Genomic DNA, 140,444 nt, shown 5'->3' on the forward strand with positions numbered 1-140,444 from the left:
TAAGGGGTGTGTGTGTGTGTGTGTGTGTGTGTGTGTGTGTGTGAGGTTACGTTGCAGAGAAAAAGTATAAAGAAAGTGATCGGTGGCTAACCCAAGAAGGAGGTATTTGAGTGGTGTTTTTCTTCACCAGATATATTTGCTTTGGGTTTTTTTTTTTTTTTTTGGTACGTTACGAAATGTGAAAAATCAGAAAAAAAAGCAAAGCTACTTTATTGTCAGTGACTCATCCGTGACTACGGCTCTGTCCTTCCAAACGCCCCCACCCTCTCCAGTTCTCCGTGAGCTGTTGCACCGTCGCTGCCCTGGCTGCGGGGCAGGCGGGCTGTTGAGAAACCCGGAGCTGGGCAGCCACCAGCGCCCCCTCCCCCCCAGCCCCCACCACCGGGAGCCCGTTTCCTCCTCCCCCTGCTAAACAGGCCCAAGCTGAGCTGCCATTTCAGCCCCTGGAGCTCGATGCCTCTCTTCTCCATATCCATCTATCTGCTCTGAAGACCTCCACCCCCCACCCCACCTCCGGCCAAGTTCAAGGTCTCTCCACCTACAGACTCTTCAGGGGACTGGGGGTGGACGCCCGACCCGGGCTTGGGGAGCAGCTGGCCTGATAGACGGTTCAGAGACCTTACTTTCATGCCCAGTGGGAAAAAAAAAGCAGAGCTACCAACAAATGCAAGAGATGATTCAATCTCAGTGCAGCAAGTTGGACGAAAGTGGAGGTGATGTTTGAATTCCTGACTCATGTCAGTGTCTGCATCCAATTCACTGGCTTCAGGGAGCAGGGACGTGAAAATGCTGCAGCCACAGCCGCTCCATGAGGACTTGTATTTATTTATTATCTATCTATTTATTTATTGAGAGAGCGAGCAGGGGAGGGGCAGAGAGAGAGAGACAGAGGATCTAAAGCGGGCTTTGCTCTAACAGGCTGACAGCAGCGAGCCCAGTGCAGGACTCAAACTCATGACCTGTGAGATCACGACCTGAGCCGGAGTTGGATGCTCAACCGACTGAGCCCCCAGGGGCTCCCCCATGATGACTTTCATGTTGATTACTTAAGGACGTCAGGGAACACAAATTAACGGTCGGGTGGTAATGGATGCCAGCCCAACATTTCTCATAGGTACTTTTTTTTTTTTTAATGATTTAGCCGCTCCCTCTCCCAAGGTTTCTGCACACGCTTCCTGTTTTCTGGCCTTCAGGCCTCGGTTGGTATGCTTCCCGGTCCTTGAGCAGTGTTTGCTCCCCTCATGGCCTCTCTCCATGCTCTCCAGCTTTCAAGGGGGGGGCGGGCCAGAAAAAAAATGTCTCCTCCTCAGTGAAGCCCTCCTGGGTTTCCCCCAGCATTGGAATCATGACTTCCTAATTCCCAAAGCGTTTAGCATCGCCGGTATTTGAAGCATTGACATGCTTGTTATACTTGAGTGTGAACTTCTAGAGGACACGGACCGTGTCTCACACAGTGTTCACGCCAAGCGGGCCTGTCAGTGTCAAGATCCTGAACGGGTGAGCTGGGGGTGAAGAATGTTCCCTCCGTCTCTCATACATAGCACTCTGCATTCCACAAAGAGCATTGCACCTGACCTTTGCCACCGGGCCCTGCAGGAGGCTGGGCTCTCACCCCCATTTTACAGCTGAGGAAATTCGTGCGGTGAGGGCTCGTGGCTTCTTGCCAAGGTCTCCCAGGCAGAAAGGGGGGGACCAAGGGACAGATGGGGGCTTTCAAATGGGGGTGCATTGTGCTTCCCCCCCCCATCCCATTATGCTATGGCACTTGGGCAGGCTTTTCAGATCTGAGCAGCTGCAGAACCGTGATGGGCCCACCCAGAGCACCATCGCGGGGAGATGGGGGCAGCACTGAGCCAGACCCCAGGGCTTCTCTGCAGACCAGAGAGGGACCTGCTTTTGGTGTGTTTTGTTGTGTGTGGGTGTTTGCCTCCTTCTCAGGGGTGAGAAGAAAATGAAAGCAAGTTTGGAGACTTCGCCATTGGTGCAATGAAATCTTTGGGAAGTTTCTGATGCAGGAGAAGGGGGGGTAGATGGAGAGCTGTCAGCAGTGTCTTTCTTCATTTTAAAATAATTTTTTAATATTAATTTATTCTTGAGAGAGAGAACATAAGCAGGGGAAGGGCAGAGAGAGAGAGAGAGAGGGGACACAGAATCCAAAGCAGGTTTCAGGCTCTGAGCTGTCAGCACAGAGCCAGATGCAGGGCTCGAACTCACCAACGGTAAGATCATGACCTGTGCTGAAGCTGGATGCTTAACCAACTGAGTCACCCAGGCGCCCCCGCCAGCAGTGTCTTTCAATGATGGATCTAGGGAGGGATGTGTTTTGATGTTACTCTTTGGCTCTCCATGAGCCCAAAACACATGTATCATAGCAGAAAAAGAACCCTTCCCAGAAAGCTAAGGTAGGATCTCCAAGTTACAAACCGGAGCAGGGGAGAATGTAATTACTAGCCCTACCTGCCTTCCAGCCCCCTCACGCGAGCGGCTTCGAGTACCTCCTGGGGAGGAGTTTTGCAAGCAGGTGTACGGAAGGGAAGAGCAGTGGGGCTTCTTAAAAAGAAAATGTTGACAAGTTATTTTTATGATAGTTCTTAAAATAAAATTTCATGCACAAAGTAACATATTTAAATAGTTTACATAACCTAAAGGGAAAAAAAATGAAAGTCTCACTTTCCACCCGTTATAATTGTTCAGGCTCCTTCCAGAAAATGTTTCAGTACTGATGAGCAGTGAAATGTGTAACTTTTACATATATTTTTTTTAAAGGATAAACATAGCCTTCTGCCTCACCTTTCTACCTAATGTTCTTGGTGGCCTCCTTCTATCTCGGTGACCTCCTTGATAGGTCTAGTGTGAGGTCTATTTTTATTGCATTTATGGGCAACTTGTGCAGGTTCTTTTTTAAATGTTTATTTATTTATTTTGAGAGAGAGGGAGGGAGTGGGGGAGCAGCAGAGAGAGGGGGAGAGAGAGCAAAATCCTAAGCAGGCTCTGCAGTGTCAGTACAGAGCTCAATGCGGGGCTCAAACTGATGCGCTGTGAGATGTGACCTGAGCCGAGACCAAGAGTCAGGTTTGGGGGCACCTGGGGGGCTCAGTCGGTTACGTGTCCGGCTTCGGTCAGGTCATGATCTCGCGGTTTGTGAGTTGGAGCGCCACATCAGGCTCTGTGCTGACAGCTAGCTCAGAGCCTGGAGCCTGTCTTCGGATTCTGTGTCTCCCTCTCTCTCTGGCCCTCCCCTGTTCACACTGTCTGTCTCTCTTTCAAAAATAAATTAAAAAAAAAAAGAGTCAGGTGTTGGACTGAGCCCCCAGATGCCTCTGGGCTATTGGTGTTTTATTGAAAGCTATACCAAAATATTGCCAATTGCTGGGTATTTAGGTTGTTTCTAGTTTGTTTGTTTTTTTGTTCTACAAGAAAAAAATAAAAGCCACATGCATCCCCATGTATGTATCTTTGTGTTCTTTTGTGAAAATAGCAATAGAACATGTTCTTGGCAGATGAAATGCTGAGTCAGGGCTGCTATGCTTTGTAAATTTGATAGATAGAGCTTAATCCTCCAAAAAGGTTGCACCGCGCAAGGGCAAGAGGGCAGGAGAGGTGCAAATATCAACTGTCCTGTCTCCATCTTTGGGGAAACCCAGGAGGGCCTCATGAAGGAGGTGAATTTTTTTTTTTTTTTTTTTTTTTTTTTTTTTTTGCTGTTCCTTGAAGCCTGGAAAGCACAGGGACATGCAATTTACATTCCCCACAGCAACATGGAGGTTTCTTCCCCAAATCCTACCAATATCATTATCATCAGTTTCTGCTTTCAACCTAAAACTAACTAGCTATAATGAACCATACCCAAAGCTATGCTTTTTTCCTTATGTCACTTCTTTCCTTGGGAGCTTGTTTTCCTTGATATTATCCAATGAGTATTCAACTCTTTTTTTGTTCTAATTTTTTTAACATGTATTCATTTTTGAGAGACGGAGAGACAAAGCAGGAGCAGGGGAGGGGCAAAGAGAAGGAGACACAGAATCTGAAGCAGGCTCCAGGCTCTGAGCTGCCGGCACAGGGCCTGATGCAGGGCTTGAATCCACAAACAGTGAGATCATGACCTGAGCCGAAGTTGGATACTCAACCCCCTGAGCCACCCGGGCACCCTGAATACTCAAGTCTTTTTATGCAAGTAGAAAAGAAGTGACTAAGCCGCAAATACTAGAAATATATGTGGTATTTTCTGACTAATGTCTCGAAAACCAATCTCCCCCTTCCCCAAGCTGTAATAACATTAAGCGAGCTGAGTTTGGAAGTTCCAGATTTAACTGGGCATTTTTAAAGAAGATTTTATTTTTTTAGAGCATGATTCAGAAAAAGAAATGGAGGATAGGAAAGTCAATGGCATGGTATGTGATTTGCGGGGTCACCCTCTGAGAGGAGGTAAACATCCCGTTCCTGATCAAACATCCACTCGCTAATTCCAGCGCCTATCGGCGAGTTTCTAATCCCAGGATTCCGTTATATGGGTATTAGCTGGCGATGTAAGAAGTTTCTCACCTCTCCGGTCCTGCTTTCATTTATTTCGTCAGTACGGATTCCTGGATCCTCACGTAGTTGGATGTGCTGCAATCATGGCCATCAGTATTTACTTTGGTGCCCAAATTGCCCCTGATTTGGCCAGCGGGAGCCCCATCAGGTTGGCACCTATGTCCTTTTGATGAGTCTTCATGGTCCTTTGAACACCTGCCTGCTTCCTGATGCAGAAAATCAGTTCTGGGTTCATCTCGCAATTTCGCTGCCCTAGCTGTGGGGTCAGACATGTCTCCAGAGTCCTGCTTCCTTTTGGTGGAAGAAGGTATTTAGAGACTAAGTTCAGGGAACTCGGTGCTTATCTAGTAGACAGTGCCAGCAAACGTGTGGGAGACACGGATAGTGTCTACAGACACACGGGTTCTCTGTCTCTATCTATCACCTATCATCTATCTATGTGTCTAAAATCGTCTATTATCTATTTATCATCTATCTTTTATCTATCAATCTATCATCTCTCATCTATGTGTCTATAATCTGCTTATTATCTATCATCTCTCATTTGTCTTTATTTATCTATAAATCTAGTCTTAATTTATCTATATCTATCGTCTATGTGTCTATAATCATCTATTATCTATCATCTGTCTTTTATCTATGTGTCTATCATCTATGATCCCTTTATCATCTATCTATCTATTATCTGTCTATTATCCTATTATCTATCTGTCTATCTCTATATATTACATGCCTATCTATCACCTGTCTATCTATCTATCTATCTATCTATCTATCTATCTATCTATCTATCTATCTATCTATCTATGTGTCTACCATCTATCTTTCTATCTCCCTAATCTAAGCTTAAAAACTCAGTTCATCTTGAGCCGAGATGTGCAGAGAGAGGCACAAGGCACCCCAAGGCATTTTTGAGAAGCGGCTGGCAAGAAGGTTTCAAGGAAGAAGGTCTGGCCGCCTCCTCCTCACCTGCTAAAGGCCAGAGAGGACTCTGAGGAGGGAAGTGAGCCAGAAGATTTTCATTAGATCCCATTCCTTTTCCTTTCTTTAGTTGAACCGCTTTACTGAGGTCCAACTACAAAAGACTACGACTATTCACAGTGCAGAACGCCAGTTCTGGTGTATGTGTGTCCGCGACCCTCTCACACGACATGTACCATGAGTATATGTTACCGCCAAAGGCTTCCTTGGGAGCCTTGACCTGGCTCTCACCTCACACCCTCCCCGGCCTCTTCTGTCTCTCTCACCAGGAAATCACTGGTCTGTGTTCTCTCACGCTAGATTAGTTTGCATTTTCTAGAATTTTATGTAAGTGGAATCACACTGTGTGCGTGTCTTTGCCGGGCTTCTTTACACAGCATAATTATTTTGAGATTTGCCCGTATGACTGTGAGTATCAGTTGTTCGTTCTGATTCCATCGTGTGTCCGTGCCCGTAGTTCATGCCTCCCTTCCCAGTACTGGGCAGGGGATCCAGTATTTCGGTCATTCCCAGGAATTGCTACTGCAAATCAGGCTGCTGTGAACATTCTGGCCTCATTCTTAGTGCAGATACACCCTTGCCCTTTTCTTAGGGAAGGACATCGGAGGGAGATGGTTAGATCACGTGATGGGTGTATGTATGACTTTTTAAAATGTTTATATACTTATTTTCGAGAGAGAGCAAGAGCACAAGTTGGGGAGGGGCAGAGAGAGAGGGAGACACAGAATCGGAAGCAGGCTCCAGGCTCTGGGCTGTCAGCACAGAGCCCAATGTGGGGCTCGAATTCAGGAACTGTGAGATCATGACCTGAGCTGAAGTTGGATGCTTAACCGATGGAGCCACCCAGGTTACCCTTGTGTTTAACTTTTTAAGAAACTGACAAACGGGTTTCGAAGTGATTCTACCACTTTAGGTGCTAAAAACCTCTGTGGTGTCTGAAAAGGTTGAGTCACGATGCTATGTTATGGAAAAGAAACCAACAGGCGACAGTCGGATCTACGAAGGAGAATTGTTTTCTTCTAGACACTTAGGGAATGGTGCTGGAAATGTTTCTTGGGAACGTTTTCTTGCTAAAAGTATAAAAAGAAATGCCTGGCTCAGGCGGAGACACGTCTGTGAAGAGAAGCAAGCTCTTGTTCCCTTAGTCACAGGGGGCGGGAGAGATTCAAAACACAGACACACAGCAGCTGAGTTACTGAAAGCAGCAGATTTATTGAAATCCCTCCGCATTAGGGAACTACCTTTTCTTTGCTAAACCAATTCTGAGCGTTCCTTTTCCCACTGGAGTCGGGGGACAGAGGAGATACGGCCTGTTTTCCTGCCCTGGGCTTGCAAACGAAGCATGTAGATAGTAGGAGCCGGGGCTGTGGGCACCGCCTGTGGGAGAGGACATCGATGCTGGCAGATGCCACCCCCTTGGGCCCCAGGAACTTGCCACTTTGTTACCCAGAGACCCTTCCAGGTGGAGTCGGGGTCCAGAGGGTGTTCAAGTCAACCTGTGTCCTGTGATCTGCAGGAGTCCTCTGGTTGGTAAAGTAAGGATGGGGGCATTTAGCAAAACAGACCCTGACTGAGAAGTTGAGTCAAGAGAAAATAAGCTCGTGTGAAAAGGATGTGCTGGGAAAACATTTCGTCCCCAAAAGGGGCCTTAGGGGAGAGGTCTCTCTCGTTTCTATATTAGCAACCAAGATCATTCTAGAAACTTGAACGTTTGGCTCGGGGTCCCCGTAACATGGACTCTGACTCTCACCCGGGGTTTTTATGTTTTTGCCCAAGAACAAACAGATTTAACGTCCTGTCTCCGTCTTTAGGCGTTTATGATTGTTCATTTATAAGACAGACCTCTTTTTGATTTTGGCCTTCTCTTTCTAGAAGCAAGCTTGTGTCTGAGCCATCATGGTGCCCACCGACGTCACAGTGAGTATCGCCCTGTGCCTCAGGCTCCTCGAAACACACTGTAGAAAGTGGCCCGGGCTCCTTGTTCTGCACGTCACTGTCCAGCTCTCGTGGCACCACTTGCTGAAGAGACTGTCTGTTGCATTGGCTACTCTTTCCTGCTTTGTCCAAGATGAGTTGGCCATACGCTTGTGGGTCCATTTCTAGGTTTTCTGTCTGTTCCGTTGATCTCTGTGTCTGTGCTGGTGCCGGTCCTGTACTGTGTTGAGGGTGCCAGCTTCGAGTCTGGGATTGTGATGCCTACAGCTTGAGTTTTCTTTTTCAGGATTGCGGTGGCTCTCTGGGGCCTTTTCTGGTTCCATCCACTTTCTAGGCTTGTCTGTTTTTGCTCTGTGAAGAATGCTGGTGTTACTTTGATAGAGATTGCATTGACTGTGTAGATTGCCTTGGGTAGGATCGACATTTTAACAATATTTGTTCTTCTAATCCAGGAGCATGGAATGTTTTTCCATTGTGTGTGTGTGTGTGTGGAAATACACTGTGATCTTGCCTGTTTTGGGGGGTGTATGTGGGAAGAAATGTCTCTGTGTGGCTTCCCAGGGGTAAAATCTTTGCCAAGCAGTGCCCCGTACGGGCAGTCCACGCCAGCACAGAGGGCTTCGCAGACGTGAAAAGCTGGAAGATCTTCAGGCTTTGTGGTGAAGTGAGAGGAACGTGCTATTTTAGATCTTATGAATGGGTAAGAGTCTTTATGACTTTCAACCGGATGTGCTTAGTTCTGTGTGTCTGCTCTGAAACCAAGACAAAGGAGGATATGGGATGATCCAGAATTTGGTTTTATTTTAAATGTTTATTTACTTTTGAGAGAGCGCGCGAGTGAGGGAGGAGCAGAAAGAGGGGGGGAAGAGACTCCTAAGAAGGCTCCTTGCTGCCAACGTGGGGCTCGAACTCATGACAAAGCATGAGATCATGACCTGAGCCGAGATCAAGAGTCAGATGCTCCGCCAACTGGGTCACCCAGGTGCCCCTCCTAACTTGTTTTGAATAAACCCGTGGTGAGCACGTCAGTTCTGTTTCTTGCACAACAGGATACAGGCTTTTCAAAAACCACATAAGAGCCTATATTTCTCTCAACGAGACAAAGAGGTTAACGATAGTGAGTAAAGTCATTATCCAGGGAGTGATGTGGGATTTTATAGCCAAATGTAATCAAGCACAGAATCAAATCAAATGGCTGTGTTTTTGTTGTCCTCATCAATTCCTCCCAGAAACAGCTGTTTTAATTTTGCTTTCCTCAAAGGGAAGGTCTGGGTTTTACAAGTCGGGAGTTGAAATCAAGCTTTCTTAGTGGGGCCAACAGACTGGCCTTTAGGGTACACTGGTCTCGGAGTCCCAAGGTCTACATGGATTGGTGGTTGGACAGGTCGGCGATGTCATGCTAAGGATGTTTGCTGGTACATGTGTATTGTTGCGTATTGATCACAACAAAAGAGACAATTACTTTGGATCTGGCGAAGTAAATGAGGTACGTCTATTTCTCTGACCAAAATCAGATCTTTAGTCCCTTCTGTCGTCAGGATTAGCCTTTCATCCCTGACGCAGTGGAAACGACTAGGTTGGGGCAGCCAAGCCAGGCCTGCCTCTGAGCCTGATTTGGTTTTGTCTTTTGGGATCTTGGAAGATATCTAGACTCAGCAAGGCAGCCCCAGAAAGGAAGATAAATATACCCCAATAATGACCTTTTGTGGTCAAGAGGTGTCCAGCAGCACCTAAGTGGGGAAAGGACGGGACTCCTATGGCTCCTGGGAAATAGCCCATGGCATCGCACCTCCCAGGGCCACTTTTCTGAGGACTGGCTGTGCACCGGTCACCACCCAGGACACCGCCTTCCTCAACCTCACCAAAAAGGCAGAGCCCTGTTTGCAGATGAGGAGACGGAGGCTGGGAGGGTCACGGTGACTTGGAGGAGGGGACCTGCAGAATGCTCTCAGGGTCCACAGCATCCCGGGGGTGCTCCCTGTGGACAAATGTCAAAGGCACTGAGATCCAGGTCATACTGTTTGGAAGTCTTCCTTCTTCAAGTGTGGGGACAGAGCACCCCAGAGATGGAGCCCGGCCATTCCCACTCCTGCTGACCAGCTCGCACCCCTCCCTCCCTCCACCTTCCCTCCTGCCCCGCCCCCACCCAGGGGACCACCTTGGTGCTAAGGAGCCACAAGGGGCGCAGCCATGCAGGATACAGGCTTTGCCCTCCGCCCTGCTCTCTGCCTAGAGGTGGGGACAAGGGGCCTGGGGCTGGGGGAAGGCTTCCGGAGAGAATAGGAGTCAGTGCAGGAGGCCCCTGAAAAGTCCGGAGGTCTCCTTCCTGCCCCAGGAGATGCTTTGCTCTTGATGCTTGGCCTGCTGCTTCTGATTCCTGCCGGAGCAGGGGAGCTGGGGCCCATGGGTCACCGCCTCACTGGGGACACAGGCAGGCTGGGCAGGCCCCCGGCCTTAGCCGGGCCCTGAGGTTTGGCATGGCCACCTCGACAACCTCAGAATGTGGACAGCAGGGCTTTGGCTCAAAGGGATTGGAAGCGTCCCAGTTTGGGACTGAGTGGGGTGGGGGGTGGGGAGAGGGGAGGATGGCTCTGGCCTTGACCCTCCCCCAGAGGCTGAGGGCTCTGGGCAGAACATTCCATTCCTCTGGTCTCCCTCTTCTTCTCTAAGGTGAGGGGTAGGGCCCGGTTGTCTGTAAGATCTCAGAATAATTCTAAAACCTATTGGAAGTTTTGTTGGGAAAAATTTTTTTCCCTGAGGAGGAGCCAAAGCCTCTGTGAGCATGCAGCCCACATTTTCGTGTTCTGGGCCAGTTGGGATGTCTTACGAGAGTAATATTTACTCAGCTTAAAACAGTATAAAAAACACAAGGAGGATGTTAAATATCTCAATAATAAAAAAAATTTTTTTTAACATTTTTATTTATTATTGAGAGACATAGAGAGACTGAGCATGAGCACGGGGGGAGGGGGCAGAGAGAGAGGGAGACACAGAATCGAAAGCAGACTCCAGGCTCTGAGCTGTCAGCACAGAGCCTGATGTGGGGCTCACACCCACAAACTGTAAGATCATGACCTGAGCCGAAGTCAGATGCTTAACCAACTGAGCCACCCAGGCGCCCCTCAACAATTTTTATATTGGTTTTATAATGAAATGATAATACTTTAGATATTTAGATATATTTAAATATATTATTAAAATAAATTTCACCTATTTCTTTTTACTTCTTAAAAATTTTTTAAAATGTTTATTCATTTTTGAGAGAAAGAGAGAGAGAGAGAGAGACAGAGCACGGTAGGGGAGGGGCAGAGAGAAAGGGAGACACAGAATCCGAAGCAGGTTCCAGGCTCTGAGCTGTCAGCACAGAGCCCGATGCAGGGCTCGAACTCACGAGCTGTGAGATCATGCCCAGAGCAGAAGTTGAACGCTTCACCAACAGAGTCACCCAGGTGCCCCTCTCTTTAGTTCTTCAATGTGGCTGCCGGAGAGTGCAAGCTCAGCCTGGGGTTTCTGTACATTTCCAGTGGGCAGTGCTGGCCTAAGGGGTCTTGTCTGGTGACTATAATTAGGCTACAAGTTCGGCTGAGCTTCCCAGTTAAAAAGGAGCCTTGATCAGTTGTAAGACCCATATGGTTCACGAGGGAAAAAGGGACCCTCACCTGTTCTTCGACACATACGAAAGCCTTTCTTCACATCTCCTTGGCATTTAAAGGCCAAACGTCTTGGGTAGGGCTTGGTGAGTAGGACATAGAGTTCTGGGAACCAGCCGGTGCGGTCCCTGCTCTCAGGGGAGGGCATGGGCCACGTGGAGGGCTTAGACACCACCTTGACGTAAACTTTAGGAGTGGTGCCCAGGAGAATGTGGGAAGCTGTTCTAGGCATTGCCCAAACTCGAAGGTTCTGGCATGGGCTCTTGGGTGGGAAATAGACTGGGAGCTTGTGGATTATCCTGTCCTTCCACTGATGCTCTCCTGGGGTCCTTTCCTGCCGTCTGAGGCTCCGAGAGCTGCCGGCCTCGGTAGCTTCTCCAGCAGGAACTGCGTGTCTAGGACCGCTCGGAGAGCAGGCTTCATCACCTCGGAGTCCTCTTGGAGCCTGGCGCCCCTCCTCTGAGAGGGGTCTCCCTGCCCCCTACCTGGAAATGTGAGGATTACACCGTACACGCACGTCACGGCCTCGGCCCTGGTCTGGCACACACCGGGTCCCCCAACTACGGTGCATAAAACATGTTGGTAAATAGTGCCGTTTACGTTTGTTGGGAAGTTTTCAAAGGACGCTGTGTCTCACATCACAGGACATACACCCACGGCGCATGTGCAGAGCTAGGAGTGTGCATCCCAGCACGGTGGGGGGACATGTTTGTCCGGGGCTCCCCTAGCCTGGGAGGTGAACTCTTGTGCTGTGATCCTCATAAAGGTGGCCAAACCTTTTGTGGCGTAAGGGTGCTGCAGGCTTACCTTGGTCTTCGCAAGCACATGTGGCCTTGACAAAATGCATACAAATCCAGGTGTGTGTGTATGTGTGAGTCAAACACATACTTTAGATATGTTAAATATGCCCTTTTAAAATATGCCTGGGGGGGGTGTCCCTAACTAAATATAGTCCTCCCCACCCTCAGCCAGCCGGAGAGTACGCACCGTGGGCTTCGAGTAGGACACATTCTGGGGGTCAGTGCCAGAGCGGGGGGCGGGGGGGGGGGTCGTGTGCCTGCTCACCAGGCAGTGGAGACGTCTGGGTCTCCTGGGGGAAGTGATGAGGTCCCTCCCCAGCCCTGCCACACCCTGGGGCTGTTTGCCTCCCTGCCTTATAGCTTGGGGCTCAGGCTCGTGTGACAGTTTGCTAACCACTCCCCAAAAATGTAAGAAAGAAATAAAAGAATAAAAGGAAGGAAGGAAGGAAGGAAGGGAAAAGAGGAAAGGGAAGGGAAGGGAAGAGAAGGGAAGAAAAGGAAAGAAAAAAGAACAGAACCCTTACAAAAGCAGTTTCACGCTTACTCATTGTATGGATTCACAGTTCACATCTGCTCATCTGCATGAGCACATGACTCTTCCCCCCAATGTCATCCTGCCGACCTGTTTAAGCTACACTGATCCCCATCCCGCAGTCTCTTTATTCTTCATACTCTTCTTTCCTTCGTGCCCTAAAAGTTCTTTTTGCTCCAAGTCCACTCAAGCCCCTTCTCTCAGTGGACAGTCTCCCCGTGGGACCACGACGATGCCGGGCTGCCAGGTCCGGCTTTGGGAGAAGTCTCCCGGCATCCTCACTGAAATCTGTGTCACCCAGGGGTCTGTCTTCCCAAGACACTGGGCTTCCGGGTAATGGCTGAAGCTGGAAGGGAAATCTTCATTTTTTTAATTTAAAAATTTTTTTAAATGTTTATTTATTTTTTGTGAGGGAGAGGAGACAGAGTGTGAGCAGGGGAGGGGCAGAGATAGAGGGAGACACAGAATTTAAAGCAGGGTCCAGGCTCTGAGCTGTCAGCATAGAGCCTGACGTGAGGCTCAAACCCACAAACCATGAGATCATGACCTGAGTCAAAGACAGATGCTTAACTGACTGAGCCACCCAGGCGCCCCTTAAAATTCTTAACAAAGTTTGAACAAGCGGTCCTGAAAGCTATGTGGCCTGGCCCAGTGCTTGAGCATGTATGTGACAGGGTATGAATGTGTGTGCATGTGAGCGTGTGTGTTTGTGTGTGTGTGTATGTGTGTTGGTGTTTCAGGAGCAGAGGATACATAGCTTGCAGAAGACTCAGAGGAATCTGGACCCAGAAAAGTTTAGGAGCCTCTGAGGACCTTTCTGGAAGAATGGAATAGAGAGGAGAAAACAGAATCATTCAGAGTTCGATCCAAGTTTGTGCCCATCATTGGTCCCAAGGCAGGGGGGTCCCACCACATCCGATCATTTGTCATGTGTCCTTTAACTGTTCATTTGCTTGCATGTGCCTGCCACCAGCAGGTGTGTCCCATGAGAGCCGGAACCACATCTGACTTACCCGCTACTGTGTTTCCGGCATGTACGCAGTATCAGACACAGTGTAGGTGTGCGACAGATACGCATGTTCTGTACAAATCTGTTGTGACTCGGGCAGGTGCTGTCAGAAATTCCTGCTTTCTCTGAATACATTTCTCTGTCTTGTCATAGATTTTGGGGGCTGGGAGGGTCGCGCCATCCTTGCCTCTGTCAGTCTGAGATCCTCCGAAGGATTGTCTTGACCTTATGGTGTCTGGTGTCTCCTTGCAGGGTCTTGTCTCTAATTTATCTGATGATTACAGCTACCACCCCACGTCTCCTCTGGATGACTACCTAACCTTCAACCTCCCAGAACTTTTCTGTGAGAAAAACAACGTCCGGCAGTTTGTGAGTTACTTCCTCCCGCCCTTGTACTGGCTCGTGTTCTTCGTGGGCATCCTGGGCAACGGCCTGGTCATCCTCGTCTACTGGTACTGCACGAGAGTGAAGACCATGACTGACACCTTCCTTCTGAATCTGGCGATCGCTGACCTTCTCTTCCTCGTCACGCTTCCTTTCTGGGCCATTGCCGCTGCGGACCAGTGGAGGTTCCACACCTTCCTGTGCAAGGTGGTCAACAGCATGTACAAAATGAACTTCTACAGCTGCGTGCTGCTGATCATGTGCATCAGTGTGGACAGGTACATCGCCATCGCTCAGGCCACGAGAGCGCAGACCTGGAGGCAGAAAAGGCTCGTGTACAGCAAAATGGTCTGCCTGGCTGTCTGGGTGCTGGCGGCCACACTCTGCATCCCCGAAATCCTGTACAGTCAACTCAAGAAGGAATCCGACATTACCATCTGCACCATGGTCTACCCTAGTGACGAGAGCACCAAAGTGAAGTCGGCGGTCTTGACTCTGAAGGTCGTGCTGGGCTTCTTCCTTCCTTTCGTGGTCATGGCTTGCTGCTATACCATCATCATCCACACTCTGTTACAAGCCAAGAAGTCATCCAAGCACAAGGCCCTGAAGGTGACCATCACCGTCCTCACGGTCTTCTTCCTGTCTCAGTTCCCCTACAACTGCATTCTGCTGGTGCAGACCATCGACGCCTACACCACGTTCATTTCCAGCTGCGCCATTTCCACCAATATTGACATCTGCTTCCAGGTCACTCAAACCATCGCCTTCTTCCACAGTTGCCTGAACCCCGTGCTCTATGTTTTTGTGGGCGAGAGATTCCGCCGGGATCTTATGAGGACCCTGAAGAGCTTGGGCTGCATCAGCCAGGCACAGTGGGTCTCGTTCAGGAGGAGAGTGGGGAGCGTGAGGCTGTCGTCCATGCTGCTGGAGACGACTTCGGGAGCGCTCTCCTACTGAGGGGTCTTGGCTCCGACGTGGATGGCTCTCTCTGAAATAATGAGAGATACCAGTACAGCTTCCCGACTGATGGGACCAGAGGGAAACCATTAAAGAAAAAGAAAAAGGAAGGGGGGGGAGAGAAAAATCCCAGAAAGGGATGAATTTGGACAATTACTTTAGTTGGAATTTCCAAGCCAGAGTTTTCTACATGGACTGGCTGTCCCACGGGACTGTTGATTGGCTCTTGGCTACAATGCACACAATGTTCAAAGGAGGACCAACAGACAGCTCTTCAGACCAGCCTGGTTTCGTCCCTTGCCTGAGCATTAATGCAGCTGGATGGCGTTCGATGTTCCCAGCACACTGTGGATGGCTGTGGCTTCAGTGCTGAAGCCATCCCGTCCCCAAGGAGACACAGGAGCACTGGCCACTGCCACCAAGAGGCCACAAAAGCACAAGGTTTCCTGAAAACTTCCATCTTGGGGGGAATTTCTACCATGACTTTGGGGCTTGGTGCCCATGCCAGGTCTTCTAGATTCTTGATCTAGAATCTTTTCAAACAACCTCAGATCTTCTCCTCTGGTCTCCTTGATCTGTTCTGGGCCAGGGAGGGACCCTGTCTGTGCCTCTTTTGAGCTCAGTGAGCCCTGGACGACTAGTCATACCGGCACACCGTCCCACGGTCTTGGGACTCCGGGGGTTCTGGGACTCCACAGAGTCTCCACAAGGACTCTGCATGTCCACTCATGTCACGGGGTTGGTCAGCCTGTGCGGGGACTCTGAGCACCCGAGGGCCCTGCCTCTGTTGTGGGCTCAGTCTGCCAGGTAACTTTTGGGATGGTCCATTTTTCCGCTTCCCGTAAAATGGTTTGGATTTACAGACCCTCTTGTTTCGCAGGCAGCTGGAAGGGTACCTGCCTTCACGCTGCTCCTTTTCTGACTGTATAGCACTCACATGTTCAAAAACTTTCCTTTTAGAGATTAGGCTGGAAAAAAGGAATAGAACTCGCTTTTGCTTTGTGTCTTTTAACTATCTGGCTAACACATTTGAAACCATTTTATAGGGGTGCCTGGGTGGCTCAGTCGGTTGAGCATCCCACTTTGGGTCAGGTCATGATCTCACTGTTTGTGAGTTCAAGCCTCACATCGGGCTCTGTGCTGACAGCTTGGAGCCTGGAGCTTGCTTCAGATTCTGTGTGTGTCTCTCTCTGCCCTTCTCCTGTCTGTGCTCTCTGTCTCTGTCTCTCTCTCAAAAGTAAGTAAACATTAAAATGCATTTTATATATTAGGAAAGTGTTTTTTAATGATCATTATGAAAATACCCTTTACTTGTCACTTTCTTCACTGTCTCTGTATTTTAAATGTGTCCAATTAAAGATCCAATAGCCGCATTAGAGGGTGAGCATTAAGGGTGGGATAAGGAAATAAAATCTCCAAAATACCTTAAAGCCATCTTGGCTGCCTGGTTTTCCTCTCTCTTCTGGTCAAGCTTACTTCCCAGGCTTGTCCCAGTGAGGCCGGTGGGATTTCCAAGGGGGGCCATTAGAGCAGCACACTAACCACACTGGCGTTGCTACCTGCTCTGGAGGAGGCATCTGATCTTCTCGGTGTGCTGGGAGTTACTGTGGTTTCAGTCCCAAGACCATGGCTTCCAAAGACGGCACGAGACCTGGACTATCCTCCCCCTCCCCCTCCCTGCCTCTCTCAGATGTGTGTCAGCGAGAAGTAAAGAAAGCAGAACATGGGCAGTGATACAAAGACCTTGCTAACCTATCCTGCATACAGGAAGTGGGAGGTAAATAAGCATTGTTCTGGGACCAGCCCGGCAACGTGGGCCCCAGTGCAAGAAACACCACTTATGGTAGAGGGGAGGGTGACGTCCCCAAGGGCAGTGTCTGGACAGAGCCGTCACCTGGCTCCCATTTCCAGGAGACCCAGGGGGCTTTGAAGGAACTCGGGGGAATGAGCAACAAGTATGGGTCAAACTCACATAACATTGTGCTGTTAGGTGGAAAGAACACGGCCTGGTTTGGCTTTGCCATTCAGTTCCCTTTTGTTTCTGTGCCTCTGATACCATGTGTCATGGGGGGGCCCCAGGAGAGCTCAGGAGGTGGGGAGAGATGGAGGGAGAAGGGGGTAAGCCAAGATGTGCTTGCTGGGTCTACACTGGCTTAGAGACACTGTAGTGGAGATTTATTGGGAGCTGAGACATAATGTACATTAGGCCAAGGCATAAGAGTTGGAAAAAAGTGCCAGAGACTCTCCTTTTCCCCCTCTCTGATTTTTAAGGGGGCAGATGTGGGACACCATGAGAATGACAAACCCTGGGTCACGCTCCAACGCACACCAGTCATGTTTAGTTCCAAGGATTTCCTTGAGGACGTGACTGTCACTGTTGCATCGTCCTGGACCTAACAGTGCCAACATAGGATTAAAGACAGGCTGCAGTTGAATCAATCATATGGCAAAGATTGAAAGTATGTTTTGTGGCAAACTGTATTTGGTTTTAAATGATTGCATAAATAGGACCATTTTAGACTCAAACTAATCTAGGTTTTGGTAGCAGATTTATCCTAAGAAGAGCCAACATGGGGAAGCCACTCAACATCTCTAGAAAATACACAGTGTGAGTACTTTTAGAAATAAAGATAAAAGACGGTTGTCATGTATAATTACATTTGACTAGAACCTTATACATGAGAACCATCAAGACACTGAACAAAATGTGATGCGTCTTCATGACCAAAAGAGAAATCATCTTTTTTAATCAACATTTTTAAAGAGTGAGGTGCAACCAAGTGGGGTTGTTGTTTTGAAGTAGTAGACCTGGATGACAGAAGATTTGGGCTTTTTTTGAGCTGTGCTTCAGGACTGCAGAATGCTAATTCACTCAGCGAACATTTGTGTATATACTCTGAGCCAGACCCTCGCTACTCGCCAGGACCAGAACAGGGACACAATATGGTTTTCCCTCAGGATGCTTACACTCTAGCAACGTGGAAAAGCCAAGTGCCACGAGGCGTCTGATGAGGAGGAGAGTACAGAAGGCTCTCTCAGGACATATCCCTTGGCTGGCAAGCATGAGGTGTCCTTTATGGCTTAAAGACTGGTTTGTAGATGGTTCCCAAGACAAGTTGCATATGGCGGCCTCTTTGGGTTGTCACAGAGCAACACGCATCCTCCTGTGTGTTCTTGATCTGGAGTATGTGCCCAGCGCCCTCAACCTCCACATAATGTCTTGTCTGTAGCAGAGACACGATGTCGAAAGAATAACTTTGAGAAACCTTAAAACTGGTTGTTTCTCAAATGTGTACTTCATGCATCAGAACTTGGCCATCAGGAAACTTTTTAAAAATAAAGATTGGAGACCTTGAGCAATGCGATGTTATTTCCTGAGGGTAGTAATGCCGTCTCGTCGTCTACGGCAGCCTGAGAGGAGCCGGTGGTCATGGGTGGACGGGCTAGAGCGGGACTGGACACACTGCTTTCCCACGGCCTGGTGAGTGGCTCAGGCTGCTGCCTATTGGCTTTTGCAAGACAGGTGTACCGTTAAAATGTCTTCCATTTGCCCACAGCAGTTGTTACAAAAGGTCCCACTCAAGGAAGCAACCCGCCCCAGTGGGCTCCCTCCATGGATCTGGTCCCCCTGCCGTGGAGGCCGTCACTACTGCAGTGTGGAGGTGATGGGCGGTAGCTCCCTGATGGGCTTACATACCCAGTGAAGGCTGTCACGAAGCATGAAACCTCTGAACATCAACTTTCAACTCCAAGAAATGAACAGCTGTCACACGTGTCCACATGGCCCTTTTGTGTTTACAATCTTTGACTGCTGTGCTTGGCTCTCTGATGCTGACTTGGCCTCAGAAGTTGGAGCGTCCTGTGGGGTCCAGGCCAAAGGAAAGGCGAAAATATTCCCCACCTCCCTTGGCGCTGATTCCTGAGGATCTCTGTCCTGCACTGGACTTGACCTCTCTCCATTGGAGCTTCTCCTCCTTCTCTTACACTCTGGTCAACAGCTCCAGCACACTCACCCTACACTGATTTATTTATTTATTTATTTATTTATTTATTTATTTATTTATTTAGAGAGTGCTCACGAGCAATGGAGGGGCAGAACGAGAGGGAGAGAATCCCAAGCAGGCTCCAAGCCCAGCCCAGAGTCCGATGCAGGCCTTGATCCCATGAACCATGAGAGATCGTGACATGAGCAGAAATCAAGAGTCAGATACGTAACTGAAAGAGCCACCCAGGGGCCTTGACCTTATCCATTTTAGATGCCCAACAGCAATCTCCCTCTCTATTCCACAAGTTGCTTACTGGGCACGATCAATAAATACCATGGCTGTGGAGTGTGGCTATCACCAGAGCCAAGAGGCTACGGTGCTTCTGCAATACCGTCCCTTTCTCCCCCGGCCCATCTGCCTCTCCCGTTGCAGTTGAGTGAGTCTGAGCCTGTACCCTCCCGGGACCAGGAGTGTTTCTCTAATCATGTCTATCTTATTGGTACAGATGCCCCAATCGCTAATGTCCCACTCAATGTCCTTCTTTGGCTTTCATTCTATAAAAACCTACAGAAGACGTGCAAATGTGTCTCCAACATTTGACTCTTAATGAGCTCTCTTCCATCCTTGGCGTACTTACTTGTTACACTCAGTTTGAGTACCAGGGGCAAAGTAAAACTCCCTGTGGTTGGATGGAGGTTCTCCATCAACTGAATTTCCCCTCAAGAGCCTGTAGGAAGTGAGGTCCGCACATAATCACCAGCTGGCTGCTCCCCCAGGGCCTGCCTGTGCTGCAGACAGCAGGTCTGGCCGGAGCCGTGTGGCCCCAAGCCACTGCAGCCAGTGCCCGAGAGGCGGGGGTTAGAGGGCATCAGGCTGCTGGGTGCTCTGATAGGCACGGCTGCCTGATCTCCTGCCCGGCTGGCTAAAGTTTGTGGGGCTGACACCACCTTGGAGCCTCCCCCTGCTCAATCCCGCCTCCTCCCACCTCCCTTAGTGGGTGTTGATCCCTGATAAACATCTTGTACCCCAAACTCCAGCTCGGTGCTTGCTTCTAGAGAAGTCAGCCCACAACAATCTTCCACTGAGGGCTATAATTCCGAGAGCCCTGATGGTGTCCAAGAGCCACGTGGTGTGGTGAGCACCCGTCACGGGACACATCTCAGAAGGCTGGGAGCACAGGCTGCGTCTGATGCTAATTCAGTCGTCAGAGATCTTGGGCACCAACGGCAGGTCAGGGTCTCAGTGTGCGGGACTGACGCGGTCTCCCCTCAGCCCAGGACCTTTCAGCCACTGTCCCCTGCTTGTGCTCTCTGTGCCCGGTAGGTACTGTGATTAACCTCATTTTACAGACGGAGGGGCTGAGCCTCTGATGTGTTTAGTAACTCGCCCAAAGTCACGCAGTTCTCAGACAGGGTGTGCCAGGCTCGCAAGCCTTGGCTTCTGCCCAGGATGCCATCCTGCCTCGCCTGCTGTGGTCAGACAAACCAGCCATTGTTTTGGAGTGTGGATCAACACTTGGCCAAATACCAGGCCTAGTATCAGGGGGTGCAAGGACAGACGGACAGATGCCACCGCACGTAAGCTCTAATGGATGCCATGTGACCGCTGAGGCCTGCTGATACCTCCTTCCAACATGCATTGGGGGGGGGATGTACCAGCAAGGAACGATGTCATCAGCCTCACAGAATCGAGACGGTTCCCACCTGATCCCTTGCCTCAGGCTCCTCCCCAAACACATACAGCTGTGGACTCTCAAACTCTGCCGTGTGTGTGTGTGTGTGTGTGTGTGTGTGTGTGTGTGTGTCTGTGTGTCTGTGTGTGTGTGAGTGAGTGCATGCAGGTCCCAGAGCACTGCACCCAACCCTGAGCAGACTCCTGGACCACAGGGCACTTGGTGGTGACTTCTCCTCCCTCCCCTGGCCCCAACTTTCCTGACTACTTCCTCCCAAATAGACCTCCCCATCCACCCCCTGAGTACCACTGAGTGGCCTCCATCAAGACCACACAGAACAGAAGAATCACCCAGCAGAGCCCTGCTCACACTCCTGGACACATGAAATCCTGAGATGTAATAAAATTATCATTTTCTTAAGCCATTGAGGTTTGGGGTAATTGATTTTGTAATATTTAATAAAATTTTTAAGTTTATTTAGTTATTTTGAGAGAGACAGAGACAGCATGAGTGGGGGAGGGGGAGGGGGAGGGGGAGAGAGAAGGAGAGAGAGAATCCCAAGCAGAGCCCAACTCGGGACTTGAACTCACACACTGTGAGATCATGACCTGAGCCGCCACCAAGAGTTGGACACTTAACTGACTGAACCACCCAGGAATCCCATGATTTCCTAATATTATTTTTGGCATAAAATTCTTTTTGGCTCAGTCACAATTCCATGACACGAAGTGATTTTACAAACTTGCTTGGGCTCCACTCAGCTGTGCTCTTGTTACAGCTGCTGCAGACTTAGTGAGCTCAAGCAGTAACCACTTTATCACGCTCACCATTTTGTGGGTCACCAATTTGGAAACGTCCGGGCATCTGTGGCCTGGGGTCTGTCATGTGGTTGCAGTCAGACATTGGTTGAGGTTGTGGTCGCCTGAAAGCTTGGCCAGGAAGGAGCTTTCTACATTTCTATCCATGTGGGGGCTGCCAATAGGGTGCCCACACATGGCCTCTTCAGTGTGGAGGTCATGGCACTTGGTTTCATGGCCCTTGGTTTCCCGTGGGCAAGGGTCCGAGAGAACCAGGGGGAAGTCGCAGGTCTGTTTCTGACATGATTCTGGAAGTCACAAAGCATCCTTCTGGCTGTCCCCCGCTGGTGAGAACGGAGTCGGGCTGGCCCAGTTCTTGGGGAGCACTGCAGGCCTCACTTCTTATGGGAAGAGTGCCATATAACTTTGGGGTCATGTGTTAAAACCACCACAAACTACTCTGTAAGTTAAGTTGTCTTTCAATGACCCCTGTCACTCAACCCCCCAACTGCCTAGCTGACCAGTTCCCAGAGAGGAAAGGTCCTGAGAGAGGAAGAGCTGTATGTAGACAACTTTCTTAATGCTAACTGCTATCACATTTTTGAGTGATTCTTATGGGAATCACTGTGCAAGGACCTTTTTTTTTTTTTTTTTGCAAGTGATCTCTACACCCATTGTGGGGCTCGAACCCACAGCTCCAAGATCAAGAGGCCCATGCTCCACCGACTGAACCAGCCAGGTGCCCCAGCAAGGCCCTTTTCTCATCTTATGTGATCTCCACCGCAGCCTTCTGAAGTAGCTACTGTTATGTCTCCCATTCAACAGGTGGAGAAACTGAGGCACAGAGTGTTCACTCCACAGAGTGACTCAGTCACTTGCCTCAAGCCAGCTAGTAGGTAGAGGCACCAGGAATCCAGTCATGGTTTTCTGATACTCGAATCTGACCTCTGAGATGCTCTGTTACACTTCCTCCCCGGTTGGAGGTCAAGCACATTTAGTTCCGGTGGCCCCTTCACACCATGGAATCCAGGCGCGGCTCTGCTCCCGCACAGGCCCTGAGTCAGGAGGGTGGGCTGGTCCTCAGGCAGGGGAAGGGGAATCCTGCCCAGGCTTTGGCTTCCTCCCAGGCCCTCCCTTCCTGGCTTCACACTTACAGTTGAGTAGGTGACCCTTTGGGTGAATGTGGAGAGATGTTAACTTTGTTATGATTTGAGCTCAAGGGACCTGGGCATTTGGTTGTTTATTGGGAAATTGAGTATAGTCATGAGCTGATGTGAATTTGCTCTTTTTAGAAATTAGTTTTCAGGGGCGCCTGGGTGCCCAGTCAGTTAAGTGTCCGACTCTCGATTTTGGCTCAGGTCATGATCTTGGGTTCGTGAGTTCGAGCTCTGTGTGGACAGTGTGGATGGAGCCTGGTTGGGATTCCCTCTCTCTTCTCTCTGCCCCTCCCCTGCTCTTCTTTCTCTCTCAAAATAGATAAACTTAAAAAATTAAAAATGAGAAATTGGTTTAAAAAATTTTAAAGTTATACTGGCGTGTCATGAAAATAATTCTGTGGAATAGAGAAGGGTATAATGAGAAAAGCAAACCCGTGGCTCTGCTGGCAACACCCCCCTTTCCCATTTCTAAGGGCACCTGCTGTGGAGGGTCTAGCGCCCTCATCCAGAAGCATGCCTGGTGGGCTTCTGCGCTGCGGCTGTGGCTCCTTCCGGCCGCCTACTCTGACGCCATGGTCCTTGCTTTGCGGTCACAGACGGCGAGCCCTTGGAGGGTCTCGTGTGCGCCATCGTGTACCTGGACGGCCTTGTGGGGAGGAGACAGCAAACGTTTACCCAAAGGAGGAAAGACTGGAGGGAGCCACCTGGTAGTGCTCCTGTCCTGGGTGGTCTCTCTTCTGACACCTCATATCTGGGCTGACCTTGACACTTGCTCTGGGCCAACAGAATACGGTTGAAGTGATGTTGTGCCAAGTTCTGAGAGGGCACATGAGGCTCTGTGCTGGCCTTCGTTGTTCTGGAAACCCGCCCAGCGCTCCGCTGAACAAGTCTGGCCATGCTGGGGGGGATGGGAGACCCTGAGGAGCAGGGCTGTCCCCTGGCCAAGGCCATCGCAAGGAGGCCGGCCCCCCCTCTGACCAACCGACCACAGGCGTGGGGGTGAGCCCAGCCACGACCAGCGGGCAGCCAGCCAGCCGGCAGACAGGAAGGAGCTCAGGTGACGCACGGCCGGCTGGGGCGGACGCCTGGGGACCAGCGTGCGTCAGCTCACGAGAACGCCCACGTCCGCCTGCGGGTCTGGGGGGCTAAATAGGTGCTTAGGGTTTAAGCCGCTGGTTTTGAGGTTGCTTGTTTCGCAGTATTATTGTGACTGTAAATAACCGAGATAGCCCTTTGTGCAGAGGATGATACAGGGTCTGAAGGTCAAGGGCTGCCATTGCAAATCGTGGTTCATGAAACAGGTTTTTTGTTGTTGTTTTTAAATCACTGGATGATCTACATTCCGGCAAAATAAAAATGGTTTAGAGAAAACCACTCCCATGGCCAACGCAGCCCAGTGCAGCCAGAGAAACAAGCCCGTAAGTGGTTCAGACCGAACAGCTCCCCTGGGTCTTGGGCCGATGTCTGGCAAGAGTCTGTTAGATTAATTGTATTTGCTGACACTGTTGTTAATAAACCCGTGGAGCAGTGAGCTGATCTGTCTCTTCTTTTTCATAAAGACCTGGCAGAAGCCAAAGTTCCTTAACCTTCTTTCTGTTTTTTTTTTTTTTTTTGCCTGCCATTCTCCTATGGCAATCCTACAAAGCCTACCGCCCTCTGCTTGGAGTGTTTTTTAAATTTTTTTTTAATGTTTTATTTATTTTTGAGAGAGAGAGAGACAGCATGAGCAGGAGAGGGTCAGTGAGAGAGGGAGACACAGAATCTGAAGCAGGCTCCAGGCCCTGAGCTGTCAGCACAGAGCCAGACTAGGGGCTCGAACCCACGAACTGTGAGATCATGACCTGAGCCGAAGCCAGATGCTCAACCGACTGAGCCACCCAGGCGCCCCTAGAATGTTTTAAAAATGAATAAAATAAAATATATAAGGTTCCAAAGAAAACCTTGGTTGAAATACAATCTTCTAAAAATTAGAACAAATTTATGAACTAGTAACATCTGTGTCTTTTTTTTTATTGTTATTAATGCATTAAGTAGAATCAACCAGACGGCCTAATGACAACCTTCGTTTCGGAGCGGAGATGGTGCGTTGAGGGTCTGTAAATATGAAAATACCTGTCATTTCCCTGGCGACGAGGTCACAGCGCTTGCTGACACACACTCGTGTGACACGTTGTTTAGCTTCATCGTGGAGGGAAGATCTAACTTTTAGTTCGGAGTCAGGGGAAAGAGGCCGTTTCCTCCGTGTCCAGGTTCCCGGACCTTCTGAATTCCGAGTATGGCCCGGTGAGGAGCCCATGTCCGATCCGCCTCCCCCATCCCACATCCATCAGCGCCAAACTCCTGCTTCTTCCTGGAGCTCTGAGATTTTGGAAATGAAAGGAGCCACTTTGGACTTGGGGCAGGGGATGCTGCCATTTCCTCCGATGAGAAAGGTGACTCCTGCTAACCCAGTCCAGCCCAGTGCTCCCCGAGCCTCCTCTTTCCTCACCACCTCTCTGCCCCCCTACCCTTTGTCCTCCGTCTCCCCTCCCCTCCCCCCGTCCTTCCTCCTGGGAAGAAGTCAGTGCCTGCTCCCGCTGACCCGGCCCACGGGTGTCCAGGCCTCCAGGGAAGATTCCTTCTCTCCTTGAGGCTCAGTCCGAGGTTTCCTCGGTGGCCAAAAGCTAGGGAGGCCCTCCTGACCTGAAAGTGCCTTCTCTTGGATGCTTCTAGGGAGCCACGGGCCCGCAGCCCCGCCTGGTCTGGAATGGAGGCCTTCCTCACGGCAAGGACGCTCACATGCGCCAGGGCTGCGGATGCCTGGCTTTGTTCTTTCTTTCTGTTGTTGGCGGTTAGCGAAGAAGACAATTCATTCCAGGCTTCAGATGGGCTGCCCCATCGGGGCAACCGCAGTCCATGCGTGCCCGAGGGTGTGAGGAAACCACACCAGGCCGGGTCCTCCCACAGAGCACAGGGGGGAGGGGGGGGACGGGGGCACAGATGTCAGAGCCCAGAGGCTGGCGATCACACTTGTGCTCGGGTTCACCCCCCTCCAGAAACCACCGTGTGGGGAACACATAAAGCTGACCTTCCTTTCAACCCGAACCCGCTTTAGATGGCTTTCATAATCACTGTGCTCTCTGCCTGGTTTCTGACGGCTTCGGCCTCAACTGCTCTTTCTCAAAAAAAAAAAAAAAAGTCCATTTTCTCACCTTGGGTGACAGGTTTCACCACTCTGTGTGGGTGGCAAGCTCTTCTCGCCAGATTTTTCCCACGCATCTTCAAACTGAAAGGGCTGACCTGCCGTGAGTTTCCTTTTGAGTCCCCCGGGGAACCCGTACATCCTCCAGCCCCGCCGGGCACCGCGGCCAGAAGAGACGCGGCACTTCCGAGTGTCCTGGAGCCCGCGGGCCCTGAGCCAGGCCGGGATCCCTGGGATTGAATGTCGGCCTTGGAGAGTCTGGAGCAGACTCCGGTCATCTTGGGCTGCTCTGTGGTTTTGGCGCAATGGGGACTTTGACATGGAGGCCCCTGGACCCCAGCCTCGGGGGCCACACACCTCGTGTGTCTCAGCTGGTGCTCCTTCCAGCCCCCCTGGGCCCATGTGGTCACCAAGCCTCCGGAGGGACGGTTACCAAAGAACTCCCGCTGCCTTGTCGCAGGACAGTAAAGAGGCTTGACTTGAGGGCATCATTAACACAAGCAGGGGTGTGGGGGCAGGATCCAGAGACCAGCCCACCTCCATTCTCCCCACACCCCCTCCTGGAGGCTTGCCCTTGCCCCTCTGTGCCATGGGGGTGACAGGGGCTCCTGTCCCTGGCCAAGTTGGCCAATGGGATTGCTGATGGCCTTAGAGCTGAACAAGCATGGGGACCGACCGGAGTCCTCCCTGACTCTGTAACCACTGAGTGCTTCTGTGTCTGGCATGGTGCTCCATGCCGTGGGGCTCGGGGAAAGGAAGGAGATGAAGGAAACATGGCCCCTGCCCTTGAGGGAGAACATGGTTGTGGTCACAGAAGGTAGAACTTATTCCTGCGTAGCTGATCAGCAGGAGGCCACACGAGAATCTGGGGGCAGGGGGAGGGTTGGAGGAGGAGGGAAGGGGGGCAGGGGGTGTTCTGGGATTCTCAGGTGCGGGGTGCGGGTGCAGTGCTCCATCTCACCGGTCCAGGAGGGTCGGGGTCCCGCCCCTTCCGGCTCTGTGGCAGGTCCCTGCTGATTCAGCAGGGGTGGGCGCTGTCAGGCTGAACGGGACTCCTTCCTCCACCAGCTGGCTTGGTCTTACCCAGCTTTGTTCAAGGTCGACTGGGCGTGGTTTTAGGGCATCCGTGACTTTGCCCCTCCCCCCCACCATGCCTGTGCTCTGTGCTCTCTGCTCTTCTGGAGAGCAGTGGGGCCGGTTACCTCGGCTCCAGCAGGTCTGACACCCACCTCATGGTAGACGGGGTGGGAGCACCCAGATGCCAGGCTGCACGGCCACCCTCTCGGAACATCTGGTGGCTCGAGCCCATCTGAAAAGCCAGGGGTGCCAGCGGAAGCTCTATCTCCCTGCAGGGCGACTCCACCCCCAGTCCGGTCCGGGTGACTTCATCACTCGCCTCAGGTCCCAAGTGGAAGGGAAGACAACGTGACTCCCCGTGTCATAGCGTTCGCTTTATTTAAATCCTGAGGTTAAAAATAAAACCATTCCAAATGGTGCCGCAGATGTTCATATAAAGGTACATGTTGTGGGATGCAAAAGTTTCTCACCACCCCCCACGGTGCAGGTGGGGCGTTGGCGATTTGATGTGCTTCTGGGGAGTTCTTTGGCAGTAAGGATGCAATGGGTTCCCAGACCCACTGTCCCCTAAGGCCTCGAGAATGGAGGATTAGTCAGTTAAAGTGCAGTTTGGATGTGGAAGCCGCCGGCGGGGCCCTGGCTTCGCTCTGCAGCCCCAGAGGCAGGGGTGTCTCTGGGTAACACTCATCCTAAGGTTCTAAGGAAGCCTGTGTGTCAGCGAGGTCTCCCGAAATTTAAAGAGACTTTACTATTTTTTTCAAAAGCCATTACAAGGGAAGAGGTAGGATTAACACCCCCTTTCCCATTTCCTTGGAAGAATCATAATGCAACGAAAAAAAAAAACCTTACCCAAGGCTCCACTAAAAAGTGCCTTTCGGGGTAAGTGGTTTGTCAACGGGGCTGGCGGGCTCATTTCCACAGGGCGACTCCTGGTTGTCAGAATCAGGGGTGGCTTCTCCCTGCCTCAGTTCTCAACACCTCTGAGCCAAGGGTGGGATTCTCACAGGGGTTTACCAAGGTGGACCTTAAAAATGAAACTCCTAAAAAAAAACCTTAAAACTCAGTGGATGTCTATCTAACCAGTATTGTGTAAAACCCAGAACTCTGAGATCTCACTTCCAAATGGGGATTTCCTCTCCTTTGAACTAGAATGGGCCTCACCACCTTAGGTGAGGGGATAACTGGAGAAATGCAGAAAAACTATTCCCTTTCTTCTCCGGGGATGCTGTGGGCCTTTTCCTTTCCACTTTTCAAACGTGGTGGGGTGTTTCTGTTCCCGGGCCCTGCTGGGGCTTTTCTCTGTCTGCTCGGGGTCCAGGTGACCTGGAGCCCAGCGGGCTCCAGCCAAGAGGGCTCTGCAGAGGCCACGCTTTATCCGGACTCTCCCTTGCTTGCGGCGGGGGGGGGGGGGGGGGGGGGGGGGGGGGGGGGGGGGGGGGGGGCGCCCGAGAGGCTGTGTCCTTGGGGAAGGTCGGTGGGGAAGTGGCTTCCGAGGCAGAGGTGAATAAGGCGGGCGGCCTGAGTACTACAGGGCTAGTGACTGTGATTCAGAGAGCCAGCCAGCCGGGGGCTGCTGGGTTCTTGTTTTGTTTTGCATAGTGACCCACGGAGGCCTCCTCCCGATGATGTCTAGTGTGACTCGGTCTATGGCTGGGGCTAGCACCTGCAATGCTTGTCCTTCATGGTCACCTGCATTTTTGAAAAGCACTCCAACCCCCAACCTCAGGACAAGCCGGGAACCTGTTTAAAATGAAAATAAGCTATTCATACCGGCCACACCGAAACGTTTCTAGTTGCGTAACGCATGGCACACTGGAGCTCACACGGCAAAGCAGCGAAGAAAATGTCCATCCAGCACAAACAATAAATAGGCCCCGGAGCCAGGACGTGACCGTGGGGGGGTCGGCGGTCCTCTGAACAGCTGCGGTCAGGGTCAGCGTTTCGGGGGGTGGGGTGGGGGACCCTGCACTCCTGGAGGAGTGGATCTGAGTGGGATAAACAAGAGCCAAGCACGGTTTTCAGCTGTTGTTGGTCCCCTGCAGGGCTGGCTGACAGAGGTTCACAAGGGGGCTTGGATGGAATGTTCCAGGCCTTTCTCAGGAAACACGGGAGCCACAAGCTGCACAGGATGGTGGGGACACCATCAGCTGGCTAGTCTGCATGGCATTCTGGGAAAGCACTCGGAACAAGGCTCCAGACCGCGCTGGGTTCTCCATTGTTAGTTTCGGTCTTGTGGGAAACGGGGGGAGAGGGTGGGCTCCAGAGGGGTGGTTTGCTCTGGAATAGTCCTCAGGCTGTGTGGCACGCTGGGGAGGGCAGGTGTGAGGCTCGGGAGAGTCTCTGGGGGCCTGGCTGCTTCTTGCCTTGGCGCTGAGCTCAGTCAAGGCCTTGGCCCCTGGGAGCTGCTCGAGCCCCTGGGAGCTTTCTGCCGCAGGTGGCCGCTCCAAGGAAAGAGCATGAGAGGTTTGGCTTTTCTCTGGGTTAATCTTTCCAGAAAGTTCTGTTCACCACCGTCCTTGCCCTGCCTAACCTGACTGCAAGCGGCCACGTGCCCTGTTTAAGTGCCAGCTCTGAGTCTATGGCAGAGGTCACTTCCCCCTACCCTTGCCCCACAAGTCCTCTCTGCTGGCTGGGGGCTGTGGGGTCGGTGCTGGGCCCGGCGGGGGCCCCTGGCCTGTGCTCCAGCTCTCAGCAGCCCAACCGGGCGTGCAGGGGCAGGCTGAAGCTTCTGCCTGGAGAGACTTGACCGGCGGCCGCTGGGGGGTGGGCGGGCCCAGCGCTCCCCCTCAGATCCCAGGCCAAAGCGGGGCCCCTCATCAGATGTCCTGCTCACCCGTGGAAGCATCTGAGGCCTGACCTGAGCTCTGGCCTCTGTCAACCAGGCACAAAGAGGCCATCACAGGTGAGCTCTGTATGGTGGGGGAAGAAAAGGGCCACAGACAGCAGGAAGGTTATCTCCTTCTAGGAAGAGGACACAGGATTCATCGGCCCCAAGGGGAGATGGCTCCTGGGTGTCACGTGTAGGCTGAGCCACAGGAAGTGGGCAAACGGGGTGCTGGGAGCAGGTGGGTGGGAAGTGGGGGCCAAGGAGTGAAGTCAAAGCACATTCATGAATGATGCCGTTACGCCCGGGCTACCAAAGACTGTGGTAAAGGAGGCCCTGATGTTTGAAAGCGGTTCTTCCCCTGATTATGATCGTTAGTAAACAGGCCTGAAGGTGGGGCGGAAGCTCGTTTGTGCAAAGGCAGCCTGACGGCTGAGCGGTGGGTCCTGAGGGCCACGGCGCGAGGCGTCCTGTTGTCAGGCTGTGGTGTCAGCCGGCTTTCGGGCTCCAGCTGCCGGTGCAGGGACAGCACCACAGGATGTGTCCTCAGGGGTGGCTTCGGATTTTTAGGGCGATGTTTGGAACTACTGAGGGGCCTGCCTGAGTGAAGGGCTTTGCGTGAGGACAGAACTTTGCAGACAGAAGGGCCGGGAAGAAAGTGCAGCTCAAGGTCCCTCCAAAACTGTTGAGTTTGGAGCAGCCCCAAATTTACTGGGGCGGGAAGGGACAGAGGCATGATGGGAAGAGGCAGGAGGGGGTTTCAGGAGGGCTCCCCGAGTGCCCTGACTCTCAGCATGGCCCCGTGGCTTTCTTTTCCTGGGAGGACTGAGGGCCTCATGGCCCAAGGACTCACAGGGTCTGGCCAGGACATCTTGACCCGTGGTCGTCCAGGACGCCAGGCCCCCCACTGGGCAGAGTGGGGGAGGGGGCACCTTTCTCTCCATGGGCACAAGTTGGCATCATGGACTCTGGCCTGTGCAACTGTCCACGGGAGTCCTGGAGCCAGCTGTGGCTCTGGGAGAGGCTGATGGTCTCCTGAGGGTGTCAACCTTTGGCAGAGTGTCCCTTTGGGTGTGAGGACAGTTGGGTCCCTAATCACTGGAAGCACTGCTTGAGCCCTTCAGAGCCACGGAGGCTGGGCGTGACGGTGCGTAGTGCTGAGAACACAGTGCTCCGGGCACAGCGGCGCTGAGGGGCGGCCGGGGGCCCGTCTCCCAGAGCTGCGGTTGCTCAGCTTTGGAGCCACTGCCTTTTTTTTTTTTTCTTTTCTTTTTTTTAGTGCTTTCCATGACAGGTGAGGGCGAGTAGTGTTTCCTGTGGATAAAGTGGAACTGCGAGAACCCAGGTGCCTGAGGCTACGGGAAGTCACTCCCGTCGTAGATCACAGGCCTGCCAACCGTCAAGTGATAAAACACTTTCTTGGAGACAAACCTGAGGAAACGGAAGTGGAAAAGGAGTGTGTTAGTGGGAGTGACGCCGATGCCCGAGGGCAGCGGCTGCCGCTGTGGTGACCCGGCTGGGTGCACGTGCTGGCCAGGGAGGGGGGCCCTGCGCCCCTCACCCCGTTTCCAGTCTGTCCAGCAAAGTTCTCCTGGGGGCCTGGGACGTCAGCACCGACTAGCCCGGGGCCTGGGGGCAGATGAGCCCTGGGTTTGCTGCTCTGAAGCTGCTGGTGGGGGTGGGGAGGGTGATGCAGGGGGCGCGTGGGGGGAGCAGACACTGAGAAGAGGTCTCTGGGGGAGGTGAGAATGGGTTTCCACCCCACCGGGGACCTGAGTGTGTGCTGCCATCCCCGGCCCAGAGAGGGAAGAGCAGGCCTGCGCCCCGCTGACCCGCACCCACTCTCCTAGCTGCCACCCTGTCCCGCTGCCCCGGCAAGGAGGGGGCCTGGGGCCCACAGCCACTCGGAGCCCCAAAGGCACAGGCCCAACCAACGTGCTCTTCTCCACTTCCTTCCTCAGCCGCCCTCCCCCGCCCCGGCCCGTGTCCCCACCTCCCAGCTCCCTGCCCTCAGCCCTCCACTCCTGACCCGTGTCTGGGGCTCTGACGCAGTGCTTCCCGGAGACAGCACGCGCTGCGCCCGCTGCCACAACGGGAAGGCCCGGGGGCTCCTCCTCAGAGCTCTAGCCTTCATTTCCCTCTCGCCTGTCTGTCCTTCCTTCCTTTTTTTCTTCTTTCCTTCCACTGTTTCCACTGAGCTCCTTCTCTGGGCTGGGCAGCACGAGCCGGGACACCCTCGGGAGGCAGTAGGGTGCATAGCTGAGTCCAGAGCCTGGAGGCAGGCCCTCTGGACTCCCGCCCGGCTCCACCACCACCAGCAGTGTGACCTGGGAGTGTCACTCTGTTACCTGTCTGGTCCTCGGTCCCTTAGCAGCACCGTGAGGAAAACGGTGGTCGTTTCGACACGGGGCTGGGGGGGTGGCCGGGCCTAAGTGAGTCCGTAGGAGTGGAGGGGGGTGGAGAGCTGCCTCACGTGTGCTAAGACCCTACAAGTACTAGCCTGTGTTTTGTAAACTCTGTACCAGACCCTAGCCCACCATCGTATAGGGGTCTAAGGTACAAGAGAAAAACCCTATTAATAATAAATTATACTAAATTACTGATAATTAGTCTCTTTTAAGTGTCCACCTCTGTTCTTGGGGCCAGGTGGCAGGGGGTCCTTCTGGATGCTAATGAGCGAGCGAGCATCCCTACCTGGAAAAGGTGTTGTCAAAGATGAGCATGTAGATGCCCGGCGTGCGGACCTTGAGCTGGCCTTGGATGTTCTCCTTATGGGAGCTGCATCGGGTCGTGGGGATGAGGACCTGGGAGGGAAAGCAGATCAGAAAAAGTGTCAGGAAGCCGAGAGGGCCTAAGGGTCCTCTGGGCAGACCCTGTATTTTGGGGGAGGGAACTAGGCCCAGGGAGGCTAGCTGCCCCATCTGAGGGTGCAGCGGAGCAAGGCTGGGGCTGGGGTCAGTCCCAGGAGTGGGGAGGTGACTCCACATGCCCTGCATTTGTTGATGACCTGTGTCAGCAAAGAGGCTGTGAGCATGAGTTTCACTCAGAATCGTGAACTAGTCAGCGCTCCAAAGGAGTGGCCCCAGGCTCCTCTGACCATGGCCAGTTCCAGAACGTTCCACATGTGGAGGTCCACTCCTTCTCTGGATTCAGGAAGCTGGGACTTATTGGAGGCGAAGTCCACATGGCCTGGCTGACTCCTACTGGACCGAGTGCTGCCCTGGGGTCAGGTGAGCCCCACGATTGCCCCAGGTCTCCACTTGGAGAGGAGAAGGGAGCAACAACCAGATGGGAAGAATGGAAAACAAAGAGTAAGATGACAGATTCACACCTGTAATGGGCTGGTCAATAAACCCATTAAATATAAACAGCCTAAACATCCCAATTAAAAGGCAAAGATTATCAGGTTGACCCAACCCCATCATGGCTATAAGAAAAAAAAAATTTTAATGTAAAGATACAGATAGATTGAAATAAAAGGATGTGAAAAAATATATTGTGGTAGCACGAATCAACAGAAGGCTGAATTGACTGCCTTACTATCAGGTGAAACAGATTTTATATCAAGGGAGGTGGTCAGGGATCGTTTCCTAATGATAAAGATGTTAGTGCAGCAAGGGGGATGGACTGAATCCTTAACATTTATGCCCCTAATGATGGAGCTTCAAAACACCTGAAGCAAGAAGTGGTAGAATTGCAAGGAGAAATAGGTGAATTCACAATTACGGTTGTATATTTCAGTGCCCCTCAATAATTGATGGAATAAAAGACAGGACCTCAGTAAGGAGATCGAAGTCTCAAAGAACAGCATCAACTAAGTCAATCCAACCAACACTTAGGGAGCACTCCACCTGACCACGGCAGAGCGCACCTTCTTTCCCGAGTGCACTGGGAATACACAGTAAGCCACGTTCTAGGCCATTAAGAAAAAAAAAAACACCTCATATTTAAAAAAATTCAAGTTATACAAAGTTGGTCTTCTGCCTGCAGTGGACTTAAATTAGAAGTGAGTAGATCTCTCTGGGTCGCCTGGGTGGCTCATTGGTTAAGCGTCCGACTTCAGCTCAGGTCATAATCTCACCGTTCATGGGTTTGAGCCCCGTGTCTGGCTTTGTGCTGACAGCTCAGAGCCTGGAGCCTGCTTGAGATTCTGTGTCTCCCTCTCTCTCTGCCCCTCCCCTGCCCATGCTTTATCCCTTAAAAATAAATAAATGTTAAAATAAAAGTGAATAGATCTCTAGAAAATGCCAAAATATTTATAAATTATCACACTTTTTAAACAATGCGTGGGTCAAAAAGAAATAAAAAATCAAACAGGAGAGCCCAAAGGTGTGGGAGAGCTCGTGCACGGCGGGTTCCGGACACCACAGTACATTTGCTCTGGCTGGGAGCTGCTGGCGGTAAGGGAGGAGGAAGAGCCCAGCACAAGCCTAGACCGGACAAAGATGCATGAGGACCTACTGTGTGTAGGCTCTGGGGCAGCTACTTCCTCGCCTGGTCTCATCGAGTTCCATTCATGGTCTCTCGTATTCTAATTCCACCGAGCACCGAGAATTCTGGGAGGTGGAGAGGTTGGGTCTGCTTCTGTGACCCGTAACCTAACCATTCTGAGCCCGGACATTCCAGCAAGCACAGACAGGCAGGGGCCATGGGACAGGAAGGCTTGCTGTTTATACAGGGGCGACTGGGCGCCCCACACCTCAACCTCAGCATTTACTACCTTGGCTGCAAAGCAACAACCGAGAGCTCCTTAGGCCCTAAAGGTTCCTATTCTGTCGACTTTTGACGCATCTCGATTGCTGTTTTCCCACCGTGGTGAAAATCTATGAGATTTTTTTCTGGTGCCACGGCTCATGCAGCTGCAGTGACAGGAAGATGACGGGGAGGAGGGGTATCTCTGGAATAAACCCGACGCAGCTCTCCACGGTGTGAGCTCTGGGGGCGCCTCCCACCAGCTGCCAGTGTCTGGGTGGCCGTGCCCCGATTGACACCACATGTCTGCCAGACAGCCCAAGTTGGCTGCATTTATATTTGGATGTGGCCTGGGGCTCCCGTGCAAAGCAAGGGTTCTATGCTAAATGGAAGAAGTGAGTCACAAAAGGCCACACTGGTGGTTGCTGGGGGGTGGAGGTTCGGGAGTGACTGGCTGTGAGTGGTTTCTTTTGGGGGTGATTAGAGTGGCAACAGTTACATAAGCTGTAATACACTGTATATTTTAATGGGCCGATTATTTGGTATATGAATCATGTCTCAATAAAGCTGTCTAAAAAGTACAGTGTCAAGCGTCCTTGTCCCCAGTGCTGGTGCCTCCTCCGACTCTCTGTGGCCCCAGATATTCTATTGAGCTTCTCTGGCCAAACATGGATCCCCCATCCAGAGAGAGGGCAGGGCCTGGGTCCTGTGTCCTGCTCTGTCCCCAGGCTTCAAGACAGCAGTCAGCACACAGGCAGCCTCAAGTTCTTGATTTACGGCTTCTCTGGTCAAGCGTCTTCCCAACTTCATAGCCTCTAATCTCAGTGCTGAGGCATGATCTTGACCATGACCATGGAGGCACTCTGGAGAGGAGGGGACCCAGGGGTGGGGCAATGTCTGCTGCAGGCTGCCAGAGATGGCGCTGGCCTTGGGCTGTGTGGCCCCCGGTACCAGGGCGCCTTTCCTGGTGTGGCCCAAGGCTGCCTCACCTGATTGCTGCCCCCCAGGTGCCCACCCTACCCACACTCCCCACCTGGAATCAGGTCATCTGTTCACTAGGGTCTCTCTCCTGAAGGGCAGACCTCATGTTGTGCCTTGTCTGTCTCTAGCTCTGAGAGGAGTGTGGGGCTCAGCAGGAGCTCGGGAGGTGGCTGTGAGCAAGCCCCGAGGCCCTCATGTCTACACCTCCATAGTCACACCTCTGGGTGCTCCCGTTTCTCTGGACCCGGGTTTCCTGTAAGGCCCAGGCTGGTCAGGGAAGTCGGGGGACCCCAGGGGGAGTCCCCCACCCCCAGACAGCCGCTGAGGATGCAAACCTGGACACAGGTTCCCAGGCTGATGTCTGTTCAGGGGGCCTGGGGCAGAAATGACAGCAGCCCCACAGCAGGCTCCTGGAGGCAGGCAGCTGGGGAAAGCCCTTCTCGCTCACCCAGTGCATGGGCTCCTTCCGCCCCCTGGCGTCCACTCGGGGAAATGCACAGGTAGTTCTGACCCCCAGAGGTCACCTGGCAGCGGGAGATGGGGAAGCTTCCTCCAGGCCCCCAAGGCCTGATTCCTCCCAGAGCAGTGAGGGTCTGGCGGCTGAGCGACTGAGCAAGGGGAGTGGCCCACGACTCGGCCACATGGGGACAGGCGGAATGGCAAAGGCCTGGACACTGGATTTGGTCTCTTCCCCCGTCCCTGCCACAAACACCCAGGGGTGCCTGACGCGGGAGAACACGGTGCTGGTGTCTGGCAGGGCTCGGGGCTGAGGACGAGCAGCCGGGCTGCCGAGCCCCTGGTGAGCGCAGGCTGGCTACGCTGCGGCCTAATGCACCGGCCTCAGTGACCTCATCTGCCACCGAGGCCTGAAGCCTGAGGTCTGCGGGGCGGGATCTGCATCTGCTCAAGGACCGCCAGCCCCAGCACCGCCTGGTGCAGGCTCAGAACCCCCCCGGAGGGAGGGCTCCAAGCTTGGAACACGGCCATGAGCCCCCCGCAAGGAAAGGGGGGCAGGGTGTTCCTAGAGGAGAATGAACATGAGATTCCACAGAGCACAGGCAACGCAAGGAGGCTGGAATGGAGTGGCAGGAGTGAACTTGAGGATGGCAGGATCCACAAAGCCGTCTCTACGATGAGCAGGGACCAACAGGGCGGGGAAGGGACAGCAGGACGACAGACGCACGTTTCTGCATGTGGCTGTGCACTGGGAGAGCCTGCCCTCCTCCAGCTTGGGACCCCGCACCCCGCTCCTTGCTGGGACCCCCCCAGCCAGTGCCCCACGTGCAGGGGGGACACGTGGATTTTCTCACACAGACGTCACCCCTGCCCTTCTCGCCATTGCTGGCGCGTGGAAGTTTCTGCACGAAGAGCCGCTGAGCTCCAGGCCAGCCTGACCTTCCCCACCAGTCCATCTACCCACAGCGAGTCAAACGGGACAGAAGTTTCCACCCAAACCAGCCCTTCCCCCCCATACCGAGTCAGCCCCCAACAGAGTCCTGTTAAACCTTCGGTCCAGGCTCTGGATCCGGCCCATCCTTTCTAATTCTGGTTCCCAACCCCTTGAAGTAGGCTCAATGGACGCACCTGCAGGTGCCCGTGTCTGACACCCCAATGCCCCCGGTGGCTTCTGACTGAGTGGCATGGCTGTGGCTTCAGGGGCGGGTGTTTCCAATGGGCAGACCAGACCGAGAGCCGGGGGCCAGGCCATCACCAGCGTGCCACACTTAGGATGTCTCAGGAGGTTAGGAGCTGGGATCCGCCACCGAGATTTCAAGCCCCACCCACCACCCAAGGCACACAATGGCTAGGTGTCTCTGGCGAGGTCTCTGAGGTAGAGGCCCAACGCCCCAAGCCCATGTCCGCCTCCACGGTGCCCTCCTCTGGCTCTGCACAGCTCTGTTCAACAACGATCCTTAAACTGGCTCACACGTCTGCATGCCTCCAAATTCCAGCCACTGCCCTGTCCCAAGGTCAGACGGAAGAGGCCAGACGTCTGAATGCCGGGCTCTAGAGCCTCCAAGGTCTTCCCCTCCCAAGCCTGCCAAGACCGGGTGCTCGGCCTGCGCCGTGTGACGCGGCCCGGAGGGCTCCCCACCTCTCTCTCCCTGTCCCTCTCGCTCTAAGCGAGGCCTGCCCATCAGAAGGCGGGACGGCCACGGCCCCGTGCCAGGGAAGGTCTGCCCAAGTCCCCCGCTGCGTGAACAGGGGGCCCGTGGCGGAGAGCCGGCCTCACCTTGCACTGATCGAGCGGTGTGTCCTCGGCCTCCTGGAAGACGACGCTGAAGGAGATGCTCTTGGGGTCGGAGGAGAAGACCCAGCTGATGGTGAGGCCCGCCTCGGCCACGGTGATGGGGATGACGCTGTAGGTACTGGACCTCACGAACAGCTCCCTGTGGCTCTCCCCGAAGCTGGCGATCTCCTCCACCGTCAGGGGCAATTTTATCCTATAAAATCCAAAGGCGGAGAGGGGCCTGATACAAAGTGCAAAGGGCCCGAGTCCACTGGCCAGCTCTTGGGAGGAGGCCTGGGTACGCTTGACCAGCACACCTAAATACGGGAGAAACCTGGATGTGCAGCATGGTTCTGGGCTCCGGAGACACATGTGAAGCAGGCAGTGACAATCCCGGCTGTGTGGGGCACGTACCTGCAAGCCTGCGGGACAGGAGGACGGCCTGAGGCAATCCGCGGGCCCGAGGATGGGAAGCAGGTGCAGAGGTCTGGGCTTTCTGGAGCTTTCCCAGAGCTGCCCTGCTGCCCAGCCATGCCTGTCCCCCCAGCCCCTGGCCGCCCGTCTCGTCATCAGCACCCGCAGGACACACACCCACTGTTAGAAACTTCCCGCCCTCCGGAAATCTGGGGAGTGCCACAAGACTGCAAGGGGGCTCCCTGACTTTTATTTCTTTAAAAAATTTTTTTTTAATGTTTTATTTAATTTTGATACAGAGAGAGAAAGAACATGAGAGGGGAAGGGGCAGAGAGGAGGGGAGACACAGAATCGGAAGCAGACTCCAGGCTCTGAGCTAGCTGTCAGCACACAGCCGGACGCGGGGCTTGAACCCACGAACGTGAGATCATGACCTGAGCTGAAGTCGGAGGCTTAACTTACTGAGCCACCCAGGTGCCCCAACCCTGACTTTTCTTAAACGCAGCTGTCCCAGGTTCTTTACCCCGCAGGGGCAGCGGGGCAGGGTGATGGCCTCGGGGCCGTGGTGGAAACTAAAGCTCAGAGAGGTTAGGTAACTCGCCCCAGACTGCACAGCAACTAAGCCTCGGGGGCGGAGAGTTCTGTCTGCCTTCAGAGCCGGGGAGACGGGGATGGAAATATTTCAGCAAACTAATGCTAAAGAGACGAGCAATCAAGGATCAAGAAACCCAAAATGTGGGGTGTCGGGATGGCTCGGTCAGTTAGGCGGCCGACTCTTGGTTTCGGCTCAGGTCATGATCTTGTGGTTTTGTGAGTTCGAGCCCCGTGTCAGGCACTGTGTTGGCCGCGTGGAGCCTGCTTGGGATTCTCTGTTTCCTTTTCTCTCTCTGCCCCTCCCCATCTTGTGCTGTCTCTCGCAAAGATAAATAAATAAACAAAAACAAAACCCAAAATGCTCCACAGAACGGCTGACAAACGTCGTTCCCCTTCTGTGAAGATTTAAATGCATGTAACGTTTTCCATGTGTTAATTTAAGCTTCGCTTCTAACTATGGTACCAAAAGGCTTCTCCGGCATTGACAGGTTTTAGGACTTGGCGAGCAGGTGGAGGGCTCCATTTTGGAAAAGAGGCCTTTCTAGTAAGAGGGAAACCTCACCGCCCGGTGGCGGGTGCAGCCTCCCTGACAACGCCCCACCGCGGCTGGCCCACCTGATACTTCTCCGTTCCAGAATTCTCCCTTCGCACCCATTCAGATTGTGCTTCTGGTCTTTTTTTTTTAGCTTTCCAGACCTCACCTGGTCATTGAGGGGACAACACTCGGTCTCCCCAAAGGAGAGGCGAGCGAACACACGTCTGTGCTCAAATATCACCTTAGATCACAGGAGCCCATTGTCTACAGGACATACACGTAAATTCGGGTAGTCGCCCTATTCTGCCCTTGCCTCTCCATGGTCATTCCCCACATGGCAACCAGAGTGATTTTTCAAATGTAAATTAGATGAAGTGATTTCTCCATTTCAAACTTCATTTTGGGGCTCCTATGTTTCTCAGATTAAAAGCTAAGGTCCTGACAAGGGTCAACAAGGCCGGATGTGACAGGGGCCCTCCTCCCTCTCTGACTCCGTTCCTCTCGCTCTCTCTGCTTCAGCCACACTGGCCCTTTCCCTGTTCCTTGAATATGCCAGACGCCATCCTGCCCCAGGGCCTTTGCACTGACCATCCCCTCTGTCTGAATGCTGTTCCCTCCTATAGCTGCATGGCAACACCTCCGAGTCTTCTTCCCTTCTTAGTGCCACTGGATTTAAAATGACAAATTCCACCCCCACCCCCATCCTACCTTGTGTTTCTGTTCCACGGCAAGCACCCCCTGGTAACACACTATGTAACTCACTTGTTAACTTGTGTTTAGTGTCTGTCAACCCTTGTCGGACTGTAAGCTACACAGGCTCGCTGCTGTACTCCAGGGCCCTAGAACACACCTGGGGCCTAGTGGGTGCCGAATAAATACCCGTGAGTGAGTCAGGGACGCTGCGCAGTGACTTATGCAGCTGCTGGGCACGACACAGAGAATAAGATATGTGAAAATATGCAGTGTTGGGTCTTCAAAGACTATCAAACGAGATGTAGAATAATCCGTCTGTGTTGAAACACGATGTACCCGTGTATTTTAAAAAACCAAAGGCTATCCCCTTAAGTGGTTTGCTTGTCTCTATTTTCCTATTTTCTACAAGGAAAATATATTGCTCTTACAGTGAGAAAACAAAAAAGTTATTTTCAGAAGAGAAGAGCCCAGGGAATGGGCGTGAGAAAGGGATGCTCTAAGGGGGCACAGGGGAACCTCTGATGGGGAGGGAACCGTGCTGACTTCCCTGGGGTCACACAGGGCTAAGTCACTGTCCTTTTCTGGACGTACGTTCCCTCTTTGGCAGAACCAGGGCCCGGAGCCAGCTGGGCTCTGAGGCCCCCGAGATCATATAAGCCGCCGGCCGTGCCCGACACGGGGTCTGGCAGGATGATGGAGCACTGCACACGTAAAGGGGGAACTCTACTGTCTATAAATTGTACTTCAAGAAAAAAAAAATCACAGACCGGGGCACCTGGGTGGCTCAGTTGGTTGAGCATCCGACTTTGGCTCAGGTCATGATCTCAAGGTTCATGGGTTCGAGCCCTGCGTTGGGCTCTATGCTGACAGCTCAGAGCCTGGAGCCTGTTTCAGATTCTGTGTCTCCCTCTCTCTCTGTCCCTCCCTCACTCATGCTCTATCTCTAAAAAACAAATAAACATTAAAAAAAATTAACTGAAAGACTGGAAGCCATCGTCGGTGCCAAGTCAGTCTCTGGGGTGCCCCTGGCTCTGGCACTGGAGAGGCTGGGGCTCCCCCTTCGGTGCCCCTGCTCCCCAGACCCCCTGGTCTCGGGGACCCGTCACTCACATCAGCTCCCCAGACTTCAGCAAGCAGATCTCAGCGTCCTGCCCCAATGGCACGCCTTCTGTGTCCTCCAGGGTTAGCGAGTGTGACACGGTGTCCCTGAAACGTCACATACAAGAACACAGCCATATTAGCCATCGGAACTTGGGGGTTCTACAGCCTTGGAATCACATGGCCCAGCTCCCACTGCGTGGGACTCTTCAGTCACAGAGGCCACGACAGGGGCTGCGGCGGGCCCTCAGGTGGGGGCGAGGGGCTGCGGCCACGCAGGCAGGACGGGGAGAAGACAACAGGGCCACGGTGGCTTCCCTGCCATGGTTCTGGGGAGGAGGGGCCGCTCGCAACCCAAACGGACCACCCTCCTACCCCACACCCACCAGTGCCATCCCGTGGGTCCCACCGGGCTGGCACCCTGCCGTGGTAGCCAGGCCTGCTCTGGCCCATCTTGGGGGCACCAAGGCCAGACACCAGGCAGCGGTGGACCAGGAGGGAGCCGTGGGCAGAGCCATGGACAGTCAGTGGACCTAAGCCACATCCACAGCACCTCCTTCCCTCACAGCGCATTCTCAGCTGCACCGAGAGCCGGTGGTGGGAGCCACCTGGCAGTGCCCCGTGGGAAGCGGGGCCGGTGCCGAGGGCAGCACACGCCCCCTCGTGCAGAGTCCCACAGGTTCTAGAAAGCCCTGCAGCAAAGCTGTCTACTGGATTTAACGCCAGTGGTCCTGTATCTATTCGATCCTGGGATTTTTCTTTTAGTTTTTTATTTTTATTTATTTTGAGAGAGAGAGAGAGAGAGAGAGAGAGAGAGAGAGAACACGAGTAGGGGAAGGGCAGAGAGAGAGAATCCTTAGCAGGCTCTGCACTGCCAGCACAGAGCCTGACATAGGGCTCGAACTCATGAACAGGGAGATCATGACCTGAGATGAAGCCAAGAGTCAGATGCTTAACCCACTGAGCCACCTGGGCGCCCCTGATCATGGTGCATTTTAAGCCCCTTTCCAAACCAGGCCCCAGACTAGAGTGCCTGGCTGACGGCGCAGTCTGGGCACTGTGACGCGTGGGCAGAAGGGGTGGTTCTGAGCAGGCGGCATCCGGCGGCGGGTCTCCGCCAAGCCTGTCCTGGCTGTCACTCACCGGTGGGGGCTGGGCGCCTGCCACAGGTGGTGCTGCTCCTGCACTGACAGCACATGGACTCTGGGGACGCGACAGGCGGCTTCCCCGGGGGGCAGGTCCACAGGCAGATGAGCCCCCTCAGAACCCCCGTGCCTCTCCGTCCCCCTCCTTCCCGCACCCCGTCTATCACGGCCCTGGTCACCCCCGGCCTCACTGCTCTCTGGGCCATCTCTCTCCCTTGGCTTATGGCCCTTGGGAAGCAGGGGCTGTGCGGGGCCGTCCCCACCGCACAGGCCGGTGCCAGTCGCGGAACCACAAGGGTGCACGGTGCTTGCTGAGCGACAGATGTGTGGGTGCAAAAGCTCACAAGAGGGCAGAGAAAAGCAGACCACGGGAAGAACCGAGGACATGTCCTGCAAGGATGAAGCCTGGGTGACGCACGGCGTGGCACACGGCTGCCTTACCTGGTCCCTCTGTCCAGGGGACAGCAGGCGCTGCCCTCTTGGGAGGCCTTTGAGTGCAAGACGGGGCTTCACATCATGCCCGCTTGCCACCGGGCCCAGCAGCCCCTCTGGCATTCAGCTCCGTGTCCTGCTTTGTCCCTGTTGGCTGCCACACGGCTGAGGCCACTGGGGGTTAGACTCTGCTCTCAGGCACCGGGAGCCCCTAGGGCTGCTTAGGTAACCAGACACCCACTGGCACCCAGCTGCGCAGCCGGGGCTGTCCACGCAGGGTCCCCGCTGGCCGGTGTGAATGGGAGAGCCCGTCTTCACAGACAGCCTGTCCCGCAGGGGCTGCGTTCCATGAGCCCCGAGCAGTGGGCGCACAGGGGCTGGAGGGGCCGTCACCCCGAGATGGCTCCAGCCTGGGCTCTCTGGCCGTGACTCTGGGTGCCCTCCCATCCTCCGAGGTCTGTTCTCGCTTGTCCACGTGGGCGAAGGGGATGGAACCGGATGGGTTCCAGGCGGCGCCGTTGCAAAGACACGTCCACGGGCCTTCACGCTCGCCAGGGAAGGCCCACTGCCGCCGCTGAGGGCAAGTCTGGCCCCTGGCCCAGTCCGCCTCCTCCCTGCCCGCCTCCTGCTGCTGCTCCTGCAGCCACTGACTTCCAGACCCCCCACCCCTCACCGGGGAGAAGCAGAATCACAGAACGTCAGTGCGAGACGCTGTTTAAGGAACTGACTGCACAACCCCCACTCGACGGCCACGGTCACGGGGGCCCTGAGGAGCGGACTCAGGCCTGCCGCAGGCCATCTGCCTTCATCCTTGTCCAGAGTGGAAAACACCGTGCAGGAGAAGTAAATAACCAGGGATGGAATGAACCCCGAAGTGGTCGCTGGCTCTCTTGGTTTTCCAGCATCGGGGATAAAAGATGTCCTAACCTGCCGTCCCCCTCCCCCTCCGGCTCCTGATTGCCTGCGGGCACGTGTGGCCCAGGGTAGGTCCCCAGCCCCTGCCGGCCCAGGCTGAGACCCCGTGAGGGAGCTGAGTGAGGCGGGCGTGGGTGGGCAATGTCCTCTCGAGGGTTACGATTAGGGGCACAGGGGTTTCTTCTCAAGGGCTTTTCAAACTGTGGTTCGTGACCCACTCAGCGGGGTCGTGAATCAGTTTAGTAAGTTACGAGCAGCGTTGGAAGAAACAACGGAAGGCACCAGGGCGCAGCAAGCCGTGAGGGCTAGTACTGTTCCACGAGGCTCTCGCTCTGCCTTTCTGTCCGCGCAGGCGCACCTTGGGGGGTCCTGTGAAACGCGTCACCTTACTGTGGGATGCAGTGGGAAAGCCCGATTCCTCTAGGTCAGGATTAAAACAAACCTTAAAATCAAATCAGAGGATTACAACGAACCATGGACTGAAGGGGGAGGGAGTGGGAGGAAGCGGGGTGATGGTCATGGTGGGGAGGGAGTGGGAGGAAGGGGGGTGATGGTCATGGAGGAGGGCACTTGTGGGGAGAAGCACTGGGTGTTATATGGAAACCAATTTGACAATAAACTATTAAAAAAATAAATAAACCTGGATATCTAATGCCAGGTAAGAACAACAAGCTGGAGAATGCCAGGAACAAAAGCTAGGCCACTAGGGGGCACCCTATCTCCTACTGAACAATTCCCTTCGGTTGCCACTGGGATGTTTTTCTCAGAGAAGAGTCAAGTTCACTGCCCACAGGGCCCTTCCTCCTCTCCTTGCTCTGGCCACGGGAGCCTCTGCGAGCGATGGTGGCCGCCGCCGACAGGTCACCCTCTCCTGCTGAGGTTCCGCCCAGAGCCTGTGGTCAGGAGGGCCGGACTTGTCCAGGCACGTACACCTGTTTGTCAACTTGCTCCACCCTCAGGGGCTGGCCACCTTGGTGTCCCCCGGGGGTCCTGCCCCGCACCCAGCTGTCCTGCCAGACTCGTGGGACCTTTTACACTCAAATTCATCAAAAAATTTAAAAAGCTAACAATTTGGTCCAGTAAACGTCTAGACTATGTGCCCTAGGTAAGCTGGGTTTCTGTCCCAAATACTCACAACAGAGGAAATGACCAAGGTTCCGCTTTAGAACCAACTTAAGAAAAAAGTGGTGGCCACGGACCAGGTGGATGGTGAGGAAATTATGGCAATGCAGTCCAGGGGTCCGCGCCCCCATGGGTGAGGGGGTCACAGGTGGGGTCCCCCCAGCATGGTCTCCACAACAGTTTCCACTCACAAATCAAAATGCCTGCCTTTTCATTTAATTACTGTATAATGTTGATCCTCCAACTTCCCCGGGGGAGGGGGAGAGCAGGTGTTCTGGCTGTTGGGATTGGCTGAGGAAGGAAAGGGGGCCTGAAAAGCCCTGGTGGCCCTAGGTCTCTTGCTGACACCCTTCCTCAGAGGGCTGCTGGCCCCAGCCTCGCCAAGCAGCACTTTCCACTGTGCCCGACTACCCAGGGTGCACAGTCCCCAGGCTGGCTTCTATCTTGTCAGGAGATGGCTCTTTGCTTACAATGTGCAGCCAAATCCAGCCGCAGCCAGCCTCGTGGGGCCATTTAAACTCAAATTCATCAAAAATTTTAAAAAGCCAACAATTTTGCTCCTTGGTTGCACTGGCCGCCCTTCAGGTACCCCACGGCCACTGTGTGGGGACAGCGCAGACACAGGACATGTCTGTCCTCACAAACAGTGCTAGTGAACGGCGTGGGTTTAGAGCACAGGGCTGAGGCGTGCGGGGCACCGCGCTCAGCGTGGGACCTGGGGGCATTTCTGCATTTTGCTATTAAAAGTAAATTCCCAGTAGTTTTCTTTTTAGTCACTGGCTTCCTTTTTGCCCCAGTACCAAGTGATGAAGAGAGCACTTATTGGTATTGTGATTTCTGATTACTGAGGTAGGTGCCCAGCCTCAGAACCAAGGGCCAGGCACCACTGGGCACGCCCCTCCCAGCTCACTGGTTGAGCTCTTTTTCTGAGGCTTTCAGTCCTAACTCATGCTCCACGGCCCCTGTCATCCGCCACTGCTTTGCAGCTAGACTCAACACCGGCACCAGCGACCTCCTGGTTCCGAGGTCCTGGGATGGGACCGTCGGGTGTTCGGGAAAAGCGAGGTCAGCGCTCTCTGACTTCCAAGACACAGCTGCAGCAGGCGTGGCCGCTGCCTTCTGTCCATTCTGCCCCCAGCTTTGCTCGAAAATGTTTCCGTATTCTAGGGGGATGTCTATGCCTTGGTAGCTGCCCCTGAGGCATTTAGAGTTTGGTTTCAAAGAAAACGAAGTCCCTTTAGGCTGGCTCGTTCTGAAGGGGATGTCGTTTCTTAAAAGGTCTCTTTCAGAGGATGGGTGCTTCGGCCCCCCTCCCCCCCAGGGGTTGGTCCAGCCCGGTCACTTGCTTGCCGTCCGCTGGCCTCTGTGTCCACCCAGTCTGTCCAGAGGCAGACACTCTGCAGAGCCTCACGGTCCCTGCCCTCGGGGCACATCTCGTGCACGGGTACCGGCGTGGTGGAAGGGAGAGTTTGAATTAGCTCATTCAAAAAGGCCTTGAAAGTCCACTAGCGGTCCCCAAAGCCTCTGCGAGGACCCCCCCGGGACAGCTCCATACCCAGCAAGCAGGGCCAGGAGCCCAGGCTCTCCAGCCAGCCAGATCCTGGGTGACTCGGGGACCCAAGCGCCCCTGGGCAAGCGAGCTCCTCTCTCGACCTCCCGCTTACCCATCTGTCAAGGATGAGGGCTGGACGGCCAGGTGAGGAACACCGAGCGCAGAGCCGGGCTCCTAGTGGAACCGAGTGCGGGTCCCTAGGTCCTGGGGCCAGGCCTGACACGCTGCCATTAGTGTTGGGGCCCAGCAGGCCAAAAAACCTCCCTCAGAGAGACCGTTGATGGCCAGGCCTCCAGGGCACAGGAGAATCTACATAAGCCACCCTTGATGGCCAGGCCTCCGGGGCGCAGGAGAAAAATTTGGGAAGTTGTGGAACAAGTCAAAGGACTGTGAAGTGACATTTGGCCTCCTGGGCTGCACATGTGGCTTCTATTTAACTTGTCTATGATTTTTCTTGTTGCTTTGCAAAAGCAAAAAGGCATATAGCTTTAAGTTTTGAATCAACTTGGGTCAGTTAGTGGCACCAGCTTTCCCTTACTTTATTGCTGTTCCCAACTCATTGCCTGCTGTTGGGGCAAACACAATCCTCTGTCTAAAATTAACCCCTTGAACGATAAGCGTCTTGCCCAGACATAGCTGCTAAAGGACCTTGAAGAAACGAAGATTCTTTGAGAGACAGACTCCCTCATTCCTGTTTTTTTACTTCTGTTCTCACGGCTGTTCTTTCTTTTGTGATAAAAAAAATGATCCTTCCCAGAGCATGTTTTTACTTTTTCAAGGACTATAAACTATGTAATCATTAAAGAAAAAAAATGTGTTATCCCCTATGACATAAAAGACACTGACTTTCTTAGTAAACTGTGGCTTTACCACCATTCACGTTGTCTGTCTTCTTTCTTTTCTATAGATAGTTCGCCGACACCAACCACCTACTCAGGGATCATTTGACTCGGGGTACGTGGGCTGGTCCCCCGTCCTCCGGACATTAGGAAGACCTGCAGGGACCTGTGTGCCCAGCAGACGCACATCGGCCATGGCGGGAGTGGGCTGATGGGGGGCAGGGGCTGGGGAGGGAGGCCTGGCGACTCGGCATGAGGGTCATTGCCTCCAGGAGAGCAGAAATGGAGTCCACGCCTCTATGTAGCAGCCCTTCCTGGCGTGGGGTGCCGGGGAACATGACCCTGGCAGGCATTCCTGCAGCTCCTGCCTTCCAGGCCTTCTTCCCCAGAAGCATCTGCATTTCTGGGTCATGGAGACCAACAACTAGGTGGTATCTGGGGAGTTCCAGGAGAAGGGCAGCCTCGGGGAGTCAGAGGACTCCGGTCAGGAGAAGCTGGGAGCGCAAGCTGTGTGGGTGTAGGGGGCAAGGCTGTGTCAGGCCCTCTGGCTGACCCCTCCCCTATGGGCCCTCCAGTCCACTGGCCTGGCAATGACAGAGACCCGGGTTTGTATCCTGGAGGTGCCAGTTTTTAGCTGTGTGCACGTGGGGCTATTATTTTGGCTGGGGTCCTCAGCGTTTCCATCTATAAAGTGGGGATAAAGCTGACTTTGCAGGGCTGCTGCGAGCAAGAATCACGCATACCCAGAGCCCAGGCCACAGCATGCGCTTTGTAGAGGTCCAGACCCAAACGCTTCTAGAGAGACAGGACTCGCGAATGAAGTAATTTTAGAGCACAAATGCCACCATCTTCCGTGGGTTGCCGGGGCCAGATCTACTTATTGGTCCCCTTCGGTTTACAAACAAAACCCTCTCAGGTCCTGACAGATGATTCTGTCCACGGCCAGGCGGCAGGGAGGGGAGAGCATCGGAGATCGGATTCCACAGGCGCAGGCTGGTCATGTGGATTTTGAAGTACGTGGCAGGGTGCGTCTCTTATGATCACCGGCCGAGGGCTCTGAGAAGAGCTTCAACGGAAACGCGGACCACATCACAGAGAGGCAGAGACAGACCTCGGAGCTCAACGCTGCAGCAGTCCCCAGCGCCCCTCCGCCGGTGAGTCACCTGTCTTCTTTCGAGCCACAAAGGCAGGCGCTAACCCCGGCTTGCTGGGCCCTCTGATCCCTGCCCGCGGCGCAGCACGGCGTAAGTGCCTGGACTTCCGAGCCCGGCTGCTCTCGGTTCGAATTCTATCTCTGCACTGCGACTAGAGAATCGTGGACATGACTTAACGTGGCTCTGGGCACTTGGTTCGGGCTGTAAGCTGAGGGCACTGGGGGTGCCCTCTCCCGGGGGGACCAGGGGAGCCTGGCCACCGTCCACGTCTGTTCACAGAGTAATCTCTCACTCTCTGTTTTCGTTTCTTTTGCATTATAACTTAGGACACAGGCTGTTCTCTCGGGTGGCTGGCTATTTTCTGTTCTCAGTGTAAGCCAATGCAGCAGTGCAGAAACTTCAGGAAAGGAGAGGAGAACATAAAGGGGGAAGGGAAAGAAGTCACCCCTAATTCCATAGCCAGCAGCTGATACATTCTGGGCTTTTTAAAAAAATGTTTAAAACATATAGTCAAAATTGGGGCACCTGGCTGGCTCAGCCCTGGAGCGTGTGACTCTTGATCTCAGGATTATGAGTTCAAGCCTCACGTTGGGTGTGGAGTCCACTTAAAAAAAAATATATATATGTGTATATATATATATATATATATATATGTATATATATATATATATATATATATATATATATATAATCAAAATCATAGAGCTCATCATGGATTCTTAAACAAGGGTCCCCAGAGTACACGCCAGAGGGACTCAAAGGGCTCACAACCCTCACGACTTAGGTCACTGTGCACATGTGAGGAAAAGGTCTGCGGCTTTTAGGAGAGTCTCAAAGGGGTTGATGATCAAAGAAAGTTAAGAATCATGACCAATTCTACATCCTTTTGGTCACCCATTCATTGGAGTCCTGTAATAGCCAATGCTAACAGTGCAGATTTACCTTGGGCTGACACCGTTGTGAGCAGTTCAAGTGTGCTACCTTCCCCAGAATCATGAAAAGCACTTCCTAAACGTTCGGGTTATATTCTATTTTCTGTCTGGATTGTAACTTGCTAATTTATTTAGTATCAGGCATTTACACTGCGCCCAAAGTTGAATACTATGTTACTTAGAAAAAAAGTTGCCTAGATCAACACAGGGCTTTGACTACTCAAGACAGAGATGAATGGTCTTAACATTTCTAGGAGGGAAACTCGTTTTTAGTGACTCAATCTGCACAGAACCGTGCGGTCGCAATCTGTTAGCACTGCGTCCAAGTTCGCTGATTCTCACGAGTGAATCTGCACGGGCCCTTTGAGGAAACGTGTGATGCCAGTGACAGGGGGATTTTCTGGTAAAAAGCCCAGAGGAAGTCAGGCAGTAATGGAGATGTGATGTTACTCTTAAGGACAGCAAGGCTGCCCGGAGGGTGTGCTAAGTGATGAAAAAAGTGTTTCCATCCCCACGTGAAGCAGAAACACACATGCGTCCTCATCTGTGGTTCGAAGGACAGGGGCTTTCCACTGAGGCGTCTTATCCCAAGGGCCAGGCTCCTCCTTGGGGAGGAAGGGCATCTGTCCCCAGGAGGACCGAGGCAGGAGGCAGCAACCCCAGGGCTGGTACGGTCTCCAGGAGGACAAGGAGTCGGTCAGCTGGCCAGAAAGAAAGGCACGACCTCTCCTGTATATGCCCTTGTCTGGCTGGCTGACATTCTGCCTTTGCTAAACCAAATAACACCTTTTTAAGGTGCTAGCGAGGTATGGCCCTGGGTCATGGGAAATGAGCCTCCATGTGCGTGCTACCTACAGGTCAGCGACCTGGCCCGCCAGGGCTGGGGCTGCCACAGCCGCCTCTGCTCCCGTGCGGAGCACATCACCCTCGCGTCCTGTCTGTGCTCCTCAGCAGGGTCACAGGGCAGAGGGAGGTGACAGCCTTGAAAGGCTGGGAGCCCCAGGTAAGACAGGTGGCTCTGTAGTCCCGCCGCCGCTGCCTGCTTCACTGCAAGACTGGCCACGGGCCCCACTGCGGGAGCCCACCCATCCGGCGGCCCGTCGCAAGCGGACCTTCTGTTTATTCAAGGAGACCCCTTAGGCATAAACTGCTAGTCCCACAAGAGCTAAAGTAACGTTCCCTCCTGGGGAAATGTTCTGTTTAAGGGGGTTCCTGGAGATGAAGAGGCCTTCAGGAAACCACGCTCCGGGGGTGGAGCGTTGTGTGACAGGAGATGAGGGGCCGGCTGGGCTGGGGCTGGGCTGGGCGGAGAGCTGCCCCTGCCCTGGCCGTGGCCGGCTCAGCCTTGGCCGTGGCCGGCTCAGCCACGGTGCTGGGCAGCCACGGCTTCTCACACCCCTTTCCCCAGCACCTGAATCTGGGCAGCTGAGGGTGAGAAAAGAGAGGACGAACTGTCTGCCCAGGCAGGAAGGTCCTGGTCCTCTCGTGAGTCCCTGCTGGTCTGCAGAAGTCTTCTCAGCGGTGGAGCCCCCGGTGGGGGTTGTGGGGTGGAGGACATGCGCATTAGCTCCGCAGTTAGTTGCTCAGGGGTCTAATTCCACAGAAAATGAGGCACAGGACGCGCAGATGAAGGCAGGCCTGCCCACGAGAGAGTGGGTCTTGGGGTGCCTGGGGGGCTCAATCGGTTAAGCTTACGCTTCGGCTCAGGTCACGATCTCGCGGTTTGTGAGTTCGAGCCCCGTGTTGTGCTCTGTGCTATAACTCAGGGCCTGGAGCCTGCTTTGCATTCTGTGTCTCCCTCTCTCTGCCCCTCCCCTGCTTGTGCTCTGTCTCTCTCAACAATAAACATTAAAAAAAAATTTTAAAAAGGAAAAAAAAAAAAGAAAGCAGTTCTGCAGTTCTGCCCATGCTCCAGCACGTGGTGCCCTCTGCCTTCAAGACCAGTTGGCACAGGATTTTACAGACTGTGCGTGGGGGTCAGTCATATGTTGTCCCTGACGTGGGGTGAGAGCCTCAGAATTTTCGGGCTAATTTAGGGTGGCTCACCCTGTCGGGGCGATCGGCCCTCAGCACTGGCTGTCTCCAGCGTACTGGACTGTGCTGTCCCTGGGCAGAATGTAGGTGGGTTCAGGAGAGGACTGTGTGTCCCCTAAAAGTGGAGCAGCAGGACTGTGGGAGGACAGGAGGCGTCGCCCTCAGCCCTGCTCAGAGTCCCTGTGTGTGCCTCCCAGGGGTTCGCCAGGACGCCCGCCATGGCGGAGGACGACTACACAGACCCCGGCTTCTTCAACGTGTCCGGCGACGGCAGCGAGGGCCACGAGCGCTTCCTGGAGTTCCGCAAGGTCTTCCTGCCCTGCATGTACCTGGGGGTGTTCGTCTGTGGCCTGGTGGGGAACGCGCTGGTGCTGGTCATCTACATCTTCTACCAGAAGCTGAAGAGCCTGACGGATGTGTTCCTGATGAACCTGCCCTTGGCTGACCTGGTGTTTGTCTGCACCCTGCCCTTCTGGGCCTACGCGAGCATCCACGAGTGGGCCTTTGGCAACATCATGTGCAAAACCCTGCTGGGCATCTACACTTTGAACTTCTACACATCCATGCTCATCCTCACCTGCATCACCATGGACCGCTTCGTTGCGGTGGCTCGGGCCACCAAGGCCTACAACCAGCAGGGGCGGTGGATGGCCTGGGGCAAGGCCCTCTGCGTGTTCATCTGGGCAGCCTCCCTGCTGCTGTCCCTGCCGCAGATCATCTACGGCAACGTCCTTGACCTGGACAAGCTCGTCTGTGGCTATCACGCCGAGGAGATCTCCACAGTGGTCCTGGCCACCCAGATGACACTGGGGTTCTTCCTGCCCCTGCTTGCCATGGTGGTCTGCTACTCGGTCATCGCCAAGACGCTGCTTCGCGCCCGAGGCTTCAAGAAGCACAAGTCCCTGAAGGTCATCTTCCTGGTGGTGGCGGTGTTCCTGCTGACCCAGACGCCCTTCAACCTGGTGAAGCTGATCCGCAGCGCGAGCTGGGAGCGCCATGCCATGACCAGCTTCCAGTACGCCATCGTCGTGACCGAGGCCATCGCCTACCTGCGGGCCTGCCTGAATCCCGTGCTCTATGCCTTTGTCGGCTTGAAGTTTCGGAGAAACTTCTGGAAGCTCATGAAGGACCTCGGCTGCCTCCCGTACCTGGGCGTCTCAGGTCAATGGAAGTCTTCCGAGGATGCCTCCAAGACCTGCTCGGCCTCTCATCACGCGGAGGCCACCAGCATGTTCCAGCTGTAGGCGTTGCCCCGGGTTTGGAGAGCCGCTCGCAAGCGTACAGGAGCACGGCCGTGTGCTCCGGATGCGACGAGGAAGGCTTGGCTTATTACGGCTTGCGCACTGTCACGCAGAAGCCACGCGGCAGCTGGACCCTGCTTCTCGGGCACAAACGCGATCCGCTCTCTTCTCGAACCCTCGGGCCTAAAGCTCGGCGGAAGGGGGTGGGAGGGCAGCTCTAAAGCCCAGAAGGGCTTTCTTTCCTCTATTCCCAAGAATGCTGGCTCCAAGGGAATGAAGAGGGACCCTTGAGACCTTAGGCTCTCCTGCGTGGGGGCTGGGACTGGACACTCAGGAGGGGAGCATGGCCGCAAAGCACTGTGGGCGGGCGAGACTCCAGGCCCCCCAGTACAGACGATTCTTCCAGCCACTGGGAAGTGGGGAGACTGGGGCAGACATGACAGCGAGGCCTGGTCCAGTTCAGAACTCATCGCCAGGCACCTGGCAGAAATGAGATCAGGTTTGCCTCACCTTGGGGTCGCGCCTTTATAGACAGAGATGCTTATGTTCTCTTTGATTAATCTTGGGAGGAAGAACACCAGGGGGCACAGAGTCCAAACGAATTAGTCAGCTGAGGATCCCAGCGGTCCACGGAATGCCAGGAAAACGTGCAAAGCAGAGTTTATGACTCTCATGGATCTAAGCAGCATTTCTGAACGGATTCTTGGGTGGGTGTGCTCATTTAAAAGCCAAACTGATGCCGGACACGCTCGCATGCCGATAAATCACAGATCAGTGTGGATGGGACACAAATACACGCATATCAAATGGCATATGGTTTTCATGACTATGAAATAAAACCCTTTGAAAATCTCCAACCTAGGTTTATCCCTAGGCACATTTTACGTGAACGCAGTATGCTTGGAATACAGGAAGTGATTACTTATGGGCTCAGAGCATGGGGAAAGCAGTTAAAATTGTAAGCTTTGAAAGCACAGCTCTATCAAGGAAATGGAACATACCAGTGATAATGCTCCTTCGCTGTGGCTTTCAACCTCCTGCCCAAAATGCGAGGTACGTTTGTGTCACCTCCGTAGTATGGTCGCATGATGAAGCAGTTCCAAATGTCAGACACTTGGGTATGTTTATTAGATTCCAGTAGCAATCTGCTCAATTGGCTTAAAGTTGCCTTTGGGGCTCATGCTTTGCAAAACCACTCACCAAAAACGAAGAGGACCAATCACCTACAGTGAGAGAGAGCGCAAGCCACAGGCAGGGTGCTGGGCCGGGCTGGCTTGACGGTGCAGCTGTGGGGGCCGGACACGGAGTCCCAGCCCGGGTTCTCACGGGGGAGCGTGACCAGCTGGTAATCTCTTAACCTCTTTGGTTTTGGTGAGACACAGGCCATAAGAGACCCTGCTTCTGGGGGCTGGCGTGGGGGGTGGCCTTGGGACAGTGGCATGCATTCAGGGGTGGGAGGGCCCCACAGACGGCCGTGGCAGCTCAAGACCTAGTGACACGTGGAGGCCGCAGGCCTATCCTGAGTGAGTTGGCAAGGCGCGGGAGGGGTGCCCGGCGTGGCACCCACACCCTGGTGTGGCTGCGTGCAGGCCGGCCTCACAGGGCCCACACGACCCTCCTACCGTCTCACGCTTGCACCTAAATGCAGCCGGAGGGCAGCGGCCTCCCCATATACAGGTCCCGTGGACTGAGAGCTTCCTCACACAACAAAATCTGCCCTTTCTGTGGTGACAAGGCTGACTTTTACCTTCTTTAAATGGCTTCAAATACAAAAAAAAAAGGCAACAGAAAAAATAAAAAATAAACAATAAACACTCTGGCTTCAAAGTGGGAGTTTCTTTTACCCGCCCCCCTCTTGTGCATTCATCTTAAGGGTGAGCACTTCTGACAGCTCACCTGTCAGTCACTGAGGGCCCCTCACTTCCCCAGAACAAGAGACAGAGGCCCTACCTGGAAAGGAGGACGTGAGCAGGAAGCCGGGGGGCCCCGCCGCACCTCCACACGGGAAGCTGTGTGGTGTGACGGGCAAAGCAGGGCTCCGGGGTCACTCAGACACTGGGTGGGCGACTGCGCTGGTCCTGTGCATCCTTAGGTGAGCTGTTCGGCCTCCTAAAGCCCAGCTCACCCTCCACACCGCTGGCCACGGGGAGCCCCCCCTCCAGGGGTGCTCGTGAGGCCTGGGGGGTACACGCTGAGGGCCAGGCTGGGGGCTGCTGGGCTAAGGCAACAGAGGGGCGGCTGCCGGGGCCGCTGGGCTCGGCCTAGCCAGGGGCCTGCCAGGCTGAGGCCGTCAAGACCAGGCACCTGTCGGGTCGTGCCCCACCCCAGGCCTCAGTTCTGCTCCCTGCACAAAGGCTGTGCCCCTCCTTCTAAGGCTTAGGAAAACGGGAACAGCACAGCAGCAGAATCTCCCTTTACCTTCTCTGTGTTCTCAGCCACTCACTGGCCCTAGACGCTCTGGACCCTTGTCTGCTACACAGACGAGGCCACAGCCCTCGCCAAGCACTCGGACCAGGAGGTACTAGTTACAAAGCGATGACTGGCAAAGGTGCCCGGAGGCTCGGGGCCAGTCTCGAGCTTAGCTCAGTGTCACTGGGCAGTGGGACAGGTTTTCCCTGGAGAAGTACTGGGGAGCTGGGCACGAGCAGGAGCCGGCCCGGCTCGGCCCCGGACATCACAAGGCATGCGCATGTCACAGAAACCGGGCTCCCCCCAGGGAGGCCGCCCAGGCGCCAGGCACCGGGCTCAGCGCCTCACACATGGCCTTCTCATCCGATCTTCCTACCGGGCCCCCAGGTGGACAGTCCCCCTCTCTTCTAGGGGAGGAAACAGAGTGCAGGAGGCCGAGGGGCCTGGAGGGGGCTGGTTCTGGAGCTCAAGCTCTTCACAGCCACATGGCTGCTCTTCTGGTGACCGGAGGACGAGGCCAGGCAGGGGCGGAAGCAGAGCGGAGGCCGAGGGACCCAAGGCCCAGCCCTGCTACTGGTTGATGAGAGCTTTCTTCCTGTCCCCGCCTGCCCCCTCGGGGCCGAGCACAGATGGGACACCTGGCCCCTGGAGAAGGCTGAGCAGGGCCCTGGCTGAGTGTAGACAGCGGGTATAGACAGGCCTGTCTGGAGGGCTCTGAAGATGGCCACCTTTCCTCCCAAGGTGAGGGGCAGTACTTCTGTTTCTCGCCACCATCCTAGCTCTGAGCCACGTGTGGGGGCCAGTGGGAGGTCGGTGAGGGGCGTGGGGACTCTGCCTGTCCCTTCACTGTCAGGAGGGGCGAGGCAGACAACTCCGTTACCCTCCGAATGCGTACACGTTGCGGGGTGGGGGTAGAGTGGGGGAACGGACAGGCTTCCGATGTGCGCACGGGGACATGGGCCCCGAGAAGAGAAACGAATTCCAAATGAACCCAGCCTGTGGACGGAGGGAGGGGGTCTGAGCTCGAAGGCTGGTGCTGACACTTACAGCCCTGTGCCCTGGAGTGGCTTATCCGGCCTCCTGAGGCTTCAGCCACTTTGCCTGTAACGTGAGGACCATAATCCCTAAGGCTTGAAGGACTGGGCAGGGACCGAGTGAGGCCACAAGGAGGTGGCTGGCATGGGGCGGGGGCTGGGCAGAGTGGCTGTCAGCACCACCGCCTCCAGGCAGCCTTCTTTCCCCCCGTGGATGTGGACATATCCAGCGTTCAGTCTCTTCTGGGTCATGTCTTACTTTGGAACTGCTGATTTCTTTCTTGAAGTTTCCCCCTCAGGAAGGCTTACACAAATCCAGGGCTGGAGAGGGCTCGCACTTCCTCAGGGGTCCGCTGTTTCTGACTGCTCTTAGACTTAGGAAGAAAAAGAATGTACAACAAAGCTGCCAGAGACACTTGGATCGTCTCTGATGCCCAGAGGCAGTGTGTGAGGCCCTCAGCTGACGGGGAGGGGGTGCAGGGACTGCAGGCTCCCGACCGCCAGGCCCAGAGCCACCCCGGGGGCCGGGGGCCGGCACGCTGGCTGTTTCTTTTCCCTAGAACACTTCCTGATTCCCCAGGACCGAACACAGGTACCTGTCAGCGGTCAGAGCGCCTTCTGTTTTTGTTCTTACTGGAAGGGAGAAGGTGAGGGGTGAGGGAAAGAGGGAGCTGCGGCGGGCCGCTCTCTCCTGCAGGCAAAGCCAAAGGCCATCCTCTGAGGCCGGGAGAGCCCGGTCCTGCTCACCTCACCACCTACCACCTGGCAGAGAGTGCGGTCACCAGGTGCTGGCGTGGAGTGGCTCAGTGTCCTTGGGAGACCCCTGCAGGATATGGGGTGGGGCTGGGGGGGGCTTCAGGAGGGGAGGTGGGAGGGTCCAGGAAGGCAAAGGCCAGGTCCAAGGCTGTGGAAGCAGCAGTGCACAGGGGCTGACCGGCTGGGTGGGCCTGGGGGCTCTCTTCGTGAGGCCAGGACACAAGAGTTTGGTCACCCTCCTGTCAGAGAACAGGGGAGCGTGGAGGGATATCCCTAAGCCAAAAGTCTCCTGCCCTGAGCGCGCTCCGTGAGGATTCCATACACCTCCTCCTACATGGCAGAAATCCTGGCTGATTAATCCTAGCCCTCCTCTGAGGTCTAGGCAGGAAGAGAGGACAGAGATCTGTGTGAGTATTGGGCAAGAGCATCATGAAACTCCCTAACTGGAGGGAAAGCTGGTGGAGAAATGCCTGGACCCAGGGGGCTATGTAAATTCTTTGTTGGCTTTTGAAAAGTCTATGTGTTGCTGTAGAAACTGCATTTAAGCCCGACACCAGGGGACTGAGAGATGCTGAGCAAGGCTGCCACGGGCAGGGGGCAGAGCTTGACCTTTCCTAGTGGGTCCCCCTGGCATAAACTCTTGACACTGAAATGTGGTGGCACTTAGTGCGGTTATGTCATATTATTTAAAAATTGACCTTCGCAAAACTCTCCTCACAAACCTTGTTGGAAACCGGCTGGCCCGGAAAAACGAGAGGGCCAGTGGAAAGTAAGGACTAACGAACGGACAAGCAGGACACAGAGACATGAGGTGTGCACGTGCACAGAGGGGCGGCCGTGTGAAGAGACAGTGGGTGGGCAGCCGCCTGCAAGGCCAGGACCCTGACCCGGGACTTGCAGTCTCCAGAACCGTCCCGAGCACTGTTCTGAGGCACCTTCCCTTAAGCAAAGACAGTCCTGCTTCCAAAGTCTCACTTTCCTGGTCCTTTCAGCAGAAGGCACCAGGGCCCAGCACCCAGTGAGCACACAGGAAGTAAAGGTGAGGCCTACTCACTGTTCGGGCACGTTAGGGTTGAGGGAGTCCGTCTCGGTGGGCGTCTCAGGCAGAGAGGAGCCCGACTCCTGGATCTGGCACAGCTCCTCATCAGTGATGATGTCAAACGCGGCATCGTCCGGCTGCCTGCAGTCCGCGTCCACACCTGGGCCACAGAGGCGGATGGGGAGAGGAGAGACACGTGCAGTTACACACAGGACGGGGAGGGGGGTTGCTGGGAAGTGAGGGGCTGCGGCTGTGTGAGAGGGGCCACCAGGACACGTTCTGAGTGCCTGCTCAACCCACAGCTACTCTGTCTGGAGGAGAGAGAAATGGCTGCTGGGACATTCCAGAAAGCAGTGGGGACTATGGGGGAAACCGAACATATGATTCAAGAGATTTCTTTGAAGCTCCTCAGTTGGGCCTTGAAGAGATTCAAGCTCTCAGGCCGCTTGGGTGGCTCAGTTGGTTGGCCATCCAACTTCGGCTCAGGTCATGCTTTCACAGTTCGTGGGCTCGAGCCCCACGTCGGGCTCTATGCTGACAGCTCAGGGCCTGGAGCCTGCTTCAGATTCTGTGTCTCCCTCTCTCTCTGACCCTCCCCTGCTCACGCTGTCTCTCTCTGTCTCAAAAATAAATAAACAACAAAAAAATTTAAAGAAAAAAGAGATACAAGCTCTTACATATTCTCTGAGGCCTCTTATTCAGAGGGAAAAAACGTGTCAAAACCTCATCAGGAAAGACCCTAACAGAAAAATAAAAACACTTCTGTGCTGCTGAATCCTTGCTTTCCAAAACACAAACACGACTGATTATCCAGAAACCAAGATTCTGTCTGGATCCTGTGTTTCCACCTCCATCCACTGGGGAATGGAAAAAACCCTCCTGCTCGAGGTGGCAGTGGCCACTGTGCTTCTCCCTGGGGGACTTGTGTCTCACTTTGCAGGCCATTAAGTAGGAAGGACGCAGCATGAACATTCTGTGCCGGCCACCCACCCGCACGCACTCCCCTGCATATGGCATGGAAAATGTGATGGCAGGCCTGAGGCCAAAGAAGGAAAGATAGAAAAAAGACAGAAAGAAATACAGATAGACGAGAAGACAGGAAACATCAGAAATCAAAACAAGTGACCTCAGAACTCTGGCACAGTGCCATCCTCTGTCATCGCTGGAACACCTGCCTGTGAGTCAAGATGGGAGATTCCTAGACTGCTAAGAGCGAGCAGTTCAGGTGAACTCTGAGTTTCCAGCTAGCTCTGCTACAGGGCTAGTGGGACAGGCTGTGCATAATGTAGGGCTTGAGACACAGGCTGAAAAAGGAGACCAGAGACTGGCTCAGCCACACTTCTGAACCTGCTTTCTGGGCTGGCAGAGAGAAGGAAGGAGGATGAGAAAGGAAGGGGCAATGAACATCAGGTGCCCCAAATGAGAGAGATCCACTGAGAGAAATCAAAGACTTAAATAAATGGAGAACTATACCATGTTCATGGATTGGAAGACTCAATTTTGTTAACATGTCAATTCTCTCCAACCTGATCTAGAGACTCAATGCAATCTCAATCAAAATTTCCTCAGGATTTCTTGAAGAAGTTGACAAACTAAATTCTAAAATTTACATGGATACAGGAAACCAACAAAATCCCACAGGAGAAAACAGGCAGCAACGTCTATGACCTCAGCCTCAGCAACTTCTTACCAGACATGTCTCCAGGAGCAAGGGGAAACAAAAGCAAAAATGAACTACTGAGACATCATCAAGATAGAAAGCTTCTGTACAGTGAAAAAAACCAACAAAACTAGGCAACTGATGGGATGGGAGAAGATATTTGCAAATGACAGATCTCATAAAGGGTTAGTATCCAAAATCGATAAAGAACTTACGAAACTTGACAGCGCCCCCCAAAACTAATCCAGTGAAGAAGAAATGGACAGAAGACATGAACAGACACTTTTCCAAAGAAGACATCCAGATGGCTAACAGACACATGAAAAGATGCTCAATATCACCATGGGAAATACAAATGCAAACCTCAACGAAATACCACCTCACACCTCTCAGAATGGCTAAAATTAACAACTCAGGAAACAACAGATGTTGGTGAGGATGCAGAGAAAGGGGAACCCTCTTGCACTACTGATGGGAATGCAAACTGGTGTAGCCACTCTGGAGAACACTATGGAGGTTCCTCAAAAAAGTAAAAATAGAACTACCCTCCCATCCAGCAATTGCACTACGAGGTATTTATCAAAAGGACACAGGAGTGCTGATTTGAAGGGGCACATGCACTCCAATATTTTAGCAATGCTATCAATAAAAGCCAAATTATGGAAAGAGCCCAAATATCCATTGACTGATGCATGGATAGGAAAGATGTGTGTGTTAGTGTACATACACATCTATATACCTTCTTTGAAAGAAGGTAAAAAGAGAGGGTTTTGGTTGGAAAAAACGTATCTGTAAAACACCTATCTAAGAAATAGGTTCTATCCACAATATATAAAGGACTCTTGAAATTTAATAAAGAAAAATTAAGGGGTGCCTGGGTGGCTCAGTGGGTTAAATGTCTGACATCGGCTCAGGTCATGATCTCACAACTTGTGAGTTCAAACCCCGTGTCAGGCTCTGTGCTGGCAGCTCAGAGCCTGGAGCCTGCTTCGAATTCTGTGTCTCCCCCTCTCTCTGTCCCTTCCCTGCTCCCATGCTCTCTCTCTCAAAAATAAACATTAAAAAAAATCGATTAAAAAAAAATTAAAAACGTGGTTGAGGAAGATACAGTAATGCTGCGTTCACAGTGCATCCGCCATCCCTGAGCGGCTCTTTGTACCCAGATACACAACGGAGTCTGCCAACCTCCCTGACGATCCGGTTAAACAAAAGAGGAACTAACGGTATTTCTGAAGGCTGGCTGACCTGCCTCCAGGCAGAGGCCAAGGAGGAGCCCAGAGGGACCGGCCACAGGAGGTGGGGCTGCCTGAGCCCCACCCAGACTCACCCCTGCCCCCTGCCCCTGCCATGTCAGCCCTGCCTCCCCGGCAGTCCACGGGCCCTGAGAGGCCTTGGAGCAGGAGCCGCAGGAACCGGATCCCTCTTCCTCTTCCTGAGCAGAGTGAGGGGCCCAGAGACCACTGCCTTCTTGGCCACCGAGAGACAGCACGAGCCACAGGGAGAAGGTGAAGGATGTGGTTTCCACACACAGCTCCTGGCCCTAGGCCGCTCCGCTGGGAGGGCTGGGTCATCGGGGCTGAGGCTCTGGGGACAGTACTTTCCAAGGTGTGGAGGACGTCCCACTGGTGGCATGCTGAGTTAAGAAGTACACAGACCTGGCGTTAAATAATGCTGACTCATCTCAGGAGAGTTACTCCCTTTTCAACTCTGTTTCAATCCTAACTCCATAAAAACAAAGTCTCAAATTGGTGGAATGCATTTTTAGCGCATCTTTAACCCCCAAGTCTGGAAACCACTGAATTAAGCTGACCAGCCACAGTGTGGCAGGGGAGGGGTGGTGCCTAAGAACACGGAGGGCAGGGGCGGGAGCCTGACCTGGGGCTCCGGCGGCCTGGGGCCCAGCTCGGGCCGGCGACAGCACCGGGCTGGGCTCGCCCTGGCTGGTGCCCGAGCTGGCGCTGTCAGGGGAGCCGGGGCCGTCACTGAACTTCTGGAAGCAGGCGCGGCAGCAGCGCTCCTTCTTGCCACCGGGCTTCGTCAGGACGTAGTTGTTGCAGCAGTAGTAACAGAAGATGCGGCCGCAGACCCTGGGGTGGGACAAGCACAGGCTTGAGGACGCTGTGCCTGGGCCTCGCGGTCTGCTCGGCACCAGGACCGGGCTCTGGGGGCCACACGGCTCTCGTCACGCGTGGCTTCAGCCCCGCTGTGGAGTGTGGCTTCATGGTCAGTTTGGTAAGATTCCGATTAAAGCCATCCTGACAAGCCCACTGGGAGGCCACGTTCTACTTCCTAAGGTCCCGGGAGGCAGGGGATAAAGTATGTGGCTGAGCCCACCTCTGTGACACCCGATGTGGGGGTTCAGAGGCTCGAAGGGGCCACAGGCCCTGATGAGTTTCCACCTGCCTGGGCCCCCATGGAGATTTACTTCTGCCTACCCCTCTTTGGGCCCTAGGAGGGTCTCTGCCATCTGTCCCTGCAGCAGAGCTTTAGCCCCACCCGCTGCATCCTCTCTGGTCCCGGTAGGCTGAGGGAGGCTGATGTTTGCTGGTCTCCGGCTGCTCCACAGCCCTGTGGGTCCCCTGACTGCCCACACCCCCGTATCAAACCTCTTCCCCTTCAGGGATCCCTGCGCGTCCTGCCAGGACCCCTCTGGATACACCCCCCGGCCCGGCTCCCTGAAGACCAGGTGGCCACGTGCTCCTCCTGGATGACACCCACCAGCGATGCCGGTCCAGTGCTGGCCCCGCCCACTGACCTGCAGTGGTGCCGCCGCACCATCCAGCTGAACTCCCGCTTACAGTCGTGACAGTGGCTCGCCTCCGCGTCCCCGAGCCACCTCTCCTCAGCACTGAGCTTCTGCTGGAACTCCAGGGCATCAGACTTCTGCCAGAGAGCATCCTTGTCCCTGGGATAGGGCCACATCAGAAACAGAGTAGGATGCATGAAAACAGCAGGGTGATCCCGCAATCATGCCCAAAGACTGAATCCAACTTTCCCAAGACATGGAAGGAAAATTCATGTTACTTGGGAACACTTGTCTGTGCCCCGCATTGGTCCCAGACTCAGCTGACGACACGCAGGTGCAGGCAGAGGAGACCGTGATGCACGTACAAGGTCCGGGAACCGCAAAGAGCTGCCGGCACCCACACGGGTTACTCACTGAATAGGGCTCAAAAGGACACTGTGCACAGTCACCTGGAGTTCAGGGTGTCACAGGCTGTCACAGTTATATGACAGCCAGTGTGCTGTGAGCCCAAGGACCTCAGATGTACTGCCCACAGGAATCGTAAATGTATCAGAAACCTTTTTGTTTTAATGTCCTGCTTAGGGAACAAGCAATCATTGGAGAAGATCAAAGATGCCATTGTCTGAAAATCTGGTGGGATGTTCATTTCCCTTCCTCCTCAGAGAGACGCTATGCACTCCAGTAAGCATGACTGGGAGAACAGGAGGGCGTCTTAGAAAGGTCTGGCAGTGTCAGAGCGTGCCTGACGGGCAGGGCAGATGTGCACGGTGGCTTCGGATTGCTGCGACCACAGCTTCTGGCCTGGGAAGGGTTTGTTCTTTCCTAGATGGAACCCCAGCCATCATCCTAAGGTGAAGGCAGCCCTAGCAGCACCTGAGTCCCAAAGTAACACCAGAGCCACTGAGGTCCTGTGAGAAAGTGACCCCATCACCAGAACCGGACTCCACATCCACAGCCTCTCCCCTTAAATACAAAAGCCAGGACATGGGACTGACTGGCTCTTCAGGGTGTGTGAGATTTTCCAGAAGACTCATGCCCCCGACTGGCATCGCCCTCCCTGTGGGTCTCCAGCCCACCCCTCTGTCCCCAAGAGCTCAGGGACCATTCCCTGGCATGTGGGAACACTGTCATGACCGGGGCTTTTCCATCACATGCCTCAGAGGTCATAAATGCCCTGAGTTCCAAATCTGCAAAGTGATGTCACGTGGGCAGAGGTTTTACATTTCCCAATCAGCTGTAATTTCGTATCACCACTTTGCAACCCCAAATGGCTTAGGCGTGGCTGCTAATACTGCAGAAAACGGACTAATCGAATCTTACGTGGGCTCTTGAAGGAAAGCTCCGAACTGTAAACCGATGCTCTGAAGCGTTGTTGAGAAATTTTTCAATCTGGGTCTGAGCAAGCCTTTAGCAGAGCAGTGGTTCTCCACTCTAGCTCACTGATGCCTGGGGTTCGCTCCCAAAACTCCAGTTTGGTTGGACAGGGGAGGGTCTGGGCATGCGTGTCATTTTAATCCCTCCCCTAGTGACTGCAGTGTGCAGGTAGGGTTGGAGTCACGGCGCTCGTTCCGCCAACAGTTTACAGGAAGTGACAAAGATTGGGACAACATGTGACGTGACGCTGTGGAGACTGGCAAAATCCAGGCGTGGGAACCTCTCCTGGATGAATGACCTAGCTTCCTCAAAAGTAAATCGCAAACAAGAAAAAAAAGTTGGAGAGACGGTGGCCAAATCGCAGACTAAGTAAGAGATCTAACATGCCACCATGAGACGTCTGGATCTAATCCAGATCCTCATTAGAAAAAACCATAAGGCAGTAGGAAAAGTCTGAAACTGACTAGACGCTAAGGATACTGGGGACCATAGCACGGTGATGACAATGTAGTGGCACGAAGCAGAGAGCTCTGTCTTAAGAGAAGCCCGTACTGAAATCTTTGGAGGGGAAACAATGTATCCGGAATTTGCAACAAAACCTGGGGTGGTGAGGGACGCGGTGGGACTCGGGACGGAGCGAGCGAGCCTGGCCGCCAGGTCGCAGATGCTGACGCGGGTGGCAGTCACTTCGGGTGCCCTGTGCCGGCCTGTTTTTGTACATTTGCAAACTTCCATATGAAAAAGTTAAGATTTTAGGGGGGCCTGGGGGGCCCAGTTGGTTGAGCATCTCAATTTTGGCTCCCTCTCTGCCTCGCAACATAAACTTAAATAAAAAAGTATTTTAAAAAAGTTAAAAAAAATTTTTGATCGACTCTCCAACTTGAAAAGTCAGGCCAATTTCACGTAAAAATCCAGACTTGCACCTTCGCAGAGGTGAGGCCATCTGGCAAGCTGGGCCCGACGCCCGTGGGGCACCCTGTGGCAGGTGCAGAGCGGGCATGTCCCCACGTCTCCTGGGCTCCACTTGTGCACTGACGATGGCCGTCGGCGGCCTGCAGGTACGGGAGTCTGGGAGGCCTGGTGCTGGGGAAAGTGGGATGGAGAAGGGGAAAAGGGCTTGTGAAAGACAGACAAGGGGATGGGGAGAGTCCTAAGGGAACAGGACATCACTGTCGCTCTTGTGGCTACGCACAGAGATGTGAAAAATGATTCCTCGGAAAGTCAGCTGAGCGCTGGTGGGAACAGTGAAATCTCGTACGCGGCTGCCGCGGGTCCGAGCAGCCCCTGTCCATGTGGGAGGCCTCAGCAACACAGCACAACGGACACGGACCCCTTTCCCGGGGAGAGACCTTTCAAGAACAGCTACGTTTCTTTAAGGAGAAACCCAGCTAGGGTTGGGGGCCAGGGGTAGGGGCAGGGGGGGGCTCGCCCTCGGCTCTCACCTGAGCAGCTCGATCAGCCGCTCCTCCAGGTACTGCTTGGTTCTATTCAGGTCATCCAGGTCCGCGAGCATCTTCTGGTCACTCTTCTCCCGGTTCGTCACCTCCTGGCACAGTCTGCTGTAATACTCCTGGATTTTTGTTGTGGCTTTTTCAAGTTCCTTCTGGGTCCTGGTGAAGGGGTGGGGAGTTTACTGAGTAGCCCCGACTTCCGGCTTCCCCCAGGCCTCTGGGCTAACTCAGGCCTGGAACGAGGCCTCCCGCCATCCTCCGAGCCTTTTCCCCTCTTGGCGGGGGCGCCCCTTGGCACGACCCACTGGCAGGTTACGCATCACCCTGGCCTTCAAAACCCCCCTGGCACACCCAGACTCTTCACACACCAGCCCCCGTAGCAAATACATGGGCATTCTGGGAGGGCAGGTGACCTCAGGCTGCTGGGAGCACCTCAGGTGAGCTAACTGCACACCTTTGGTTTTCAGGCCAGGTGGCAGTTATGAGAGACGTTCCATGGGTGTGGCTCATGGACTGGGGCTGGGGGTGCGGTTTGCAAGAGGAAACCAGAGTCAGGACAGAAAGAACACAGGGGTAGCTCCCTCGAGGTGACCATGCAGACGAGGACCTGTCTCCCAGGTGTCTTTGGGGCTCTGTGCACAGGGTGGGTGCTGGGCACACAGCGGGCGCTCGATGTGCACTACCAGGCGCTGACCCTCAGGAGCTCTGTCCCCTTGTCCCCATCGTGCGCGGTCATCCTGCCCCTGCCTGCCCACCTGCGGCCCACGTGGCCCCAAGGGCAGTGGTTTCCCAGGGAGGTTCTGCACACCCCCAGGCCTGGCAAGGCGTTCACAGAAGCGCCACGAAATGGAGGGCCCTGCGGAGACTGACTAACCTGTGTCTGATCCAGCCTCCCCATGCCCGGTCTAAAGCTGTCGGCAAGTGGTTTACCAGACACTGGCCACTGAAAGGATCCCGTGGGTGTGCACATGTAGGCACACACATGTGCACGCGTGCGCGCACATACACACACACACACACACACACACACACACACACACACACACACACTGAATAAAGTAAAATCCAATCCTGGGCCGCCGGATTATGCCACACAGAGCAGCTGAAACACCTGCTCTGCGATCTTATAAATAAGCACTGTTCTGGCAGCGTTCCTGTACATGCCACCAACTTAGGAGGTTCTTGCTATTTTTATCGTCCTGTGAACACGCCTGGGTAGCCAGAGCCCTGCAGGGTCTGAACCCTGGAGGAGTCAGATGAGAAGAACGGTACTTCCAGGTTCCTGAATGCCTAACATGCTTTAGATCCCATGTTGGGCCTGGGCCCATCCTAGAAGCCGGGCAGTAGGAGGCGATGAGGGATAGCCAGAGAAGGTAGAGCCTCAGGACAAGCCGGTGTGCCAGTCTTTGCTGGGGGCACACAGGTAACTGGGTCCCAGCACCCCTGCAGGGCTGGCTCAGCCTCATCACCAAAGGGTGCCGCCCCCCTAAAGGTGAGGAGGCTCAGGGCAGCCACCGTCTGAGGTTAGAACAGTCACGATGGAGGGGGACAGCACCGCGTGCAGACACACACACACACATGTACCCTAACACGTGACCAGATAGAGTGCTCTGTCTGAGGACTTTTGCACGTGGTTGTGAAGGAAACAGACTCTTGAGCCAAATGGTTTGACCCACGTTCCTACCACCGTCACCGACGTGCTGTCTGACACCGGGAAAGTGACTGAACTCCTCTGAGCCTCACTTTCCTCATCTATGAAATGGGGATAAGATATCACTCCATCCTCAAAGGGATGGATGGGAGGATAAAAGGGGCACAAGGATGCGAAGTGTCTACACAGTGCCTGCCCCATTTGGGGTGTTATGTAAGTGTTTGCCATGTGCGTTACCGTTATCACGTCCTGGCTTTTATTTCATGCCAGTTCTCCCAAAGCACCTGCCGGAGCTCAGAAAAAGGTACCAGAAGAAAGGCTCTGCTGCCGTCCGCAGGGTGAGCAAGGCCGGCTGCCAGCCCTCCGCCGCACGCTTCTGGCAAAGCCCCTTCCGAGTCTGTGGCTTTTCTTGGAAAAGGTCTCCTTTAACCCGACCCAAGTGGCTGTTTCTATGTGACTGCACCAGATCCCCTGCCTCCCTGAGCCTCCACCGCTGGGACCGTGTCACTGACCTGTCCAGGCTCTCATGCAGGGCCGCCCCCTCCTCGTCCTTCTTCCGCAGGGCAGCCTGGCACTCTGCAAGATGCTTGCTGGTGCAGCTCAGCTTCTCCCCCAGCTCTGCCTGGGCGGCCTGGCACAGGACATTGGGGAAAAGATGCTTAGCCCATGAGAGCCTGTGCAGCAGGTCACGGAAGGGACCTCTCCGCCCCATCTGGCTGGGTCACCTCTAATTGGAGGGGGTTTTGTTTTAAGATCAAGAGCCCAAGAGTCTTTGTTCTGCATTGGTGGGGCGTGACACACCTGTTAGTAATTCTAGCCCCCAATTATTCACTGCCACGGAGCTTGGGGGGCCTCAGGAATCTGAATCTTGGAGGGGTGGCTCGGGGCGGGGATCCCCAAAGACAGTGATTTCAGCACCACCGCTGCTCCCCCTCGGTTCAGAACCACCAACTCAAGGCACCCCTGCAGAGATGGCTGAAGATAACCTGCTTCCCTCCTGCACGGCTGGCAGGAAACCTAACGTGGCCGTCCAGCAGGTGTGCGCCCAGGACGTCTACAGGGGTGAAAGCACGGGAGCTCTGGCCTGGGACTGGGAGTCTGGCAGGCAGCCCTCCTGACGGGTCCAGCGGAAAGCAAGCCAGGCCGTGCCCTGACATGCCCACACACTAGGGGTGGGGACGACTGGGCAGAGGCGGGCACCCCAGGCTTCCCTGGTCAGCACACTCCCCGGTGCCTACCTTCAGCTTGGCCACAGTCTCCTCGGTGGCCTGCAGCTCCCGGCCTCGCGCCTCAAGCTGGGCCCTGAGGCTCCCGCACTCCTCACTGGCAGTCTGGAGATGAGGAGAGACGGGTCGTGAAAGCGGGGGTCCTGACAACAGGAGACACCCTCAGCCCCATTCCCCCGCATGGGTGAAAACAAGCTACCTCTTTCTTTTGCACCAAACTCAAGAAGCTTTGGGCTTCATTGGGGACAACATCTTTTCAAGCTTACTGAGAAACTGAGTTTGGTCCTCAAACCTAGGGCTTAATGTCTGCAAGGAGAAAAGTGCCACACGGAGCAGCACAGGATGGGTGACACAGCGCCAGTGGCACATCTGTAGAAAAGCTAAGAGTTGTGTCTAAGAGTGAGTGCAGGCCCTGGTGCAAACGAGCAGGCGAGACGCTCTGGAAGCTGAGCCCCACGGCCCTCCTGCTTGTGCCCTGGGTGGCAGCCACTAACCCTTTTCCTCTGTGCAGCACTGAGGGCACATGGGAGCCACAGCCTATCCCAAGGGCCTTGTGATAAACAGAGCCAGTTTCCTACCACAGTGCCTGTCATTGGGATGGCACCTGACAGGCCAGAAAAGCCACAGACAGGACTCATAGGACAGCTCCTGGTGACTGCTGCGAGGTGGTGATGAGGGCACTGTCCCTGAGATCTTCTGAGATTTCAAACGAAGCCTCCGGACTGCATTTGTAAACATCCTACTCTTTAAATGGTGGCTACGAGTTTTAAGCAGCCAATCTGTACGAGCCGAACCTGTCTGCAACCATCCTGAGTTTAGATTTCTGCACTAGGGCATCGCTCTGGACATGCGCCCCTAAAGCGTCTCGGGGGGCGAGGGGGTGCTGTGACCTAGACCTAGCCGTGGCTGCCCGGCCACCCAGTACATTCTTGGGCTATCACGGGCCACATGGCTGCAGACAGGCCTGTCTTCCCGTGGACCCATCGGGCTGCCGCGGGGTGGGGGATCGGGGTCCGGGCTGGGAGTACCTTCAGTCTGCTCTGGTGGTCCATGATCTCGGTGCTCAGCTGGAACTTGAGGGCGCTGAGCTCCTCATGGGCGGCCTCCTGGAGGCTCTGGGCCCGCTGCTCCGCCTGGGCCAGCTGGGCCTGCAGGCCGGGCAGGGAGCGGGCCGCCTCCTCGGCCACCTTCAGCCTCTCCTGCAGGCTGTCCTTGTCTCGCTGCAGCCCAGCCACTTGGTGCTCCAGGCCCTCCCGCTCCCTTGAGGCCGCCTCTCTGGCGTCCCAGAGCTCCTGGACGGCGCAGGCCAGGGCCTCCTCCGCCTGCCTCTTCTCCTCGAGCAGGGCGTGGGGCTCGGCTGGGCCTGCACCCGCCTCGGGCGGCTGCTCCTGCGCCTCGGCCTGTCCTGGTGGGGCTTCCTGGGAGCCGTGCTCGGCCTGGGACTGCGCCTCCTCGGCCCTGTTGTCCCGCGGTGCCACTTCGCGCGCCAGCTCCTGCCCCGGGGCCCTCAGGAGGGCTTCGTTCTGCTCCTGTAGCTGCTGCACGAGGGCCCTGTGCTCCCTCAGAGCAGCTTCAGCCTCGCTCAGCTGGCCCTGGACCTTATCCTGGTCCCCCAGGGCTGCCTGGAGCTCGGCCTGAAGGTCGGGCGCCCTGGCCTCCCCCTGCCGGGCCTCTGACTGGGCCTGACCTGGGGCCTGCTGGGCCCCCGGGTCCAGGGGTGCGGCGTCTTCAGGCAGGCCGAGCCCCTGCCGGCCTTTCTCTGCGGTCAGGGTCTCAATCAGCTGGGTCTGCTGGTGGCACCGGCTCTCAAGAGCCTTGAGCTCCCTCTCCTGGGCCTCTGCTCGCTGCTGGCACTCCCCCACCGCCTCCCGCAGCTGCTGGCATTCGGCCTCTTTCTCCGCCACGCGGGCCCTCATGATCTCCTTGGCCTTCTGCACGGCCAGCAGGCTCGCCTCCATTTGGTTTCCCATGTGCCGGATGCAGGCCTGCTCAGACTGCAGGGAGGCCAGGGAGCCCCGGATAGCCGCCTCCCGCTGCTGCAGTGCCTCATAGTCGGCCTGCAGGGCCTGTAGCTTGCCCTCAAGGAGCTGGTTGCGCTCGAGCACTTTCTGCAGCTCCTGCTCCAGCTCCACGCTGGCCTGCTGGGGCTTCTCCTCCTGCTGGTTCCCTCGCGTCTTGGGCTCACCTGCCTGGCCCCCCTGGGGGCTGCTCGGGCCTTCCTCAGGCCTCTCGGAGGCCGGCTGCGGGGTGGAGTCCGGGGACCCCGGCTGCCCGGCCAGCTGCTCCAGTGCCCTCACCTTCTGGCTCAGGCGGTCCCTGTCGTAGGCGAGCAGCTGCTTCTGCTCCTCCAGGTCGCACCCATGCTGGTTCAGCTGTGCCCACTGGGCCTCCAGGGCCTGCAGCTGCCGGGCCAGCGCCTGGGCCTCCTGCTCCTGCAGCTGCTTCTCCTGCCTTGCTTCTGCCAGCTCCTCCTCCAAGGAACTCAGACGGGCCAGGGACTGGTGTAGCTGTTGCCGCAGCTGGGCTGCTTCCTGCCCCTTCCCGGACAGCACCTCCCGGAGCGGTGCCACTTCAGCCAGCTGGCGCTCCAGGCCAGCCCGGGCCTCCTCCTTCAGCCGCAGCTCCTCGGCCAGCTGCTCCAGCTGGGTGCACTGCTGCCTGCTGAGCTCCTGGGCCTCGACGCGCTCGGTCTCCAGGGCCCGCAGCTTCTCCACCAGCTCCTGGGTCCCCAGGCCCGAGTCCCCGAGGAGGGGCTCCCACTGCCCCCGAACGTTCTGAGCCGGTTCTGCGGCGCCCGGCTGGTCCGGGATGTTGGCTAAATGCGGGTCCCTCCTGTCCAGCGAGTCAGGTGCGGCCTCGAGCTCCTGGGCCAGGGGCCGCAGCATGGACTCGAGCTGCAGCAGGGCTGTGCGGGAGTCCCCCGGCTTCTCCGCCACCCCCAGCTCCACCGCCCGCAGGCACCTGCGAAGCTCCTCCGCGGTGGCCTCCTGATGCTTCTGAAGCTGAGCATTCACACTAGCGAGGCGGGCGCTGTCCTCAGCGGCGGCGCGGCCCCGCTCCCTCTCCGTCCGCAGCTGCTCTCCCTGCAGGCCGATGGCCGCGCGCAGCTCCTGGTTCTCTTGGTCCAGCTGGCGGAGCTGCTCCTGCAGCTGCTTCTCCCGCACCTCCAGCTGGTCCAGCTCCAGGCGCATCTCATCAAAGCCCTCCAGCGCCTCGTTGTTCAAGGGGCTGTTCAGGTCAAAGCTGGAGACTGGCTCCTGAGTCTGGGGAGGGGGAAAAAAACGCAAGTGGCTTTGGCTTGTCCTGGGAACAGCTTTTGAGTTTAATGAGAACTAAAGCCAAAACAGCAATTACAGGAGGTAAAGTGTGTCCATTGAGCTAGCCGAAGGGCTAGAAGCGCTGAGCTAGAAGCATCAGCCACAGGCGGTCAGGGCACATCCTAAAGACACAACGCCACACACGTGAGCTCACCTGGGGCCTCGGAACCCACGTGTCCCATCCAGCCCCCCATAGCTCTGGGAGCATAATGGACACCGGCGCTTAGATTCATGAAGTTACACCAAAACTCCCATTCACCACTGCCCCAGACCCACAACCCCTGTTGTGACTCAACCACAAAACAGAGTTAAAGCTCCGTCTATTCTCCATTCCGACTGCTTTTCCTATTTCTATGTTTTGTTTTTGTTTTGATTAACTGCACTGCTCTCTCCTATAACTACATGCAGCTATGACACATTCACTTTCTGACACCGTTAGCAAAACTAACCCTACCCACGAACGCTGACTGAGTACCTACGGGTCTACGTCTAGCCCAGAAGCGCTGTGCGTGCGCTCTGTCACTCAGTCTGCAACATCACCTCAAGAGCTACGACGACTTTTATGACCCCCATTTTCTGGATGAGAACGCTGAGGTTTTGAGAGGGGGAGTGGTCTGCTCAGGGTCATACAACTCGTGGGGGACAGTTAGTGTTTGACTCTGCTGCTTTTAACCCAAGTGCCAAAGTGCTCGCTTTAAAATACTTTAAAGGCTTTGGGACACCTTGGTTGGCTCAGTCGGTTAAGCATCTGACTTTGGCTCAGGTCGTGATCTCGTGGTTCGTGGGTTCGAGCCCCACATCTGGCTCTGTGCTGACAGCTAGCTCAGAGCTGCCTGGAGCCTGCTTCGGATTCTGTGTCTTCCTCTGTCTCTGCCCCCACCAGCCCTGCTCGCGCTCTTCCAAAAATAAATAAATAAATATTTAAAAAAAAAATAAAATACTTTAAACACTTCTAACAAAATCTAATCTCTAAAAGGCCTAAATTCTCTTGAGTTTATAAAAACCCGGGCTATAGGAAGCATAGGGTATAACTGAGGGTTTACACTGCTCGGGCTGGAACAAAAGGTGTGTGAGAACATGGCCCCGCGAGGCAAGCAGAAAGGACCCACGCTGGCTGACGCGGTGCGGGGTGGGGGGCTTTCTGGCATTACCTGCAGGTAGGTGCTCACCAGGCTGCTCATGCTGGAGCTTCGGCTGGGGGGTCTCCACAGGAAGGCAGGGGAGCCGGCGGGGAGCATCCTCCTGTGGGGCCGTGGAACAGACAAACCGGGTCAGAGCAGGAAATACACGCATGCACGCGCGCGCGCACACACACACACACACACACACACACACACACACACGGGGGCCTTGGCTGTCACAAGGCAGGGCCCTCCCAGATAAAGTGTAAAGGCAAAACCCATCAGCTTCTGCCAAAGGGCAGATTTACATGGGTCTGCAGTGGACAAACTCCACTGCTAAGTTTAAACATAAGGCGTCTCCAGCTGCTACCAAAAAAGAACTAAATGAACGTATTATTTCCCAATTTTTGTCTTAAATTTTTCTCAAATCTTTGGTGCCTGTCATAGTGTGCTCAGGCAAGAATTACCAATGGATGCTAAAACGAATAGGTGGAGAGTTAGAAAAAAAAATGGGGTAACAGCCTCGTCATAAAGTATGGTCCCATAAGAAACATGCTGATTACTTGGGGCGCCTGGGTGGCTCAGTCCATTAAGCGTCTGACTTCAGCTCAGGTCATGATCTCACAGCTCGTGAGTTCGAGCCGCCCGTCAGGCTCTGTGCCGACAGCTCAGAGACTGAAGCCTGCTTCAGATTCTGTGTGTCCTTCTCTCTCTCTGCCCCTTTCCCCACTCTCAAATAAACATTTAAAAAATAATAAAAATAGGGGCGCCTTGGTGGCTCAGTCAGCTGGGTGTCCCACTTCAGCTCAGGTCATGATCTCACGGTTTGTGGGTTCGAGCCCCATGTTGGGCTCTGTGCTGGCAGCTCGGAGCCTGGAGCCTGCTTCAGATTCTGTGTCTCCCTCTCTCTCTCTGCTCTCCTCCCACTATGTCTCCCCCCCACCCCCCACCAAATAAATAAGCATTAAAAAAAATAAAAAGAAACACACTGATTATGAAGGGAGACACAGTAACTCTAGGGAGAGCTGGTAAACACCAGAAGACCTAATAGTTACAGTTAGCCACTCTGGTAATGAAACAAAACAACATCACGTGTCTCTACGATGTGCTGAGGAGGACACAACACTTGGGGCATTCCCACCGGAAGTGCTTACCCTGAACCCCACAATGAGGACAGGCGAGGGAAACGCCAATGAAGCAACATTTTACAAAGTAACCAGCCTGTGCTTTCCCAAGAAGTCTACACTATCAAAGACAAAAACAGGGAAACTGCCGCAAGTTCAAGAAGATCAGAGAGACCTGGCATCAACTGCAGCACGTGTTTCTGGGCTGGCTCTTGGATTATAAAAGACGTTATCGGGATAATTCCTAAAATCTGGATAAGGCCCATAAATCAGCAGCATGGTGTCAACGTTAATTTCCCAATCTTCATAACTACACTGAGGTCATGTATGAGGGTGTCCTTGACGTTAGGAAATACACCATGAGGACTTAGGAATGGAGGGGAATGGAGTCTGTAACTTACTCTCAAATGGCCCAGGAAACAGACCGACATGTACTAATAAAGAGAAAGAATGCTAAAAACAGTTGCAGTAAAATACTGGTAATAGGGGAAATCAAGGCCAGATGAACACTTGGTGGCAATTTGGGGGCAACTTTGCTGGAAATTATGAAATGATTTAAAAAGTTTTAAAAAGGACATGTACAGCGAACACGGGAGAATGTGAGCTGTTTGATCTTGGGGGTTGGCCCATGGGCATCGAGTACTTTTCTCTATGTAGAAAATATTTCCTAACATAAAATATAAAAACTGACATTTAAAAAAAATCTGTATCAACAGAACGCAAAACAAAGAACACCGGACTGGAGGTGAACTCGAGTCTGGGACCTCGGCGCCAGGGGCAGGTGCTCGGCTGTCTGAGCCTGTCCCCTCCCATCTCCCTCTTGGAGGGGCATGTGAGCACCAGTCACACTGGTAACAGGTGCAAATCCTGCAGCTTTTCCAGCAACCCTTGCACGGGTGAGCTGCACCTCTCTGTCCCCGCGGCCTGCAAGCCAGCAAGAACACAACCAGGAAAGAGCCCACTGGCCCCGCCACAGGCCGCCCCCAAGTTCCTTAACACACTTCGGAAACCTCGGGTTTTGCATACGCATCTCCACTGACTCATTTCCCACCTGGCTGGTGGGGAGAGTTTCGGGTTGGAGCCTTCAGATGTTATCGTGTGTCGCAAAGTCTGTAAAACCATCAGGGCCTGGAAGCTGCCCAAGCTTTATGTAATTTACTGACCCAGCTGCTTGCAGGACTCCGTGGGGCCACCTTGAGGATGTCAATTCCCCCGCCCCGGTCTCTGCAACCGAGCGATTCTTCAAGGTTACCTGGCGAACGTCGGCCAGGCAGCGTCCAAATCGTAGCCCCTGGATGCCAGGTCAAACTGGACCTCGGTCAGCTCGTAGAGCTGGCCCACGATGTCCGAGCTCAGCTTTGGTTTCAGAAAGGGGCTTCGGGCGTAGTACCAGTCACTGCAGGGAGACACAGGGAGGGACTCAGCGCAAGAGGAACAAAGGTTAGGGAAAGGCGGAGTCTGATACGGCTCTGCCTTCACAAATTCTAACTCAGGTCACTCGTGGGTTAAATTCAGACAGACAGACAAACGGACACACACACCAATTTGATCTGCTTTCAAATGCGCTTGCTCTTCTTCAAGGAAATTGCTGGGATGAACTAGATGCGTATTTGTTTCTTATTTACGTCCTATTTTCCCAAAAAGGATAGGAGAAAACTTCACTCTCAGTTATTTGCCAGGGAAGGGACAGTTGTGGGGGAAAGAACTCCTCTTTGAAACATAACCTTCCTCTTCTAGTCCTTCTAGAGAACTCAACAACAGGACGGTAAGCTCACGGCTCAGTCCTGTCCAGACACCAACTTTAAGCCGAGAAACAAAGTATCTGCACTTGGAGGTGCTGGTGGTTTCACTTCACAGGGAGCGAGAAGAATTTAAAAAGGCCACACTGAGGGCTGCCTGGGTGGCTCAGCGGGCACAGCGGGCTGAGCGGCCAGCTCTTGATCTCAGCTCAGGGCACGATCTCGCAGTCTGTGAGTTCGGGCCCCGTGCCGTCGGGCTCTGCACTGATGGAGCAGAACCTGCTTGGGAGTCTGTCTCTCCTTCTCTCTGCCCCTCCCCCACTTGCGCTCTCCATCTACAGCTCTCAAAATAAATAAACATTCACGCTTTTAAAATAAATAAATAGATAGGCCGCACTGATGAGTGTAAAGACGTCTGTGAAGTGAGACACATTGGAAGTCAAGCTGCTTGTGACAGCTCTTACCAGTCACCTAGCACAAAATAACCTTCAAACCAAACGTGAGAAGATTCTCAATGCACATGAATTCACGAAGCCCGTCACAGGCACAAGAAACACATCTTTATGCAAATCAACCTTAAAGGTGACAAATAAAACAGCATATTTCCCCCCGACCTTTTTTTTTTAATCCACAGGTGATTTCTTTGATCGACTGGAAGAACACTGCCTAGGAGGGGGAAGCGGGCTGGAAAAGGCTGCTGGGAAATCGGCAGGTTGTGCTGATAGGTGCCGGCCCTACAGCTCCTCTTTCCGAACCCCATTCACACGCTCAGTCCACCCCCACCCCCGCCGCCTCCTCCCCCTGCCCAGGCTTTAGCACTGGGGCCACAAAGGCTGACCCATGGACAATCTGGGCTCTCAACCTGGCCACCCACCACACGCCCAGATGCACCCAGCAGGTGTGGACCCGGGGTCTCAGGCGAGGCCCCACGCTTGGTGGTGTTAGAAATTCCACAGCTGCTTCTGCCAAGAGGCCAAGGCTGCAGGCTTCTGGTCCATCCATTGATTAGGGCCAGCCCCAACAACATGCCACCCACGGTGGGGAACTCCCTGCCCTTGCGAGCTCAGAGATCTGGACTCGGCATCAGTGGGGCCTAGAGAAAGGCCCTCGGCCTCTGAGTTCATCTCCTCGCCTCGGACCAGGCGGTGCTGCCGTCGGGCGGGTGGGGGACCGGGGTGCCACACATGCGGGCACATCTACCATGGGCTCACAGCTCCCCGTGAGAAGACCTCGGCCCCCAGCGTCGACCCCGCCCCTGCTGCACATTTACCTGGTCACTTTGGAGTTCATGAAGCACTGCTGTAAGGTGTCTGCCAGCCGCTGGTGCATCAGGGAGTAGCGAATAAACGCCCTTCCCCTCCCCAGAGACGTCCGGAGCTGGGAACGAGGAGAGTACGTAGACATGAGGAGCTGGGCGCCCCGGAGGCTGAGGCCTGGGGAGCGCGTCCAGGAAGACGCGTTCCCAAGAGGCTGTGGGACGTCGGTTTCCGAAGCACAGACATAGTGGCATTCTCCCTCCCCGGCTCCGTGCCACAGTCAGAGGGGCCACAGTGTGGTTTCACTTGGGATATGGAGCGTGAAATGTGGGAGGTAAAGGCATCCTCGTACTGGAAGTGAGCTCGAGGAAGAGGCGGTCTCAGTGTGGCTCACGTCGGGCTTAGTTTTGAGGTGCAGGGGAAGAGGCCACGAGGCTGGCTGGAGCCTCCATGGGAGGGCAAGGGAGAGGAGGGGAAAGGCAGGGGTGTGTAAGGGGGGACCCTTCAAGAAGTTTGGATGGACGGATGATGGCCGGCTCGGTGTTCTCAGGAAACCCTCAGTAAGATGCGTTGATGCTTTCCTGGTCGGATTTAAGATAGGCCAGCCTACTGCATGTAGTCAGAGGTACCCAGGGGGGAAGAGAGAGCTGGGCTGTCTCTGGACGGCCCGGTCACACTGCGGTAACGAAAAAAAGTTGCATGTGTGTCAGGCTGGGCTGTGTGACACTGTGTCAGGAAGTCTGAGGTGGACACGGGAGGGTCCAGGGGCAGGCCTGCCTTCGAGCCCTCTCCCCACGGCGCCAGAGCGTGGCTTCTCAAGAGGTTTCTGGAAGTTTGTTGGGGGGGGGGTGGGCGGGCCAGTCAGAGACTCTGCCGTGAACAGGAGTCACTCCCATGTTGCAGCCCCCAGAGAAGCTCCAGGTGAGGGGGAAGCTGTCGCCCATGCCTGCTGTTGGGCTGGGGGGTCTGAGCGGGGTAAGTAGAGACCCCGCATCCCCCTCACCCCTTCAGAGGTTAGAGATGTTTCAGCTGGCAGCAGGGGCAGGGGCAGCACTGTTCCAACCCAAAGACGGTCCCGATGCCCCCTGCTGCCAAGAAACCAACCATGGCACTGGCATGAGACAGGAAGTCTGTGGTACAGCCCCAAATACTGCTTTTTTTTTTTTTAACCGATGATGTGAACATTCTGGTACACAGCACCCCTTCAGCTCAGAGCTGTGTTTTTGGATTGCTGACTCAAGGAAACGATACCACAACACGAAGGAGACTTCAAAAAATAAAAAGGTGTGAAGTGTCAGTGGCAGGAGAGACTGCACGCTGCTCCGTTGTGGGTACGCCGTGAGTGCGGGGTACGCTCGGGGAGGGTGGGTGGCGGCCGGTCACACACTGGCCTCATGAAAGCCACCGCGGCATGTCTACCGATGGCTGGTCCTGACGGACGCCCCGGGCAGAGTGGAGGGGACAGCGCCCTGTCCACATACTTTTTCCATGGGCGAGGGAGGGCGAGGGAGGGTGAGGGGAGTGTGGTGACACCCAGGGGAGGGAAGTGTGTTGGCCGCACAGACACACCCGCCCAGCGGCCCGGAGGGATCTGATGAGAGCCTCACGTGGGAAGCAGCAGCAGGGAGCCAGCAGGGAGAGTGAGACCTAGCAAAAGGCTCTCCTGCCCTTACAGCCCTTACAACTGGGACACCAGTTCCTCAGAGGCTGAATCTCTTGAGTTAAAATGTTAACTGTACAAATGTCCTTCAAGTTTCTTGAGTTAAGATGTTAACTGTACAAATGTCCTTCAAGTTTCTTGAGTTAAGATGTTAACTGTACAAATGTCCTTCAAGTTTCTTGAGTTAAGATGTTGATTGTACAGGTGTCCTTCAAGCTTTGGCAATCATTAAGACAGTAATGTTTCCAGGGAATATGGAACAATGATAACAGTGAGAACAGAGAAAACATTATCTAAAGAAAAAAGTCTTTCTGCGCCTGTGGCCGTCTGTGTTATGCATAAAGCTGCTTGCATGTGAGGACTAGAGCGCAGTCTGGGCGCCGCCATGCTGCTCCTCCCGCCCCCATCCTCCGACTCTCTCCCTCCTTGTCCTCATTCCCTTACCCTCACGTCCTTGCCTCTGTGCGCCCATGCGCACAACAGCCTCACGTGACGGCCCACGTCTGTGCGCTCCCGAGGCACAAACTCATCCCTACCAGCAAAATGGCCATTGGAACAGCGTTTAGAACATGGAGACTTTTCCAGCAGCAAATATTTGAGGCTATATTTTTAATCAGCCCTATTAACCAAATTACTTGTTTTTAATTAAAAAATTGTTTTTAAATGTATTATTTTGAGAGAGAAAGAGAGAGAGAGAGAGAGACAGAGACAGAGAGTGAGCAGGGAAGGGGCAGAGAGAGGAGACAGAGTCTAAAGCAGGCTCTCGGCTCCGAGCTGTCAGCACAGAGCCCGATGCGGGGCGTGGACCCACGAACTGTGAGATCATGACCTGAGCTGAAGTCGAACGTTCAACCGACTGAGCCACCCAGGCGCCCCCCCAAATTGATTACGTATGTTTTATATATATATATATATATATATACACACACATGGAGTGATTTATTTTAAAAGGTATCTTGCAACACCCTTCGTGGATAGGAACGAGAATCCCTCTGTGCTGCGAGTGAAAATACAGCACAGCTTCCTTGTTTTCTAATGTTCTGAGATTATGGGCTGCCTTTCCTTGCCTGACTCCTTGAACGCTTAGCATCCAGTCCAAACTTATCTGCACTGCATCGAGAAGCTCTACCACACCAGGAGAGCAACCAAGTCCACAAGGGACGCCAGAGCGGACTCTTTGCCGCCAGGCCACTGTGCTGCGCCACCCCCTGGTCGGGAGCCTGTCCGAGTCAGTGAAAAATTCGCTTGTTCTGAGCCTATTCTGATCCCCTGCCAGGGGCTGATTGCAGTGTTACACTGTTTTAGCCTAAAAGGCTGATGCTCACCCCGAAGGGGCTCAACCAGGCTTCTTATCCATTAACTTTTAGCTTCGGGCATGTCGGCTTTGGACAACACTCCATCAGGACAGTTACCCCGAGCCCCCAGCGGCCCTGTGGCCCGGTGCCATTCCCAGGAGCCCAAGCAAGGGTGCCCCCGAGCGTGGAGTCTTTAACAGCCTGCACGGAGCAGAGTCTACTCGGCCTCCAGGAAGCCGACAGTGCCTGTGAGAGCAGGGAATACTTGCTGGTTGAGAAGTCAGTTTTCCTGGCCTCAATTAGCTAAAGGTATGTGCGCTCTGCAAGTAGGTTTCAGCATCCTGTACCGCTGGGCCGTGAGGACTAAGTGGGACTTATTTCCAGACTGCAGCTGTCCGAAGCCGCAAAGTCCAAGGCCTTCGGTGCTCTGAGGACTGGAAGACCAGACAGGGACACCAAGAACTTCTAGACTTTTGAGAGGAGGCAATGAGACCCCTCTCTGGGTGGGCGACGCATTAAAATGCTCCACACCAGGGACCCGACCATCCTGCCAGCAAGATCTCACAAGACTGTGGCCCGCACGGACGTTACGGAAATCCAAGGAACAAATGCCTCACGGCCACGGTCGCTCCTCATTTTCTCAGTTGTCAGAGACTGGAAATGCTCATTCCTGTCAGCGTGTCTAAAGCTGTCCCTCTCTGTAGGAAGGAATGCCTCAGGCTCCAGCTGGTAGGCAGCGGGATGGGACCTCAGAGCACCTGCTTTGGCCCTGGTGGGAGGCCCACCAAGGGGCACAGCTGCGGGCTTTGACAGGACTTGGACCGTATGGAGGAGGTACCGAAAAGGAAGGTGAAATGCAGAAACCATTTAGGCCTCCCACCTCAAATCTAGGGGTTTGGTTGCTTCTGAATCTGCGAAGTTCTTTACTCCCAGAGGGACTAGGCTTAAGTGAGAGAGGGAGGGTCAGGGAGGGAGAGAGAAGGGGGTTGAAGAGAGGGAGGGGGAGAGGGGACACAGAGGGGAGAAGGGAGAGGGGGAGAAAGAGGGCGAGAGAGGAGAGAGGGACAATGTGCTGTTCTGGAGTTTTCTCAGACAGCAAAGCCCTGCCCTTCTGCTCTCAGAAAGGGGCTCAGAACTGGATGCAGGAAGCTGCTCAGCATAACCAGCATTTTAAGAAATGTCTCCTGAGGTCTCACATCACTCTCTTCATTACAAAATCCAGGTTCCTGGGCAAATTACAGAGAAACCATCTAGTAAACTCTAAGAATTTTATCTAAGCAACTAATGTTTTTAAAAGGCAGAGGCGTCCCGTGCTGCCCCACCCCCAACCCCGTGGGCACCTCGAACAGCCTCAAAGCCAGCGGCCCACTCGTGATCTGGGGAACAGAGCCAGGACTGAGCCACCCCTGGGCACCGATGTCCTTACCCCCTTACCTGCCGCACCCCCACGTCCTCGCGGGGCCCTCTGCAGAGGCCCAGGCGAGCGGCGCTCAGGCAGCAGGAGAGGGAGCGGTGGGGTCCTCCGCCGCCCTGCTTACCTCCGGGATGGACTTGACGAAGCGGATCCCGTCGTTGGCTCCTTTCACCTTGGCCAGGCAGGCGCAGAAGTAGTCCCAGTAGTCCTTCCTGTTGCCCAGAAGGGTGGCCTTCTCCTTCTGGTCGAACTGCGCAGGGGAAGGGACCGGGAGAGAGGGCCACACTGCTCAGCCCGCCATTTAAGTGGTAAACAACAGCAACAGTGTCTCAGTCACCCGGGGCCAGGCAAGGCCCTTCACTGGCAAAGGACGGGGTTTTAACCCCCAATTTACACACGAGGAAACCGAGGCTAGGAGAGGTTAGGTAGCCGGCTCAAGGCTCAACTAGTGGGATTCAGGAATGACAGCCCCCACCAAAGATGACGCATCTGTGCACGGTGTTGGGTGGCAGGCCGCCGGAGGGGGCTTATGAACCCAGGCTGACGAACGACAAGAAATACAGTGTTGAGGGCAACCCGAGGGTCAACTCGGTCTTGACGCAGGGAGATGAGCTGGTGACGTCTTACCCCAGTTACTCAAGTTCCAACACTGTTTTAATCGGTGTGTAATAAGTTCAAATTAATGCCAGCTATGAGTCATTTCAAATCCAAAACTAAAACCGAACTGAAAACAAAAAAGGTCCATAAATCATTTCCCGCCATGAAGCAGAACCAGCTGAGAAGGCAGGTGAAAGGTGAAGTCTTCTAACGCGCTGGGGCCTCCCGCCCCAGACCCCAGCAGGCTCTCACTGCGTGCACAGGCCCTGGGGGGGCACGGCGTTGCAAACTTAGGGTGTTCAGAATGATACAGGTGTGTCTTTCTATAACATAACGCTTTATCGTATGTGTTTTCTGACTATGGGAGGAAGATACATACATTGTTAGAAAATCTGGATACAACTGAAAAGAAAAAAGAACCGTAATGTCCAATTCCCTCTTCCTCAGATAACTTCTGTTAACATTCTGGTCCATTTCATTCCTGCCTCCTGAGATTGCCTGTGGTTTTCCACATCTGCAGAGTTCTCTAGATCTATGTGGTTTAAAAAATTTTTTTTCTTTTAATGTTTTGTTTATTTTTGAGAGAGAGAGAGAGAGAGAGAGAGAGCGAGCTTGGGGGTGGGGGTGGGGCAAAGAGAGAGGGAGACACAGAATCCGAAGCAGGCTCCAGGCTCCAAGCTGTCAGCACAGAGCCCAACACAGGGCTTGAACTCACAAACTGGGAGATCTTGACCTGGGCTGAAGTTGGACGCTTAGCCGACTGAGCCACCCAGGCGCCCCTGTAGGTCTATTCTCCTTGAACCAGGAGGACAGAAGCATTACACAGTGAGCAGGTCCAAACAAAACTTCGTGGGCTGACCTCGGAGATCCCGGTTCAGCAGGTCAGGGGGGACCCAGGAACACATCTCTAACCTGCTGCCCGGGGATGCGGACGCTGCTGGTGTGCAAGCCACGCTCTGAGCAGCGAGGCTCTAAGATGGCGGCTTCTGGATCATCTTCAGGATGGGGACTGTGTGACTGGATGTGTCTGCCCATGCCTGTCTGCCTGGGGACAGACCCCACAGCTTTTAACTAGACTCTCAAAGGGGTCTGTGACTGCCCCGAAGTCAAGATTCCTGCTATCCGAGACCTCATGACCAGGCTGAAGAGGACCTCAGTCTCTAAAGAATGTTCTTGATTCCCACAATCATCCCAAGGGGCAACAGTCTGATTCTCCAGAGGCTCGCGCTTGGGGGGCTCAAGCTCTCGCTGGGGCCTCACGAGCCTTCAGTCTCCCCAGCAGAGCCTGCTGGCCCCACGGGGCTGTCTGACCCACATCCTGAATGCCGGTGACTCACCCAAGGCAGAAACGAGAGAACGGAGCAGAAACCAATGTCGTGCAGGAGGCACTTACTTGAAGGAGATACTCGAGTTTGTAAGAAAACTTGTGTAAGCTGGTGCTGTCGTCCGTGATGGGCTCGCCTACCTCCTTAAATTCTTTGCTTAGCTCCGCCACGGCATCTGTAAGACAAGAAATAGGAACACGTAGCTGACCTCAGAGAGAGGAAGAGAATAACCCAGGGAGAGTCGGGAGCCAGTGGTCAAGGACGGGAGAGCGCCTTGGCCACACAGAGGGGTTCGCAGCGCTGGACGGACGTGATGCCGATCTGAGGGCGTGGAGGTGGCCTGAGAGCCCCCAGGTAGGTATTCTCGAACAGCTCCCTGACGGGGCACACTTCTTGGCCAGCCCTGTAGGCTCGCCACGTGGGCCTTGTGATGTGCATGCAGCGAATGTCTGCTCTGTGCACGAGTCACTCAGCAAGTCCCTACTAGAGACTTCCAGAAAGCTGTGCCCTTGTTCGGGCCATGTACTTGGCTGTTCTTCACCATAACCCTACTGCTCAGTACAGAAGGAGCCCCGGCTTCAAGAAGCCCCAGCAGGTGCAAATCGGAGTAACAAGAACAGTCCCAAGAATGACAATGACAACCTGCTTCTGTGAGCTGAGGGCCCCCTGGGGCCAGGCCCTCTCACCGAATACGGCACTGAGGGGCGGGGAGTACTTTGTTTCGACAGATTCAACACGCGACTGGTCTTAAAACGATTCCAGTTTCCGAGCTGTTAAAATGTGAAAAAACAAGAAACAAAAACAAACTTAAGAGTGATGAAGGCTGATGGGGCACCTGGGCAGCTCCATCGGTGAAGCGTCCAACTCTTGATTTCGGTGCAGGTCGTGATCTCACGGTACGTGAGATCGAGCCCCACATCTGGCTCTGCGCTGACAGTGTGGAGCCTGCTTGGGATTCTCTCTCTCCTTTGCTCTCTACCCTTCCCCCACTCATGTTCTCCACCTCCCAAACAAATAAACATTTTTTTTTAATGAAAAATAAAAAAAGACTGATGAAGGCTGCCACCATCCTCTCCGGACAGGTAGAGCGCTCGTCGATGACCCCGGGCAGCCAACAGCGGCGCTGGAATGAGACCCGGGTTTTCTCACGAGCCCTCTAACTCCGGAACTCGCCTCTCCACTTCGGAGAGAAGTGACTTCCCTGCACACAAAGGAAGAAAACTGCCTTAACTGTCACTCACGGCCTCTGCTGTGGGATGGACAGACCATGAGAAGCTGCGTCTGGTGCAGACACTGGGCAAGGTGCCCCCGCTGAGAAAGCTGGGGCCCGCTGGGCAAAGCGCCCTTCCTCACGGACAGCTCAGAAGCAAGTGGAGCCCCCAGCCCTGCTCTCGGCCCCTCGCCTGGGAAGCAGACCTGCCCAGCCTTGACTCTGAGCCCCTAGCTGCTAACATGTAATCAATATTGACCACTCAGGCAGAGGTCAGCACATGGCAACGACAGGCTCTTGGGACTGATTCTTACAAGCGACAGCCATCCAGTGGCACACCCTTGAAGTACGTGCTGAAGCTGGCATCGAGGCCGGGGGCCAGGGACCGGGGGAGACACAGCCTTCCCCCCTCCACCACTCAGCCTGGGTTAACGCTCACAACCTGATCTGGGAACTCTTGAAATTTTGAAAGAAGGAGGCTTGGGTATGAAATATAAAGTTCTCAGCTCTAATCTCTGATAATCCAAGTGCATTACTTAGCGATAATCTTAGTTTTATTTGAATTATGCATCTGCATCTGCCAACAGTCTTGAAAAGTGGGTGTTACCATCTAGTGCACGAAGAGAGCAGAGGGACCTGGGAAAGGCAAAGGGACTTGTCCCACATCTTCCAGGCTTAAAAGGCAGAGCCAGGAGCTGACCCCAAAGCCCTCATCGGTGCTGTCACCAGGAGGACAGTGGGCTGCCCTGCGCAGGCACGAAGCTTGTGCACTGCCCACCGACCCCTCGCTGGGGATGTACCACTCCGCACTCGATGCTGGAGACTTGTGTGACGCTGAAGACAGTCACCACAGGTGCCAGGGAAGGGTCTTGAGAACGTGGTGTCTCTAGGTGCTCAGCGTGCCGGGCGAGATGGCCGTGGGAGGTCAGGCCATGGGATGGGAAAGGGGAGGGGAACAAGTGCTGATGTCTGGCCCCCTCCCCGGACCAGAGGCTCTAGCAGGGGCCCTCTCTTCCCTCCCAGTAAGGACACCTGGGTCCCAAAGGCACCCTGGAGAACCAGAGACTGGCAGGAAGAAACGATGGCTGCTTTTGTGGAGAAACCTCTCAAGGCCAGTGGTGAACTCAGATTTGCAGGGACTGTCATTTTACTTTCTCTGCATGCGTGCGTGTGTGTGTGTGTGTGTGTGTGTGTGTGTGTGTAGACTGACGGAAAAACACCCTCTACCGTTTTAGCTAGAAGGAGGCCAGGGTGGTCAAGAGCATGGGCTCTGGCACCCCGTATGTGTGCAAACCCAGCCTCTGCCCGACTGGGTGTGTGACCTTAGGCAACACACTTAACCTCTCTGTGCCTGTTTTGCATCTGCAGAATGGGAATAGTGGCTCCTACCTCCCAGACCAAATGTGAGGATGTGATGGGTTACGGACCGTAAGGCCTGGCTGGCGTGGAATGCCGTGTCATTATTCGCTTACTGGGGACTTATTGCTACACAAATGGGAGGTGATTTTTATCTCACCGACCTCTGACGTGTAGAATGAGAAGCACGGGCCATGGCTGCCACCAGCCCAGTGGCCCTGGGTGTGACAGACCACAGCCGCTCATCCCTGGGCCCGAGCAGGTGGAAACCTGGGCCTTCAGCCTGTTGGGACAGCATCACCATGACCTCTGTGACACGAAAGAAGTGGGCAGCTTCAGACCATGTTGTGGCAAAGGCGCGGGAGGTCTGCAGAGGCTTAGAGACCAGCCCTGGTGACCTCGGGTAGGCGGGACATTTGCTGAAGTTCTGACCACGGCACATCAGCTAAAAGGGTGAGCCCCGGGGGCACCTGGGTGGCTCAGTCGGTTAAGCGGCCAACTCTGACTCAGGCTGTGATCTCGCCATTCTGAAGTTCAAGCCCCACATCGGGCTCTGTGCTGACAGCTCAGAGCCTAGAGCCTGCTTTGGATTCTGTGTCTCCCTCTCTCTCTGTCCCTCCCCCATTCATGCTGGCTTGCTTGTGCTCTCTCTCTCTTTTTCCCTCTCAAAAATGAATAAACATTAAAAAAAAAAAAAAGGTGAGCTCAGGCCCCGGACTCTGCAGGCCACAGAGCAAGCAGTCTGCTCCTACCCCAAGTCCCTTCACATCGTGTGCACCGTCCCCGGCCCGGCCCTTCTGCAGGGACATGGGAGCTACGGGTCTCGTCCCTATGCTGAGCTGGGAGAGTCGAGGAGGTGGCGGCCCAGAACTACAGTGCGTCACAGGAGACGGGCTGTCCGCCGCCAGGACTGGGCAGGACAGTGAAACAGGAAAGACGGGTGTCTGGCCATCCTGCTCAGAGGCAGGGAGAACACAGCCTCCCTAAATGGGCCAACTGCATCACGGCCCAGGGAGGTTTGGCCAAAGACTGCCCAGGGGGCCTGACAACACTCACGGCCACATGAACTGAACGCAGATCCAGGGCCAGACAGGAGTATTGGATTCAGTTTACAAACTGGCTTCCCAGGGCCCCGGGAGGAGGGCTGGGCCGGCCACCCCCGCCTGACACAGGGCAGACACCTGAGCCCTGAACACCTCTATACAATGTGTCCCCAGGGCTCCAGCCCCTCCACCCCCCATGGGACGAGGGTGAGAGGGGGGCATGAGCACAGCCCAGCTCTCCCGCTGCCAAGCCCGACGTGCCCCCCGCCCAACCGCACCTTGCAGATCGCGGATGATCCTCTGCAGTTGGCCCTCCGTGGACGGGGAGGCCATGGCGACTGGCTGCAGGCCCCCTCTCTCTCGGCCGTGCACCTCTTGCCCAGGTCCGGTCAGCAGAGCTCAGACTTCATGGCGGCACCTGGAGAGGGAGAGGGAGGCCATGGAGGGATCAGTGACAGACACGACGTGAGGCCAGGACGAGAGGGGCGCTGCTCTGGGCACAAAGTCGCCCCGTCTGGGTGCCTTCTCTCAACGGGAAGGTCCTGACCATCCTTGCTCGGTGAGGGTTCTCTGGCCGGCTTGTGACACACTTCTATTCAGACACAATGACCAGGGGGGGGCTTCAAAAGCAACAGGTTCAAGCAAACAGCATGACTCAGTGCTTCTGAGCTCCTCTCGTCTTCTACCCTCGTGGGCAGGACTGCCTCGCTCTCCCTCCACCTTCAGAAATGCCGCCCAGGGGCTCCCGTCACTCCGGGGAGGCCACCAGCAGCCCTAACCACACTCAGACAGCCCACTAGGCCATCGGTGCCGGCCACCACCAGCCCCTGGGTCCCCATGCCCAGCCCCCCGTCTCTCCCACGCCGGCTGCCTCCGACCGTCAGTAACATATGACCGGGGGGGTGGTGGAGGCGAGAGGCTGAGGACCCTCGGGCCTTCAGGACCAAAGAAAGCCAGCTTGCCTTGTTGGGGGAAGCAGCTCGCTCGCGGGGGCTCAGCAGCTCCAGCCGTCCGGAATCTGGCTCAGCCTGGCTGTGTAGACATCACCTGGCCTGCATCGGGGGCCAGGGCAGCCCTCGGTCCAGGCAAGGGACACGGCTCTATTTTAAGCTTGGTTACAGTCCTCTCGCAACTGGTGAGTCCTGAGTTACAGCCCTGCTCGGGCAGCTGCAAAAGTGATTTGAGGACACAGGAGTGGCTGAAGACCAGCAGAGGTGAGAACACATGAGTGGCACTAGAGAGGAGTGTGGATATGCACTGGTACACTCCAGTGTCCCTTCTACAGAAGGGACGTCAGAAACGGACGTCTCTAGGGGTGCCTGGGTGGCTCCATTGGTTAAGCGTCCAACTTCAGCTCAGGTCATGATCTCACAGTCCCTAAGTTCGAGCCCTGCATCAGGCTCTGGGCTGATAGCTCAGAGCCTGGAGCCTGCTTCAGATTCTGTGTCTCCCTCTCTCTCTGCCCCTCTCCCACGTTTGCTCTCTCTCTCTCAAAAATAAATAAACATTAAAAACAATGAAGAAAAAAGAATTGGGCATCTCCAATTCGCAGCCATCCAATGCCAGATTGTGCAATGCTTGCTGGCAAAAGCAGACGGCGAGACTCGAGGTGGCCAGAGGCGCAGCCACCACTGAATGAGGGCCTACTGTGTACTGATAGGGTCTTTACACACGTGGTCATTTTAATCTCATAATTGCCTTGGTGGGCTAGAGAACCCCAGTTCGAGAAGCCACACAACTTGCTTAAGGCCGCAGGCCGTGGTCTGGGCCCTGGTCAGGCTGACTCAAACCCTGCCCGTGGCCACCCCCTTCCACTGGCTTCTAGGAACCACCCAAACAATGCGGCACCACCCCGAGTGCTCCTCACGCGTCCTGGCCCTCACTCTCCCACAGCCCTATTCCCTTCCTGCTCCAGGAGTCCAGGCAATATGACTCCAGGATAGAAACTGTCCCAGGTTTCAAGTTCCTCCAGATATTTACATAAGCATTCCAGCTCAGGACTGAAGCAAGAGGGCCTGTCACTGGGCGGATATGCCTGGGCCTATTTTTAACCAACAAGCCGGCACAGCTGGGACTCGGAGCAAACAAGGCCCAGAGAGGAATGGGACAGGCACACACCAATGCCACACTCCCAGCGACTCCTGACATGGAGCCCAAGAGATGCAGGGGCTCCAGACAGCCCTCCGAAGCCCCCTAAGAAGTGCTACCCACTGCCCACCACAGACACCAAGCTGAGGGTAGGAGTGGCTTTTGAGAAGCCAGGCTGCCCATTCTGGGTGGCTCTCCAGGCCACCTGCTGAGCACAGAGCAAGCAGAGGCCCCATGCCCCAAGGGGAGCCAGAGCCCAGGCTGGGCCAGGCTTCTGCAGGTGCCTGATGTCTGAGCAGGTCCTCTGCCCCTCCCGGAGAGGGAGAGAGAGTCCAGGGCCCTCATGGTCAGCGCTCAGCTGTCCCAACACCATGCTCTGTCCAGCTCCTCCCAAGCGCAGGCTGGGGACATAGAGGCACGCAAGGCTCGGTCTAGCCCTGGGGGAGCTCGGCTGTGCACCAAGCAGACGGACAGAAAAATATCCAGATATCTGGACACGGCAGAAGAGCTCCATGCGGAGACACGAATAAAAAGCGACGGGTACTCAGCGTCAAAATGGGCTGGGCCGCAGACACATACAGCAGGTGCTTTCTGCTGGGAAAACAGCCGGACGGAAAAGGCCGAGTCCTCATGATTCCATCCACATGATCTTGCGAAGGCAAAATGCAGGGGAGAGAGCACGGCGGTGGCTGCCAGGACCTGGGCTGAAGTGGGGTGTGGTGGTGAAGGGGGGGCTTGACTACAAGAGTCGGCAGAAATTTGGAGGGGGTTGGGGAGGGGGCAGTTCTGTGTCGTGGCCGTGGCGGCGGTGACATGACTATACAGATCCGACAAACCTACATGTGCCCAAACTCACAGGCGGCAGACAGTGTCTCAAAGCAAAAGGCCACACTATGACGAATTTCAGAAGATACCCTAGGGATTAAGGAAGGGAACATTAATTCTGCTTGGGGGAGGGAGAGGGTGAGAGGCAGGGGCACCCGAGTTGTGCCAGGCCTGAAAAATGAGGATGAGAGGTCTTTCGAAGAGACCCAGGGAGGGAAGGGCATGGGGATGAGGTGGGGAGGGGGCCCGTGAGGCCTGGCGTGATGAGCCCCGGGACAGACAGAAATGTGCTCCTTGGCGGCGTGTGGGTGCCCAGGGGAAACTGCCCTGTCCACATGGCCGTGGGAGCCCGCCTCCATCTGACCTTCTAAGCAGGCTCAGCTCATGCCAAGTTCCCGGGTCACGGGGTGAGCCATGCCCAGCTGCTGATTACACAAGCTGCTTTTCCAGAAAGCCTGAGTCACCACCCAGGTAATGTGCCCCAAGAGAACCAGCTGCCGGACCTGCTGGTCAGCGTGGGCTTCCCCACCGTGGATGGGGGGGTTCTACGACAGAGTTTTGTTTTCTCTTAGTATTTACTGGTTTTTGAGACAGAGAGAAACAGAGTATGAACAGGGGAGGGGCAGAGAGGGAGATACAGAACCTGAAGCAGGCTCTAGGCTCTGAGTTGTCAGCACAGGGCCCGACACAGGGCTCGAACCCACAAACCGTGAGATCCTGACCTGAGCAGAAGTCAGATGCTTAACTGACTGAGCCACCCAGGCGCCCCCCCCTCACAGGGTTTCAGGAAGTCAATCAGAGCTTCCTTGGAAGATCATGGTTCCCATAGGAATGCTCTTTGCCTGGCCTTTGGGAGGACGGCTCTTAGCATGCTGCCCTCCCTCTAACCCCAGTCTGAGGTCATCATTAACCACCAGAGGACCCAGAATTCGGCTCCGTCTCTCTCCACATCATGGTCATACGGCTTTTTCTCCACACCAGTAACCAGTTCTGACACCAACTGGGGCTTCTCCAATCCGGTTCGTTCTGATACTAACGACCTGGCATCAGTACAGGCCCCACAGGTCAAGGGCACCGTGCACAAGACTGCCGTTGGTGGCTTTCACACGCTGCTCCCAAGTCCCAGACTGCTACCTGGACTCCTGACCAGCCGGCTCTAAGTTGGTGATCCCACGATCCCCTCCTCAGGTTCCATGATTTGCTAGAACAGATCTCAAGACTTGGCAAAACACCACGATGACTGTGATGACTGTTTATCTTATTAAAGGATATAATTTGGGAAGAGCCAAGCGGAAGAGACTCGGAGGTGGGGGTGGGGGTGTTTGCTGCTTTGAGGTTGGTGGCGTTCCCTGTACTCAGGACTCCCCACCCTCCAGCACCACAGCTATTCACCAACCCATAAGGTCACGGAACCCCCTCACTTGGGGGTGTGTCATGGATGCCTCATTACCTAGACGAGGTCATTGCTGCCCTGGCCCACTCCCCAGAGGTCTAGTTCCAACCTTCTAATCACAGGGTTGTGGCCTTAAGCACCCAGCCCCCACCCTGAAGCTACCCCAGGGGCTGAGGAGGGCCCCCTTATTAGCATAAACTCAGGCGTGGCTGACCAGGGCACACTTAACAAAAGACACTCCCACCATTCAGGAAATTCCTGGGGTTCCAGAAGCTCTGGGCCAGGAACCTGGGACAGCTACCTGACTCTGTAGCACCACAGAGGAGGCTGAAGCAGCCAGATCCTGACAAGCCATCGGCCAACTGCTCTCCTAACTCGGGAGATTCAGTCCGCACAGCCTGGGCCACAGCCGCTTCGGCACCGGGGGAAATACCCCAGGACTCCCACACCTGGAGAAGGCCCCAAAGAGTGTATCCCCTCCTTGGACCCAGGGTCCTTGCTGCAATGGCCTGTAGAAACCTCCCTCGCTTGTCTCTGGCAATCTCTTTCAAATGCCAGGAAACTGATTTTGTAAAATTTGGGGAATGTTGAAATCTCTTGCCAACAGCTAAGAATTGTATTTAAGCTTCTCCGGCATGTCTGTGAGCATCCAATATTCTGGTAAAGTGGAAAACGGGCTGACCGCTCCCGCGACTATTGCCTGAGCTCCCAGTCAGGGCTTAGGTATTATTTTAGAGGTAAAGATTCTTCCTGACCTCCAAACTCCTCCTACATCTGCCCTGATGCCCTAACAATAGAGACAGCAGTCTAGTCCCAGCTGGCTTGTGTAAATTTATTTATGCTATGGTGCAAATGACTAATACTCGTAAGCCCAGAAACTGGCTCTGGCAGGAGCAATTACAGCAGTCTGCCTAGTCACATTAGTAAAGAAGGATCAGAAGGGAGACAGGTGTGGGGCGTAGGAGACAACCCTGCCTCATCTTCAGAATGTCTTGTGCTTCCTCCTCACCCAGTGGCTGAGAGGGGACCCAGAGAGGGCCCCAAATGGCTGGGTTCCTGCCCCACTTCCAGATGGGGGAGGGGCGTGCCCGTTGTAAATTCCACCTTGAGTAGGAAAGAATGATAGCAAGGATGGTTCAGATGGACCAAAAGCAGAAAGCCTTTCTGGAAGAGTCCATTGCTTCGGTCAGGTTTAGCGCACCCAATAGCATCTGTCTAGTTGCCACCTCTGGAATGGGGGGGCGCGTAGTGGCACCTGTGCCTCTGAAGGCCTGGCAGCCCTGCTGGCTCCACAAGGAAGGGTCAGAAGGGTCGGTGGGCAGGCTGCCGTCACCAGAGTCTCAGGAGGGTGCCGGGGACAGGGCTCAGGAGGCTGTCAGAGGCTGGCGTGGGGCAGACATTTCAGGGCATAGGAATGAAGCCCAACTCCTAGGACCTAATGACAGCGCTGACCGACTGCAGGCCAGGGACCTTTCCCAAACACTTCCTCCTTGCGTGTACTCTGCTTTCTTAAATGGAAGGGAGACTCGGGAACTGGCCATCACTTTTTGGACTTTCTCTTGGCCCTTGTGCTCCCAGTGACAACAGTTCTGGTTTTTCGGTCACTGCCTCTAGGACACACACAAATCAGGCCCCCGTTCCAGCCCACTGACCTGGGAAAGCAGAGTCCAGAAACCTGTGGATGTGAGGGGCAGCCTCTGGGACTGGGGACACCAGACCATCTTGTTCAGGAAGGTGGAAGGAAGGGCGCTCCGGCAGGGGCCACGCGCTCATACCTGGGGCGGACAGACAGAGGTCTTGCCGCTGGAAAAGCTCAGAGAAAACACCAGGAGGGGGCGACGGCACGCGCGACGCTCTGGGCAGCTTCTGGAAGAGCCACTCGAACATCTGAGAGCCCAACCGGAGCATCTGTTTACTCCGGCCCCTGAACGGCACAAACCCCATGCAGATGGAAAAAAAATCACAGAGCTCCAAAATCCTATGCTGGGGGAGGGGGGGAGACAATCCTCAATCCTGACCGGAGTACCAAGGGGGCGAGTCCAGCCAATGACGGACTACGATGAACAGAATCTCTGCTAGATTATGGTTTAGCCACTAAATGCAGCAGGAAGGAGGAAGACAACGTGTAACCCAAAAGAGTTAACCTACTGCCAGGCGGGAGGTATTTGTTGGGCACCCCTGGTAAGGGGCAGGCCTGCCAGGCGCTGGGGCTGCCACCGGGAAGAAGGCCGGTGCGCCCTGGCCTTCCAGAATGCCCACTGCAGAGGGGCAAAGCTCCTACTAGGCTTACAGGCCGACAAGAGAGCGCCGGAGGCCTGAGGCGCGCTGTGATAGACACAGGTGAACACGTGAGGCCCCGGTTTCTACACTGTTCGGGACCCTAAGGCCCCACCGACTTTCTTCCACGTTCGTGGCCACTCCCCAGGATGGTAATTTCTCGTTTCACCCGTTTTCCCCACGGGTCCGTAAGCCCCACTGCTATTCACATTTCCCCAGCACCGTCCAGCCCCTGGAGAGCCCTCACACCTCGCCTGGGGGCTGAGAGAGCCAGTTAGACAAAACCAGACACACAGTCTCTGGCTCCACGGGCCAACCTGAACTTTAGGCATCGAAATGCACCAACAGGTCAATAATGAGAATTATCCCTCAATGGCGGGAAGGAAATGGGGGGTAACTTTTCAAAATATTCTATTTCTCTGATTTTTCCATTTTCCTTTACTGCACATAAATTACTTTTCTGTTGATTAAAATAATGTGTTAAAAAATCATTTTATAATTGTCGGTGTTATACCGGCATTATTGGGGAAACATTAGGGCACTGTTATCCCGAGAGGGAAGGGAATGGTGTAACTCAGGGACTGGCTGGATTAAGTGTGTCCACGGGGCTCCGGCCTGAGGCGGCCTTATCCAGAAGCTTCCTTCACCCTTTCTGGACGAGGACAGCCACTGCCATTACAGCCACCTCCCCGATTCACCCAGCCCACCCAAGGCCCTTTCCTCTCTGCATCCCTGGGGCTTGGATCTGGAACCATCAACCAGAGCACTGCCGGGGTGGGGTGGGGGGTGGTATGGATGGGTCTGAGGACAGGGCGGTGTTTGCATGACAAGTGGAGTATCCCAGGTGCACACAGGCCTGGGGCTGGGGCTACGCTGGCAGACAGGAAGGGCAAGCGGGAGCCGCGACGGCTCTGAGGCTGGAGCTTGGCGCTGGGCAAGAAAACTGTCTTCTCTTTTACTAAGCACCGCCGAGGCTTGCCAGTCTGGCCCCTATTCAGATTTTGGAATTGGACTAGTCCATGTGAGCTTTCCATTCCTAGGAGTGCAATGCATAATGCAATAGAGATCATTCCACATTGGGGGAGACTGTGGTATGTTTAGCTCGCCAAACTCTTCAGGCTAATTTGGCATATCTGTCTGTCCGGGAGAAGTCATTTGACCTCTTCCTACCTTCTGTGTGGAGTTTGTGGTTTGTTTTTTGGTTTTTTTCCCCTGTTTTTATTGTTTGAGCTTTTTCCCCCCATATGGGGAAATGAGGGGAGGTTACCCTTTACCTTCCCCAAGGAGGAGGTAGGACAGATGAGCAGATGTTCCCAGTGGCTACCTTTGGTTGAGGCTTCCAAGTGTCCCCTCCCTGCTCTAGACCTAGGCTGCAGGTGCCCTGGTAGAAGCCCAACAGGCTGTAGGTTCAGCCCGAGGAAATGCCTTCAGGCTCCTTGGGAGTTGGCCACTTCCGGTTCTTGGGAGTCCGCCAGTCCGCCACTTCCGGTTCAGCTGTCCAGCCCAGCCCGGCCCTCCTACAGGGATGCTCCTCCTGGCCAACCCCCTTGCAGACTAACAGCTTGCTTGAGTGGCTTTTGGTTTTTCTTCTGGATTCCACAGGCTCGGTTTTCTGCCCCAGGTCAAGGATGCAGTATTCCGGGCTCCTGCGGTGGTTAGCCAGACCTGACCTTGGGCCCCAGAACCAGCCGCAGGGCCACGGCACTGTAACCAGACCACAGATCCCCTCAGAACCACACGGATGTACACGTCCCCGGCTCTAGATCTGGCCAAACTAGGAACAGGCCCTTGGTGTCTTTTAAAGGCCACAACGACCACTGGTGGCCACGAAAACCATCAGGCTGACCGGCTGCAACGTGTGGAAAGAAGGGAAACGGCCCCTGCCCCACTGAGCTCGGCTCTACCATCCTCGTCTCAAAAAAGCCATAAGCCCACATGCTCTGAGGCTGAAGCTTATTAGAGGGACATGATGGTGACAAATAGTATGCTTACAAGCAGTGGGAGGATCAATACAGACCCCAGGATGCATCACAGGACCCACACTACTGATTTATTTAGTTGTTTAGAGGCCCTTACACCAATCATGAGCTTTAAAAACAAAAACAAGCAAAAGTCCCAACACTGACAATGAGGTCACAAATCGAGAGTCCTGCCGATCTCTGGAGCAACACAGTGACATGGGACACCAGCTGGGCAGACGCTGACCAGGCCAGATTCCACTCACCTCTGCTCATGGGAGGCCTCAAGCTGGTCCCAAGATGCCAGTCATTGAACCTCACCTGCTGTGTGTTCTGGGGGGCTGCTCCAGGGAATATGGCCCCAGACGCTGAGCTCCTATCAGTGATTTTCACCGTGAGAGCACAGCTAGACAACACATTTCCTCTGCCTCGTGTTTAAAGACATTCTGGTCTTGAGTCACCAAAGCTGTCCTTGGAATCACCAGAAAACACAGGTTACCCGCCAGCCAAACATCTCCCCTCAAGGGAAGAGAGGGACTGCCGTTTCTTGAGTGCCTACTACGTGTCCTGGAGACAGCAGCCCACAGCCTCGGGGACCAGCACAGGTCAAAGTCACCAGATACTCTGATCTTGTCTCTTTTGGGTAGTTTCTCTTATCACAAACATCTCTGGGGGGGTCTTCCTGTCTCAAAAGGTTAAAAGTGTGGCTCTTGGGGCGCCTGGGTGGCTCAGTCAGTTAAGTGTCCGACTTCCGCTCAGGTCACGATCGCACAGTTAGTGGGTTTGAGCCCCACATTGGGCTCTGTGCTGATGGCTCAGAACCTGGAGCCTGCTTCTGATACTGTGTCTCCCTCTCTCTCTGCCCCATTCCCACTTGTGTGCTGTCTCTGTCTCTCTCTCAAAAATAAATAAACACAAAAAAAGAAAAGTGTGGCTCTTGATCTCATGCTTTTGCCCCAAAACCAGCCACAAGCAGCAAAGACCGTCCAAGGAACAGCCAGAGGACTGACTCCAAAGCAGCTACAAAAATAATCAAGGTAAAACATTGGTTTTAGATCCTAACACGCAGGCACATGTTCACCTAACAATTCTTTCAAGGATTGTGCTTCACCATTTTTCTAGTAAAATACCAAAAGCAATTTAAAAACCAAAGGCAGGACAACACAGAGTTAACACTTGTAAGAGACGCAGAAAACCTTTCCTAAAGCAAGAGGCTTTGCAGATCCCTTGAACCAAAGAAGGCCATGTCCCTTCACTGAGACCATTAACTTGGATTTCCAGGGTGATAAGAACAATGGCCCTCAACTGGGTACAGGGCATTCAGTAACTGATGCACAGTGGCTGTCACAGAAGGGAGGGTCAAGTGGAACCCACTCGACAGGGGCACCCTTTGGAAGATGGGAGCCACTGAAAGAAAACCTCAGTGAGACAGCTCTGTAACGGCACCGACACGCGAGGGAAGCCGCATTAAGCAGATGGCAGGGGTGTAAAGCTTGCAGCAGAGACCACAAGGCTTGCAGGGGCCGGAGGGCAGTGAGCAGATTACAGCCTGATCCTCTGCCCTCAAAGAGCCCCTGACCCATTTCTCTGCGGGAGAGGAAACTGCCGTGGTCAACACAAGCAGAGGCTGTGGCCAACACAAGCAGCTTCGGTAAGGGCTCTATTTTTTTTTCTGGAGGGGGCAGCCAATGGGAGCTGTGAAGAGTGACAAGGGGCATCAGAAGACACATGTGCACAAAACAGGGAGCCATGTGGTTAATGTGTCAACCACACACGCTTTCCTTCCACAAAAATAAAATCCCGCCCTCCCCCTACAACACCCCCCAGCCTAGGTTCTGAAGAGCGAGGACTCTCATCCAGACAAGTCCCAGGCAGCCACACCACAGCCAATCCCAAATCCACAGGTGTTTCAGGAAAGGTCACTGGCGGGGGGGGGGGGGGGGGGGGGGGGGGGGGGGGGGGGGGGGGGGGGGGGGGGGCTCTTTCGAGCCCCTGAACCTGGACACAAGGTAAAGAGAATGGATGGTGTTGCAAAGATGGCCCAGGATGAACAAACTGTCCCCTTACGGGAGGGAGGGATAAACAAGGTCTGGGCTATCCTGGCCCGAACTTCGCCTTTTATGGTCAGTGGCCTCTCGGACAATGCAGGCGGAAACTCTACGGCCTGTCCTCCTGTGCCTAAATGATTCGAGGGCTGTTCTGAGACTCCTATACGGGGGGGCTCCTTTTCGCGGGTCATGGAACCGGGGTTCGGGGGGCTGGGGGGGCTGTCTTTCCAACTGACCACCAGAGGCAGCCAGGGTTCCAGGGTCAGGGTCAGCAGCGGCCCGAGAGGTGCCTCCCAGGCCCGCTGGCCAAGGGCAAGGGCTCGGGACAGGGTCTGGAGGAGACCCGGGATGGGCGGGGACGGTGAGGGCAACAGGTGACAAGCCGCGTCAGGAGGGAAGTTCTCCGCTCCGAGACCGACAGCGGTCCAGGCGCCCCCAAGGTCCGGCCGTTCCCCCGCGGCACTTACGCGCTCTTGGATCCACTGCTGGGCAGAAGCGAAACTTTCAGGGGCCCAGCGGAAGAGTGCGGTAGCGCGGTGTGAGCCGCCATGATACGCAGAGCCGCCGCAGGCGGGCGCGGACTACAACTCCCGGCACGCTCCGCAGGCCAACGCCTACAAGTCCCGTTGAACCCCACAGCAGAGGGGCGGGGACTAGGACTCTAGGCTAGCTTCCCGGCGCTGAGGTTTGCGATCCTGGCGCCGCGGTGCCACCGGGCCCGGGGTTAAGCCTTTCTACCCCTCGCAGGCCCGTGTGTCCACAAGTCATCGCTATCACCCTGTGGCTTTTGAGAACTTGAAATGTGGCTGGCTTGAGTTGAATAGTACATGGGCTGGGCTGTAAGTGCAAAATACACCTGACTTCCAAAGACTTCGTATAAAAAAACGAATGTGAAATAGCTTATTACTACTTTTATATTGATTGCATGTTGAGACGAGAATACTTTCGATAGGTTGGGCGGGGTAAATGAAAAGCATTAAGTGTCGCTGGACTTCCCAGATCCCCCTCACTTCTAAACACAGGGACCTATTTGGGGCGCCTGGGTGGCACAGCCTGTTGAGCATCCGACTTCAGCTTAGGTCATGATCTCTCAGTCTGTGAGTCTGAGCCCCACGTTGGGTTCTGTGTGACAGCCCAGAGCCTGGAGGCTGCTTCAGATTCTGTGTCTCCCTCTCTCTCTGCCCCTCCCCCAATCACAGTCTGTCAGTCTGTCTCTCTCTCTCTTTCTCTCTGTGTCTCTCAAAAATTATAAATGCTTAAAAGGAAAAAAAACCACAGGGACGTATTTGAACTCAGTGCTCAAAACGTATGTGTTAATGAATGAACATCTGCCCCACTCTGGGTCTGATTTTCTAAGTTCTATTTTCTATTTGTAAGTTGCAAGGTATTCCGAGGCTGGACTCAAGAGAACAACATGCATTCATTCACTATCTCTGCTATGGATCCGAGACAAGAGAAGAGCACCTGGGGAACTTCAGCCTGCACTCCGTCATTTTCTAGTTCTGGGTGCACCATCCTTTCCTCTGCCTTAGCTCCCACCATTTAATCAAAAGCAGCTTTCTATTTCACAGGACATAGCTACTGGTGTCCAGTCAGGCGCCATGGCCCCAACATTGGCTGGGTGGGATAATACAGGAAAGGAAATAAATTTCCTACTTAAGTTTCGGGTTTTGTATGTCATTAGCCATCTTTTATAAATTAATTAGGTACACACAAATTGGTGATCAGATGGATGGAGCAGTCGATCTGTGGGGGTTGTGGGAAAGTGATTTCCATTCTTTCTGTTAAAAACTGTGAAAAGGAGAGGGAATAGTAGGTCAGTGGCCAGGGGAAAGTCACTGTTCCAACCACAGTCTGAAAGGTTTTGTGACATACTGAGGGTAAGAGAGATTTTAATGTCAGATTTTAGTGCCATTTTTCCAGGACTATGATTTCACATCCTCAGGACTGTGACCCCATGTGATTGGGGCCATGACCCCACATTTTCAGAACTATGGTGCCAATGAATGGATCATGACCCCATGTGCCAGAGGCCTTGACCCCATGTCTCTGAGATCATGACTACATGCTTGGGGCCATGTCCCCTCTTGATGAGGACTGTGAGCTCACATCCTCAGGGCTGTGACACCTTGCACTCAGGTGCCAGACCCTGTGTCCTCTGAGCTAGGGCCCATCGTGCTGAGGCCTATGACCCCACATGATTGGGGCTATGGCCCCATATCCTGGGAGCTGTGACCTCTTGCCTCAGGCAGTGACGCCCCATGTTCGGGGCCATGAATGTTGGAGTATGACATCTCTGAGCTCTGATGCCTTCCTTGGTCTAATCGGGAAACAGAAATGTCACAGGGTGGCTGTGAGTTGTGGAAATGTATGGGGTTGGTACAAAGCAGATATCAGTAAAAAGTCAGTTTCCAGTCTCCTGTGGGTGTCTTCCATCAGGAGTTGTCTTCTGTGTGGGCACAGTAAACACTGAAAGCCCATGAGGGGCTCTGAGAGGCCCTGGCATGGCCTGCATACCCACTGAAATGGCGCCCATGTTAGTCTGCTCATGTGGCCATAACCAAGTCCTATGGGCCAGGTGACGTAAATGCCTCCAGGCTAGAAGTCTACGATCAGGATGTCCACAGTGTTGACTCCTTCAGAGGCTGTGAGTGAACACCTGTCCCATGCCTTTCTCCTAACTTCTGGTTGCTGGCAATCTCTGGTGTCCTCGACTTGTGATAGTGTAATTCCAATCTTCACGTGGCATTCTCCCTTTGTCTGGGTCTCTGTCCAAATTTACCCTTTTGATAAGGCCACCAGTCATACTGGGTTATGGACCTGTCCTCACCCATATGACCTGACTTTAACTAATTACATATGCAGTGACCCTCTTTCCAGATAAGGTCATATTCAGAGGTACCGGGAATTAGGACTCGAACACAAGAATTTGGTGGGGGGGAGGAGGAGGACACAGTTCAACGCATAATGTGCACGAAACTATAGATTTGTATCCCCTAAGAACGTCACAGAAATGCAACTCATGAAATGATAGACCCATAGACTTCATTTTTTAATCGCAGGAAGGGATCTTAGAGATCACTGAGTTTAAACCTCTCCAGTTGAGTTGAATAGATAAGGAGAGGAAGTGACTTGCTGAGGATCCAGTCAGAACAGTAGATGTGATTTCCTATTAAGGCCAATATTTGTGGGTTTCCTCTAGTTGTTGAATAAACAAGATGCTTTGAGGGGCACCTGGGTGGCTCAGTTGGTTAAGGGTCTGACTTCGGCTCAGGTCTTGATCTCATGGGTTGTGGGTTCAAGCCCTATGTGCTGACAAATCAGAGCCTGAAGCCTACTTTGGATTCTGTGTTTCCCTCTCTCTCTGCCCATCCCCTGCTCATGCTCTGTCTCGCTCTCAAAAATAAATAAACATTGAAAAAATTTTAAATAAAGATGCTGTGAAAAATTAGTAATGTTCAGTGTTTTTTTTTTAAACTCACATTATTCTTATTATTGGAAAAAACTCAGATGCTGTTGAACCAATTGTAACCAAAGTGGGGTGGGGGCAGATATGGGTGGGTACTTCCTTCCCCAAACTCCCAAGTTCATTGCAGAGTGCCTTGGCATAGTTTTAACGTGACGTGTTTAAGGCGTACCTTCTCAGTTGTGTGGACAATCGAATCATGTAATTTTCTCTGAGTCAAGAAGGTTAAGTCATCTGGAAAAAGAGCCACCAATTCCCTGGGACTAGAGTAATCCTATAGAAATCTTTCTGCAAATAAGAATGACCAGAGGCTGACCAACTGGAGAGTGGTCGTAATTCATCTTTACAGTCTTATGCCCCTAACATGGGCTTCTGGCTGCCTTCACACAGAGCAGGCTGTACACATGTGGCCAGGAACACCCTGGAGGTCTGCATACCTCCACTTACCCTCTGGCCCCACCTCTGATCCTTGTAACACCCAGTTCTCCATGCCCATCTATTGCCCATATCTTCTTTCTAACCATGAGTGATGCTCAGGTCTGATTTTCTGAAATGGTCAAAGTCAAGGACCTAGGCTTTCATTGTCCTCCTTTCCGCCCTCTGGCCACACTTTCTCTTGTGGAGGAGGTGAGAGTGTGTGTGTGTAGTGGGGCGGCGGTGGGGGGAGGGGGGTCAGTTAAAACCAGCCTACGCCTAACATCTGAGCTGGCCCCAAAATGGAGAGGGTAGCTCAGGATAACCCTTCTTACCCTTCCCAAACTTCTCCCAAACCTGCAAAGTATCTCCCACCAAGTTTTCAGGAGGCTGCAAATTCCCAGCAGTAAGCATAGCATTCCTTCAGATTGAAGGGCTGATCTCTGAAAAGTCCTTGTTATAACACAGTGGGTCATGAAATAAGAAAGAAAAAAAAACAACAACCTTGGATTTAAAGACAGCCTAGGGGAGAGACAGGGATGGAAAACTGAGCTGTGGGGCACTCGAGACACACTTGGCCTCCAGGAGACGTTTGCCTAAGGCCTAAATAGAGCAAATTTCCCACCATCCTGACCCACACAAGGCTTGTTCCACACTTTACCTCCAATCCTCTTCCTATATCCCTCCCTTCACGCTGAATCCTAACCTAGATACCCCAGAAGCAGAGAGCTTTTAGGAATCTTATATAAGGATCTAAGTAGAAATGAGGGGAACACAGACAGGGATGAGTCCATACGTGCTAATCTTTTATTTGTGCACCTGATACAATGATGCTTTCTGTCTTTATGAGATGATTACAGTCGTAATTCCTATTTGGGGCTGAATCATTGGCAAAGCAAGTGCTTTTACACGTATGACCTCATGCGCATCTCTGTTGTGTGAACAGAGTCTGTCTTTGTGTTGTTGGCATTTGTACAGCTTTACAGATGAGGACGCCTAGGGTCTGAGAGGCCCAAGGTCACAGTGTTTCAGTAAAGGACCTTAGATTTGGGGTTTGGGTCCAAGGCTCACATTCCCAGAGCCTTCTCGATCTACTTTGGAATCTGTCCTGCCGGTCTGTCCAGACTCATAGGCCTCTTTGTTCCTTTACCAGTAGGTTTTACAAATGAAAGCTGTCAGTTCAGCAAACCAGGTGATGTCTGGGCTGATGGGCCATAGGGAAGAGCTTCTGGGATGCCATTGGGCAGCGCCTGGTGGTGACCAGAAGGTGTAATGTAAGCAAGTGTGGAAAGAGAAAACAGAAGTAGGAAAAAAGCCAGAAAGATGGTCTCCTATCCACCTACTCAACCAACCATAAACATTGCAGGGCGTCGAGGAAGGTTCTAGATCTGCAGCATGTGGCTTGTGCTCTTGAGGAACTTCCATCCTGGCTGCGGTCATCCGAGGTCTGGGGTTGCCCTGGGCTTGAAGTTCCTATTCAGAAGCCAGCAAGGTTCCTCCCTTCTGGGTGTGGTCTGAGAGAGTGGGGTGGTGGAAATGCCCGGAAGACATCTTCCCTAGGAATCACTGTGGATTTTTTACGCTCCAGGAGCAGCAGGACGTCTGCAGCCCTGGATCCAGGGCAAATTTTATTGACTCAGAAGGGACAGGCCCACAAGATCGTAGCTATGGTTCAGTGGGTTGAGGGAGGGGACAGCAGGAGGTTGTGGCAAATGGAGTGTGTGGTCAAGCTACGCCGAGCACAGTCACTGGTGTGCAGCACTCTGACTGTTTTGTTTTTAGCTCTATTGCCCAAAGGCTCCTTTTCTGATTGGGTGTCTTCCCATTACATATCTGTTTCTCCCTGCCTCTTACCTTGGATTCCCAAGGAACTAAATTAGGAGAAGACACTCTACTCTCTACCCTCAGGGATGACAAAACATCACGAGAAAGGTAAGAAGATGGACACGAGTGTATTTAGTGAAGCAATCTCTGGGGTACAGCTGAATGTGTTGGAAGAAACACTTGGTTGAACAGCTTTGGAGGTGAAGGAGTGGGATGGAATGAGGGGCAAATGAGGCGAACATCTGTAGTGAAGACCCCCCAGCCTGCCTTCTAAAAAGAGTGACATTAAGACCACGCTGCATTAGTTTTGGGGGGTGTGAGCTGGAATCCTCTACCCTTCTCCTCCCAGGGCTCAGTCTACCCTCTGAATAAAGGTCTAACAAAACTATAATAATATTAGTTTGAAGGAGTGCTGAATGATTACCCTGATCAGAAGGCCATAGGCTTAACTCTGAGCCACAACTACCTCATTGCCTTTTTCCTTTTGCTGTTTCTTCTGTCCATGGTGAGTGGTGTCCCCACCTATTAGCTGGTCAGTCCATGAGAGTTTTAGCCCTTCGCTGGTGCACCACACAGTCCTCTCCAGCAGGTGTTACTGGCGAGTTCTTAAAACTAGACCCCCAGTCTTCCCCAGCCAGGTAAAATGCCTCCAAGTCTGGCCACCCAATTCCAAATACGTCATTGAACCCGCAGCCGGAACTGAAGAGGTGAATACCTTACATGCGCTCTAAGCTGCAGCCCAGGATTGTTTTTAGTAGCTACTTTATTCAACAAGCATATATTCTGTGCTTCCTGTGTGCAAAGTCCTGCTGTGGGGACCGTGGAAGACACTGGAATTCAAGGAGTTACAGCCAAGGGTGCCTAACTGGGATGCACGTCAGAATCACCTGGAAAGCCCCACTCCAGAGCTAAATCAGGTTCACAGATCAGGACCAGGTCTGTTGGTATGGAAAGGTTAGAAGGTGGCTTTTATCTAGGTCCTTGGATGTGCAGCTCTGGGACAGTGTAGGGGCCAGGCATGTGTGCTGCTTACTAAAAATCAAGGTCAAGTTATAGCCATTGCCACGGAGAGGAATGATCATGGTGCTCTGAGAGTATAGACTAGGGAAGAAAGGTTAATATCTATAAACTAGAAGCCTGGGGCAAGAAAGGTAGACCGTGTCTTGCAGGCACGGGGCCCCCAAAATACATACATTAGAAGAATAATGACAGCTCATTCTTTGCTCCCACTCACGCACAGCGATAGAACACTAGGGCTCATGCCTAGCAGGCTGGAAGACCAGGTTCCTGCCCTCCGGCAGTTTTCAGTCTGTGCAAGTGTAACTGTGACACGTGGTGCACAGTGACAAAACTATTTTAGAGGGGACAAACAGAGTGGCACGGCACCCCAGAGAGTGTTCTTTTGATTTATAGAAAGGGGAGGGCTTCCTAAGGAGCTGGGCTTTCAGCTGGGGCCAGGGACCATGTGATGGAGACCCAGAGGAGACTGGGAGAAGGGTGTCTGGAAAAGGGCCTGTGGTCTCTTGTGGCTGGACCCCGAGCTACATGGTGGTGATGGCAGAGGGTGGAATATGAATGGGAAAGCTTGTTGGCGCCAGCTTGCAGGGGCCCGGAAAGACTTGCTGAAGTGTTGGGGCTCCAGCTGCATGGAATGAAGAGCCACCGAGGGCTTTGAAGCACCCTGGTGTCCATTCAGAGCATACTCGGTGGGGAAAGAGATGAGCAACAGGAAGATGGGGAGGAAGTGAGGTCATCTGGGGTTGGAACCACGGGCAAGAACAACTCTGAAGGATGTGGGGCAGGGGGTAGGCAGAGTCAACAGGACTTGGCTGTGGGGGTGGAGGGAGGGGAAGCGCAAAACTCAGAGATGACTCAGGTTTGGAACGGGGGTTGACAGGGACAGCTGGTGTCATCCACCAAGCCAGTGGAGGACATTTTGGGTGGACAGTGCTGAATCTGCAGTGTCAGCTCAATATCTGTCCTAAGAGGAGGAGATGTTGCAGGGAAGTTTCACCCTGGATGCCTTGGCCAAGGTGGGTGTTGATTTATATGGACATTCAGAGTGCGGTTCTTGGCATTTGGCAGTAGCAATGGTATCTTGTCATTTTTACGTCCCTCAAGTAAATGCTTCGTGCAGAAGGTGGCACTCACTGCATGCGTTCCTTCCACCAAAGATTTAGGGACCAAATATACAGGTGCCAGCTCACGTGGAAGATGCTGAAACTATGCCATGAAACATGCCTCCCGTCTAGCTGTGTGTTTTCAGAATCCACATTGCATTCTGACTATGCTTATTCAAGGATGTGCTTACATTGGCCCAACAGATGATCCCATCCAGCAGTCCCTGAGGACTGAGCAGAGTCAACCCCTCCAGAACCAGCTGGCACAACCATCCAGTCAAGCAGGGGACACACCATCTCACCAGCAGCCTGCCTCTGCACATTATCAACTGCATTGAGTCTAGGATCCTCATAAAGTCTTGAAAGAGCCTTATTTCTGGGAATCCTTCTGAGTCTCAGAGACTTCTGAACTAAGCGATGTCTCAATGAACGAATTAATGAAGTCAGAATCCAAGGAATGTTTCTGTGGGTGGCAGTGTAACATTTCCAGGTGGGAGACACTTTGTGCGGAAGAGGGGACATGCAGGACCTGGTGGTGGAAGGTACTGTTCTCGCTCCCGTCCCCGTGGCCGTGACATTCCCTGCAGTACCCTACATGATGGTCCTTCCTGCACCACCAAACTCTCTTTTCAAATTTTTTTTTCTTTTTTCTCTAATGTTTTATTTATTTTTGAGAGAGAGAGAGAGAGAGAGAGAGAGACAGCGTGATCAGGGGAGGGGCAGAGAGAGAGGGAGACACAGAATCTGAAGCAGCCTCCAGGCTCTGAGCTAGCAGTCAGCACAGAGCCCGATGCAGGGCTTGAACCCATGAACTGCGAGATCATGACCTGAGCCGAAGCCTGATGCTCAACTGACTGAGCCACCCAGGTGCCCCCCAAATTCCCTTTCAATAGAAGGAGGCGCCCTCGTTGTTGTAGGTGCCCAGGGGGTGAGGAGGAACACTGGATGCCTGCTGCCGGCAGAGCCAGAAGTGCCGGAACAGACTTTTGAGATGCCTGCGGAACTTGATCCCAACAAACACGTAGAGCACCGGGTTGAAGCAGCAGTGGGAGAAGGCGACATCGCGGCAGATGAGCAAGGCGTAATCCAGCTGCTGGCTGAACTCGCAGCTCTGGATGACCCTGAGTTTCAGCAGTGTCTGTAGAAACAGGATCAGGTTGTAGGGAGCCCAGCTGAGGAAGTAGGCTGCCACGATGGTGAAGATGAGCCGGACTGTCCGGTGGTGCCGTTTGGACCTTGAGCGGAACAGGGTCTTGAGAATCTCCACATAGCAGAACAGGATGACCCCGATGGAGAGCAGGAAGATGACGTTGTGCTGGTAGACGGAGGCTAGGAACCACCTGAGTTCCGAATAGTTACAGCCGTCAGGAGAGACCTTGTGGAAGGCGGTATCGGTGACGGAAGACAGGATGCTGGTTGTCCACACAGCCGTGGTCACCAGCACGCGGCACCGGAGGGTGTGGACGCGCAGGGACGAGAGGGGACTCACCACCGACATGTAACGGTGGACCGTCATGATGGTCAAGAAGAAGATGCTGCTGTAGAGGCTGATGGAGAAGATCATGTTGAAGAGCTTGCAGAGGAAGTCCCCCAGCACCCAGCCCCAGTGGTACCCCATGACCCACACCGGCAACAAGCTGGAAAATGCCAGGTCTGAGAGGCACAGGTTGAGGATGAAGACGTTGGTGAGCGATTCCAGACTCTCGTACTTCACCAGGACCCACAACACCAGGCTGTTGCCCACCAGGCTGAGGAAGAACACCAGCAAGTACAGGACGGTGGTGCTGAAGGCGGCAAAGGCGAAGTTCTCCGTCTCACACAGAAAGCTCTGCTCATCATACTCAAAAAGAGTCGTGGACTCTGGGGTGCTTGCAGGCTCCATCTCCACACAGAGAGCATCTGAAATGATAGAGATGCAGAGTTTCAAGCCACGTGGTTAGGCTAGGATTGATAAGACCCATATTATTAAAAAAAAAAAAAAGTGTGGTCCAAGGGCACCTGGGTGACTCAGTTGGTTGAGCATCTGACTTCAGCTCTGGTCATGATCTCGAAGTTTATGGTTTGAGCCCTGCCTTAGGCTCTGTGCTGACAGCTCGGAGCCTGGAACCTGCTTCGGATTCTGTGTCTCCCTCTCTCTCTGCACTTGCTCTGCTCATGCTCTGTGTGTCTCTCTCTCTCAAAAATAAATAAAAACATAAAAAAAAAAAAAACGTGTGGTCCATGGTCCACCCATCGTGAACTATTTGTAATGAGACTAAGAACTTTTGCCGGAACATGAAGTCACTAAGCAAACTGTACAGTTTGTAAGCATTCTTTTCTTTTCTTAGCAAGACTCTCTTGATGGAAGATGTGGTGCATTCATTCAAGTTCATTTACTCTGTCATAAGGCCCCTTTCTCCTGAAGACTGGCATTTGAGTAGCACTAAGCTAAACCAGTCTTCCAGTAGGTGTATGAGAAAGAATTCTGGAATCAGATTCAAAGAACTGAGGTCAAATTTGGGCCCCATTACTGTATTTCTGGACAAGCGACCTAGTCTTCCTGAACCTAAGGTCCTCAAGTATAAAACAGGGCTAACGACCCCCATGTTGTTTCCTTATTTATTGACCAAGTATCTAAGTGAGCATTTACTCTGCCTGCCTTCCTCCCTCAATCCCTCCCTTCCTATCTTTCTTCCTCTGCTCTCTCCTCTCCTCCCTTCTATAAATCCTGATGGCAGGATTGTCTCAGGAAACTTGCTGTGTCTTAGAACAGGTCCGAACACAAAGGAGCAAACATCGATCTCTCATGTGAACTCAGGTAGGAAATAATCTCAAGACTACAATGAACACTGAGACTCTGGGAGACCAAATCGTCATAACACGGATGTTCTGTGAAAGAAGGTATATGCAAAGTGTCCTCGAAGGGCTAAAGGAGCCACGAGGCAAATAAAACAAAAAAGGCTGATATGTCCAGTTTGCCAAGAAATGGTTTATTAAAGGGGCTTACGGACAGGACAGAAGTATGTTTTGGATGACTGCGAGGTGAGTAGATCTCTGCACCCCAACTCTCATAAGACCTGATTTTATAGCCCTAGAGGCTGAGGAGAACATCTTGGGAGACCACCGGGAGGAAACGTTTGAGAATAGCTGTGTGTCATAGTCTTTTCTTCCTTTAATTTTTTAAATGTTTTATTTAGTTTTGGGAGAGAGAGAGAGAGAGACAATGTGAGCAGGGGAGTGTCAGAGAGAGAGGGAGACACAGAATCTGAAGCAGGCTCCAGGCTCTGAGCTGCCAGCACAGAGCCCGACGTGGGGCTCGAACCCACAAACCATGAGATCATGACCTGAGCCGAAGCCTGACCTTCAAACGACTGAATCACCCAGGCACCCCTTGTCATGGTGTGGGAGGGGGACGGAGGGGGTGTGTGGCGGCAGCGGGGACTGTGCTCAAGAAAACTCCAGGTCTCAGAGTGGTCACCATGGCAGATTTGTCCAAGATGGCATCAGGCTGGTTGACACCCTTGCTAAAACAGGATTAACTCTCAGAGAAGAAAGCCGCCTCATTCAGGAGGTTTTTTTTTTCCCACAGAACTTCCTATATAGGCAAACAAGTGGAAATAACCTCAGTATCCAGTCGGAAGGGAGTAGCTAAAAAAACTGCATGGAGTCACATTGATTCAATGTGTTAGTGGGGTTTTGGAAACAGGGAGACTAGAAGGCCGAGGAGAGGAAAAGGAATTGCAGACCCAGAACTCTTGCAGAAAGAGGTGAGGGAAGCTTTGAGGAGGAAGACAGGAGACTGGGCGAGCAGCTGCCTGTCCCTCATGAGAGCTTCCTCATCACCTACTATGTGCCAGGCGCTGAGCTGGCACCGGCTGCTCATCTGCTCTCTCCCTGCTCTGACTGTCCTCAGGGTACGGCCACCCCAACGTTACAGAAGAGGACACTGAGGCTCAGACCTGTGAAATGACCTTCTCCGTGGTAATGAAGCCAGGAAACAGGAAGGAGGGCCAAGCCGGAGCCAGACCTAGGCTCTCCCACCTTGCATTTGAAGATGGTAGTCTGAGTTTCTCGCCTAGTTAGGGATGGGAGGAGTGATAAAGTGATAAACAAAAATGTGTCCTATTTTAGGTAAAGTCAGGTCGTGTCTCCAAACATCTAAGGGAAATGGTTGAAACTATTACATACGGTTGGTTGCTTTTGTGCTTTTTAGCTTCTTTAGCTAAAACTGATCCTCCAAACCTTCCTGCGGGCCCTGCTGAGTTACCAAAAGGTGGTAAACACTGGAAGGGACCGGACATCTGAAAAAGGAGAACCGCTGAGTGGTAGGATTCCTGCTTTTGTGGCTTTGGCTTTGGGGCAAGACCTGGTCACGAGGGGCAGCCTAATTTCCAGTAGCAAAGTCACCATATTTTGGTCTTAAAAAACCAGAGGGCTGAGGTTAGGGCAACCACAGCTCCTGGAGAGGGGACCAGGGGACATCACAGAGAGGAAAGGGCTAGAGACACATACGGCTGGTGGCTTTTGTATTCTTAAGATGCCTGAAGAGGAAAACTTAGGCTTTCATTATGTTTCCTGTCCCCTTGTGCTTCTTATTTTCACAGTATTTGTGGCTTTTCATTTTTCTGACTGGAATAATAAGGATTTATTATTATTTCTTGTGGATTTTAAGAGCACTTCTCATTCTTGTCAACCCATTTTGCTTTTTCTTTCTTTCTTTTTAAAATTTATTTATTTAGGGGTGCCTGGGTGGCTCAGTGGGTTGATTGACCTCAACTTAGGTCATGATCTTGTGGTTCGTGAGTTCAAGCCCCACATCAGGGTTGGCTGCTGTCAGTGTAGAGCTTGCTTCAGATCCTCTGTCCCCACGTCTCTCTGCCCCTCCCCTGTTTGTGCTCTCTCAAGAATAAATAAACACTAAAAATAAAACACTAAAGTTTATTTATTTAATTGAGAGAGAGAGAGAGAGGGAGAGAGAATGTGCAAGCAGTGAACGGGCAGAGAGAGAGGGAGAGAGAGAATCCCAAGCTGGCTTCCTGCTGCCAGTGCAGAGCCTGAGATCATGACCTGGACCAAAATTGAGAGTTGGAGGCATAACCAAATGAGCCACCCAGGCGTCCAACCCATGGTGTTTTTTAGCTCTTCATTCTGTCCATTTCATTTTTTTTTTTTTTTGACATTTAGAAAGTAGGAGCTTACATCTGATTCAGTCCACAGTGCTTGATGACCTGTGATGTAGGGCAGGCCCCGTGAGAGTTGCTGGATTCTGGGGTGGAAACACAACTAATAAATAGTCTCTATCTGCAAGAGGCTTGTAGTTTAGAATGACATTAGACATGGTACAAGAGTCTGGGACTTCCTGTCGCATGACTAGTTGGAGGTGCATGTAGTTGGGGACAGGAGCCTTGTACACACCCCTCATACCATACAGGTGATCTGCAAGGCCTGTTGTCATCCCCTGACCCGGGCCCATTGGAGGCCAGCCCATCTTCTTAACCAGCTGCATGGTTGGAAATTTCTCAAAATGAAGTGGCTTCTTCTGATAAAGGAGGTACCTTGTCCCTCTTTTAATTTAGTAAAAACAAGTAGCTTTACAAACTCAGCATCGTCACATCTCTCGTGACTACAGAAGAAAGCACCAGAGAGATGGGGTGGCCTCTGGGGCTGATGAATTGTGTGGAATCACCGAAGCAGAAGAGTCACACATCTCTCTCCTTGTCATGAAATTCACATTTTCTGCTCAACTTTCCAGAATCAAGGAAGTCCTCAGGCTGGTCTGGGATGACAGGGAGCCAGTGCCCAAACTGCTCCATGTCCATCTCTCCCACCTCGCCTTTTCTGATCTGTGGTCCTGACTCGTGTGGCTTGAATGGGTTCGTAAGAGAACTTTCCAGTTCCTGTTCTGCCAGGTTGCCAAGTACTGAATTACTTACTATGGAGAAGATAACATAAGTGGGTTTCACTTCTCAGGAATGGTTGAGTAAGCTCTGGTGAACTATACATAAACCCTGGAACAAAAACTAAAACCGAACCCCCAAACCTTCCTGCAGGCCCTGCTGAGTTACCGAAAGATGGTCAACACTGGAAGGGACTGGCCATCTGAAAAAGGGGAACCGCTGAATGGTGGGATTCCTACTTTTATGGCTTTGGCGTTGGGGCAGGACCCGGTCATGAGGGGCAGCTGAAATTCCAGTAGCAAAGTCACCATATTTTGGTCTTAAAAAACCGGAGGGCTGAGGTTAGGGCAACCACAGCTCCTGGAGAGGGGGCCAGTGGACATCGCAGAGAGGAAAGGGCTGGAGAGTGAGAATCCCCAAATCTGTGTGTGTGCTCTGCCCAAATGTTTGGCCGTCCTCTGAGCCATGGATGCCTGCCGGGAAAGGAGGAGGCACTGAACTGAAATGGACCCGCCGCTCACTTTAGGGGAGGCAGAGTTTAGAATCTGAGCTGGCCATGTTAATTGCTTGCAAAAACCAACATGTAAAACAATCAATACTTTTCCGAAGAATCCGGTCTGCAGAGCATGACCTCCAGGGTGAGAAGGCTGTGGTACCACATGCGCAGCACACGGAGAAGTAGCAGAACACGGCCCCTCCTCAAAAGATGAGGCTATCGGGGCACCTGGGTGGCTCAGTTGGTTAAGCATCCGACTTTGGCTCAGGTCATGATCTTGTGGTTCATGGGTTCAAGCCCCACATTGGGCTTGGTGCTGTCTGCGCAGAGCCCGCTTCGGATCCTCTGTCCCCCTCTCTGTGCCCCTCCTCCATTTGCACTCTCCCGAAAATAAAATAAACATTAAAAAAAGATAATGACGATCAAGAAACTGTTCTGAAGATGCCCCAGATATTAGAATCTACAGATATGCATAGGAATGCAACTCTTTTCACTGTGCTCAAGGGACTAAGGGAAAATATATCCCTAATGAATAAACAGGTAAATCTCAGCAGAGAAAGATAAAACTCTATGAAAGACTCAAAAGGAAGTAGAAACCAATAACCATAAGATATCTGGAAAAGCCAAAATAGTTTGGAAGAACATACTTCTTTTTAAAAAATCTATAATGTTTTTATTTATTTGAGAGAGAAAGAGAGGGAGCATGAGCAGGGAAGGGGCAGAGAGAGAAGGAGACAGAATCTGAAGCAGGCTCCAGGCTCTGAGCTGTCAGCACTAGGGGCTTGAACTCATGAACTGTGAGATCATGGCCGGAGTCGAAGTCGGATGCTTAACTGAAGGAGCCATTCAGGCATCCCCTAAAGCAACATACTTCTAAAGAATCTGAGTCAAAGAAGAATTCACAGGCAAACCAGAAAAGTTGAAACTGAATAGTAAGGAAAAATGGCACATGTTAAAACACAAGGCACACAATTAAAACATATTTAGAGAGAAAATTATACCTTTAAATGCCTTGATTAGAAAGAAAAGAGGCCTAAAATTAAGGCTCTAAAATCAATGACTCAGCAGTTAGGAGGGGAAAAAGAGCAAATTAAACCCAAAGAAAGTAGAAGAAATAAAATAAAGATAAAAGAAGAAATAAAGAAATAGGGAATAAAATTAAAACGCGCAAAACCACAACTGGTTGCTTGAAAAAACTTTTTTGGAAATGTAATAAAACTCTAACTACATTGAGAGCAAAATGAAAGGACACAAATTCTGAATAACAGGAATGAAAGGATGGTAACTGCTACAGATCTTACCAGCTTTAAATGACTAACAGAGAACTATCACGATTCACTTCATGTTAGATTCAACAACTTACATAAAATGGACACATTTCTTTAAAACTTCAACCTACCAAAAGCTGGCATGAAGCGATACGGCAAATCTGAAAAGTCCTACGTTTATGAGAGAAATTTAATTTGCTATTAATAAATACTTTGCCACAAGGAGAACTCCAGAACTAGACGATTTGTCTCATACATTCTGTCAAACATTTAAGGAAGCGATAACACCAATCTTTTACAAATGACCTGAGATACGGAATGGAATATTTCTCAGATTGTCTCATAAGAACACTGTAACCCTGATGCCAAAACCAGTCAAAAAAACAGCACAATCACAAAAACTACAGACCAATATCCCTCGTGAAGGTAGACACAAAAATCCTTATCCAAATATTAGCATATCAAACCCAGAAGTATATTTAAAAATTTTTTTGGTAGTTTATTTTTGAGACAGAGAGAGACAGAGCACGAACAGGGGAGGGGCAGAGAGAGAGGGAGACACAGAATCTGAAGCAGGCTCCAGGCTCTGAGCCGTCAGTACAGAACTCCATGCGGGGCCTGAACCCACAAACCGTGAGATTATGACCTGAGCCGAAGTCGGGGGCTTAACCGACTGAGCCACCAGGCGCCCCAAATCCAGCAATATATTTTAAAAGGCTAATACGTCAAGACCAAGTGGTGTTTATCCCAGAAACATGAGGAGGGTTTGATGTTTGACAAATCAAGCCATTTAAATCCCCGTATTAATGGACAAAAACTACATGATCAATGCAGGGAAGTATTTGACCAAACTCAATACCCATTCGTGATGTCACCTCTCGCCAAATCAGAAAGTAAAGGGATATCGAACATCTCTAAAAGCCATCCCACTTTCCCGTGGGATGACACTGTGTGTCACAGGCGCTTCTGCTCTGGGCTTGCGAGGTCTTGGGGATACAAGGGATATTGGTGGCAATTCCCAGACCTCTCCGGGTTACTTTCTAGAGGCCCGGTTCCCTTTTGCCTATCACTGCTCTTTCTCCCTGTCTCCGCCTCAACTCCAAGAGAGCAAATGTAGCTCTCCAGTCCACCATATAACCCAGATGGAGAAACCCAGATCAAAGTCATCCAACCACCAATAATAACAATGCCTGGCCTAAAGGCTTGGAACCAGATAATCCCCATACTTTCTTCAGCAGAAGGAAAAGAAAAACAGGTACAAGACAGGTCTACTCAAAGTAGACAGGTTGTAAATACACCAGGTTGTTAGTGATGCAGATTTGGGGGAATCCCCGCGAGGGCTCAGGACTCCCCGTATTCACCAGCTCTCCAGTTGGCTCCAATGCCCACCTGGAATTTAAGAACCTGTGGTACAAGCTAGTAACATTAGAGGAAATCATAAGTTAGAAACATAAAGGAACCCACCTATATCTACACCTCCTTACGTGAGTCTTGAGGCAGAAATGATGCTTTCCTGTTGCAGGCTGTGTTCCAAGAAACTGAAACAGCTGCCCTGGCCAGAAGCTAGAGGAAGGTTGGAGAAGTTGTGCAGCCTCAGAGGGAGGCAGGGAGCCTTGGCTAATCCCGCCCCTCTCACTTCCTGGCTTCGCAGCTTGACCCGTTCCCAACCTCCCTACTCCCACCCAAGACCGCACGTCAGAACCTGGCCCCATCACTGGTCACCCAACGTGCCTCCAAAGGCAGTAGGGGTGGACAACATAGGGGTCACCTGAGCCCCTGGATCCCACTGAGAATAAAGTCAGGTAATTTCGGAGGTGGAAGGGACCTTAAAGGATACAATTTTTAAAAGTTCTATCTGTATTTTAGCCGATATTACATGTTATTAATATACCAGTTATATATGATGAGGATGATGATTTTAAGTTGAGATAAAATTCATGTAACATAAAATTTACTACTATATTTATTTTAAAAAATGTTTACGTTTATTTATTTTTGAGAAACAGTGTGAGACAGAGCACAAGCAGGGGAGGAACAGAGAGAGAAGGAGACAGAGAATCTGAAGCAGGCTTCAGGCTCAACCCGATGAACTGTGAGATCATGACCTGAGCCAAAGTCGGACATTCAACCAACTGAACCATCCAGGCGTCCCTAAAATTTACCATTTTAAATGGCAGGATTCAGTCGTTTGCAGCCTATGTCACTATATTTACAAGCCATCATTGCTGTCCAATTTCGGGACATTTCCAGAGCCCCCAGAAGAAATCTCATACTTGTTAGCCGTGAATCCTGTTCCCCACTTCCCTCTGTCTCCTGGGAAACCACTAATCTACTTTCTGTCTTTACCGTTTGGTCTGGTCTGGAAGTTTCATCTAAGTGAAATCATACAATACGTGACCTTCGGTGACTGGCCTCTTTCACTCAGTATAATGTTTTATTTTATTTTATTTTTTAAATTTTTTTAATACTTTTTATTTATTTTTGAGAGACAGAGAGAGACAGGGCGAGCAGGGGAAGGTCAGAGAGTGAGGGAGACACAGAATCGGAAGCAGGCTCCAGGCCCTGAGCTGTCAGCACAGAGCCTGAAGTAGGACTCGAACCCACAAACCGTGAGATCATGACCTGAGCCGAAGTCAGATGCTTGACTGACTGAGCCACCCAGGCGCCCCTAGTATAATGTTTTTTTTTTTAATTTTTCTTTAATGTTTTTATTTATTTTTGAGAGTGAGAGAGTGTGAGCAGGGGAGGGTCAGAGAGAGGGAGACACAGAATCTGAAGACAGGCTCCAGGCTCCCAGCTAGCTGTCAGCACAGAGCCTGACGCGGGGCTCGAATCCACGAACGTGAGATTATGACCTGAGCCGAAGTTGGAAGCTCAACCGACTGAGCCCCCCAGGCACCCCTAGTATACTGTTTTAAGGTCCGTCTATACCATGGCACGCATCACTACTTCATTCTATTCTATGGTTGAATACTATCCCATTGCGTGGATAAACCACATCTCTTTGGCCCATTCATCCGTGGGCGGACATTTGGCTTGTTTCCACTTTTTGGCTGTTATGAGCAATGCTGCTCTGAACATTCATGTGCAGGTTTTTGTGTGGACGTCTATTTTCAGCTCTCTTGGGTTTGTACCCAAGAGTGAAATTGCTGGCTGGTAGGATAACTCTCATGTTTCACTTTTTGAGGAACTATCAGCCTGTTTCCCACAGACCTGCACCATTTTACTGTCCCACCAGTAGTAATGCACGAGGGTGCCAGTTTTTCCATATCTTCACCCACACTGACTAGTGTTCTTTTTTTAAATTATAGAATATAAAATGGTAGCTCACCATGATTTTGATTTATGTCTCTTAAGTGGATAACAATGTTAAGTATTTTATCATGTTCTCATTGGTCAGGTGGGTATCTCATTGAGAAATATCTATTCAGAAACTTTGCCTACAGAGAGGGCGCCTGGGTGGCTCAGTCGGTTGAGCATCCGCCCTCGGCTCAGGTCATGATCTCACAGTTTGTGGGTTTAAGCCCTGTGTTCGGCTGACAGCTCGGAGGCTGAAGCCTGCTTTGGATTCTCTGTCTTTGTCTCTCTCTGCCCCTCCCTCACTTGTGTGTGCACTCTCTTTCTCTCCCTCTCTATTTCTTTCAAAAGTAAATAAATAAACATTAAAAAACAGAAGCTTTGCCTTTTAAAAAATATTTATTTATTTTGAGAGCGAGAGAGAGCTCAGGCATGCATGAGTGGGGAAGGGTAGAGAGAGAGAGAGGGAGAGAGAGAATCCAAGGCAGGCTCCATGCTGGCAGCACAGAGCCTGACTCCCGGCTTGATCCCACGAACCACAAGATCATGACCTGAGTCAAAACCAAGAGTCGAATGCTTAACTGACTGAGCCATCCTGGTGCCCCTGAACATTTCCTTTTTAAAATGTGGCTTATTTGGGTTTTCGTTATTAAATTATAACCATTATTTAAATATTCTTGATATTAGAGTCTTATCAGATATATGATTTGCAGATAACGTTTCCCAGTTTCTGAATACTTTTTAAATATGTTTCACACATAAAAGCTTTTAATTTTGATGAAGACAAATTTATGTATCATTTTTTATCCTTTTGATCAATTATATTAGGGTGATACTGGCTTCACAGAACGAGTTAAGAATATTTCCTCTGCTTCCACTTTCTGAAAGAGATTGTAGAGAATTTATATAATTTCTTTTTTAAAGGCTTGGCAGAATTCACCCATGGACCCATCTGGGTCTGGGATTTCTGTTTTGGAAAGTTATTAATTATGGGTTCAACTTCTTAATATATGCATGCCTGTTCACATTGTCTGCTTCTTCTTGTGTGAGGTTTGACAGATTGAGTGTTAGAAGGAATTATCAAATTTGTGGGCACAGTGTTGTCTGAATATTCCCCTATTATCCTTTTAATGCTGATGGAGTTTGTAGTGATGTCTCATCTTTCGTTTCTGGTATTAGTAATTGGAATCCTCTCTTTCTTAATCTGATTAGAAGTGTATTAATCTTATCAAATGTTTAAAGAACCAGCTTGACGTTTGTTGATTTTCTCTACAAAAATGGAATCACATGTATCCTTTTTCCTTTAAATACCACAAACATCTTTCCAAGTCTATTTATTCTTTTTAGCTGCATCGTGGTGTCATACTTTACTTATTTCCCTGTCCAAAGAAACAGGAAAGGTGTCCAAATGGACACCCAGTTTGCTTCCAAATTTTCAAATTCCCACAATGATACAGGAAACACAATGTGTGTGTGTGTGTACATATGTATATATGTATATATATATGTGTATATATACATGTGTGTGTGTATATATATATATCTTTAATGTACTGGTATTTTCTATGGGATGAATTTTTAGAAGTGATAGATTTCTGGGTCATATATGAATTTTACCTTTTGTGTATGTGTATGTGAAAATGTATGTGAATTTTACATTTCGGTGCATACTGCCAGACTGCCCCCTATAATGGTTGTATTTGTTTACATTTGCACAATAGTGTACAAGTGTCTTCATTTCCATGCACCTGGTCAAAGTCGGATGTTACTAGCTTTAAAAGTTTTAGTCTTTCTGGGGTGCCTGGGTGGTTCAGTCGGTTAAACCTCCGACTTAGGCTCAGGTCAGATCTCACATTCGAGGGTTCGAGTCCCGCGTCAGGCTCTGTGCTGACAGCTAGCTCAGAGCCTGGAGCCTGCTTCCTGTTCTGTGTCTCCTTCTCTCTCTGCCCCTCCCCCTCTCATGCTCTATCTCTCTCTGTATCAAAAATAAAAATAAAAAACATTTAAAAAAAAGTTTTAGTCTTTCTGAAGTATCATAGAAATATCATGTTGTTTTGGGGCGCCTGGGTGGCTTAGTCAGTGAAGCGTCTGACTTCAGCTCAGGTCATGATCTCGCTGTCTGTGAGTTCGAGCCCCACATCAGGCTCTGTGCTGACAGCTCGGAGCCTGGAGCCTGCTTCAGATTCTGTGTCTCCCTCTATCACTCTGCCCCTCCCTCATTTATGCTCTGTGTCTCTCAAGTAAAATAAATATTAAAATTTTTTTTTAAAATATCATGTTGTTTTGATTCAAACTTAATATTATTTTTAGTTGGGCATTTTATTCCACAACTTTATTGGCCAGTTGTGTGTGTGTGTGTGTGTGTGTGTGTGTGTGTGTGTGCGTGAGTGTGTGTGTGTGTGATTTTTCTTTGCCAAGGTAGGTAATGATTGAGAGGGCCCATATGGGACATGTTGAACAAGTGTTTATTTCCCTAAATATGAAGACACAATTTGAAACTAAGGTATTCACGTTTCCTCATGTTTGGTTTCATTGTGAAAAAGAATTCATGGTCTTGCCTTAAACAAAAAGTTCTGAAAAACTGGCCAGGCTGGACAAAGGTGGAACTGAGTTCCAGCCTCACGCAGGTTTGACACGCAGAAGGGGAAGTCAAGTCTTGGGTACGGCACCATGCAGACAGGGGCCTGGTAATCACAGTTCAGGTCTGGATGCATCTGTGGGGAAGTGGGATTCAGGGCAGAGACTAGCCCCGGAGCCATCAGCATCAGAGTTGGCAGGAATTAATTGCTGTAACAGGAACTGCTGATTCCAGATCTCATGGGTCTCACAATCTCATTGGACTGAGTGCACAAGATAGACGATTCTGTTTGAGCCCATACACTTGAGACCCACCCTAGCAGATGTGCATCCAGGGTCTTGCAGCTTTGGGAGCCCTTGGAGACACATGCTGGGCTTGCTGGGTGGTCCGTTCCCAGGGGGCATCTTCAGTCATGGAACCAACTAGGGCCACCTTGAGTAGCCAGAGACCAAAGACCTCATGGAGGGGTTCCAAGGGAAGAACACCACAGTATGTGGATGACAACACAAGAGACCACTTTGGGCACCTCATCGTTAACTGAGGCAGGCTTTGGGGATGGGAGGGACAAGCACCAAGGTCCCGTGAGTGGGGAGCGTGTGGTAGGGCCATTGTAATCTGGACTTGGAGGTTAGCATGATCTTATTTGAAACAGGCTAGACGTCATGTGCCTCCAGATATGATGTCCCGAGGAGGACACAATATTGGCGCCGTGAGGGGGGCACAGCAGAAGTGGCTGGATGTTAAGTCACTCAGCTACAGTCAAAGAGCAAGAAAACAGCAGGTGAATGGGCTTCATCCCAGCTTGTCTGGCTCCAAAGTTTCAGGTTTTGGAGGGGATGGCTTGATTTAAAGTGAGCCACACCACCGTCCAAGGTCAGGTGTGCAGGCGTGTCACAGTACCTGGCTCCACAGGCTGGGGTGGACAGCCCCCCTCCACTCATCCTCCAGCCGCTGTCAGAAATGCTGCCACAAGCACAGCCTCCTTGTATACACCAGACCAGCACTGTGAGATTCCAACACCAATTTTTCTTTTCATACAAAATTTCTGACCCACATAACAAATGAAAGACTACTTGGTGACAGTTTTAAAACGCGAAGGGTTGGCACAAGCACTCTGGAAAACAGTCTGGCAGTGTCTGGAAAAGGTTAAATACCTTTACACCTACATGTCCCAGTGATTCCATTCCCAGGTATTTACGCAAGAGAACCACAAATGGTGTCCCTGCAAAAGCTTGTTCGTAAGTGATCGTTAGCCACTTTATTTGTAATCGTGCCAACCGTGGAGTAGCCTGGGCGTCCATCATCAGGAGAGTGGATAAATAGACAGGAATGTACATACAGTGGAAAGCCCTTAGCAATAGAAAGGACCACATGATTAACAGAGGGTGCACCACCGATGAATCTCAACATAATGATGCTGAGGGAAAGAAGCGAGGAACAGTACATCCTGTGTGATTCTATTTATATTAAGTTGAAAAAAAAAAGCCACAAACACATCTACAGGGACAACAGATCAGTGTTGCCTGGATGAGGATGGAGTGAGGGTTCAATTACCAAGGGAAACAAGGAAACTTAGGGGGTGATAAAAACTTTGCTATCTTGACTTTGGTGATAGTTTCATGAGTTTACACATGTGTCAAAAAGGAACAAATAGTGCACTCTAAACATGTGTGAGTTATTGTACTTTAATTATATGTCATGATGGTCGGTTTTATGTGTCGGCTTAGCTAGGTGGTAGTACCCAGTTACTCTGTCAAACCCAATTTAGGTGATGTAAGTGTAATTAACACCTACAGTCAGTTGACTCTTACAAAGGAGATAATCCGTGATGTATCTGATGGGCCCTGTCCAATCAGTTGAAAGATCTGAATGCAGGACTAAAGCTTCCTGAGGAAGAAGAGACCTGGCCTGTGAGCTAGAATGTCTCCCATTTGTGCTTCCTGATGGCCTGCCCACTGGGGCTGGGCTTGCCTGGTCTATACCTGCAATTCTGTGAGACAATTCCTTGCAATAAATCTATCTATCTATCTATCTATCTATCTATCTATCTATCTATCTATCTATCTATCTATCAATCATCTATCTATCTATCTATCTATCTATCTATCATCTATCTATCTATCATCTATCTATCTATCTATCTATCATCTATCTATCTATCTATCATCTATCTATCATCTATCTATCTATCTATCTATCATCTATCTATCTATCTATCTATCTATCTATCTATCTATCTATCATCTATCTATCTATCATCTATCTATCTATCTATCTATCTATCTATCTATCTATCATCTATCTATCTATCTGTCTATCCATCTATCCATCTATTTATCTCCTCTATCCTTCTGGTGGAATTCTGATTTATACACAGATCTTGATAACAGAAGTGGTTCTCAAAGAAGAGAATCTTAGGGAAGAGTTCTCTGAATTGGCACTGGGTTTGCCATAATTGGTTCTCCAATATGACTAAAGACATTGATGACTCTATCTTCAGTGGCAAAGAGCATTGCCTGATGTGGCAGTAGAGTTGTGCAAAACATTGCTAATGTAGATTCTTAATCCAATACTTATATAGGGAAAGTTCTGGATGTTCATGTATTTGGTATCTTAGGACATTTTAGCCAAACTAAGGTGTATAATGAGAAAGGGGACAAAGAAAAGGATGAGCTCAGGGCTTCCAGTTGCCAGGTCAAGTTCTCTGTAAATGACCTGAAAACGTCTCTATCTGTCCTTAAAGAAACCCTATTTCCTAAAGCTGAGGGCTGAGTTTTCTGAACACTAGACCAACTCTCAACCTGCAAGTGACTGAATTGCAAGGTAAATCAAGTCCACAGTGTTGCAAGTTGTCTTCTGTGTTAAGGGTCGGGATGGAATGGGATTCTGAAAACCAGAATAAGGATATATAGGAAGATCTCACGGAAGCCAAGGGTATACAACCCTAAATCCTCCTGCATCTTCTTTGGTTATTCATGACATGCAGGTACCACCCACAAGTGGTGGCATCCTTCTCTGGAACATTCCTGAGTGACAGAGATGGAGCGAAATCCTGTCGGTGAGCAGAATTTTGAGCACTGCACCTGGTTGTCCATTTTACTTGGAAGGAGAAATGGGTACCCAAACACCCGGTCCTGTGATTTATAGACAGCCCCTGGTGCCAGCCCCAGGGACCCCATCCTGCACACAGCAAGTTTGCTAGTTGATTTCAGAAAGAAAACCTTCCTTCCCTGATTTCCAGATTCGGGGACAGGGAAGTAAAGAACTCTCACTGTCACTTCTATGGAACATGGGTTTACAGGTTATATTTCCTACTTCTACCAAAAAGAAGAAAGGGTGCTTGGCCATTTTTCACTTCCACTTGGCTGAGGCCTGAATACCCATGACCAATGCCCCCTCCAAGGTTTCTTTCTTGGGTCCAACTTTTAATATCAAGGTATGTGTAAGGCATATTGTGCATCTACTAATATATACATTTATAATAGCCCACGTGCACGCACTGACAATAATAGAGTCACACTTTCACCTGACATGATACAGCCATCTTGCATACAGCGGCACATATGCTAACCCTCTCCCCCCACAGGTTGCAAAGTCTCTGGGTGATCTTCATTCTTTGCCTTGATACCCTTGAAAATGTGATGTACAGTTAATTATTATTAATACACCTTATGTTAGAAAAGAATAACAGAGGGAAGAAAACACAACTACCTGTTTAATATATATGTATACACACATGTTCATAACAAAATAAGGAAGAAATACTCGTAATCATGATAGTTCTCACTTCTGGATCTGGTCACATGGTCATTGCTTGTTATTCACAACTACCTTCTTCCACTATCTGTTCCACATTCCCTTTGCCCTCAGCAAGCCCCTCCGTGGGTCGTGGTTCTGTGTCTGGTGTGTGCCCCACGCCTTCATACCTGAAGCCTGGACCATTAGCACTTCTGCTCGAATTGGGTTGTTGTGGTTTCCCACTGACTTTAATCACAGGACATGGTAACACATGGTAAGGGACACCCGAAGGGATCGCCTGTACTCCAGGCATGTATACGTTCCCTCCTCTCTTGTGTGGCAGCAGATCAACTTCCTCTTGGTGTCAGGATGAATCACCCACCAGCACAGTGACCCCCTTCTTTGCCTGTTGATTCAGAGGTAAGGGGTTCCCCAAGTGGCCAGGTGGTCACCTCGACTTCCGGGTCACTGGAATCACTGCTGTGTCTCCTGTGGCAGTGTGTCATCGTGGTCTGAGGCTCTCCCAGCCGAGCCCTGCTCCCTCTCCCTTTAGCCTTTCAGGCCTTTCCCCTGACAAACCTCTTGGACCTCTAATCTTTACTTGGTGTCTGCTTTTGAAATTCCAAGGGAATTTCAAGGTGGTTCAAGGGCCACCTGCGGGTATCTTCTCCCTTTCCTCAGGAGGAAGAGGCCCCAGGTTAAGGAGCAGGACGAGGAGGTGGACAGCATCCAGAAGCCCTTCTCCCCCCGCCCCCCACCTCTCGGTTGGAACTTCCAGCTTGGGTCTGGCTGGGGTGGCTTGGTGGTGAAGCAAAGCAGACCCAGAGCTGGGCTTTGATCTGGGCAGAGGCACGCCAGGCTGGTTCCTACCAGCTCGCGCCACATTTTTAGGAATTTTACGAGCTGGTTGCTCTCGTGAGGGTAGCTTGAAATCAGCCCTGGTGAAAGTATTTACACTTCGGGATTTGACAAATGCTACAAACCAGGGCCTTTTCCTCTGGAGAGCGGGTTGTGAAAATTTACCAGCACACCACTGGATGGAAGGTTATCCTGTCTTAGGACTGTTCCTGAGATAGAGCCTCCAATTCCTATCCGGGCTGGTATAGTGCTATCATTCAGGATCATCCCAGTAAGAGACAGATGACCCTCAGGACAGGGTGTCTGAGGACAATTCAAGGAAAGGACTTTTCCCAAAGGTGGGGGCAGGGTGTAAGGAAGGCAAACAGCAGTGGTGAAGTATTCCTGATCTAGCAATAGTGGGGAACTGCCACCAATCTCAGGACAAAAGGCATAGGGGGAAGAGACCCTGAAGGCCCTGGAGAGCCCTAGAGCCCTAGGAGAGGGCTGGCTGCCTGACACAGGGTGTGGTCTTCGGCAGAGAGAGTAGTCACTTCCGCCCCTTGCCCGGCAGGGAGGGGACAGAAGAATAAATACTCCAGCCTCTTTCTCCTTCTCCTTCCATCCCACTCCACCAAACTTCTGCTGGAGCCTTCCACTGGTGCCAGCAAGGGGGCAAGAGGGGCTGTTGATGCAGCCCATGCAGGTGGACGGCAGAAGGCGGACCTGGGGGCACAAGGGTGACAGTCCCCATTCAAAGCCTTGGGCAATCCATCCCAGTCCAGCCTCCTTTGGTGATGCTCATGCTGGCCCACGGCACCCCACCACGCACACTGTTTCCATTGGCATGAAGGCTCTCTTGCTTCCCTCCCTCCCAGTCATTACCTCCCCTCCTTGGCTCAGACTTCACCGTCTTGAACATGTCTGGCTCTTTGTTGATTGTTTTCTTTGGTCCCAAGGCGTTTCCCCATTTACGGCAACATTTTTCTCCAACAGTGACATGTTTGCTAATCACAATGCTAGTAGCCAACATTTACCACATGCCGGGCACTGGGTAACTATTTGGTAGACTTTATTCTAGACTATAGCCTCCATGAGGACAGGGACCATTCTCTGTATTGTTCGTGTCTCTGTCTCTCTAGGGCCTAGGACAGTACCTGGAACATACTAGGAACTCAACAAACATGTGTGGAGTAAAAAATCCCCACTACGAGCCTAGCAAGTGCTTCCTAACACTTTTGTAATATGGGAGATTAAGTATGGCTGAAAATGTTTCACTGCTCTTTCCATTGAGCGGTGAATCTAAGGCACCTCCTTGAATGGGGGCCAGTCTTGGTGACTTGCTTGGCCAACAGAATGTGCTGGAAGTGACATTCTGGGATTTTTAGGTTATAAGAGGCCTTGCTGCCTCCGGTGGGGTCCCTTGGAACATTCTCGTTGGGAGCCCTGAACCATTGTGTACAAAGCCCGACTGCATGCGGCCGCCATGCTGGTGAGGCTGCGTGTGTAATGGCTGGGAGTTCCGACCGAGCTCAACTGTCCACCTTCTCTGCGGAGGACCAGACATGGGAAGGAAGCCGCTCAGAGTGGCCCATCCACCAGCTCAAGAGCACCCAGGGGTCTCATGAAGACACATGAAGAAGAGACCCTGCTCCCTGGGCGCCTGGGTGGCTCAGTCAGTGAAGCATCAGACTCTCGATTTTGGCTCAGGTCGGGATCTCATGCTTCATGAATTTGAGCCCCACATCGGGCTCTGCACTGAGGGGGAGCCTTCTGGGGATTCTCTCTCTCCCCTAACTAAAGAAAAGAAATCCTGCTCAGGTTCGTAAGCCACAAAAGTATGAGATATAATTAAAAGGCTCTGATCTGGGGCCTCCCTGTACGGGGTGCTTTAACATACGTGATAGTCCAAGTACATGATACTGGTTGGGGGACATCCCCAGCCTGATTTTCCATCTCACCTTCACCCATCCCACACTCTTGGGTTCTCTTTGAAGACTGTCACCACCAGGAGATCTGCTAACTTTCCTGAAACTTCTCTTTGATGGGGTTTGCTGAGAGGTACCTTTTCTATTTGGCTTCTGTCGGCGACACTGCCGGGAAATCCCCCAAATGCAGACCCGCCTGCTCCTTGGCAAAGCTCCAAGAGTCTCGTTGCCCTGGGCCACCCACCACATCATCGTATGGCCCCTGCCACCCTTGGGTGACAATGAAATCACCAATTCCCCGTAGAGGCCCTTTTCCTTTGAAGCCTGCGGTGCCCATCCGACCACACATGAACCTGGGTAGACGGTTTCACACTGAGAGTCGGGGAAACACAGGTAGCCGGCTGGGGCCGCCCCCGGTTCTGCCGATGCCTTGCTCGCCCGGTGGCGCCTATCCCCGGGCGGAGCAAAGCCCTGCCGGAGCCCCCCAGGATTTGTCCATGAGGAGCTTCAGGGGGACGGCCACAGGCTGCAGTGAGAGGACTGGAGCCTGGTGGCTGTGCTCTGACAGCACGGACGGTTCTGGAAGGGCCTCCGACAGTGCCAAAGGCTCAACAGACATTGAAGAGGCTGCGGGGCTCTTGGCTTCTCCAGGGCCTCTGGAATGCCCCTGGTGGTGCTCGGGGCATTTGCCAGCTCATTCCGATCAGGGAGTCCACCCTCTCCTCACCCCCTCATGGCTCCTCAAATGCACGTGGGTGGGGAGGGTGGCGGGGGGTGACGGGATTCCTGGTAGAGATCACAAGAGTTTGGAGAAGAGTAAGGACAGGATGTGTTTGTGATGTGGCAAGAGCAGCACGTCGGGTTCCAGATCTGGTTGCACCTCGGCCGCTTCCTGACGCTCCCAGGGCTCAGCTAGCCTTTCTTGGTGGGGGGCAAAGGGGGCAGTGTGGAAACTGCACTCCGTGGTGCTCATAATGAATGCGATACCCTAGTCCCCACGCAGTCCCACAGAAACAAGCTCCTTGGGTGGGGTCTGGCCTCCACTTTCGTGCAGGCGGGGCTGCAGGCAGGCCGTGTGGGCATGAATGTCATGGGCTCCGGAGTTCGACTCAGACCTCGGAAACAGGGGCCGTGTAAGTTTGGTGCCCCAGTTTCCCTGCGCGCGCTGCAGATCATCACAGCATCCACCTCCCTGACTTGTGACGAGGATTAGATCAAGTAGAGGAGTCAGGCGCTTAGAACAATGCCCAGTGAGTGCCCGTGGCTGCTGGTTCCTGGTACCTGGATGCTGGGCATAAAAGGCAACGGAGGAAGCTGTACCTTCCGTCCCCGGGCAGATCTCAATACACGCTTGAATGAAGGACGAGAGCAAAAATACTCAGCCACACCACGGGCACAAGGAGGCCAGGAGCATTTACGTTCGCAGCCAGCCCTGGCATGATTCCAGGTGCTGGGTGTTCAAAAAGGAACAGACCCTTCCCTGCCCTTGGGATGCTGGTGGGTTCACCAATGTGGAAACGGACCTTCAGATGCAGTGGGTTAAGTGTGATGTGAAGTTAAGCAAGGAAGGCTTCCCAGAGGAGGTGATGGCAGAGGGAGGTCTGGGGGATGAGTGGAGGTTATCCAGAGAAAGGGGGCCGAGTGCCAGGTACAGGGGAGGCTTACGCAATAGTGTGCATTCCGGACCACCGGGTGATTCGGAGCGGGGGATGTGCTTAGGAGGCGGGGCTGTCAGGGATTGCGGCTTGAGAGGTGAGCAACTTCCTCTGCCTGGCTTGCCCGGTGCCTTCAGTTCTGGCTAGCTCGCCTCACACGCTGTGCGTCCTGACCACAAGTCACCTTCTCTCTCTCCCTCTCTCTGAATCTCTGTCTCTTTTTCTCCTTTGCTCAAACAAACTGGGCTACCAGAGGCAGGTGAATGGAGGGGAGGGATTACATAGGTGACAGGGATTAAGGAGGGCATGTGTGACAAGCACTGGGTGATGTGCGGAAGTGTGGAATCACTACCTTGTACACCTGAAACTAACATTACCCTGTCATGTTAACTACCTGGAATTTAAATTAAAACTTTTTTAAAAAGTCCCCTTGCGTGTCATTGAGTAACTTGCCACCTGCATTAGTCAATCGGCAGTACACTTTGGTGCTCCGAGAATAAAGTCACAAAGGTCTAGATCCCTGTCTGAGGAAACACATGATCCCCTTCAAATGGAGGGGTGTTAAACAACTTGGGGTCCTCGTCTCAAAATCACCACATGGAGGTTCAGGGAAGACTTCCAGGAGGCAACCACATGGGCTAAGTCTGGAACGGTGGGTAGGGGTGAACAGAGAGAGAAGAGAGGGGAGAGCGTGGCACCCCAGGGACTGCACCTGTAGAAACCAGGAGGCGGGAGGCTTTGGGACTGGTTCAGACGACTCTAATGGCTCAAGAGGAGAAAGCGTGTCCTGGCAGGAGCTGTGGGAGATGAGGCAGGAGAGGGAGGCAAAGCTAAGGAAATTCATCCTGAATGGGGAAGCGAAAGCTTTTAAGCAGAGGAATAAGGTGATCAGTGGATTCACTCGGATGCTCTTGGCGGCAGGTCATAACTAAAGTGGCTTAAGTCATGGCAGGCTGTTAATTCCCCAGAGGAAGGGGATGCTAGGGTGGATGCAGCAACTCAGCAATGTCGTCAAGAACCAGGGCCCTTTCTGTCTCTTGTACCAGCCTCTGCACCTCTGGAGAATCATTCCTCCTGATTGCAAAATGGCTGCCGTGGCACCAGGCATCACGGCTTTGTACGGCACACAGAGCAGGGGGTAAGGAGGCATATGTATAAACAAGTCGCAAATTTTGCAATGTCTTGGGGCATTTTGGGTTATCACAACTGGGAGGAAGCCACTTAATATCTAGCAGATAGAGGCCAGGGACGCTGCCAAACAGAATAGACTCCCAGGAAAGAAAATTATCCAAGCGGCAATAGCACCAAGGTTGAGAAACCCTGGTCTAAGCTGATTTGGCGCCTTTGAAGTTGCCTCCCCTCACTGTGCATTTGAAGTTTAGAGCTCAAAGATCTAATTTCATGACTCAGTTGCTGAAGAACCCTAGACATTGCCAGAGACGTAAATGTGTTCTCAAGCTACCACCATAGAAAGTTCCAGATAGATTGAAATGTAAGAAGTAAAAGCGAAAACCAGGAAAACAGAAGTAGTTATCAGACGGATGGGAAAAGACTTACTTATATGTTTATAAATACTGCATAAACACAATATATCTATGATCCTTAACACACACCACTCAAGAAGGGCATTGTTCTCTGTCTTTGCAGGACGAAGCTTCTTTCACCCGGATACATTGTTAGTTCCTGGAATTTCTGTTCCAGAGTTGTATTAAATGTAGTGTCTTTGTTTCCTTTTAATTTTTCGAAGCTGGATGACTGACCTGTCACCATCGGGGCAGTGATGGTGGGGCGTGGGGGAGGGGGATGGATTTTGAAGGCAGGAGCTACCACTGTACCAGAAATACACCTTGTCTACCATCAACCCAGACCCTGAAATGTTTCTGATATTTCCGCTGGAGGTTTCTGGTTTGACCTAGTTCTTTTAGCGACGCAATGCTGACTTGATACCTTTTTTCCTAAACACCTTCCTTTTCCTGTTTCTTGTTTACCCTGCGGTCTGCCCCTAGCCTTGTTTTTGAAAATGAGTCCTGCCGATTAGACGTGGGTATAAGTGTACCATGGGCATATGTGTGTATTTATGTGTGTGTGGGGGGTCACATATATTTCTTTGTCAACACAAGCTAGCTGACAAGGCTCTGGGCTCCTTCAATAATAAAGATGAGCTTGCCAGTGGCTCAGTCGGTTAAGCGTCTGACTTGGGCTCAGGTCATGATCTCACGGTTCGTGGGTTTGAGCCCTGTGTCAGGCTCTGTGCTGACAGCTCAGAGCCTGGAGCCTGCTTCCGATTCTGTGTCTCCCTCTCTCTCTGACCCTCCCCTGCTCACACTGTCTCTCTCTCTCTCAAAAATAAATAAAAACATAAAAAAATTAAATTAAAAAAAGATGAGCTTGCCCTCCAGCACACGCTTACGATGAAATCAACTGCTGAAAAGGTAATAATAACAAATTCTATAATAAAATAGAATATATGAAAATAGTAAACCAAATTCCTGCATCTGAAAATCTTCACCAAGGAAGTTATTGGGAAAGAAACAGCATTCTTTAAAATAATCCAAAGATCAAAGAAGTCTCAAGGGGAATAATAAAAACACACACACATAGAATGGAAGAAAAATGAGTCAGAAAGGGAGCACCGAGAGGGAAATTTATAGCCAAACTGCTTACATCAGAAAAGAAAAACTCTCTCACAAAAATAATCTAAGGCCCTATCTTAAGAACCTGGAAAAAGAAAAGCAAAAATAAACTCAAAGGAAGAAGGAAGAAAAATAAATAAAAAGCAGAATTAATAAAATTGAAAACAGAAAGACAACAGAAAAATGAAACAAAAGAGTTTGCTCTTTGAGAAGATGGATACAGTGATACATCTCTAGAAAGACTGAAACAAAAAAAAGAGACAGAGAAAGGCACAAATTGCTAATCTCAGGAACCAGACAGAAGATACTGCTGCAGACCTTGCAAACAGCACAGGATAGTAGCCAAATCCTGCAGACAACTCCACGACTTGGACGAAGTAGACTGATTACACAGGCTACCACAGCTCATCCCAAATGAAAGAAATTAACCTAAATGGCCCTGTAACTGTGAAGGAAATTGAAGTCATGGTTTAAATTGTTTTAAAATTTTTCGTGCTTATTTTTGTTTTTGAGAGAGAGAGCAAGAGAGAGAGAGGGAAAGAGACAGAATGTCAGCAGGGGAGGGGCAGAGGGAGAGAGGGAGACACAGAATCCGAAGCAGCTCCAGGCTCTGAGCTGTCAGCACAGAGCCCAACACGAGGCTCGAACTCCCAACTGTGAGATCATGACCTGAGCTGAAGTCTGATGCTCAACTTACTGAGCCGCCCAGGAGCCCCTGAAGTCATAATTTTAAAACTTCTGAGTTTGTTTTTGGGCTTGGCGCTCTCAGTGCAGAGACCCTCTGCCCCTCTCTGCCCCTTCCCAACGTGCGCTTTCTCAAAAATAAATAACACCTTAAAACAACTTATAAAAACTCCTGAAAACAAAAAACCCTCCACGTCCAAATAATTTGAATGGAGAATTCTTCCAAAGGCGTAAAGAAGAGTAAACACTAATTTTACATAATCCCTTCCAGAAAATAGAAGAGAACATCTCAAAACACATGTTGTGAGGCTAGTTTTACCCTATGCCCAAACGAGACAAAAATAGTACAAAAGATACGTAACTATAACCGTAGACCCATATGCCTCACAAATATAAATGAAAATATATCTTCAGTTATTAGCAAATAGAATGTGGGGTCTGTTCCAGAAATGTGACTCTGGCTGGTTCAATACTCTAAGCCAATCAATGTAATTCACAATATGAAAAGGCTAAAGAAGAAAAATCATGTGGTCATAACAGCTAATACAGTAAAAACATTTGAGAAAACTCAACACGCATTCATGATAAAACCCCCAGAAAAACTAGGGAAGGGGGACCTTCCTTAACTTAAAGAATGTCTGTAACAATTACCAGCAGCTAAGGTCACAGGAGTGGTGAGAGACCGAATGCTTCCTGGTAAGACCGGGAACAAGACAAAGATGTTTGCCTTCCCTGCTCTTATTCAACACAGTCCCGGAAGCTCTAGGCAGTACATTAAGGCAGGGAAAGGACCTAAAAGGCGTACAGATTGGAAAGGAAGAAATAAAACTGTACTTGTTTGCAGATCGCATAATGGTCTGCATAGACAATACCAAAGAAGAGCCAAAAACAAAACAAGACTAGCAATTCCTAAGAGAGTAAAAGAGTCTAGCAAAGTTGAATATAAGATCAGCGTATAAAAAGCAATTGTATTTCTATATACTAACAATAAACACGTGGAAAGCAAAATTACCACTTACAGTCTCTCAAAAAAGAAATGTTTGTGCCTAAATCACCAAAAGACATATAGAACATGGATGTGGAAAATTACAAAATGTTGATGAAATCCATCAAAGGAGATCTGAATAAATGGAGTGACAAACCGTGTTCATGGGGTGGAACATTCATTACAGTGAAAGTATCATTTCTCTACAAAATGATAGGTAGTTACAATACAATTCCTATCAAGATCGCTTAAGATTTTTTGTAGGCACTCCAGGCTTATTCTAAAAAGCAAAGGAAATAGAATGGCTAAAACATCTTGAAGGAGAAGAAATGGGAGGAATCACTACTTTATTTCAGGACTTATCATGCAGCTAGGGTAATGAAGACTGTGTGCTACCGGCCAAAGGGTGGTCACAAAGATTAATGGAAAACCAAGAAAGAACACCTCACTAGGACGGCCAATTGATTTTTGACAAATGAGCAAAAGAAGTTCAATGGAGGAAGGAGTCTTTTTAACAAATGGTGTTGGAGCATTTAGATATTCATAGGCAAAAAAAAAAAAAGTGAAAAGAAAAAGGAAGGGAAGGGAGGAAAGGGAAGAGAAGGATGGGAAAGGGAAGGGAGAGGAGGGGAAGGGAAGGCAAATGAAGGAAGGGAAGGGAAGGAAAAGAATAGGAATAGAAATAGAAAGAAAGGAAGGAAGGAAGGAGAACCTCAATTTAAATGTTGGACTTTTTGGGGTGTCTGGGTGACTTAGTCAGTTGAGCATCTGGCTTTGGCTCAAGTCATGATCTCACGGTTCACGGGTTCGAGCCCCACATCAGGCTCTGTGCTGACAGCTAGCTCAGAGCCTGGAGCCTGCTTCAGATTCTGTGTCTCCCTCTCTCTCTGACCCTCTCCTCTCTCTCTCTCTCTCTCTCTCTCTCTCAAAAATAAATAAAACATTAGAAAAAAATTAAAATAAATAAGTAAATGTTGGACTTTTCACAAAAATTAACTCAAAATGCATCATGGACATACTGATGTATATAAAATTATAAAGACATGAGATGATTTTGGGGACCTACAGCTTGGTGAAGGGCTCCCAGACATAACACCAAAGTGTCATAAGCCTAAGACAGATAAATAAGACTCCAGGAAAGTGAAACATGTTTGCTCAGCAAATGACCCTGTAAGACCAGCCACGGACGGGGGAGAGTACTTGCGAACCGCACAGGAGACAGAGGACTCCCGTACATACTTTCAGAATGCGTACAGGATCCTCGACATACAGTAGTAAAAAAAAAAAACCCCGAACAATTCAGTTAAATGTTGAAAAAGGACTTGAAGAGACGTTTCATTGAAGAGGACAGACAAACGGCTACCAAGGTCACAAAAAGACATTTCACATCGCCAGCCATGAGGAAAATATGAATCAAAGCTATGAGAAAAGATAAAGCTATAAAAAGAGATAAAATCAAACAGTAACAGCACCAAATCCTGGCAAGGATGTGGGGAACTTGGTGTCCCCGTACATCGCTGCTGGAAACGTGACAGGACACAGCCACTCTGGCCAAGAGCTCGGCAGTGACTCAAACACCTGCACACACACGGGCAGAGACACCTGGGCATGGATCCCAGAGAAGTCACCTTCTCACAAAAACTTCCACATGGATATTTACAGAAGATCCCTTCTCAAGAGCCCCAAACTTGAAACAATCAAAAAAGCTCTTAATGGGCGAATGCCTCAATGGCATCCCATGGCTACTACTCAGTGATGAAAACGAACGTGCTTTGGGTGGATGCAACTCCTTGGACCCATCTCAGGGGTTTTATGATAAGTAACCCCCCCCCCCCAGCGATGAGATCTCAAAAGGTCTCATGCTGTGCCATGCCATTTACATAGCATTCTTGAAATGACAAAATCCTAGAGACAAAGCAGACAGGTTGGTCCCTCGGTTGCCAGGGGAAAGAAGGAGGGGCGCTGAGGGAACAGTTCTGCATCTCGATGGGGGTGGTGGTTACCGGAATCCACACACTTGATAAAAACGGAACGGAACCACACATTGTATCCATGTTCATTTCTCAGTGATAGCGCGTCCTCGCTAGGGAGGATGTGACCATGGCAGGAAGGGAGGGAAGGCTAGGCAGTATTTCTATGCTGTTTTTACAGAGAGGGACTTCCTGCGGATTTTCAGTTACTTCCAAGATAAGTGAACAAACAGAACAAACAAGCTTTGATCCTGTGGCGTTAGAAGCTTCAACAACTATTTACTGGCCCCGCCAGTGGTTTTACAATGTCAGCGTACAAGTGTGTCCCTTGTGTTGTACCTAACGCCCCGATCCCCAGGCTCTTGGCCCAGAAATCCTGATGCAGTCAGGTCGCGGGGAGGGGGCAGGGATCCCCCCGTCTCACGAGCTCAGGAGGTAACCGGGCTGCAGCAGGGGTCTTCAGCTCACACGCTGGGACACTCAGACTCTGGCTCCGGTTCCTGGGGCTAAGTCGACAGTGAAAATCCTGCTGTAGGACGAAACCTCCACTCACCAGTCCCAGGACAGGGGTGAGGCAGGCGAGATGCTGAGGGGCGGTGTTTAGGGAGGCGCTCACTCTCAGGTCCAGGCAAGTGCGGATCCGGCTGCTGCCGGAAGCAGAGAGTGACTGTCCTTGGATGTTCACCTTGGACATCTTGACCTGGTCCTGGCCCTGCTCTCCACGCAAGGACGCGGACAAAAAGGGTGTGCGGCAGCTTTATTCATTAAAGTCTCAAACTAGAAACTACTGAATGTCCATTACTAGCGAATGGACGGACGGGGGTGGGGGGTGGGGGGTGGGTATAGTCAGCAACGGAAAGGAGCAAGCTACTAACATGTGCAACGACACACAAACAGCATGCTGAGTACCACCACCGAGCGCTTTCAGAACGGAATGGAACTTGGGAAACTGGCGAACATGTCTAATCTATGGGGATAGAAATTCTGGGGAAGACTAATCTAACAGAAAGCAAATCGGTGGTTGCCTGGGGGTGGGTGATTTGTCTAGGGAGGTAGGTGACTGCAAGGGCCCTTTGCGGGGTCAAAGGAATGTTTCACATCTTCACTGGTGGTGGTTACACTGGTGTAGACTCCTGGAAATGTCCGTTTAATGGGGGTGCTTTTTATCAAATGTGAATTATCTATCTCCGTGAAGCTGATTAAAGATGCAAAACATGGGCATCTGGGTGGCCCAGTCAATTGAGCTTTTGGCTCTTGATTTCAGCTCAGGTCTTGATCCCAGGATCAACCCCCACAAACAACCCCCAGTTGTCCCACAAAAGTCTGAACCCTGGGCTTTGCAGGGAAGGCCTCTCTTCTCGATGGGTATCACCGAATCTAGTGGGAAGAGCCTTGGTGACGAGTCAGGACACCTGGGTCCTCAGGCTGGTTCTCACGGGAACTGGCTGCATGGCCCACGGGTCGGTCATGATGACCTCGGAGCCCCAGTTTCCTCCTGGGCTGTGAGCTCTTCCTAGTACACAGAAGGACACACAGTGACCTGGCCAAGGGCTGGTCATCGGTCAAGAATTTCTAGTGGTTGTTGGATGGAAACTTCCTTTTGTTCAGCCCTTTGAATTCAGGTCTGGAATGGCTCTAGGGATATGGCACTAACACAGCAATCAGGTATATGCAAACGTAAGCTCCAGACATCACTTTTAACCCAAGTATTTGGCAAAAATTAGAAATTCATGGTATCAAAGGCTGATGAGACGGGAGAAAGTGAGGACCCTCAGGATGAGGCTGGTGCGAGAGTGAACTGGTATAGCACTTGGAGGACCATCTGGGGTGGGGGGTTAGGGCTGCAAATGCCCTCTCATCCCCCAGTTTCACTCCGGGGGTCCTCACCCCAAGAAACTCCGCACAGGCCTTAGTAGGCAGGTGGGGAAATGCTCATCGCAACGTCGTGTTTGATGGCAAAGGCTGGAGACAGCCTACGGGTCCGACAGTAGGGAGTGGACGTGTGCGATGTCGGTACATGTGTCGCATAGTGAGGCGAAGCAGCAACCAGAAAGATCTACGGCAGCTATGTGGCGATAGCTCAAAACCATGACATCGCGTAGAAGTATTCCAGACCGTGTTTATGGCACAGTGCCATTCAGGTCAACTAAATGCACGTGCACTGGGGTTGTCAAGAATATATATTCCATATGGAGCGTGGGCCGGAAGAATATAACTAAGACACCAGGCAGGGAAGTCCCTAAGAGTGAGGAAGGAAAGGGCTGCGGATGACTGATGGGGGAAAATAACAGAATAAAAGAAAGAGATAGAAGAATCTGGCGTGGGCTAGTGCTGCAGCGAGCCGGGGTGAGGAAAAGCGTCCAATTAAATTCTGTGCACCCAAGCAGTTTGCAAAAATGCTTCAGGCACAATTTTGAGGATTGGTCGGATCCAGAACCACATCTTCCAGTCAGTGGTTTTCAAGCTGGGCAAGGGGGTCTGACGATGCTGCTGTCTCACAGCCAGAGATTTCCAGTTAATTGGCCTGGAGTGCTGATCTGGATCACCAGGAATTTTTTTTTTAAGTCGCTCCCCGCTTCTCTCCCAAGTGTGGCCAAGACTGAGGTGCCCACTGCCTAGGGGCTCAGATTTTTTTAAGTAAAACAATTGCTCCAGAGAGTCTCGTAATTTAGGCAAGGTTGGGAGACACAGCTGTAACACGAAAAAGACACTGGAACTGATGGGCTGGACGTGACGTTGGTCATTGGTTGCCGCTTGGTGGCTCAACAAACGGTAGGGTCCGTTTTGGAAAAAGAAAAAGGAGATTATTGGAATCATCAACATCAAAGTTGAAAGGCAGAATTGTGAATCCTGGTAAGGTCACCTATTTCCCTGAAAAGGAGGGAAGCTTCTTTTAAAAATTTTTTTTTGGTGTTTATTTATTTATTTATTTATTTATTGAGAGAGAGAGAGAGAGAGAGAGAGAGAGAGAGAGAGAGGAGACAGAGGTGGAACAGCTGGGGAGGGGCAGAGAGAAAGAGAGACAGAATCCCAACCAGGCTCCACACCACTAGCGCAGAACCCGATGCAGGGCTTGAATTCACCAACCTGGAGATCATGAGCTCCGCCGAGATTAAGAGTCGAACACTTAACCAGCTGAGCCAGCCAGGCGCTGAGGGAAGCTTCTCCACTGGCAAAACAGGGGCCTGGACCACACCGGTTCCAAGTGCCCCCCCCCGGGTCAGGAAGCTGGCCTTGTTGGCAGTTACAAGTTGGAGATGCTGGAGAAATTACTTTGGGCCACTGCCCTCGACTGAAATAATACTGTCCCTTCCGAGGAGAGGATGCCCAGACTTGCCACGTCATCCCACTTGAATGTCAACTCACTGAGGAAGAGGCTGACCCGTGTGTGAGCACTCACAGAAAATACTGCCCCTTAGAGGAACGCCTGTAATCGTAGTAGCTAAGACACGACACCTCACGTCTGTTCCAAGCACTGGGCCTACGTTCATCCTCACGTCGAACACAACTCATCGCGCTGCAAACACAGAGGCAGGGACTGTTATGATCTGGGCTGCACGGAGGAGGGAACTGAGGCTCAGAGCCACGCGGTAACCTGCGGACAGGAAGCAAGTGAAGTTGGCTCCAGAGATCCGGATTCCTAACTAGCTCCGCTCTTCTGCCTCTTGAATGAAAGCCTCTGATTCCTTTGCTTTTTTGTTCTGCAGACTGTATTGCTGTCGAGATATTTTTTCCCCACTCAAAACCCCCTCGGGTCCATGCTCCACCGCTGGGGTGCTCCTTCATGGCGCAGTTTCCTTGAGGGAAGAGCCACATCCACTCTCCCCAGTGGCGGGTCTGCCATTAGTTCTCATTTGTAAATTCCTCAGGAGTCACCCCCCCTCCTCTTCTCTAATATGCCTGTTCTCTCCCCGCACGCCCACTCATTTCCTCAGATCGTAATCCTGTATAATCCAGCCTCAAACCAAGGCAGTTCACAAGGTAATGCACAGACTGTTCAGTTTTCAGAGAGACTGGGACCTTAGCTAGCTGTCCCGAAAATCTCCCGGTGCAGGAGAGGCCAAGTGAATCCAGGACCTCTGCTGTCAGGCTCCCTCCCGACCTTCACCCCCTTGGCTGGACCAAGCCCCAAACACACATGGCTTCTCTGGGTTTTCCCCAGACACTTCCCTGTTTTGTCCACCCGGAGGCAGTCTTCTCCTTTTACAGCCTCACTCCTCCCTCTCCTTTTACAGCCAAGTACACAACCCTGGCTGTTGAATACGGGGATGTGGATCGCGTGAACTGAGATGCACTAGGTGCACGTTACACTAGGTGCAGCGTGCCGGGGTGAGGAAAAGCGTCCAATTAAATTCTGTGCACCCAAGCAGTATGCAAAAATCCTTCAGGCATAATTTTGAGGATTGGTCGGATCCAGAACCACATCTTCCAGTCAGTGAAGATTTAGTACGAGGAAGAGAGCGCAAAATATTCTGTTAATAAATGTAATAAACTGACCACATGAAATGACCTCTTAGATATATTGCATGAAAACTAACATCACCTATTAGATTTTTAAAAACATGGCTGCTAGAACATTTTAAATGGCATATGTGACTCGCTTTATACTTTTATTGGGACAGTCTTGGCTTACAGGCTCCCTGTCAATGGCAAACTCTAGGGAGGTCTGCAAAACGCTGGGGCTCTAAGGAACCCAGTTTGAAAACCATTTGCTTGACTTTACTCATGAAGAAACTGAGGCCCAGATTGGCTAACAACCTTTCCAAGATTCTCCAAGCGATGGCATCTTGGGTTTAGATTCGAACACAGGCATCCTAAACTCTAGTATTTTTTCCTTTCCGTTGTGGATGTCCTTGAATGTCACATGGGGAGGCAGGCACAAGATCCTCTGCTGGGCTGTTAAGGTCCTGTATCATGACGTGTCACCACCTCAGGCCGTCTCCCTAGCTCCCTTCTGCAGGTCTGCTCTGTGCCAAGGGGCTGTTCTCTGCTTCTCGGGCATTTTTCTGCTTCCCACTGGGAGCGGCAGACTCTCTCCACGTGGCTGACAGCCTGACTGGGGACCCCGAACACAGCCATGACTGCTGAGCCCCCCTCATCTTTTTATCTTACCTACCCTCCTGACTTGCCCAATCCCAGTCCTCCCCAGGGGCCACAGAAGCTCTTGCTGGAAGAAGTCCAATCCAGCTGGAAGCAGGTTGGCTACCCGCTGACTGCGTGATGGCCATGCTGTGTCACTGGGGAAGGCTCGTGACGCCCGAACGCCCAGCCTGCAGAGGGGTGGCCGGCGATCACACGGCCAGTGATTCACGTAGGAACCGAAAGCACCCCTTGCTGGGTGACTTCTCTAAAGTGGGCACATGAATCCCCAGCAGGGACACTGGGAGGCACGGCTGACCCTGAGTCGCTGGGCTTGGCCTCTGCACCGCAAACCTTCTTCACCACAGCCCAGCGGAATCACAGCCTTACTGGTCATGGTAGTTTCATTTGTGGCAGCGGCAGGAGCCCAGAACACATGTGTGAACTGTGTGTGTGTGTACGTGTCTGCCCGGGTGAGAAATATCCGTGTCACTGGCTTGTTTCTCATCAGGGGGCCCTGTGCGAGGGCCAGCAAAGGGTCCCAGCCAGCCTCCCTTGCCCTGGATTCCCGGTGTCTTGTGGGTCTAGGCTCTGAGCACGGCCAGGCTGCCTGGGTCAGCCCACTGGGCCATGCCTGCCACCTGATCCCGCCCTTCTCTGGGGCCAAAGTAGACAATAGCTGAGTCATGAGGCCGTAAGAGAACCTGTGCTGAGCAGACCAGCAGTCACACGACCAGGAGTCACACAATGACAGCCCTCTTCCCTGTTCTGCGGCAGCTCTCGCTGGGCAGCTCTGGGCTAGTCACTGGGCAGCTCTGAGGCTGGGTTTCTCTGAGGCTATTTCTAGTAATTAGCAATCACTTTAAAAAAAAAAAACAACCTTCCTTCAGAAGTTAGTGCCTTAGGGGCGCCTGGGTAGCTCAGTCAGTTAAGCATCTGACTTTGACTCAGGTCATGATCTCACAGTTTGTGAGTTCCAGCCCCACGTCTGACAGCCCAGAGCCTGGAGCCTGCTTGACATTCTATGTCTCCCTCTCTCTCTTCCCCTCCCCCACTTGCGCTCTGTCTCTCTCTCTCTCTCCCTCTTGCACAGAAATAAACATTAAATTTTTTTCTTGAAAAAAACCAAAAATCTTAGTGCCTTAAACACTGATGATCTCATGTTGTTTCTGGGGCTCAGAAATTCGAGAGCAGCTCAGCTGGGTGGTCCGGTCCCCTGGGTGCTCACGGCAGGAGGTCCAGATGTTCACTGCTGGCTCTCATCATCTGAAGACTTGACTGGACCTGGAGGACCTGCTTTGGAGACTGCGCATTCACGTGGCTGCTGGCAGGGGCCCCTGGTTTCCTGGCACCCAAGTTTTCCACGCTTGAGTGGGAGAGCTGGCCTCCCCCAGAGCGAGCCACTGAAGAGAGAGAGAGAAAGACAGAAGATAGCCATGCTATCTTTGACGTTCTGGCCTCTGAAGTCAAGCCCTGTCATTTCTGCATGCTCCTATTTGATACACAGGTGGACCCTATCCAAGGATATGAACGTCAGAAGGTGCGGGCCACCGGGGGTCACCTTGAAGCCTGGCTGCTAAGATAGCATTAATAGTATGTGCCCTGACCCTCTCGCAGGACCATTGTGGGGTTTCGTTTGCATACCTGCTGCAAGGCAAACCATCAACCAGAGGATGCATCTGCTAAATGTCAAGGCAGCAGCTGCTAAAAACAGCTGTCACAGGGGGCCAGACCCTGAGACCAGCAGAGGAAGCTCCACGAGGAGCATGAGAGGGGCCCGACTGGGCAGCTTGGTAGCTCAGAGGACACCAGCCCTCCTGGTGGTCCCGTATGAGGGTGCCACATGGAGACTACCAGGGCTGAGTGTCTGGCAATGTATGCAGTGCATATGGGTGCTCACACAGGGGGATTTGCTCAGCCGTTAGTGTTCTCTCTACGGAAAACAGGTGAGCCACAGTCTCAGGAAGTCCAGGAGGGACGCTGAGCCAAGATGGAGGTTGAGTTGTGCCTTAGTCCTGAGTTCTTTTTTTTTTTTAAGTAGTTTATTGTCAAATTAGTTTCCATACCACACCCAGTGCTCTTCCCCACAAGTGCCCTCCTCCATCACCACCACCTCTTTCCCCCCTCCCCCTTCCCCTTCAACCCTCGGTTCATTTTCAATATTCAATAGTCTCTCAAGTTTTACATCCCTCTCTCTCCCCAACTCTCTCTCCCTCTTCCCCTCCCCCTGGTCCTCCATTAGGTTTCTTCTGTTCTGTTAGACCTATGAGTGCAAACATATGGCATCTGTCCTTCTCTGCCTGACTTATTTCACTTAACATGACAGCCTCGAGGTCCATCCACTTTGCTACAAATGGCCATGTTTCATTCTTTCTCACGGCCATGTAGTACTCCATTGTATATATATACCACATCTTCTTGATCCACTCATCAGGTGATGGACATTTAGGCTCTTTCCATGTTTTGGCTATTGTTGACATTGCTGCTATGAACATTGGGGTACATGCGCTCCTATGCATCAGCATTTCTGTATCCCTTGGGTAATTCCCTAGCAGTGCTATTGCTGGGTCATAAAGGAGTTCTATGGATAGCTTTTTGAGGAATCTCCACACTGTTTTGCAGAGTGGCTGCACCAGTTTACATTCCCACCATCAGTCCTGAGTTCTGACATTCAGATGCGTTAGTATGTTCTTCACAAACGACAGCGTGCTGCATTAATGTGAAGGTCCGTTGCCAGTACCTTCTGCCCAGACTCCGCCAGATCATTCCTCAAAGAATCTCTCCACCCCATCTCATAAACAGCCACAAAGAGAAATTAGGTGTCTTCGATGTTTTGCAATGATCAGAAACAACTTCTCAAAGCTGACCCTAAATCTTTCCTGGTTCAGCAGTGCCCATTTTCCATATGGATATTCTGGTTACTCCCGCTGTTATATTAAATTGCTTAGAAACAAAGGGTGTAGAACGGCAACCGTTTTATTTTTCTTATAATTTCTGGGGGTCAGGAATTCTGAAAAGATCCAGCTGGACTCTTCGCCTGTGGGATTTCTCATGTGGTTCACGGTATGATGTCACTGAGGCCTCAGTCATCTGAAGGTCTGCTTGGGTTGGGTGCCCAAGATGGCG

General features: G+C 52.4%; 4 protein-coding genes and 2 long non-coding RNA genes across 11 annotated transcripts in view; 3 read left to right on the top strand and 3 right to left on the bottom strand.

Moving 5' to 3' along the window:
• Positions 1 to 15,883, top strand: part of CCR9 (C-C motif chemokine receptor 9) — a 16,577-nt gene extending 694 nt beyond the window's left edge. Inside the window, exons 1-3 of one of the 3 annotated variants that reach the window (XM_029918583.1) lie at positions 977 to 1,114; positions 7,387 to 7,431; positions 13,693 to 15,883. In XM_029918583.1, coding sequence (XP_029774443.1) covers positions 7,411 to 7,431; positions 13,693 to 14,781 — 1,110 coding nt within the window. In that variant the 5' untranslated portion in view covers positions 977 to 1,114; positions 7,387 to 7,410 and the 3' untranslated portion in view covers positions 14,782 to 15,883. Of the gene's footprint in view, positions 1 to 976; positions 1,115 to 7,386; positions 7,432 to 7,868; positions 8,936 to 13,692 lie in introns of those variants that run through there. The other 2 variants (XM_029918582.1, XM_029918584.1) reach the window with 2 other exon arrangements.
• Positions 15,884 to 24,395: 8,512 nt separating this feature from the next.
• Positions 24,396 to 28,058, bottom strand: LOC115272987. The gene is made up of 3 exons (XR_003900588.1): positions 26,536 to 28,058; positions 25,585 to 25,804; positions 24,396 to 24,751 (listed from the first exon to the last, which is right to left on the bottom strand). It is a non-coding gene; the product is annotated as an uncharacterized LOC115272987 (long non-coding RNA).
• A 606-nt stretch (positions 28,059 to 28,664) lies between these two features.
• Positions 28,665 to 97,045, bottom strand: FYCO1 (FYVE and coiled-coil domain containing 1). Of its 2 annotated transcripts, none has more exons than XM_029915853.1 (18): positions 96,938 to 97,045; positions 86,160 to 86,299; positions 82,341 to 82,447; positions 80,475 to 80,600; positions 75,996 to 76,102; positions 74,239 to 74,382; positions 71,911 to 71,983; positions 68,453 to 70,687; positions 67,437 to 67,529; positions 66,711 to 66,829; positions 64,539 to 64,706; positions 61,732 to 61,881; positions 60,852 to 61,063; positions 57,332 to 57,476; positions 40,725 to 40,820; positions 37,382 to 37,592; positions 32,170 to 32,279; positions 28,665 to 30,906 (listed from the first exon to the last, which is right to left on the bottom strand). In XM_029915853.1, the coding sequence occupies exons 2-18, from the start codon at positions 86,212 to 86,214 to the stop codon at positions 30,831 to 30,833; spliced, it is 4,227 nt and encodes a 1,408-aa protein (XP_029771713.1). In that variant the 5' UTR covers positions 86,215 to 86,299; positions 96,938 to 97,045; the 3' UTR covers positions 28,665 to 30,830. The 2 variants fall into 2 exon arrangements, with proteins under 2 accessions (XP_029771713.1, XP_029771712.1); XM_029915852.1 differs by having other exon boundaries at positions 71,893 to 71,983.
• Positions 47,676 to 53,905, top strand: CXCR6 (C-X-C motif chemokine receptor 6). 3 transcript variants are annotated; one of them, XM_029915856.1, is made up of 2 exons: positions 47,676 to 47,961; positions 51,035 to 53,905. In XM_029915856.1, the coding sequence occupies exon 2, from the start codon at positions 51,056 to 51,058 to the stop codon at positions 52,079 to 52,081; it is 1,026 nt and encodes a 341-aa protein (XP_029771716.1). In that variant the 5' UTR covers positions 47,676 to 47,961; positions 51,035 to 51,055; the 3' UTR covers positions 52,082 to 53,905. The 3 variants fall into 3 exon arrangements, with proteins under 3 accessions (XP_029771716.1, XP_029771714.1, XP_029771717.1); XM_029915854.1 differs by having other exon boundaries at positions 47,676 to 47,871; XM_029915857.1 differs by lacking the exon at positions 47,676 to 47,961 and adding an exon at positions 49,729 to 49,806.
• On the top strand, positions 96,896 to 98,135 carry LOC115272988. Its single transcript, XR_003900589.1, has 2 exons — positions 96,896 to 97,309; positions 97,848 to 98,135. It is a non-coding gene; the product is annotated as an uncharacterized LOC115272988 (long non-coding RNA).
• Positions 98,136 to 105,114: 6,979 nt separating this feature from the next.
• On the bottom strand, positions 105,115 to 113,478 carry XCR1 (X-C motif chemokine receptor 1). Its single transcript, XM_029918982.1, has 2 exons — positions 113,399 to 113,478; positions 105,115 to 106,193 (listed from the first exon to the last, which is right to left on the bottom strand). Exon 2 carries the CDS (start codon positions 106,174 to 106,176, stop codon positions 105,181 to 105,183), a length of 996 nt encoding a protein of 331 aa, XP_029774842.1. The 5' UTR covers positions 106,177 to 106,193; positions 113,399 to 113,478; the 3' UTR covers positions 105,115 to 105,180.
• Positions 113,479 to 140,444: the final 26,966 nt, after the last annotated feature.

Source organism: Suricata suricatta, chromosome 12 (assembly GCF_006229205.1).
Source record: "Suricata suricatta isolate VVHF042 chromosome 12, meerkat_22Aug2017_6uvM2_HiC, whole genome shotgun sequence".
NCBI classification, from domain to species: domain Eukaryota; kingdom Metazoa; phylum Chordata; class Mammalia; order Carnivora; family Herpestidae; genus Suricata; species Suricata suricatta.

Excerpts from the sequence above, each read along its gene's own strand:
- CXCR6 (XM_029915856.1), top strand. The coding sequence starts at position 51,056 with ATGGCGGAGGACGACTACACAGACCCCGGCTTCTTCAACGTGTCCGGC.
- FYCO1 (XM_029915852.1), bottom strand. The coding sequence starts at position 86,214 with ATGGCCTCCCCGTCCACGGAGGGCCAACTGCAGAGGATCATCCGCGAT. Across the intron at positions 82,448-86,159 it reads GATCATCCGCGATCTGCAAG|ATGCCGTGGCGGAGCTAAGC; the intron begins GTGCGGTTGGGC and ends CTTGTCTTACAG. Across the intron at positions 71,984-74,238 it reads GCCTGGCCGACGTTCGCCAG|GAGGATGCTCCCCGCCGGCT; the intron begins GTAACCTTGAAG and ends ACGGCCCCACAG.
- XCR1 (XM_029918982.1), bottom strand. The coding sequence starts at position 106,176 with ATGGAGCCTGCAAGCACCCCAGAGTCCACGACTCTTTTTGAGTATGAT.